We start from the raw sequence: 144,179 nt of genomic DNA on the forward strand, positions 1-144,179 counted from the left end.
TTTATTTGCAGGTTTTTCTGTAGGCCTACTTTTAAAAATTTACTTGAATAAATACCAGTGAGGACAATTTATGGATCATATAGTAAGAGTATGTTTAGTTTTATAAGAACAAAGCAGTTTGTTTAGATACAATTTCAAACCACCTTCCCAAGTGGCTGTGCTATTTTGCAATCCCATCAATAATGAGGGAGTTCCTGTTCCTCACATCCTCACCAGAACTTGGGGTTGTTGTACTTGGGATTTTAGTCATTTTAATAGGTATGTGGTGATATTACAATTCTCTTTTAATTTTAAATTCTCTGATGACATATTATATTTAAAATCTTTCTATGCACCTGTTTGTCATGTGGCTACTATGGTGAAGTGTCTGTTCAGATCATTCATATATTTGGTAATCGGGTTGTATTTTTAAAATATATTTATTTATTTATCCATGAAAGATCTGGGGTACGGGCCAGAGGTGTGGGGGATAGGAAGATTCACCAGAGACAGAGTAGGGAGCAGAACATGTAGATTTACTGAAATACACTGCTAAGGGGAGCAGATGGCAAGATAGAAGAGGTCTGCTGTGCTACATATGGGTAGCTCTCTGGCCAGGGATCCAACTCAGGCTGCAGTGTTGATTGCACTGAGACTTAACCTAGGCCACCAGGGAAGCCCTGGGTTGCATATTTTTCTATTGATTCTTTTTTAATAAGAACATTTTGCATTTATACTACTGTTTAATCATTTATTAATTCCAGGAGATTTTTGTGGATTCTTTTAGATTTTCTACATTGAAAATAATGGCATCTGAGCACAAGTATAGTTTTATTTTTCTTTTATCAGTCTACATGATCTTTTACTTTCTCTTGTTTATTTCATTATCTAGCACTTTCCAGTACAATACTGAATAGAAACGATGATAAGGGACAGCTTTAATTTGTTCCCAGTTTTATTTTTTATTTGTTAAGATTTATTTATGCACACAAGCACTGGGGTGTAGACCAAGGGTGTGGGGGGGTGAGAAGATTCACCAGAGACAGAGTGGGGAGCAGAACAGGCAGACTGACTGAAACACACTGCTGAGGGGAGCAGTGGGCAAGACAGGAGAGGTCTGCTACACCATGTGGGTAGCTCCCTGGCCGGGGATCGTACTCGTGCTGCAGTTGCTGGTGATAGCTTACACCTCTGTCTTTAACCCCTTCACCATAAGGGAGGCCCTGCCCCTAATTTTAAGTGGCATCCAGTTTCTTGTCATTAAGTATGATTTTGGTTTTAGATTTTTGTAGAAATTTTATAGCTAGTCAAGGAAGTTGCCCTATACTTCTAGCTTATCATGTGAATTAATCTTGCTTTCTTTGTCATTCAAAAGCTAGTCTAAGCTCATGCTTTTATGATTCTATATAGATCAAAGTTCCATTAATACACAAAATTTAGTACTTAATAAGTTCTAGTAAGACAGTTAATCTATAATCTTATTATCTGCCTTTTTAATTTTGCTCTGGAATAAGTGCTGAAGAAAATTATCTGATTAATTATGTAAATGTTTTCTGTTTACCTATTGCCACATCTCTGTGAATTTCAGTAATAGTTTATTTTCTTATTTTTCTTTGATTTAAATTTCAAAGTTAGTACTTTCCAAAGAACACTAATACTTTGAGATGTGTAACCAGTTAATACTAATGCCCCCATCCTGTTTTGAAAGACTATTATCATACTTAGTCTCCAAACAACTCTGTAGCAAAGAATCCTAAATAAGTTTGCCAAATATACCTGACTGCAAAGCTTATTTTTCACTTTCCAACCACTAATTTTCCACCAATTTAGTGATCCAGAATCTGCACCTCAAGGACTTATGTGTAGGGGTCAGGAAACAAATGAGACAGATTTGTTTTCTTTCTATACTGTATAAAATACTTCACAGACAGAAGATCACACTACTTTTTTTCACAGTGCTTAAGTTGGTTTGTTTCCAAGTTAAGATGAGGTGTATCCCTGGCTGTGATGAGGGGAGACATGAATATTAAACTTGGTGGAATCAATCGATGGTCACCTTTGTAGACCTCCTCCTTAGTGCTCATGAGAGGGACATGCAGACACCCTGACCTGATCCGCTGTGTCACTGAACCCCAACCCCTGCTCCTCTTGGGTCTGCTGTCTTCATCTGCCAGAAGGACAGACATTTCCCCACATCTTCCAAACCTAGAAGATATGGCCAGGATAGGAGACCAGACTGACCACAGAGAAGCCTCTTCTCATCAGCCCAGCTGGCAATACGGTGGGATGAGGCTCTGCCGGCCGTGAGGACCTACTCTGTCGAGTTCCTTACAGAGGCAATTCAGCAGGGCACCTCCACCCACCCATCCGCAGAACCTGTGGGCACCTTCACTCAGGTTCCACACACCAATTGTGCCCCCACCTGCTCTGGCTTCTCAAATGCTCCGAGGCTGAAGTGCTGGATCCCATACCTGATGTCCCCTGCATGATCTGCTGCAGGAAGCAAAGGGCTCTGACTTGAACAGCGACACTGAGTGACTCTTTCAAAGAGACATAAAAAGGAACTACGCTGTCAGGGTGACATCTTTTTTCCCTTTAACTCTTGTTAGGGGTTAACAAGGTTCCTCATAACCTAGTAATTCCCAGTGGAATTTATATTTAGATTGAAGAAAGCATTAGAGATCTTTAATGCACTGAGGTTAGCACTGAAGTATTTATGGCAAATTATAATATAAAGTAACAACTTCACTCTGTGGCTGGTTAGCTTGGTAATAGGGTTGTAAAATGATGAGCTATAAAACTGGAGGGGGGGGCTCCCAAGTGGTGCAGTGGTTGAGCGCTGGGTTGTGAAGCTGCCTGCAGCCTCTGAGCGCCGGTTCAATCCCTGGCTGCTCCCCGCCCACTGGAGGAGGGTCCCACATGGTGCGCAGACCTCTCCTGCCACCCGCTGCTCCCCTCAGCAGTGTGCTTTGGTCCTTCTGCCTGCTCTGCTCCCTGCTCTGGCTCTGGTGAATTCTCTCACCTTCCCACACTTCTGACTGTACCCAGTGCTTGTATACATAAATAAATAAATAAATCTTAAAAAAAAAAAAAAAAAAAACTGGAGGGGGACTTAGAGGTCACAGGCCTGCAAAGCATAGCCTTTTAAGATTTCCTGGCAGATTATCTGTACTCTGTCCCCGCCACTCCAGTGAGGACACTCCCTGGTCTCTGGGAAGCTGCCTGAAGCCCTTCCCATCACTCAGCACAGTAGGGCTGCCTTCCCGAAAGCCCTGGCACTGACCCGCATGGCTGGGCTCCCTTTCAGCTTGTCCTGACACTGACCTTCTTATCACAGAGGTTAGTTGACCATAGGAAACCCCCACACCAAGTGAACATTCACCTCAAATTCTAGACAAAGAGTCACCCTTTCACCTCAGCAATACACCTACCTAACTTTAGGCCCCAGATTCTGGCAACATTCTCTATTTTCAGACCCCTTCAAGTGTACTGCCTCACTGGTCATTCTGAAGTTAAAGCAGTTTGGTTGTCATCAAGAAAAAAAGGAGTTAAGTGGACTTAGGGGATGAATCCCGAACCACACACAGAGGATGTGGACAAGCAGAAGCCGAAGTCTCAAGTTCATGCTGATTCCACTACAAGGTTTCAGTGGTGCTGGGCCTATCAACAGAGCTCAAGCCTGTGTGTAGGTTGTCTGCTGTGCTTCCTCCAAAGGCGCTGACTTATCAAGTCTGGAACATGTGTCCACAGTTCCCTCAGCAAGTGCATGCCAGGTAGCCTCAGTGCTTATTATCCTGTGTTGTGTGTCCAGGACAGGAGACCAGACTGACTGCAGACAAGACTCTCTTCTCATCAGACAAGCTGTTCCAACAAGACAGTATTCGCTTCACCTGAGTATTGGTGTGAACGATATCCTCTGCTTACAATTTTATTTATTTTTTTATTTTTTTAAGATTTATTTGTTTGTTTGTTTGTTTATTTATTTATACAAGCACTGGGTACAGTCAGAAGCGCAGAGGGTGAGAGAATTCACAAGAGCCAGAGCGGGGAGCAGAGCAGGCAGAAGGACCGAAGTACACTGCTGAGGGGAGCAGCGGACGGCAGGAGATGTCTGTGTGCCATGTGGGACCCTCCTCTGGTGGCCGGAGGGCAGCCAGGGATCGAACTGGTGCTGCAGAGACTGCAGGCAGATTTGCAACCCAGCGCTCAACTGCTGCGCCACAAGGAAGGCCCTATTTTCTCATTTTTTTAATTAATATATTATTTTATATAAAATAATATATAATATATTATTTTATATAATTCTTATTTTATATAATTCTTATTTAATATAATTATTTTATATAATTCTTACATCATTTTTCATATTTGCACAATGTATGCATTTTCATTTTGGTTATATTCCCCATACAATTGCACCCCCCCCTTATTATGACCCTAAACATTCCTCTCCCCGCCACCCCCTCTCCCGTAGTGTGTCTCTGGTTTATAGTTGCTTGTTGATTTTGATTTTTACTTTGTATTAATTAGTCTTTTTCCTGGTCCCTTATTTAGGTTTTCTAAATTCCTGCTATGAGTGAGATCATCCGGTATTTTTCTTTTTCTTTCTGACTTATTTCGCTGAGCATGATCCCTTCCAGCTCCATCCATGTTGCTGCAAATTGCACAAGTTTATCTTTTTCGAATACTGAGTAATATTCCATGGTGTGTATGGATCACATCTTCTTGATCCAGTCATCTATTTTTGGGCATTTGGGTTGTTTCCATAGCTTAGCTATTGTAAATAGTGCTGCTATAAACATAGGTGGGCAGGTGCCCTTTAAAATTAATGTTTTTGCGTCATTTGGGTAAATACCTCTCCAAAGAGGAAATGCAAATGGCCAACAGCCATATGAAAAAATGTTCAACATCACTTGTAATTAGGGAAATGCAAATCAAAACTACAGTTGAGATACTGCCTGACACCAGTGAGAATGGCACATATTTAAAAAACTAGCAACAACAAAGGTTGGCGAGGATGTGGAGAAAAAGGAACTCTCCTGCACTGCTGGTGTGAGTGCAAATTGGTCCAACCACTATGGAGAGCTGTGTGGAGATTTCTTGACCTGCTAAAGTCAGAGCTTCCATAGGATCCTGCAACTCCACTCCTAGGTATTTACCCAAAGGCTTACAATTTTATATGCCTTTTGCGAGGACTATGACTCCCTCAAGTTCCTTTAGAGGCAATTCAGCAGGGCAAACTACTCCTACCTATCTGAGATTCCAAAATGAAATCCAGATTTTGCTCGCTTCGATTCCCATTTTCCTAGGATCAGAATTTCCTAGAATCATAAAAGCTCAGGATTTTAAGGGTAGGGTAAATAATTGCCCTCCCACCATTAGGATTGATGATGGAGCCTTGTGGTCCTGAATGCATGCCTGATGGAGGGTGCCTGGAGTGGGGTGTGGGCATATGGAGGTGGGATTCACCTCTTGTAGAGTGACGGACAAGGTGTAGCTGCAGATTGACAGGCTCTTGGAGAAAAACTGATGCTATCTCTGAGGCCTAAATGAAAGGACAGGTGTTGTGTTTCAAGTTACTTCAAGGGCAGAAGATGTGGCCCACAGTATCCATTTCTATTCTCTTAGGGAAGTGTTTAAAGCAGAGGATACTCAGTCATCTTGAGCGACGGGTTAAAGATGGATAGATTAATGGATGAGCAGATAACATATGAGTCTAATTTCCATTACAGCAGAGTCTCAAGATTATTTTTTACAACATCAACTTTGTCTCTTAAATGTTAAAGGAATGAAATCTTCTGTTCTTAACTCTTATAAAGGGGAGAGGGGTCAATGGCTGCTGTAAAAGTGCTGTCCGTGGAGAAAGTGATTCTAACACCTGAGAACTGGGACCTCCAGCTCAGTTTGCCTCCTTTGTCCTCACTTCTTCACCTGTTTTTATCATTCACACTAATTCAGTAGAACCGCAATCCCAGAATATTTCAGTGTCTGCTGTTGTCACTTTCACAAACATCTTATTCAGGATAATTTGAGAAAAACAGAAGACTATGTGGACTGTGGCACGACATATTTGTGGTTCCAGCCTCAACCGTGAGGACAAGCCTTCTGCATTGCCCTAAAAGCTGTCTCCCCAGCTCCCTTGAAGTTTTCCCCAAGTTTCCTTTCCATCTCTTTCCCTCTCCTGGCAGAAATCCTTCTTCACTATGAGAATGGACTCCTCTCGTGGGGAACGTCCCAGGCGCCCACACTGTGAGTGTGTCTAGCCCAGAGCCTTTCCCTGTCCTTTGTCCCTGCCCTGCCTGCTTCAGTGACATGCTCCTGTTACCTTGTCTCTTCCTTCCCACCGGCATGGGAACTTGACTCACCCTTTTCTTTAAAAAAGAATTCTGCCTCAGTCATAAATCATTTTATTTTCATTCCCGTGACTCATGGTAGCCGGGCTCCTGGAAGTGACACCAACCTCCCAGTCACCCCTCAGGACGGGGCATCCCCCCCACCGGCTCCATCCATGCTGCCCTGTGGGGCCCTAGCAGCTTCTTCAGGTCTGACAGCGCTTGGTTTTCAATCCAGATCTCCCACCAGAAGGCAACAGCGTAGTTCACCTCCTCCTTGTTTTCTTGGTTACCTCAACACCACATTACCCTGTTTCTCACACACATATTTCTGCCTCCTTCACAACCTCTGCAAAGTATCTGCTTGATTGCTGTGTAAGTATTCCTAGGGTTCTAGCTTATGATTTTGTCTTTCTTAATTTTTGTTCTTTTGAGGTGAGGTAGTTAGTCTGATTCCTTCAATTTATACATTGACAGCTCAAATTCTATCATTCCAGTGCCAATTCCTTGTCCATGTTTTAAGCATGTGTATCCAAACTTGTACTGGATTCTGAACAAGGGTATATTCAGGTACCTTAAACCAGCATTCCAACATGGAATTGTTCATTTCTTCTCATGTTCTACAAAGTCAAAACTAAGAAAATCAGAAAAGACTGGACTTTCTCTCCAGATTTATCTCTCTCCTAAGGAAAACACTACATCTAGCAGCTTCTCATCCTATCTGCCTTTCTCCTTGCCCTGGTCCAATGTTCAGGCATCATTATCATACTTCCTGGATGGTTCCATGGGAGTTAAAATGCTTTCATCATAATCATGCTTTTTCTAAGATGTAGCAAAGAGCAGGTATGTCCTGAATATGGGTCCTCTCAAAACAGTGGAGGCAAATTTCACTTTAGAAAAGAAAGTCATACCAGCTGTAATTAGGGTTGCATACACATGTTAGTCTTGATATACTGTGCTATGTTCATAAGGCCCCAAATCCATTGGTATAACAAAGGAACAATTTATTTCTCACTCAAGCAAAGTTCAAGGGACTTGGGTGGCCTTCTTTCCCCTTGTAGTTCTGTCAGTTGGCACAGGGAATCTAGGGTGGACCTCATCACAGAAGAGTAGGAGAAAGCTAGAGGACTGGGTGGAATATATTTAGGTCTAGACCAGGTGGTGGTTTATACCGCACGTGGCTATAACTCCCTGTGAACCAAGCAGTGCTGTGACCCCACCTGATCACTATGGAGGCTGGAGGTGAGCATTTGGTTGCACCAACAGTCTCTGTCCTGGCAAGGAATGTCTGGTTCAAAATGTCAGATTAATTGGAAAGAATTTTAAATTGATCAAGTCCTGAGCATAAAATATTTTAAACATTAATGAAATTTGACCACTATTAGCAAGATGAAATGTCAGGCCCCTGTTGCTCTGACACTGGTTTGCAAAGAATAAAGCAGAGTATCATGAGCCTCACTTTAGCTGAGTTTCACCCAGGATGGGGCAGATTGTTGGTCACTTTGGCAGCTCATGTGCAACTGAGGATGTGCTTCTGTGCAACTGACCACAAGCACCTGTCACTGAGTGCAGTCAGGGTCTAAGACCACACACTGTGGGTGGCATCCATGCTGAGGGAGAAGCCTGGGGCCTCAGGAAACCCTGCCAATGAGAGCGAGGCAGCAGGACAAGTGACACATGCACAGTTGATGCCACTGTCACCCATTTTGTGCAGGAAGGCTGATTCACTTGCCATTCCTCCTTCTGCAATATGCTGACAGGAAGAAGCGTGTTCATTGGTGAAATATTATCCTTGAAAGCATGAAAGGATTTGTGATATGCAGTTTTGGGTTTAAAATCTTTCTCTAACCTAACTGATTGTACAAATGTCGCCATAATCCATTTGCAATCTCAATGTCAACTGTCCCTACCGAGGCTCAGACAGACCACCACCATCCTAATTACTAAAGTGAATACTGAAAAGGATTCCTCGCTCCCCTTGAACCAGTAGACCTGTCCTGGAGAGTGAAGTTACTGCCAGTCTCACCTCAGTTCATTCTCCCTAACAGAGCCCAAAGTATTCTTCTTCTATATCCAGAAATCTAAACATCACTGCCATGTTTAGAATGCTTCCGCCTGTCCATGAAGCTTCACTTGGATTTGAAAACTGTCATGGTCAGGCCCTTCCTGGCTCTCCTCTTTCACCCTTTCCTCCCCTCTACTCCCCATGCTCTGTATAGACTGAGTTTCTTTCACTTCCTTGAAATTGCCAACAATTCTTCAAATTTCTGATTCTTCATGTGCTCTCCCTTCTGCCTGAAACACTCTTCTATGTAAACCACCACACTCCTGATAAGCATTCAGATCTCCACTGAAGACTTTCCTGAGCCACAACCACCCTGTGTCTGCCAACTGGTAGCCCCTCAGCAATGTCCATCTTCACTACTCTACACCTATTGAATAGACAATAAGATGCTAAATCAATAATTACTAAATAACCTAGCCTTTCCTAATTTTCCATTTTGCCAACTTTTATCTGTTTTTCTGATCTAAGTTCAGATGTCACCACTTCATGAAGTCCCCCATGACCCTGAGTTGGGTTCAGAACACCTGGATTCCCTCCATCCAAACACCTATTTCACTGTGATGGGGAAGGTGCCAACTCCACATGGCAGCCTCGGTTTCTACACAGAACCCAGCACAGACTGACACCAAAAAGTAACAGTGGGGGGCAGGAATCCTGTGTCTTCTTCAGTGTTTAAACTGAAGCAGACAAATTGCAGTTGAGGTGAACTTCTGAAATTATCTTAATAATTACAATTAATAATAAATGATAAACAGAAGGTAACCCTGATTGATTGACATGCTGAGGCCTCGCTGCCATCCGCCCATGCATGGTGGAGCATGAAGAGCCTTGCAGGCAGTCGGGGCCATTCTCTGAGTTCTGAGTCCTCTCCACTCCACTCCCCGGCTCAGACAGACTCTTCAGCACCTTCTTACTCTGGAGCAGTTAGTTCATTTTGCTTGATCCAGGCACTACTGAGGGGCTTTCATAATGACTTTAAGTCACTGCCACTTCATGTCCTGATATCCAGAAACCAAGGCAGGCCTGTGAGTGTCATTACAGGAAATATCCATGGAGAATAAGCAAGATCAACCCTAGTACGTCACATCAGAATCCTGAATGAATACAGTTCTCAGCCTGTGGTCATGTTGCACTCTTGGTCCATAAACATTCACTGGATACACTCTGAGTGCCAAAGAAAAGGCAGAATGCTCTACGTCATAGGATGACTCATTCTCATAATTCCTTTGAGAGGTAGATGTCATTATCCATGTTTTTAAGATAAAGACATTGAGACTGAGAAAGTTTAAGTAAATGTCATAGGGCACCCAAACCCATGTTTGTATGACAGGGCATTCCGAAATTATGCCCTGTTCAACAAAATCCTCTCGAATACAGGGCTTGCCATGTGTTTAACCATTGCCAAGACACCACACAAGGATGTCTCCCCGCTGGACTGGCACTGTTCCTAGTTCTTTCCTTTACTCATTCGTCATGACCCACTGAGTCCCACAAAGACTCTTTCTGAGAAGAAAGCCTCTTTCTGAAGTTCCCAAGAAGAGCCTGACGTAGGATCCTCAGCCGAGGAGCCCTGAGAAGCTGCTGTCTGGAGCTTCCAGGCTGCTAAAGGGGCAGTTTCTCTCTCAGTCAGCAGGGTTTCAGGGTTTCAGGGTTTCAGGGTTTCAGTGTTTCCCATCTTTGGCCCTCCTGTCTTCATGAGCTGTTTAAGTAGGTCTTACATCCAGCCACCCTGCACTCCATGGCAGGGAGTGTGCGTAGGACAGTTGCTGTGCCCACACCACGCCTGCCTCTCCCTGACTTACTTCCATTCTTTCATCCTCTAGTCACTGTAAGCATAGATTTTTCTCAGCTCACTCAGGTGGTCCCTTTTAGGGTCTTGCCTGGAATCTTGCCACATAAATACCATCCTAATAGAGTGGGTGCTGCATCCAGATTCCGTATTCCTCCAAGAACAAATAGAAACCAAAAGTTCTGTTTCAACCACACAATAAGCCTGGTTCCCCACTCTATGCTTTGAGTTCACCCCTGGTGCTCTTCATTTGGCATCCCTATGGTGCCAAGATCTGGCATTCACATATCTTCCCGTGTCCCCACAGAGTGTTCTGCTACATCAGCCTCTGGAAGGCCAGCAAGTGCTGGCTGCCTCCCACAGTGACTGAGGCTCGACCTCCAGGATTTCTGAGTAACCCAACATGTTCACGCTGCGGTGGACTCACCTGTGAGCACTGCTGTCCTAGCTCTCGTTCTCCCAGGAGGTGGGCAGTTATCTCAGCTTTTCTTCCGAGGCCCTCTTAGAGGTTGTAGTTGCCACATCTGTACTCTTGAAGGGCCAGTGAGTGAGAACTCTATCTGGGAGTCTCAGTAGACAAAAGTGAGAGTAGATCTCAGGAGTGAGGAAGGAAGAGGACCCACAGGCAGGAGGTCAGGGTGAAGAGAGGTTCTGTGGGCAAAGTCTTCTCACTTACAAGTTTGAGGAAAAAAATTTCAGGAAAGGCTAGGATGGCCTGGCTTAGGGGAAGCTGTGCTGGGGCCCAAGGCACCTCTAGGAGCAAGGCGGGTGGACATCACACATGCTCTTCTGCATCTGTGCTCTGGGTTACTCCAAACATGCTATGACATTGTTTGGTAGGAAACATTGTTCCCACCAACATGTAGACTGATATGGGAAAGCGTGCCCTATTAACTTGCGTTGGGAATTCTGGGCTCTTTTGCTGGCTGAGTGGTGTTGTCATGGAGGGTTTCTACTGATGAGCCAGGGACACAATCGTTAGTATGAGCTTTGCAGCATTTGGACACACATACAGGCACACATATGTGCATGTGCCACGTAATTTTACAGCATTGACAAATTCCAGAAATCATCTCATAATGCAGCCTGATTTGCATTGAAGATCTTTAATGATTTTATAATCATTAAAGCCATCCAAGAAAACTATAAAGTGGCTCTGCAGCAATTATAATGTTTATTTGAATATTTAATAAGGGTTTCTGGATATCTATTTTATCCTGCATTACTCACACTGCTAGGTGACTTGCTGCCTTATTTGGAGGGCAATGCACTTAGAAAACTTACTACACATAAAATGATTCTTCATAGAGGATATAGTTAAGCCTCAGCCAGGATGTCCTGAGGTGTGGGTCTTGATATAGAGTATGGGGTCGGAATTTATATTGATAAAAGCATTTGATTCCTGAGACAAGCCACCAATCCTTCTAACTCACGGGTCTGAAAAGATAGCCTATTCACGGTGCCCCAAAACACAGCACAAACTCACCCCAGATATGGGTCAAAGAGGCCCACTTTTAGGAATGTGGAATGTGTTGAGAACCAGATCAGCCTGGAGCCTGGGAAGAGGCAATAATCAGACAAAATTTGGGGTGTTGGGGCTGAAAACGAAGGGAATTGTGCTTTCTCTGTTGCTTTCTTTCTCTGTGATTTCATAATAGGAAAGATAAAATCCACAGGTCAATTGCAGGATGGAGCCATAAGGAGAAATCAGGAAACACACTTATGGGCCTGCTTATGTGTGTACAAAAGTGTCTCCAGGGTGGAGCTTTAAAACAGTGCATAGGCTGAGGACTGGTCACGGTGGGTCCTCACCCCTGCACTCATGATTGCAAGACCCCACTCAGGCTCATGGTGCAGCAACAAAGGGGTTTATTAACAAAGTGGAGACTGGGAAAAAAAGAGTTTCCTTTTTTTAAAAAAAAGTATATATTTATTTATTTATACAAGCACTCAGTACAGTCAGAAGTACAGGAGGGTGAAAAATTTCACCAGAGCCAGAGTGGGGAAGAGAACAGACAGACTGACGAAACACACTGCCGAGGGGAGCAGCGGGAGACAGGAGAGGTCTGTCGCAACATGTGGGACCCTCACAGGCACCCGGGGATCGAACCAGCACTGCAGAGGCTGTGGGCAGCCTCGTAACCCATCACTCAACAACTGTGCCACCAGGGGGGGCCCGAAAAAAAGAGTATCTAAGGCCACAAGTGGCCAGCTCTCCTAGCCCACAGTGTCCACAGTGTCCAGCAGTCCAAACCAAAGGCTGCTTGTACAAGATGGCATCCCTTTGATGAGGGCCTGGAGCCGGTTGCACACCTGTAAGTGGTGCACCAGGATCCAACTCGCTTTGACAACTGGAGGTAACCGCAGTGGGTGCTGCTGAGATGGTGCCACAGCAGCTGGAGGTAACCGCAGTGGGTGCTGCTGAGATGGTGCCACAGCAGCAAGCAGCACCTCTCTGGAGGCCGGGCTGGCCAATGACAGATGCCACACTGGACAGTGCCAGAGAGGATAGAGGAAGATGTGCTAGAGAATTGGAACAGTGGACCTCTCTCAGAGATACAGGTCGGTGTTGCTGGTCAGCACTGGTCAGCAGGCAATGGTGCCAGATAACAGGCCCAGTATGACAGCAATTTGAGCTATGTTGGCATAATCCAACAGCAGACAGCCCTTTTGGAGACACTGGGCACAGGCCAGTGTTGCCATTCTACAGGTAATGCTAGGGCAGGGATGGGGGCAGGAGCAGCAGTAAGGATGCAATTTGAAGTGGAGATCAGATGAGAATGTCTGAGGAGGTCTGAGTGTTGGCGAAGCTTCCCAGTGAAAGTCTGAAACTGTTTTTCCAGAAGTTCCCATTACCCATTCATCAGGTATCTGTAGGGACAGCAACAGCCAGGGTCAGAAGCTTTTGCAATCTGGGGAATTCTAGCCATTTTGCCTCACTGACATCCAGTGCTCTTGGCAAGTAAAGCAGTTTTATTTGTAAAGAGAGCTCTGAAAACACCAGAGTTTGTGGAAGGTAAAGCATACCAATTTTGGTCATCATAGACCTATGACTCACATTTTGGCCTTTTATAGCACAAACTTGTAGACAAATAAATCCCAAAGGACAAGGCAGGAGTGAGTAGAGGTAGCAAACATGTAGACTGATATGGGGAAGCGTGTCCTATTAACTTGCATTGGGAATTCTGGGCTCTTTTGCTGGCTGAGTGGTGTTGTCATGGAGGGTTTCTACTGATGAGCCTGGGAGCTTGCAGGAGACTGAATGACCCTGGCCATCCCATCAGCTCCCACTGGATGCACTGATCACACTGCAGGTAGACGTGCTCATGAGCTGAAGCCTACTGGACAAACATGAACTGCAGTTAACAGTTGTTATTACTGTTCATACCTAGGAGAGGTCAGCACAGTCTCATCAAGTGTTGGCCCTTGAGATAGCAGACAGATTTAAGACATAGAAACATGCTTGATTTTGGGGAGGTGTAGAGCCCAGGCATCCCAGTACCATTCCCTGTTTCCTGGGTACATTATGCAAATGTTCCATTTTAATTCCTAATGGAAAAGTCAGATTATTAACCATCCTCACCTCACCACCACAGTCGTTAACATTTTCCACATGCTCATTTTGATCTGCACATTCTGTTACTCATTGCCTCTCATCTTGGATGGGACTATTATTATCTTAACTCTGTTCATCAGGTGAATTAACTGAGAAGTGAAACACTTTGCTCAAGGTTAAAACATCCACGACGAAAGGAAAAATACAGCAAGACACATAATAGTAAAGCTCCCAAGAATCCAGGGCAAGGAAAAAATAATGAAGCTGACAAGAGGGAAGAAACAGGTAACATTCAAAGTGAAACCAATAAGGCTGACATCAGACTTCTCTGAAGAAACACTATAGGCAAGGAGAGAGTGGAGGGACATAGTCAACAGACTCCAAGAAAACAGATGCCAACCAAGAATACTCTATCCCGCAAAGCTCTCCTTCCTCTATGGAGAAAGAATAAGGACCTTCCCAGACAAACAGAAACTTTGGAATTTCATCACGACTAAACCCCCACTCCAAGTTACTGTCGTTGCAATCTGGGGGTGGTTTTCTTTTTGTAGTGTGCTTTTTTCCTGAGGAGTTGCTAGGTTGCATGTGGTTCTCCTACTCCCTACTGTCTGTTTTCTAATTTGCCGTATGCATTGGGACTTGTGTTTCCCAACAAACAATGTCATAGCATGTTTGGGGTAACCCAGAGCACAGATGCAGAAGAGCATGTGTGATGTCCACCCGCCTTGCTCCTAGAGGTGCCTTGGGCCCCAGCACAGCTTCCCCTAAGCCAGGCCATCCTAGCCTTTCCTGAATTTTTTTTCCTCAAACTTGTAAGTGAGAAGACTTTGCCCACAGAAACTCTCTTCACCCTGACCTCCTGCCTGTGGGTCCTGGTGATAGGATAATATACATAGAGAACCCCAAAAACTCCACAGAAAAACTAATTCAACTCATCAATCAGTTCAGTAAAGTGGCAGGATATAAAATGAACACACAACAGTCAGGAGCCTTCTTAAACACAAAAGATAAATCTGAAGAAGAAGAAATCAAGAAAAAAATCCCTTTTATTATTGAAACAAAAAAATCAAATATTTGGGAATAAATCTGACAAAAGAGGTAAAGGACCAATACAAAGAAAAGTATAAAACACTGTTAAAAGAAACAGAAGAAGACACAAAGAAATGGAAAGACATCCCCTGCTCCTGGATAGGAAGAATAAACATTATTAAAATGGCCATCCTACCAAAAGAAATATACAGATTCAATGCTATTCCAGTAAAAATTTCAATGTCATTTTTCAAAGAAATAGAACAATTATTGATGAAATTCATATGGAATCACCAAAAACCCTGAATAGCTAATGCTCTCCTGAAAAAAAAAAAAAAAGAAAGGAATGGAGGCATCACACTCCCAGACTTTAAACTATACTACAAAGCCATAACCATCAAAACTGCAAGGTATTGGAACAAGAACAGACACACAGACCAATGGAATCAAACAGAAAATCCAGAAATAAACCCACAGATATATGGTCAACTAATCTTTGACAAAGGAGCAAAGTATATGCACAGGAGCAAAGAAAGTTTGTTCAATAAATGGTGCTGGGAAAACTGGGTCGCTACATGCAAAAGAATGAAGCTTTTCCACTACCTCACACCATACACAAAAATCAACTCAAAATGGATTAAAGAACTAGACATAAGACCGAAAACCATAAAATACATAGAAGGAAATATAGGTGAAACACTACGTGATATGCACATCAAAGACATCTTTACAGACACATCACCCAAAGCAGTGATAGTGAAGGCAAAGATCAACAGCTGAGACTACATGAAAATAAAGAGCTTCTGCACAGCAAAAGAGACAATAACAAAAACAAAGAGAAACCTCACCAACTGGGAGAACATTTTTGCACACAACACTAATGATAAAGGACTGATCACAAAAATCTGCAAAGAGCTGATGAGACTCAACAACAACAAAGAAAATAATTCAGTCAAAAAATGGGCAGAAGAGCTAAAAAGAAACTTCTTTGAAGAAGAAATGCAAATGGTGAACAGGCATACGAAAAAATGTTCAACATCAATTGTAACCAGGGAAATGCAAATCAAAACTACAATGAGATACCATCTCACACCAGTGAGAATGGCACATATTAAAAAAAAAACTAGCAACAACAAATGTTGGCGAGGGTGTGGAGAAAAAGGAACTCTTCTGCACTCTTGGTGGGAGTGCAAACTGGTCCAACCACTATGGAGAGCTGTGTGGAGATTTCTGGACCTACTAAACATAGAGCTTCCATATGATCCAGCAATTCCACTCCTAGGTATTTACCCAAAGGACACAGAAACATCAATTCCAAAGAGCACCTGCACCCCTATGTTTATAGCAGCACTATTTACAATAGCTAAGCTTTGGAAACAGCCCAAATGCCCAAAAATAGATGACTGGATCAAGATGATGTGGTCCATATACACCATGGAATATTACTCAACATTCAAAAAAGACAAACACATGCAATTTGCAGCAACATGGATGGCGCTGGAAGGGATCATGCTCAGCGAAATAAGCCAGAAAGAAAAAGAAAAATACCGGATGGTCTCACTCATAGCAGGAATCTAGAAAACTTAAATAAGGGACCAGGGAAATGAATAACAATAAGAAAGTGAAAATCAAAATCAACCAAAAACTATGAACCAGAGACACTTTATGGGGGGTAAAGGGCTGGAGGGAAGGGATTGGGGTCAAAATAAGGGGGTTGCAATTGTATGGGGAATATAAAAATAAAATTTATTATAAAAAAATATCTGCAAAGAGCTGATGAGACTCAGCACAAACAAAGAAAATAATCCAGTGAAAAAATGGGCAGAAGAGCTAAAAAGAAACTTCTCTGAAGAGGAAATGCAAATGGCCAACAGGCATATGAAAAAATGTTCAACATCACTTGTATTCAGGGAAATGCAAATCAAAACCACAATGAGATACCATCTCACACCAGTGAGAATGGCACATATTAAAAAATCTAGCAACAACAAATGTTGGCGAGGATGTGGATAAAAAGGAACTCTCCTGCACTGCTGGTGGGAGTGCAAACTGGTCCAACCACTATGGAGAGCTGTGTGGAGATTCCTCAACCTGCTGAAGATGGAGTTTCCATATGATCCAGCAATTCCACTCCTAGGTATTTACCCAAAGGACATAGAAACATCAATTCCAAAGAGCACCTGCACCCCTATGTTTATAGCAGCCCTATTTACAATAGCTAAGCTTTGGAAACAACCCAAATGCCCAAAAATAGATGACTGGATCAAGATGATGTGGTCCATATACACCATGGAATATTACTCAACATTCAAAAAAGATAAACACATGCAATTTGCAGCAACATGGATGGTGCTGGAAGGGATCATGCTCAGCGAAATAAGCCAGAAAGAAAAAGAAAAATATCGGATGGTCTCACTCATAGCAGGAATCTTGAAAATTTAAATAAGGGACCAGGAAAAAGAATAAGTATAAGAAAGAAAATATCAATATTTTGATATTGATATCAATATAAATATCAATATCAATATCAAAATATCAATACAACTATGAACAAGAGACACTCTATGGGGGTGTGGGGTGGGGAGGGGAGGGATTGGGGTCAAAATAAGGGAACTACAATTGTATGGGGAATTATAAAAATAAAATTTATTTTAAAAATAAATAAATAAAAATAAAAATAATAAAATGAGAAATGAAATTATTTTGACTTCTTTCTCTAAGGTCCATAGGGAAGGTGGGGTTGTTTCCTCTTACCCAACCAAGCCAGAACACTATGATAGAGGGAGAGTCATAGTCCCGTGAGGCAGATAAACCAATGTCCTGTCTCCTTGGCTGGAAATTAGCTGAGACATAAGACCTATTGTATCCATTTGTTTTTATGGGTAGGAATGTTTTGTTGATTTTGTAGAATGAGATCTTCAAGAGTTAGGTATTAGCAAGTACACGTAATACATTATCTCCTGGATTTCTGCTCTGGCAGGTCGCCCTACTCTCCCTGTTTCAATTGTCTAAAATGTCAATTCTGATAGGAACTCTTGCTTTTCAGTGTCATTGTCCCCACTTCATAGAGGTGTCAACAGACTTTAAAATATTACGTAATTTGCTATGATCTTACAGGTGGGATTTGACAAAGTGATAGTTTGGACTCAGATCTGTTCAGCTCTGAAGCATGTGCACTTTCTATTATGGTGGTTGGGCTGTCAGTCTTTTATTCAAGAAATAGGACAACTCCTATTTAAGACACTGGATAATCACAATAAGCATATCCCTGCATTGTTCATGTTCTTATGAAGCTTATGGTGGGTGAGAGAGACTTCAGTAGGATACACACAAATACACAAGACAAATAAGTGTCTGATCACTAAATGAGACAAGTGTTTCAAAGTAAATGAAAGTGGTTCTAGGTAAAGAGGGGATCTGGTTTTGGGTCAGAGACCCCTGCTGATGTGAAGGATGAAAGAATTATGGAGTGAGACAAGGAAGGAAGAAGGTAGACTCCAGACAGTGGGAAAACTCCAGTTGAAACTCAGACTCCTAGGAGGTGAAGAAGCCCAAACCAGAAGGCTTGGGCCTTCTGGGATCGGGCCAGGAGACATGGGAATCTGAGTCACCAAAAGGAGAAGAGTGCCGTGAGGAAAGGAAATGTTAGAGTTTTTTAGGCACCACACACAAGTCCAAGGCAAGAATTTTAGTCTTCACATTAAGTACTAGGTGGCTTCTTTCAATTCTGTAATTGAGACTTTGGATCCATCAACTCACTGCAGTATTTTTCAGGTAAGTAAGAGGTCCATATCAGGGGCTCAGTATTTCATATAGATTAAAAACAAAAATAAAAGAAGGGAATCTCAAAAAGGCCAGAGAGACCTGGCTTCAGCACTTGTTAACCATGAAACTGGGTATATTTAGCTACCTCTAGACCTTTCACTCTCCTTACTTCACCACAGCAAGAATAGTGCCAGCTTTATATGTTTGTGATGAGGAGTGAATCAGCAAGTGGTGCCCACTCAACTGACCTGTAGCACATGTGAAAACATGACCATAACAGGAATAGCTGTGGTCATTACTTCCCTTCACTGTACTCAAGAAGGTTATGTTTCCTTGGGATGCTCTGCCCAGAGGGATGGGTCTCACCTCTGACTTTTGGAGACCTAGTGTATGTGTCTTCTAAACCGCTGGGGTTGCAACGGTTAAAATTTGGAATGGAAAGCACCCTCCTTTGCCTTAATAATCAGAGCTTGAATTCTGAGCAATTTCATCTGCCTCTGTCCTCATTAAATGAAAACAAACTTCCCTCTAGGCCACTCTGTCCTATCACATAATGTACACATAGCCATCATGGATTGGAAAATGAGAAAATAAAACCAGGTTTATTAAGAATACAATCAGAGAAAGGATGGTAACACATCAAATGTGCCCTTGTTCAGGGTGAAAACATGCATAACTCTTGTCTCAAGAAGTGCTTGGGAGGAGATTATGGGGGAGAAAACATTTATATTAACAAAGGATGGAGAGCAGTAGTATGCCGCCACTCATACAGGTAGACATATGGAGATATGTGAGATTCTTAAAAATATTCTGAATTTTAGAATTAAGAGAATTAAGAGAAAGGAATTTTGATGGTTCAATTTAAGAAAACCATAATAGTGAAATTAATGGGCATAATTCTATTCTTTTCTGTCCAGCTGGATCCATTTATAGCACTATGGAAACTTCCTTTGATTAAGTATTTGCTGTGCTCTAGGCCCTGCATTTTTTCTTTGGATCTAGAAAAACAGATTTTGTGGAAGATAGAAGATCTCATTTTTTTGCCTTCCTGGTGGTGCAAGGGGTTAAGCACCGCACTATGATGCAATCTGTATCCTCTGCAGCACAAGTTTAATCCCCAGTGGCCAGGGAGCAACCCACATGGCGCAGCAGACCTCTTCTGTCTCACCTGCTGCTCCCCTCAGCAGTGTATTTCAACCAGTCTGCCTGTTCTGTTCCCTACTCTGTCTCTGGTGAATCCTCTCACCCCCCAATTCTCTGGCCTGTACCCCAGTTCTTGTATACATAAATAAATAAATATTTTTTTAATCTCATTTTTACCTAAAATTTCTACCAGAGCTTAGAAGAATGATATTAAAGGTGTCTTCACATTTTCTGAACAGCAATTCCTTCTATGTAAAATGTGAGCAATAGTGCCTACTTATGGAGTTGTTGTTGAGGGAAATGAGATGGCCATCTGTCATAGTGTGGCAAACCCAAGCAGCATAATTGTACTGAGATGTGTGTTATGAACATGGCTTAAGTCAGTCCTAAGCACAGAGTGTGCAGATGTGCCAGGGCTCCACAGTCCCTTTCTTCAACATGTTAGCAGCCCTGGTCCTCAATTTCCTGATAAACATCTTTCTCTTTGTTTTCCAGGTGAATATGGCATTCTTTAACACATTGAGGACTGTGGTGAATCCCTCTTTATTACTAGAGTGTTACAAATAGCAGGCATAGAGCATGGACCCAAGAACTTTTTTACTTAACTCAAGTATGGTCATCAATATGAAATTTAGGGCAATGACTGGACCGATTCTAGGCAAGTGGGGATGACCTTGTACATTGAAGACAACAGAAACGTATACAGAGCACACAACAAAGGAAACCCAAGCATGACTTTGGTGGCCAATGGCCATAATTTTACTGTCAGATGTTCCATGCTTGCATATAATGAGCTCTGTCTCTTAAAACTGCTCGTAGGCTTCCATTTCTATCCAGAACAGAGTGACAGGAACTGTGTTTACCATCCTCCTTACATAAAAACTAACAATAAAATAGAGACAAAATATTGTTTTTAAGATACTCACCAACAATGAAACTTGGATAACTTAGGCAGAAACTGCCATATTGTTTGTCAAGATAACTGTATCCTCTCCCTTCCTTCCTTCTTTCCTTCCTTGCAACATTCTTTTCTTTCTCCCTCGTGTGGTTGTGTGTATGTGTATGTGTGTGTGTGTGTGTGTTTTAATGAGAGCTCCAGTTCATCTTCATCTTTCCTCACCAGCACTTGGTACAGCCAGACCTTTTAATTTAGCCATCCTCATGGGTCTTAATGATATGGCATTGAGATGTTAATTGTCATTTACTTGATAGATTGAGCTTTTGATATCATTAATAAAAAAAAAATTGACATGCAAGGCCACAAAAATTTTCTCCTTGTTGTCATCTAGAAGATTTGCAGTCTAGGTTTTACATTAAGTCTGTGATTCATTTTGAGTTAAATGTGTATATTTTGAGATATGACTTCTTTGTTGGATTACATTTGATAACATTGCTATTAGAATATTGACTCTTGCTTTTATGAAGGATATTAGATTTTGTTATTTAAGCCAGAGAATTTTATATGATAGAAAAATGGTTTCCCTATTTTTGGCATCCAATTTATTTTATTTCAATGTAAAATGAAACCATTTTTCAATTGAGGTAAAATGAGTATCTCATATTCTTGAAATTTCTATATTACTTGGTTTTTATTTTCCAGAGTGAGTTCTGTTGGTGAGGGAAGGAAAGCTGTTTCTGATTTACCATGGTATAATATATAACATGTTTAAGTTTGTAAATTAGAATTAATGCAAATGCAAATTCTGAACTATGTCAGCACAATTGAGTTGGATGTGTTGGTATAAGGCAGTCAATCTTTCTGGTGGAATATATAGCAGGAAATCTTATCTCTAGCACTCCCATTTGCAAAACAATACCCAGCAATGAATGTAATTAAGATTTGCACAGAGCAGTTTAGAAGTTGTGTTTTAGGTACAGCAATCAGATAAAAAGAAATGTAGTGAAATGAGCTAGAATTAGCTAGAAGTCAGGCATCCATCTTTAGTAAAAGGAGAGGAGTGAATGACCTGAGGGGACATGAGCAAATGAATCCAAGGAGGGAGAAATAACATAGATAAATTATACCTAAATTTAGGAAATGCTAACTACCACCGTTTGATGGCTTACACAATGAGAGACATTTGAGTTATAATTGTCTTCCTTTGGGTGATCTCGATGGAGATGAGTTACTGGGGGGTCTCTTCCCTGCAGAAGGTAACCTTCTAGAAGAATAGATCTCAGATCACATTCCAGAGGGTGATTGATGGGGTAGAGAGAACATGGGAGGTGCAGTTAGCATCATACTCAGTGAGCGACTGAATACTCTAAATGTGCCTTCTCATTGGAAAACTGGAAGTGATTCCTCTCTGTTGCTGGAGAGGGGCATGCAGCAAGATTTCAGCCAGTGCCACTGCCTTTGTTCAGCTGAGCGACAACATATGTGCTCATTTCACATTCTCAGTCTGCATGAAAGTTCCTCAAGTACCTGCTTGCCCCTTACTGCTCTGCTCAGGAGCAACTCCAGGTGTGTTCATCTACCCAGGTGTCACTATCATGGTAGGAGCTCACGGTAGGAGCTCTGACTTGCACGCTTTCCTGGATAGTCTGCTGGGTCTCAGGCCCAATTCCAGAATGTCACCTAGGGAGACCTTGAGATGAAGTCCCACCAGCTCTTACTTGTATGTTGCAATTATTTTTATGAACATTTTAAAAGCCAAATTCTAGCAGAAAGAAAAAGGAAGGTCTTTTTATATATCTTTACCTCAGAAATAAATAAATCAACATCCTCCCTGGGAAATAGCATGAAAAATGTCTTTGCTTTAGTGGAAACCACGTAACAGAGGTGTTGGCTTTTTGCCATAAGCAGATGTTTATAAGCTAAGGTCTCAGACAGAGATGAATTGATGATTTATTTTCTTACTTCCAAGCCTCACAAAAGATAGTGTGCCTGAGGGTTCACAAGAAAAACAGGATTTGTCATTGTTTCTAAAGTTTTATTATTTAATGGCAAACAGTTTAAAGTCACAAGTAATTGTTTTTTTTTATGTTCCACTGACTGCCGTTGATTAACATGCTAATTATATTGTAAACAGATTCTGAGATTCTCATAAAGTGGAGACGTTAATGCTGTTTCAAAGTAAAGCACTTGTTCAGAGACCATCAAAGCAGGATCACTCCATTCTTCCGCATCAAAAAGTAAAGCAAGTCTTTCAGAGATAAGTAAAGCAAGTCTTTCAGAGATGGACCGGCAAGCTAATTTCTTTTTCCGTATATTGTGATACAAACTTGCAACACTAGGAGCCAGGGGATTTCCATATATAAAGCTCCAAAGCAGACCTTGTGTTGAGAGTGGATGGACAATAGAGGGGATCTGGGTAGGTGTGATGGCAACAGGAGCAACAATTTTGGAGACAATTCTGACATGTGTGTGAGTTCTCCTCCCACCTCAATGGGCTGCTGGCAGAGCCCAAGCTGCTGTTCCACCCAACATGACTTTTCCGGGATCCCACATCATTTCTGAGGCTCCCTAAATGAAGCACAGCAGACCTCTAACTGGAATTAAGACACTTCTTTATTGTGATTTCACAAGGATCAATAAGCTAGAGATAAAAGAACACAGCACATCCTGCTCTGTGTCCTCACTCCTCAGCTTGAGGGCAGGGTTTCTGTCCCATCACTGACTTCCTGCTGTTCGATTTCATGGGACTTGTTTCTCATCATATCGACTTGTTGCTTCTTCCCCTGACTCTCACCAGTAAGGAAAAAAGCATGATTTAGGCTGAGGTCAAAGTGTTACAGGGCAGCCCCAGGGGAAAACAGGGTGACTTGAATGAATCCTGCACTTAAGATCATGGGACAAGGGCCTCCCTGGTGGGCCAAGGGGTTAAGATGCAACTTATGAAGCTGTCTGCAGCCTCTGCAGCACAAATTCGATCCCCAGCCAGGGAGCTACACACATGGTGCAGAAGATCTCTCCTGTTTCACCCGCTGCTCCCCTCAGCAGTGTGTTTCAGTCTATCTGCCTGTTCTGTTCCCCGCTCTGTCTCTGGTGACTCCTCTCACCCTCCCCTCCCACTGCACCTCTGGCCTGTACCCCAGTTCTTGTATGTATAAATAAATATTAAAAAAAAATGATCTTGGGACAAGACCAAAAGGCAGGCACACAGAGAAAAAAAAATAAAGATTTATTTGCAGGGAGGATGAGAAGAGGAACGCACAGAGAGAGGTTAATTGGTCAATACACCCTATCTGTAACACTATCTGAGCTGAGACCTCAGGGTACAAGCTGAAAGCAGGAAAAGCAAAAGAGCACAAGCCCACAGGTTTTAATTTTATACCCAGAGGGACTATTTAACTCCCAGCAATTCCCAACTTATCTCCCTTCTGGAGGTCAGACTCATGGCATGCTGGGGATTTTAGTCCTTGGTGCCTGAGATCGCTTCATCATGAAGATGGGGTGGAATCTATAAAAACATCACGGGGTAGAGTTCATTCAGGACAAACTGTTCTTCCAACAACTGGTGTGCACCAGCCTCATATTCCCACCACAGAGACCAAGGTCAAGTCTACGGAAAAGAGAAAACTTGTCTAGACCAGATACTCATGTTGTGAGGGGGTTCCCCTGTTCTTTCTCTGTGTGGTGATCAAATGTCAGAGGACTTACATCACAGGTCAATTCAAGGGCTTTGGAGAGCACAGTCTATTGTTTCTGTTGAACTCTGGGGCAGTAAAGCAGGCCAGGACCTTGGTAGAGATAGCAAAGATCCAAGAAGAGGTATCCCCTTCTGAGGTTAGTAACTGAATACAACAGGCTTCCTAGCCAGATTCTGTCTTCCAATTCTACACTGAGGTGTCTTCACAATACCGGTTCCAATGTGTGACCAATGGGGTTAAGTATTAGGTGAGAGATCCTCCATCTCATCCCACTGCCCATCCCCCCCATCCAGCGGCTGGACCATACCAGAGAACCAGAATCCCACAATGGCAAGCTTTCAGGAGAAGGTGATGGGATTGCTGAGTGATGACCTGTGGAAGGGCTATCTGGACTGCAGCACTCACCCTCAGCTCTGCATGAGTGTGAAAGATTTACAGGGCGCTTGTGATAGCATTCTATGAAACAAACCTGGTGAATACATAGATTGCTCCGAATTGAAACCTAAGCTCTGGGCTGTTTTTGTTTTTGTTTTTTAAGATTTATTTATTTATTTATACAAGACTGGGTGCGGTCAGAAGTGTGGGAGGGTGAGAGAATTCACCAGAGCCAGAGGGGAGAGCAGAGCAGGCAGAAGGACCGAAGTACACTGCTGAGGGGAGCAGCGGGCGGCAGGAAAGGTCTGTCATATGTGGCCTTTATGATGTTGAGGTATGTTCCTTGTATCCCAAGAATTTCAAGGGCTTTTATCATGAATGGGTGTCGCACTTTGTTGAAAGATTTCTCAGCATCTATTGATATTATCATATGGTTTTTATATTTCTTTTTGTTTATGTGTTGGATAACGTTGATTGATTTTCGCATGTTGAGCCATCCTTCTATATCTGGAATGAATCCTGCTTGGTCGTGGTTAATTATCTTATGGATACATTGTTGGATTCTGATAGCTAAAACTTTATTGAGGATTTTTGCATCAGTGTTCATTAGCGAGATTGGCCTGTAGTTTTCTTGTTTTTGTCCTTGTTTGGTTTTGGTATTAGTGTAATGTTGGCTTCATAGAATGTGTTTGGTATTATCCCTTCCTTCTCAATTTTTTGGAAGAGTTTGTGAAGGATAGACACTAATTGGTTTCTGAACGTTTGGTAGAATTCATTTGTAAATTCATCAGGTCTTGGGCTTTTGTTTTTGGGGAGGTTTTTGATTACCATTTCAATTTTGCTGCTTGTAATTGGTCTGTTTAGGTGTTCTACTTCTTCTTTATCTAGCTTTGGGTGATTGTAGAGTTGTAGGAATTTGTGCATCTCCTCTAGATTGTTGAACTTGTTTCCATATAACTTCATAGTAGTTACTGATTATTCTTTTGATTTCTGCTGTGTCTGTTGTGCTTTCTCCTCTTTCATTTATGATCCTTTTTATTTGTGCTTTCTCCCTTTTTTCCTTTGTGAGCCTGGATAGGTGTTTGTCTATTTTATTTATTTTTTTGAAGAACCAGCTCTTGGGTTCATTGATATTTTGGATTTGTTTTTTTTAGTTTCAATTTCATTTATTTCTGCTTTAATTTTTATTATTTCTTTTCTTCTACTGGCTTTGGGTTTTTTTGTTGTTCTTTTTCTAGATCTTTGAGCTTTGAAATTAGGTTATTTCTTTGAGTTCTTTCTTGTTTATTGATGTGAGCTTCTATGGCTATATATTTCCCTCTTATTACTGCTTTTGCTGCATCCCATACATTTAGGAAATTGGTGTCCTCCTTGTCATTCAATTCAAAGATTTTTCTAATTTCTTTTTTGATCCCCTCATTCATCCAGTGGTCTTCCAGTAGTGTGGTTTCCAATCTCCATGAGGTAGGAGAGTGCCTTGCCTTCTTTTTATGGTTTATTTCTAGTTTGATGTCTTCATGATCAGAGAAGATGCTTGGTATGATTTCAATCTTGGTGTATCTGTTGATGTTTTTCCTGTGCCCCAGTATGTGATCGATCCTGTAGAATGATCGGTGTGCGCTTGAGAGAAATGTGTACTCAGATTTTTTTGGGTTCAGTGTTCTATAGATGTCTGTTAAGTCCAAGCACTCTATATCTTTATTTAGAGCTTTAGTGTCTTTACTTATTTTTTGTCTTGCTGATCTATCCATTGTTGATAGATCAATGAGTTGGAGTCTCCCACTACGTATGTGTTCTCTCTGATGTGTTTTCAAAGATGATAGTAGTTGTCTGATAAATTTTGGTGCTCCTTCATTTGGTGAATATATGGTAATGAGTATTATTTCTTCTTGAAGTATTGTCCCCTTGATCATAATGTAGTGACCGTTGGGGTCTCTTTTTACCTTTTTGAGTTGAAATCTGTTTTATCTGATATAAGTATAGCTGTTCCTGCTTTCTTTTTTGGTCCATTTCCTTGTGGAACTGTTTTCTATACTTAGCTTTGAGTCTATTTTTATCTTTTGTAGTTAAATGTGTTTCCTGGAGACAGCATAAGGTTGGGTTTTATTTCTTGATCCAGCCTGTGACTCTGTGTCTTTTTACTGAAGAGTTTAGTCCATTTACATTTAGAGTTAATATTGTTACGCTAGCATCTGTATTTGCCATTGTGTTTGTCTTTCTTTTGATTTTATTTATTTATTATTTTAATGACTTTTTTTGGCCTTCTTTCATTGTTATTCGTCCATCTGAGGTTCTGGCTTTAGGACTGCTTGTAGTATTTTTTGGAGTGGGGGCTTCATCGTGATGAAATTCCAGAGTTTCTGTTTGTCTGGGAAGGTCCTTATTCTTTCTTCATAGAGGAAGGGGAGCTTTGTGGGATAGAGTGTTCTTGATTGGCATCTGTTTTCTTGGAGTCTGTTGACTATGTCCCTCCACTCTCTCCTTGCCCATAGTGTTTCTTCGGAGAAGTCTGATGTTAGTCTGATTGGTTTTCCTTTGAATGTTATCTGTTTCTTCCCTCTTGTCAGCGTTATTATTTTTTCCTTGTCTTTGATTCTTGTGAGCTTTATCATTATGTGTCTTGCTGTATTTTTCCTTTCATCGTGGAAGTTTGGTGTTCTTCTTGCTTCTTGTGTATCAATTTTCAGCTCCTTTTTTTTTGGGGGGGGAAGTTCTCTTCAATTATCTCCTGGAATATTTTCTCTGTTCCTACATCTCTCTCCTCTCCTTCTGGGATTCTTATAACTCTTATATTTCCTTTCCTCATGGAGTCAGATAGTTCCCGAAGTCTTTCTTTGGTCTTTTTCCTTCATACTTCTCTTTCCTTTTCTGTTTTGGTTCTTTTTATTTCTGTGTCTTCAAGAGTACTTATTCGTTCTTCCATTTCATCTATTCTGCTTTCATTGCTTTTCCAAAGTTCTTCACCACCTCCATTGATTCTTTGATCTCCTGCATTTCTTTTACATCCCTCTTTAGGGACTCAATTTCATTCTTCTGATCATTGATTATTTTTCCCATGTCAATTTTTTACTTTCTTCAGATTTTTAATCATGGCAATTTTAAATTCTCTTTCTGGAAGGCTCAGAAGTTCTTCCAAGTCACTGTTGTTGCAACCTGGTGGGTGTTTTTTGTTTTGTTTTGTTTTTTTTTTTTTTGTGGTGTGTCTTTTTCCTGAGGAGTTACTAGGTTGCATGTAGTTTTTCTTCTCCCTGCTGTCTGTCTTCTAATTTGCCTTATGCGTTGGGACACTGTGCTGCTGTTACTGGCTGGCATCTTTTTGGTGTTCTTTCAGGAGTTTCAGAAACTGGCAATCTAAACAAGTCAAAAACTGTTATGCCAATAGGTTAGTGAGGCAGTGGTACTTTGAGTATGTTAATGGTCACTGTCACAGAATCTCTCCTCCTTCTGTGTTTAGTTACAAATGTGTGTCTTGAAGTCCCACAGACTTCCCTGGAGGTGGGGCAGCTGGATTGCACTATGGGTTTGAAATCTCTGGATTCTCCTCTGGGCTCCGACTTCCTGCCAGGTGGTATCGGGCTTGTGGGTGCCTTCAGCTCACCTCTGACTGTGCAGGGAACCTTCTCCCTCTGGCTCCATGGGGAGCCTTCTGCCAGATTCAAGCAGTGTTTATTGAAGGAAGGCCCCTGTTCTAAAATGGTGATTTGGAAACAGGCACACTCTCCAGCATGCTGGATCAGCCCTGGCGGTGGGTGCCCACTCGCCTTCTGGGTTTGGACTGCTGGCTTGATGGGGCTTGGCCTGGGCGAGCTTCCCAGGTCACCTTGGGCTCCTCCGGAAGACTTCAGCTGGTTTCAAGCAGTCTTTATGAAGAAAGGTCCCCAGCTTAAACTTCCTTCAGTGTTATCCCCCTTTCAAACTGGATCAGTGCATCTTCAAAACTGACACCATTTCAAGATTTGATTGGCTCCTGTGTGAGATAATATCTGACTGTCTTTTTACAATGTCACATGTTCTTTAAAACAGAACCCCCACCAGCATGTGAAACCCTATCTGCCCTGAGATTGTGTGGTCTTGTGTCAGCAGTGGGCTCTGCAGAAGAGCCAGGCAGGCAGGCTGTGCTGCCTTTAAATGGCACTGGCCAGGTTCAACCTGACTCGCATGTACCCAAAACCACTCTGGTGCAAGGGGCCCCTTCTGCAGTGGAGCTGGTCATGCTCCATTGCACCTGGCTGCTGGGCTGGGGGAGCTGGAAGTTAGGGAGGGGTCTTCCTACACATGCTGAAGATGTAACACCTGCTATACAGTTTGCATGCTGATTTCCAGCAAGGCCTTTGCAGGACTAGACACCTAACTACGGGAGGTGTCACTGATAGTGTTTTCAGTCTAAGAATTCATATGTCTCCGGACTGGGCTACCCGATTGGATCCGATCTTACCATAGGCGCCGTCTATCCAATGAGCCCCCAGATCCTGCATGGCCTTCTGCTCCTCCACGCCTTCTTCAGAAGATGGACTTCCTTGCTCCTGGAACTTGCCTGACGTTGGCCACCTTATATCCCCCAATGCCAGCAACACCATCAGAGAGAGCACACACCAGATTGAGGGCAGGACTGCATCCCCATCCTGCCCTCCAAGGTTCATTGGGCCATCTTGAGCCATTTACTCACTTCCCCACCCCTGAGACTTCTTATTCATTCTTCCATTTAAAGGGTGACCCTGAGGGCATGAACGTGGGAATGAGACCCAGAATCGCCAAGGGTACTAAAGCCAATTCCATTCATTCAGCAACCTCCCGCAAACCAGAAATTAAGCTGGGGACTATGACACTCAACACCTTCTCCCCTCAGCTCAGCACCCCCACAGCTCTGGCTCCCTCAGCCAGGACTTGGGACAGATATATTTTTTTAATTTCAGTTTTTAAATTTCCTTTGAATGTTCTCATATATTTTTGTAAGGTATTTGATTTATCCTCTCAGGTGTAGTGCCCATAATTCCCCCATCACCAGAGACTCTCTTATCCATCACCATCGTAATCTGGTGCTTTTTTCTCCAGTTTCAGGACTTTTACCGCCCCCCCCTTCCCACTGCTGTATGTCTCAGATCTAACGTCAGCTTGCAGGTTTTGTCTATTCTTGAGCTTTTGTTTAGTTTCTCTATAGTCCACATATAAGTGAAACAATCCAACATTTATCTTCTTCCTTCTGACTTATTTCACTGAGCATAATCCCATCTAGCTCCGTCCATGTTGCCAGAAATGGCATGAGCCTTACCTTTTTTGATTGCCGAGTAGTATTCCATTGTGTGTATATCCCACCACTTCCTGATCCATTTGTCTATTTTGTGGCCTTTAGATTGTTTCCATATCTTAGCTATTGTAAATAGTGTTGCAATAAACAGGAGTGCAGGTCTCCTTTTGGATTAGCGTTTTTGTGTCCTTTGGGTAGATTCCTAGGAATGGAGTTCGTGGGTCATATGACAGATCCATATTTAGTGTTTTGAAGAAATTCCACACAGCTTTCCATTGTGGCTAGACCAGTTTACATTCCCACCAGCAGTGTAAGAGGTTTCCTTTTTCACCACACACTTGTTAGCATTAATTGTTCTCAGTTTTTTTTTTTTTATATAAGCCATTTTCAGTGAAGTGAGGTAGTATCTAGATCATTGTGGTTTTGATTTGCATTTTCCTGAGTATAAGTGATGATGGATATTTTTTTTTTCATATTCCTGTTGGCCATCCGCATTTTTCTTTGGAGAAGTGTCTTTTTAGCTTTTCTGCCCATTTTTTGAGTGGATTGTTTGCTTTAGTTTGGTGAGTAGTGTTACACCTTTGTTTATCTTGGATATCAGTCCTTACCAGTTGTATGGAGTGCAAATATTTTCTTCCATTCAGTAGCATATCTCTTTGTTTGGGTTACAGTCTCTTTTACTATACAGAAGCTTTTTAGTTTGATGTAGTAACACCTATTTATTTTCTTTATTGTCTTTACTTTTGGAGATGAGTCCTCAAAGAGTTTTCTGAGTTTTATATCATAGAGTGTTCAGCTTATGTTTTCTTCTATATATTTTATGATGTTAGTCTTACATCCAAGTATTTTATCTATTTTGAGTTGACTTGTGTATGCTGTGAGAGAGTAGGTTACTTTAATCCTTTTGCATGTGACAGTCCAGTATCATCAGCACCATTATATTGAGGAGGGTTCCGTGCTGCAGTGTATGTTCTTTGTTCCTTTGTTGTAGATTAGTTGACTATATATGTTGATTTTATTTCTGGGCTTTTGATTTTATTCTACTGGTCTGTGTTGTCTGTTTCTGTTCAAGTACCATGCTGCATTTATCATTATGGCTTTGTTATATAGTTTGGAGTCTGAGTGTATAATACCTCTGTTCTTCTCCCACAGGAAAGCTGTGGCCATTGGGTCTTTTTTGTGATACCATATGATTTTAGCAATATATTTTCCATATATTTAAAGCATTCCATTATTTTTATTGGAATTGCATTGAATCTGTAAATTATTTTTGGTAGGATGGTCATTTAGAGAGTGTTATTTCTTCCAGCCCTTGAGCAGGGAATAGCTTTACATTTCTCTGTTATGTTTCTTTAACAGTGTTTTGTAGTTTCCCTTGTATAGTTCTCTTACCTCCTTTGTTAGGTTTGTTTCCAGGTTTTTAATTTTTCTTTTTGTGGTGCAACTGTAAATGGGATGATTTTCTTAATTTCTTCCTGTTCAGACTGTTTGCATATAGGAAGGCTAGTGATTTTTGTGTATGCATTTTATAACTTGCTACTCTATTGAACTGGTTACTTGTTTTCATTAGTTTTTCTGTGGAATTTAGAGTACTTTGTATATTATCATATCATCTGCAAATAATAGTAGTTTTACTTCTTCTTTCTCAATTTGGATTCCTTTTATGTCTTCTGTTGCCTAATTGCTCTAGTTAGGACTTCCACTAGTATGTTGAAAGCAGTGGTGAGTGTGGACATCCTTATCTTGTTCCAGATCTTAATGGGAAGGCTTTCAATTATTCACCATAAGAACGATGTTAGATGTGGGTGGCTTCGATAATGTCAAGATAACTTCCTCTTCTCCTTAGTTTTTCAAGGGACTTCATCATAAAAGGATGTTGAACTTTATCAAATGCTTTCTTAGCACTTACTGATACAATCATATGGTTTTTCTTTTTCTTTATGTTGATGTGGTAAATTACATTAATTGATTTTTGGATGTTGAACCATCCCTGTATTCCTGGAATAAACTCCACTTGGTCATGCTGTATAATTCTTTTGATGGAGTCATTTTGCTAAGATTTTATTGCGGATTTTACATTAGTGTTCATTAGGGAGATTGGTAGGTAGATTTCATTTTTGGTGTGTTTTTTTGTTTGTTTTCTTTTGGTTTTGGTGTTAGTATAAGGTTGGCTTCGTAAAATGTTTCTGGTGGTATTCTTTCTTTCTTGATATTTTCAAAGAGTGTGTGTAGGGCAGGCATTAGTTCATTTTGAACATTTTCTAGAACTCACTTCCAAAAGTATCTGGTTCTAGGTTTTGGCACTTCGAGGGAGTTTTAATTACTCTTTCAATTTTGCTGCTTGTAATTGGTTTAAATTGTCTATGTCTTCCTTGTTCAACTTTGGGTGATTGTATAGTTCTAAGACTATGCCCATTTCATTTTGATTGTTGAAATTCTTTGCATATAAATGTTCTTGTAATCTCTAATTTGCCTCTGGCTTTCTGCTGTGTCTGTTGTAATTTCTCCTCTTTCTTATGATCCTATTTATTTGTGTTTTCTCCCTCTTTTTCTCTGTGATCCTAGATAAAGTTTTTTTCTATTTTGCTTATTTTCCAGAGAACCAGCTTTTGGTTTCATTGATCTTTTGGATTGTCTTTTTTTTTTAAATGCTATTTCATTTATTTCTGCTGTCAGGAACTCAACTGTTTAACCTGTTACTGAGCAAGTCACCCACATGCTTTCCCCCACTTTCACATTTATGTCTCCATTCCTGTCACCAGCATCCTCACGACATCCTCTGAAACCCATCTCCTAAGTGAGCTCCTTATTACTTCTTTGCCTCCTTCTCCATTTTCCCTCATTAGAAAACAGTGCTTTCTGGTACTTACATACTATGATTGCTTATCTCTGCTACCTAAAGACATTCTTTAATTCCACATTAGAATTATTATTAAAATAAAAAAACACAGTCACTTGAGTCTCTTAAAAACTGACTATATTGAGGGCCTCCCCTAGTGGTGCAGCAGTTGAACGCTGAGCTGAGAAGCTGCCCGCAGCTTCTGTAGCGCCAGTTTGAACCCCAGCCCCTGGAGAAGGTCCCACATGGCACAGCAGACTTCTCCTGCCATGCGCACTGCTCCCCTCAGCAGTGTATTTTGTCAGTCTGCCTGTTTTGTTCCCCGGTCTAGCTCTGGTGAATTCTCTCACCCTCTCGCACTTCTGACTGTACCCAGTGCTTGCATAAATAAAGAAATCTTTAAAAAAATAAAAATAAACATAAAGAAATTAAAAAAAATTCTTTGAATTGAATGACAAGGAGGACACCAATTTCCTAAATGTATGGGATACAGCAAAAGCAGTAATAAGAGGAAAATATATAGCAATAGATGCTCACATCAAGAAACAAGAAAGAACTCAAAGAAACAACCTAATCTCAAAGCTCAAAGATCTAGAAAAAGAACAACAAAAAAACCCCAAAACCAGTAGAAGAAAAGAAATAATAAAAACCAAAGCAGAAATAAATGAAATCGAAACTAAAAAAAAAAAACAATCAAAAAATCAGTGAAACCAAGAGCTGGTTCTTCGAAAAAATAAATAAAATAGATAAACCCCTAGCCAGGCTCACAAGGGCAAAAAGGGAGAAAGCACAAATAAATAGGATAATAAATGAAAGAGGAGAAATCACAACGGACACAGTAGAAATCAAAAGAATAATTAGTAACTACTATGAACAGTTATATGGAAACAGGTTCAAAAATCTAGAGGAGATGGACAAATTCCTACAACTCTACAATCACCCAAAGCTAGATAAAGAAGAAATAGAACACCTAAACAGACCAATTACAATTAGCGAAATTGAAATGGTAATCAAAAACCTCCCCAAAAGCAAAAGCCCAGGACCTGATGGATTTACAAATGAATTCTACCAAACATTCAGAGACGAATTGGTGCCTATCCTTCACAAAATCTTCCAAAAAATTGAGAAGGAAGGTATAATACCTAACACGTTCAATGAAGCCAACATTACACTAATACCAAAACCGAACAAGGACAACACAAAAAAAGAAAACTATAGGCCAATCTCGCTAATGAACACTGATGCAAAAATCCTCAATAAAATTTTAGCTATCAGAATCCAACAGTGTATCCATAAGGTAATTAAGCACGACCAAGTAGGATTCATTACAGGGACACAAGGATGGTTTAACATCCGAAAATCAATCAACGTTATCCAACACATCAACAAAAAGAAATATAAAAACCATATGATAATATCAATAGATGCTGAGAAAGCTTTCGACAAAGTGCAACACCCATTCATGATAAAAGCCCTTGAAATTCTTGGGATACGAGGAACGTACCTCAACATCATAAAGGCCATCTATGACAAGCCAACAGCCAGTATCATTCTCAATGGTGAAAAGCTGAAAGCAATTCCATTAAGATCTGGAACAAGACAAGGATGTCCACTTTCACCACTGCTTTTCAATATAATACTGGAAGTCCTAGCCAGAACAATAAGACAAGAGAAAGACATCCAAGGAATCCAAATAGGAAAAGAAGAAGTCAAACAATCACTATTTGCAGATGATATGATAATATACATAGAGAACCCCAAAAACTCCACAGAAAAACTAATTCAACTCATCAATCAGTTCAGTAAAGTGGCAGGATACAAAATCAACACGCAAAAGTCAGTAGTCTTCGTACATACAAACAATAAATCTGAAGAAGAAGAAATCAAAAAAAAAATCCCTTTTATTATTGAAACAAATAAGATCAAATATTTGGGAATAAATCTAACAAAAGAGGTAAAGGACCTATACAAAGAAAACTATAAAACACTGTTAAAAGAAATAGAAGAAGACACAAAGAAATGGAAAAACATCCCCTGCTCATGGATTGGGAGAATAAACGTTATTATAATGGCCATCCTACCAAAAGCAATATACAAATTCAATGCTATTCCAATCAATATTTCAATGTCATTCTTCAAATAAATAGAACAATTATTGATGAAATTTATATGGAATCACAAAAACCCCTAATAGCCAAAGCTCTCCTGAAAAAAAAAAAAAAAAAAGGAATGGAGGCATCACACTCCCAGACTTCAAACTCTACTACATAGCCATAATCATCAAAACTGCATGGTATTGGAACAATAGCAGACATACAGACCAATGGAATCGAATAGAAAATCCAGAAATAAACCCACAGATTTATGGTCAACTAATCTTTGACAAAGGAGCAAAGACTATGCATTGGAGCAAAGAAAGTTTGTTCAATAAATGGTGCTGGGAAAACTGGGTCGCTACATGCAAAAGAATGAAGCTTGACCACTACCTCACACCATACACAAAAATCAACTCAAAATGGATTAAAGAACTAGACATAAGACCTGAAACCATAAAATACATAGAAGGAAATATAGGCGAAACACTACGTGATTTGCATATCAAAGACATCTTTACAGACACGTCACCCAAAGCAGTGATAGTGAAGGCAAAGATCAACAGCTGGGACTACATCAAATTAAAGAGCTTCTGCACAGCAAAAGAGACAATAACAAAAACAAAGAGAAACCCCACCAACTGGGAGAAAATTTTTGCACACAACACTAATGATAAAGGACTGATCACAAAAATATGCAAAAAGCTGATGAGACTCAACAACAACAAAGAAAATAATTCAGTCAAAAAATGGGCAGAGGAGCTAAAAAGAAACTTCTCTGAAGAGGAAATGTGAATGGCCAACAGACATATGAAAAAATGTTCAACATCACTTGCAATCAGGGAAATGCAAATCAAAACTACAATGAGATACCATCTTACACCAGTGAGAATGGCACATATTAAAAAAATAGCAACAACAGTGTTGGTGAGGTTGTGGATAAAAAGGAACTCTTCTGCACTGTTGGTGGGAGTGCAAACTGTTCCAACCACTATGGAGAGCTGTGTGGAGATTTCTGGACCTACTAAACATAGAGCTTCCACAGGATCCAGCAATTCCACTCCTAGGTATTTACCCAAAGGACACAGAAACATCAATTCCAAAGAACACCTGCACCCCTATGTTTATAGCAGCACTATTTACAATAGCTAAGCTTTGGAAACAGCCCAAATGCCCAAAAATAGATGACTGGATCAAGAAGATGTGGTACATATATACCATGGAATATTACTCAGCATTCAAAAAAGATAAACACATGCAATTTGCAGCAACATGGATGGCGCTGGAAGGGATCATGCTCAGCGAAATAAGCCAGAAAGAAAAAGAAAAATACCGGATGGTCTCACTCATAGCAGGAATCTAGAAAACTTAAATAAGGGACCAGGGAAATGAATAACAATAAGAAAGTGAAAATCAAAATCAACAAAAACTATGAACCAGAGACACTTTGGGGGGATTGCAATTGTATGGGGAATATAAAAATAAAATTTATTAATTAAAAAAAATAAATAAATAAAAATTCTTTCAAATAAAAATAAATAAATAAATAAATAAATAAAAATAAAATCTGACTATATCAAAAATCTTAGGTTTTGAAAAAATACTGAAATATCTGATGTTAGAAAAAGTGTGTGTTTACAGGGCACTGAGGTGATGGTGCATGGGTGCATTGGTGAAGGAAATTCTATGAATACTATACCTGGGGGAGTGGGAAGCAAATATTGTTTAAAAATGAATAATTATATAAAAATAAATGATATTTTTTAAAAATAAAAGTTAAAGTAACTTTAAAAAAGAAGTATGTGTTAAAAGGGATGCTGGGAACCAGGAGTGTGAAGCAGCCAAAATCAGTAGGAAATAGCTGTCTCACATTTTGCCTTTCATCAAATAGTAAAGGCATTTTTTTTTATTTTTTAAACATACATTGATTATTTATTTATTTATTTATTTATTTATTTATTTATTTATTTATTTATTCAAGCACTGGGTACAGTCAGAAGCATGGGAGGGTGGGAGAATTCACCAGAGCCATAGGGGAGAGCAGAACAGGCAGAGTGACAAAGTACCCTGCTGAGGGGAGCAGCAGGCAGCAGGCGAGGTCTGCAAGCCATGTGGACATTGGTACAGCAGCCAGGGTTTGATCCAGTGCTGGAGGGGCTGCGGGCGGCTTCGCAACCCAGCGTTCAACCGCTGCACCATCAGGGAGTCCCAGTGAAGGCATTTTAGAAATGTATGTGACACCAAACAAAACTGGGAGGTGCCCAAGGACCCCAAGTTGTTAAGGGGAAAATCCTATATTCCCTTTGTAAGGGTTTGTACCAACCTGTGCACATGAAATCAAACTCATCAAAATCTGACACACTCAAAGATTTTTAATCACTGAAAGGAACAAAGAGAAGAGAGAGAGGGAGAAGAAGAATAGAGGAGAGACGGATTTCAAAATGCAGACTCACAATCAAACTCCAGAATCAACCATCCCCTTGTGTGTAAACATTCAGCCAAAAAATCAGGGTCCAAAGTGGAACAGGCAAGGCCTAAGAGCAGAGCTTTCAGGATGGCAAATTCCAGGCAATGTTCTGGCAGTAAAGAGAAGCAAGTGTTTGTTCAGGGCAGATGAGTCTAGGAGAGAAGGAAACAGGACAAGTTTACAGTACACTGCCCAGGATGAATCCACCATGAGGTGAAGACGGAGGCTGCCACTGACTCTCAAGAAAGCAGGATGGTGCCAGAAAAAGATAGGCAGGAGGGAGCCACAGAAGTGGGGCTGCTGGATCTCAGCACAGCAGGAGATGCTTATGAGAAGGCCAACAAAATTCAAAGAGCAGCATAAGAGGGAGACCCTGCAGAAACTGAAGGACCCCCTCTGGCTCACTTCTGTCTTTAAAATCAACCCTGAGGCTCCACCCCCAGTTTTTGGTTTTTGAATGTCTCTTGAGAAGTCAGGGACAGGGCAAAGGGTGAGATCATAGTCCTTTTACAACTTCCAAGTCCAACTTTTACCACCAAAAGCTGTGGTGATTGAGTTCAAATGTGTAGCTGCTAGGGTGTGGTAGCAGAAAACAGTCTCTTCTGGGGTGACAAAAACAAGAGCAGTTGCTAGGCATTTTCCACATACAGCCAGTGTGGCAAAGTCCTTCATTCCTAGAAAACAGTCAATTAGTCGAAGGCAAAAAATATTAAAAAAAAAAAGGTTAAGAGAGGAAATAATTTTTTCTCCATCTTCATCACAAGTAAGTAATTCTAATTCCAATATTTTTTATCTGTGTTTGCATAAACTCATAGGGCAGAACAACCAAGCAGAATTTCTTTTTTGCTTCAATGGAACTTTACTTTAAAGATCTTAGATTAAGCTCTCGACAATTGGCCAGTAGATGCTTCAGGAGCCAGGCCTCAGTCTCCTCAGACTGCCTGTGATTTCTCTTCCGAAGGGTTTTATCTGGGGTCCCCAGTGAAGGCAAGCTTCCAACCGTCTCTGAAATCCTACAAGCACATGGCAGGGTTTCTCTTCTTGGCTTTTCCCAATCCAACTACTAAAAGCAATCTGGTCTGGACTATAATATTTCAATTACAGTGTCTTGTGACACTTAATTATTTAAGGAGAAGGCAATGAAATTCCCTATTGAAATTATGCAAAGACAGACACATTCTGATGAGTACTATCATACAATTTACTATTTTCCATATTATGATGGTGTAAAGTAGAAAATGTCAACAGAATTTAGTTCTTTTCACAAAATGACAATTTAACTTTGCTATAGATACTGGTCAGCTCAAAGGAAAAAAAAAACAAAAAACTTCTTCCATGAGTCAAAACAAAACAAAACATGTTTCATTCCAAGCAAAACTTATCAAGATTGTTAATCCACTCATGCATATGTAGAAATCTCTCCATCTCAAATTCCATCTATTACCATGGGTCTTAAAAATTGTCAAGATGTCTCTCTTGTTCATTTCTCCAGAAACAATTTCTACAAGTGCCAGAACTCTGAGATAACCAAAATAAAAAATCTGATACTAGGGCCTCCCTCCCTGGTGGCGCAAGGGCTTAAGACGCAACTGATGAAGTTACCAGCAGCCTCTGAAGATGAGTTATATCCCTGGCCAGGGAGCAACCCACATGGCACAGCAGACCTCTCCTGTCTGTCCCGCTGCTCCCCTCAGCAGTGTGTTTCAGTCAATCTGCCTGTTCTGTTCCCCACTCTGTCTCTGGTGAATCCTCTCAACCTCCACAGCTCTGGCCTATACCCCGGTTCTTGTATCCATAAATAAATATTTTTTTTAAAAAATCTGATAATATCATTGACAAGGAAATTTGTTGAATATTATAAGCTACAGCATTCCAAAACTACAATAATCAGAATTGATAAGCAATATTATATCAAAATATAGTATATACCTAAGAAGACTTACAAAAATTTTAGAACCCAATATTAATGTTCATTTACATATTAAGGTTAAATATTTCCCTCAAATGAAAATACTTCCCATTAAGTTTGACTTCATCAGATAAATGCCCAGTAGGCAAGTGTGTTTAATGTCTTTCCCATAAAGAAAAGGAGAAATTTTGTGGGGTGGCTTAGCAGCTCCATGGATGTTCCATAAAATTTTCCCTGATCCATAAAATAAAAGACAACCATTATTTCCTGAATTAGATTTCTGGGGACCTTTGCCATAAATGTTAAGGGGGATGGTATTTAATTCCTGAGTAGTGACAATTTGAAATGCCAAGCTCTGGATAGACTCAGCAGCACAGTGGTGACAAAACGACCTTTCCCATGTTCCTATATTCTCTCATTCCAAAAGTAACCATTTTCCTTCCACCAAACTTTCACTGATGTGAAACCCTACTTGTGAAATTTATAAATCCAGGTAAAATGAAAAGTATTCTTCCTAATCCTATAACTACAGGCACACAGTGTCCAGACTGAATTCTTTAATTTCAAATTATATCTTTTAATCCCCATCTATCAATGGAAAAGCAGAAACACACAAACATACACAATTGATATCTCTTAGTTTTCATTATGCCAGGTGTATACTCTTGTGTAAACTGAAATTTAGTACATTGTGCAGTAGATGGAGGGTTTGTTCTCTGGCTGAATTGACCTGCAAAAGAAAAAGGGACGAAAAGGGAAAAAAGGAAGAAAAAATACAGAAGTTCCACAGAAGTCAAAACTCAAAATCAAAGTAAAATTGCAATTCCCAAAAGTGGGTAGAGGTGGAGAGGGAAGATCACATAATTTTGTTTTGCAGTGCACCACGCAAAACTGTTCGCAAAACCATGTGCAGTTGCCAGAAAAATGGCCTTGGCCTGGCAGAGACTTTGAGTGTGTCTGTGCAACTCATCTCTAATTGCTAGTTCAAACATTTGATGATTCGGAACTCTTCCTGTGTGGGAGTGAGGTCCTTGTGTCCTCCTTGTTGAACTCTTCTCTTTTTCAAGATGGCATTTAAACCATGTGGCAACCTTCTCCACTTGTTGAAAGTTCTCAGGTAACCGCCTGCAAACGTCAAGGTTCTGGACTGCATTCCTAATTCCCTCGGAGGGCTTCCTCCAAACAAACCTCTCTTAGTAGCCAGCCAGGACCTTAGAACCTTTTCTCTCACCAGTAATCAAACAAATCCAAAGACTCAAATAGCAAACATGCCCCCATGTAGACAAAAGTCCCAGTAGTGACCCCTTCACCTGTAATCTGGATGAAAACACTCTACTTTTTCCATCCATACCTTGCGAAACCCCGTCACTCCAAAGAGCCTATTAGAGCTGCCATCATCAGTTACCTCTCAACCGTGATGCTTCATCTGCCTCACCTGATCTCAGCCTAAACATGATTTCCCAGTTGAAATCCATGAACCACAGTCAGCCTCAGCCCAAGCTCATGTATCACCTGAGGGTCACTAGGAGACCTGCCTCTGCCTACTGATGTCAGGGGCTACATGTGTCTCCACAGCATTCCAAACAACAAAGCCAGCAGAGATTGGGGCAAACCCTAGGATAGCACATACTGATAGCAAGAATCTCAGAAGGAGACCAAATGGAAGAATCAAAATTGCTTGACAAGAAGAGGGCTCCAGTGCAGCCTGCCACAGGGACTCAGGCACAATTTGGAAGCCCTGGACCGTTGTGGGGAAAGGGTGTCCTGACTGAACTCCACAAACACAGGTTTTATGGACCAAAGCGATCCACGATGCCAAGGACTACAGATCCCATAATGTCATCAACACCAGTGGGGGGTTGCTGGGAACTGAGGGTGGAGTTTGGCAGCCTGGCTTGGTATACAATCAGACATGTGGGCCTTGGGGGGCTCTTGGCTTTTTGCCAATCTTCAGCGTGCTATTGGGGTTCCAGCTCAGTGGAACTGGTAGGACACATTCACCAATTTCTCTCTCCCTCTTTCTCCCTGATATTCCTTTCTCCATTTTCTCCTTTTTGTAAATAAACCCTTTTGTGTGTGCCTGCAGTTGAGTCTCATGATTAGTCCCTGCAAAGGACACCGGTAATCCAGGAAGGACACCGGTGATCCAGCAAACCGGGTAAAGGAGGAGTCCTGGGGTCCTCAGTGGCTTTTCTGGCTTTTATTGGGATTTACTGGGTACGCAGCAGGCAGGGGTGCTGTCTTCAAGTCTTCACTCTATCTGGGCTCTCTGGCGTTCTCTTGCGTTCTCGCTGCTTCTTTGCTCTCCTGCTTCTCGGCTTCTACTGGCATCCCCATGACACTGCCCTTAAAAACCCAGTCTTAGCCCAGAAGAATTCCATCTACCTATGCCCACACCCTACTTCAGGCGCTTCCATCAGGCATGTATTCAGGGCATGCAGGGTTCTGTCATCCATCCTTATGGTGGGAGGGCAGGAAAGCCTGGTATTTTAATTCTTTTTTGTTGTTGTTGTTTGTTTCTTATTTATTTATTTATACAAGCACTGGTTACAGTCAGAAGCATGAGAGGGTGAGAGGATTCACCAGAGCCAGAGCGGGGAGCAGAACAGGCAGATTGACAAAGTACACTGCTGAGGGGAGCAGCGGGAGCGGCAGGAGAGGTCTGTGTGCCATGTGGGACCCTCATCCGGTTGCTGGGATTGAACCGGCGCTGCTGAGCTCTGGGCAGCTTTGCAACCCAGCGCTCAACCACTGCGCCACCGGGGAGGCCCAAACCTGATACCTTTTATCTTACCCTACAGTCCATCTTAAGCACAGGAGTGAGGACCCACAGTCAGGCCAACCCATTTCACATTGTGGCAGTCCTGTTATTGTAGAAATAAATTCTACTTTTTCCAAGGGCAGAGGAAGAACAAGCAGTACTTTAGGAATGGTGAGGGCAGGAGAAGCTATATTACTCATGCATGAGTTCCCAGACCTGGGGAGCCCCGTAAGGTCTGAGCACCCATTTAAACACCAAGGGTCCCTTTTATACACAACTGTGTCCATATCTGCTACATGGATAACATTGTTTTTCAGCAGGCACAATAATTTGTAGCAAAGTCCCCAGACAAGTGGGAAAGGCAAGGGGGGAAAGGTGCAGGCATTCGGGGATGGCCTTGGAGAGACAGCCCAGCTTGGCCAGCTGCCTGACCTTGTGGATAAGGGTGCTGAGGCCCAGGCCATGAATCTTGACAGAGAAGGAGCTGTAAGGAAGCAAACTTGTTGATGATGACTGTGTTGGAGTGTTCATTGCACCTGGGCTGGAAATTCTGCTGGAATCTTTATTATATTCATTTGCTCAATAATATATTTTGCTTCATTCCCCCCTTTGGGAATTATCAACACTTTGATCATTTTCATGCCCTTGAAAACGATCTGCTTGACCAGAAACATGGTATATCCAGTCAGCCTGTTTCCAAATGTCAAGCCAACACAACCTCTATACTTATTTCTTTGTAATCCTTCTCACCCCAAACAAGATTAAGTATGCAGCCCCAGTCAATCAGATCTTTACCATGTGTTTCTCACTTATTCTTTATTCTTTATCCTCTAAGTTTCTTGTCTTCCATCCCATTTTACAGTTTTCTGAATGAAGACTTCCTGAAGTGTTTGATTCACTGAAATTATCTTCTTTAATACATTTTAACACATGGTTAGATTTTTCAGTGGTGTCAACTGTTGTCCTGTGGGCATCAACATTATCGTTTGAGTAGTGTTCTGTTGTGCTGGCCCTTTTTCCTTTCATCTTGCAGAGTCCACACATTTCCAAAATTACCTTGGTCTGCAATTTCTAATGAAATAATCATCACTGTGAAGCAAATTTGAAGTTTAATAAAAGATAAATTTTTTAAAGAGATTATTCAGAGTCAAAGTGAGGACCTAGGCCAGGGAGACTGGCATCAGATTTCTCTGCTTGACTTCCCCTAACCTCTGAGATGTGGTCTCGGGTTATAAGTTACATTAACAGAAAAAGTACATTATTATTCTTTAATAAAGAAAGGAAGACTTCTAGTTAATTTCTAACATGGTTAACTGATGTTTCCAACAGACTTAGTTGATGGATAGAGGAGAAGCATTGTTATAACCTCAAAGTAACCTCTAGATTTTACAAAGTCAAGTCAGTCAGAGTTACCTGTGTGGGGGAAGATGTAAGGACCAAAGGTTATTGGAATCTCTTATTTTGACAAGTGCCCTCATAGATACGCTCGTCCCTCAGGTCATCACCTCATGTTCCTTCGTCTAGCAACTTATAAACATGGTAAGACTGTGGACTTTCTGGACATTTTCTTTGCTTCTCACCAGAGGAACTCTTATAAAGCAAACAAAGTTATTGTCTTGCTGACTTTATTGTCCAAGGCAGCCTTGCCAGGGTGGAAAGGGCATTTCCAGCAGAGCAATCTATAGAATTCTTTCCTTCTTTTTGAGTCTACAGCACCTTTTCCTAAACCTCTTTCTGTAAGCATGTATCATACAATGCAATACAGTTACATACTATTGTCATTGTCTGTGTCACATTCTGTGATACCCGAACTTGTGAAATAATTCTTTAAAATGTACGTATACCAAGGGTCATTCTTTGTGCTGTGAGTTCTATGGGTTTTGACAAATGCATGTTGTTAAATGCAGCTATCTTCATAGTATTTTCCCAATAAGTTACTTGTCTTTTTAACATCATTTTTGTAGAGCATAAACTTTTAATAAAGTGCAAAGGTCTGTGCAGCAGGCTGCACCTCCCATGCTGTCTCTTGACATTGTTCGGGCATTGGGGGAGACTCCTGAGAAGTGGGGAGTTTCTGTGCTCCCCCAAAGAGGGAAAGTTGTACTTCCCAGAAGAGAGGAGTTCTTGCACTTCCCAAAGAAGATTTGAACTAGGGAGTCTCCATGGCAATGCCTGCTAAAGCTCTCCTCTTTGTTCTTGGTTAATACAGAAGTTAGTCATTAATTGGCATATGAAAACCCAATTCTGACCTAGACGTTAATTGATTTGTTATTCTTGCACTTGAATTAGTATTTTAGAAAGTAAATAATGCAAAAGGTATAGTTTTAGGAATGTTCCGGTCCTGAGAACTATGGAGAACAAGCTGCCCTGAACCAACTGTGCTTGGAAGCCATAGCCTGACAGGGGGTGCATGTTTGCACCAGCAGTACATTTCCTGGTGTTTGCAAGAGGTCAATAGTTCACAGGCCCTGTGGAGGTTAGGAATTTCTAGTTAGGAGTTAGACTTCAGTGGAACTTACTTAAATTTGATGAGTTGTTTCAGACCACTTTGAAGTAATCAATATATTAATCGAGTTAATTGAGTGCTAGGAGATTGATTTTAGTAATTGAATATAGAATAGGAATTTTACACCCACTCTATAACTGGGAAAGTTTAATTGCTGACAAAAGTTGTGCTGTCATATATGATTGATCATGTTAGTAAATGAGTTGTACCTAGGATACTAATTGTTTTTAAGGTTACCAGAGAATTGCCCTTTAGGTGTGAGACCTAGGGAGTCTTTGCATGTTCATGAGAAAATATATATTGATTGGTTCTGGTCTGCCTCAATGCTTACACTGATGTAATCCTATGGCTCGCCTTAAGGTATAAATAAAGGCCTGCTGAGACGCTCAGCAGGAGATTTCGTGCAAGTGCACTAAATAAGGTGTCTGTGTCTTCCTCACTCTGACCTCGCTCCGCTTCCCCTCAGCCCTCCGAGAGAAAGATAAGAAAGAGAAAAAGGAACTTTCACCGACTCTGTCCTCTCCTTTCTGAGATCCCTGACACAACTTCTAGCTGGGGCAGGTCTCCAGCAGGTCTCTTTATTATTTCATAGGTTATGCTTCTAGTGTTTTATCTAAAAAGTTATTAGCAAATCCAAAGTCACATATATTTGTATCATTATGTCTTATTTGAGCAGTTTTATACTACTGCATTTTACTTTTATGTTTATGATTCAATTTGAATTTCTTCATCTTTTAATAAGGTTTAGGTCTGTATCTAGGTCCATTTTATTAGTGTTGCTGGCTTTCTGTGTATAGGTCCCCTGCAAATTTTGTGAGATTTATGCTTAGGTGTTTCTTTTGGGGTAGAATTATTATAAAAGATAATGTTTCTTTAATTTTAAATCCCAGTTGTTCATGTTGCTTACGGGGAAACTAATAAAATTTTGTATATTGACCACATACCCTATAGTTGCTAATTATTTCTGAGTTTTTTTAAGCTTCCTAGTGGTTTTCTACCTGGAATACATAATTGATTGTTTCATATCAATATGTATTCCCTTTATAGCTTTCTTTTCTCTTACTTATCATATTAGTTAGGACATCCCTACAGTTCTGAATGGGTGTAGTGGCAGAGGACATAATGGCCTGTTTTTCTATTTGGTGGCTCATCTTTAAGTATAATGTTAGTTACATGTTTTCATTTATACAATTTATTAGTTTAAGGAAAAGCCCTTTAAATCCTGGGTTTCTGATATATTTTTTTTTAATTTCAAATGTGTGTTGAAATATATTGAGTGTTTTTATGTCTGTTGATTGGTAATATGTTCTTTTCTTATTCACTTTTAATGTAAAGTGTTATATTACTTGATATGTAAGTGTTGAACTGGTCTTGTATTACAGGAACAAACCACACTTAGCCATGATGTATATAATTTTTCAGTAATTTCAATACAAGTCACTGGACTTGATTTTTTTAACATCTTTAGTTTTTCAGTTTTATTGTCTTTTATTGTATTTCGTTGCTTTGGTTTACAAAGTAATTATGGTCTCAAAAATGAATTGGGTTATGCATGAGAGGCAATACGGAGGCAGAGTGAAGACACTGGGCTCACCACCACCATATACTCACAACACTGTGCAGGACAACATCAATGCCCCTGAAAGAGAAATGGGTGACCAGGGCACACACCAGGAACAGGGACCAATGGAAAGAGACAGGGAAAACTTTAACTGACCTGAATCTACAGTTATACTGGAGCAGAATTAAACCCCCTACAGATGTGGACTTGGGGACTCAAGCCACATTGGGGCCTTTGGAGACTCAGCACTTCCCTGGATAAAGAGGTTGTAGCGGCAGGAAGGGACAGAGCAGGATCTCTATGATCCAAGCACTCTCCAGGTGAGTCCTGGAGCCCTCAGTGGCTTTCTCAGGCTTTTATTGAGCTTTTTAAAAGGCAACACCCACACCCCCGCCCCTGCCAATCTTCACACTTTCTGGGCTTTCTGGCATTCTCTCATGGTTGTTGCTTCGCTGCTGGTTCTGTTCTCGTTCTGCTGGTCTTGTTCTTCTGCTCTCTTCTGTTTTTTTCTTGCTTTTGTTCTGCCTACCGGCATCCCCCTGACACCACCCTTATAAGCCCAGGTGTGCCCACCTATGCATGCCCACAGCCTTCTCCAGGAGCTCGCCACCAGGCATGCTTGTAAGAGTACAGGGATCCATCATTAATACTAATGTCAGAAGGACAGAAAATCCTGATAATTGTTCACATACCCTACAGAGGTGCACAGAGTCGGCATTCAGGACAGAGGATGCACTAGTGGAGAGGTGTGATTGCAGAATGATAAATACTGGCTTGACCATGAAGTTCATATAAAACACCTGGAATATGAACCTGCAAGTAGAACCAGTTCCAGTCTAAAACACCTGCCAACCTGCTACACACCCACCCAGAGTCAAAACCAAGACAACTGAACTCTCACTAAACATAGTTTACGCATCTGCTTACCCCAGGATAAGGTTCTGCACTGAAAAAGAAAAGAGAACAACTCCCAGCTTATGAGCCTATCTCAACTAAAATCCATGTCCAGCATTACATTTAGTGCTCAAACATAGCCCAAGGGTATAAAATGACTTTACTAGAGGGCCTATGTGAGTTTATTCATCTTCTTCTTCTCTCTTCTTCATCATCTTGGCCTTCTTGATTGCTCATGATTGCTTTCCTCTTTCTCTTCAACTGTGTCCATTTCTACATCATCATCTTCTTTCTTTTTGCTTCTACATGAGTTTATTTATCTTCTTCATCTATTTCTTCTCTTCTTCCTCACCTTTCGCTTCTTCAATCCAGATGAGAGGATTCTTCTTTCTCTTCAACTGTGTCCATTTCTACATCATTATCATCATTCAATTTTCTTCTACATAAGTTTATTTGTCTTTTTCTTCTCTATTTTTCTTCATCTTGGCCCTCTTGATTCCTCATGAATTATTTCCTCTTTCTCTTCAACTGTGTCCATTTCTATGTCACCATCTTCTTTGTTGTTGCTTCTTCATGAGTTTACTCATCTTCTTCATTTTTTCTTCTTCTGTTCTTCCTCAACTTGTGCTTCTTCAATCCAGAAAAAAGGATTCCTCTTTCTCTTACGCTGTGTACATTGCTAGGTCATTATCATCTTTCTTTTTCCTTCTACATGAGTTTATTCATCTTTTTCTTCTCTCTTATTTTTCATCTTTGCCTTCTTGTTTCTGTATGATAGCTCCCCACTTTCTCTGCTACTGTGTCATTGCATCATCATCTTTTTTCCTGTTGTTTCTACATGAGTTTTTCATTTTCATCATATTTTTATTTTCTCTTCTACTTTATCTTGGCCTTCTTGATTCCGCATGATTGTTTTCCTCTTTCTCTTCAACTGTGTCCATTTCTATGTCATCATCTTCTTTCTTGTTGCTTCTACATGAGTTTATTCATCTTCTTCATCTTTTTCTTCTTCTCTTCTTCCTCAGCTTGCCATTTTTCAATCAGATCAGAGGATTCCTCTTTCTTTTCCACTGTGTCCATTTCTATGTCATTATCATCTTTCTTTATTCTTCTACATGAGATTATTTATCTTTTTCTTCTCTTCTTCTTCATCTTGGCCTTTTGGATTCTGCATGATAGCTCTCCTCTTTCTCTTTCACTCTGTCCATTGCTACATCATCATCATCAGTCTTTTTGCTTCTACGTGAGTTTTTACATTTTTATCATCTTTTTTAACTCTCTTCTTCATCTTGGCCTACTTGATTCGTCATCATTCCTTTCCTCTTTCTCTTCAAAAGTGTCCATTTTTATGTCATCATCCTCTTTCTTCTTGCTTCTACATGAGTTTTTCATTTTCTTCATCTTTTTTCTTCTCTCTTCTTCATCTTGGCCTTCTTGATTCCACATGATTGCATTCCTCTTTCTCTTCAAGTGTCCATTTCTACAACATCATCTTCTTTCTTGTTGCTTCTACATGAGTTTATTCATCTTCTTCACCTTTTTCTTCTTCTATTCTTCCTCAGCTTGTGCTTCTTCCATGCAGATAAGAGGATTCCTCTTTCTCTTCCACTGTTTCCTTTCTATGTCTTTATCATCTTTCTTTTTATTCTACATTAGTTTATTTGTCATTTTCTTCTCTATTTTTCTTCATCTTGGCCCTCTTGATTCTGCATGATTGCTTTCATCTTTCTCTTTAACTGTTTCCATTTCTACATCATCTTTTTTCGTGTTGTTTCTACATGTGTTTTTTTCATTTTCATCATCTTTTTCTTCTGTCTTCTTCTTCGTCTTGGCCTTCTTGATTTGGCATGATTTCTTTCATCTTTCTCTTCAAATATGTCCATTTCTACGTCATCATGTTCTTTCTTGTTGCTTCTACATGAGTTATTTCATTTTCATTGTATTTCTCTTCTCTCTTCTTCTTCATCTTGGCCTTCTTCATCTTGACCTTCTTTTTCTTCTTTCTGGACCCTATACTGGACCCTCTGCCCCCTGGACCCTGTACCCCCTGGACCCTCTCACTCCAGACCCTCAAGCCCCGGGACTCTCGACCCACTGGACACTCTACCCCCTAGGACCATCTGCCCCCGGACACACTAATCCCTGGATCTCCCCCCCCGGACCATCTGCCCCTGGACCCTCTACCCCCTGGACGCTCTACCCCCAGGAACTCTCTGCCCTCGGGAACCCTCTACGTACAGGACCCTCTACCCCCTGGACCCTCTGCCCCATGGACCCTCTACCGCCAGGACCCTCTAACCCCTGGACCCTCTACCCCATGGACCCTCGACACCCTGGACCCACTGCCCCTGGATCCTCTACCCACTGGATCCTCTACCCCCTGGTCCCTCTACCCTCAGGGACCCTATTCCCCCTGGACTCTCTACCCCCTGGACCCTCTACCTCCTGGACCCTCTATACCCTGGACCCTCTACCTCCTGGACCCTCTATCCCCTGGACCCTCTACCCCCTGGTCCCTCTACACCCTGGACCCTCTGTCCCCTGGACACACTACCACCTAGTCCCTCTACCCCCTGGACCCTCTACCTATGGGACCCTCTCCCCCAGGACCCTCTCCCCCCAGGGTCCCTCTAACCCCTGGACCCTCTAACCCCTGGACACTCTACCCCCTGGACCCTCCACCCCCTGAACCCTCTACCCCCGGACCCTCTAACCCCTGTACCCTCTACCCCCAGGATCCTCTACCCCCAGGATCCAATACCCCTTGGAACCTCTACCCCCTGGAACCTCTACACCCTGGAACCTCTACACCCTGGAACCTCTACACCCTGGACAATCTAACCCCTGGGACCCTCTCCTCCCAGGAGTCTCTCCCCCCTGGACCCTCTACCCCTTGGATCATCTACCCCCGGACCCTCTGATCCCCGGAACCACTAACCCCTGGACGCTCTGCCCCCTGGACCCTCTACCAACTGGACCCTGTACCCCCTGAACCCTCTAACCCCAGACCCTCAACACCTGGGACCCACTACCCCCTGAACCCTCTACCCCCTTGGACCCTCTACCTCCTGAACCCTCTCCCCCTGGACCCTCTACCTCCTGGAACCTCTGCCATCTAAAGCCTCTCCCCCAGGATCCCTCTCACCAACAACCCTCTAACCCCCCGCAGGGGGACAGCCCCCCACACACAGGGGCACCCTCCTCCCCAGGGTCCCACCCTTCCGCAGGGGCCCACCCTTCCCCAGGAGTCCACTCCTCCCCTGGGGCTCACCCACTCCTGCAGGGGCCCACACCCCACCCTGCAGGGGCCCACCCCTCCTGCAGGGGCCCACCTCTCCCCAGGGGCCCACCCCTCCACAGGGTTCCACCACTCCCGCAGGGACCCACCCCTCCCAGGGGCCCACACCCCCCGCAGGGGCCCACCCCTTCCACAGGGGCCCACCCCTCCCCAGGGAACCACCCCTCCCCCGGGGCCCACCCTAAGCAGCGGAGCGAGCCCGCTCTCCCAAAGGCCCCTGTTTTCCAGCTGCAGGTTTGCCACTATGCATTGGTGCAACCCCGCAAGGAGCCGTCTCCCCTACCTGCCCCCCACCCCCGTGCACCCCGCCACTTGCTGTCTCCAGACCGACCCCCAGCTTCTCTGGCCAAGGGACCCTGCGGCCACGACCCGCACAGAGGAGCGGCGCCCAGTGCCCGGCAGCACCACAGACAAGGCGGAGACCCACTCCTTCCAGATGGGCACCCCGCAGGCGGAACGAGGCGCCCGCATCCAGGCCTCCCATGGTCTCTCCCGACGCCCCCCACTCCCCGTGGGGGAACCATCGCTCCGTCTGGGCGGCCCCGGTGGTCCCGCGCAGGGGTGTCGGCTCCAGCCTCTCCGGGCTGCGGGATCAGCGACCCCCACCCCACTCCCCGCTGCATGCGCTCTGAGGTCTGAGACCTCAGCTCTCCTGGGGTGACTGCCCTGCCCCAGGGGTGCTCACCGCTGTCCCCGCCGCTCCAGGTCTCCTTCCCCGCTGCCGGGGCCCCTGCACCAGGCCCTGAGACCAGCTCTCACGGGCCGCTCCGGCGCCCCCGCAGGCCCTGTCCCCGCCTGCCCCGCTGCTCCTCCGCCCTCACCCCCCACCCCCGCTCCCGCCCTCGGGCTTCCCCACAGTCCCGCGAGGGGCGCAGCTGCCCTGGGAGCCCCGCGGCTCGTCCCCCGCGGGCAGGGCTCCGGCTTGGCGCCCACCTGTGCTGGTCCAAGCGGCTCTTTGAGACTCTCCCGCCTGCTGCGGAGAAACCCCCAGGACGCTTAGGGCACCCCGACTCTCCTCTCTGGGGCACAGAGGGACCCCTCGCTCCCCCTGCCCCCGCGCCACGAGAAGGCGCCCCCCGGCCCAGTCCCCAGTCGCTGGCGTGGCCGTGAGCCCCGCCCTCCGTGGGCTGCCTCAGTGTGCCGGGGGGCGGGGGGTCCGGGGGTGCGTCTGGCTCCTTTTCCCCCGCTGCGTCTTTGCCTCGGGGTCCCGGGCGGGTCCCCGCCAGCAGCTCGTCCTGCCCCCAGGTCTCCTCGGGCCGCTCCCTGGCCGCGTCCGCCTTCTGGGGGCCGCGGTGCCTCCAGGGTCGTTCCCCCACCATCCGGGCAGAGCTTGGGGGACGCTCACCCCAGACCTGCTCTGAGCGGGGCCAAGTCTGTCCGCGGCCCCCGCCGGACGCACCGTCCCCTGCAGCGCCGAGTTGGGGGGCAGGTCCGAGCGGTTCATCTATGGGCGTCGCGGGCGTCCCTGGCGTGGGGCCGCTGGGGTCTCCAGGGCACCGGGCACGCGGGCGGAGGGTGTTGGGGTCGCGGGGGGGGGGCTCCGGGTTCCAGACACGCGGCACCCTGACTCTCAGCGCTCTCCCTGGCGCCCCCGCGGGGTCCGTTCCTCTCCCACCGCCGCTCCTGCCCCAGCCACAGAGACGCCCCCTACATGCTCCGCATGCGCCCAGGGGTCCCCCGCGCCCCCCACGCCCGGGCCCAGGTGGTGGCCACAGAGCCCCGGCGCGCGGGCGGAGCGGCGGCCTTTACCCCCACACCCCGCTCGGCCCTGAGACCCCGGCGCGGCCCGGGATCTGCTCGGCCTCGCCCGCGAAGCAACGCAGCTTCTTGTCGGTCTCTGGAGAGGCTGAAGAGCCGCCGCCGCCCCTGGTGGCTGCCAGCGGGGACTCTCGGCAGCTCAGGGGCACCCCACTTCCCTCTCCCACGCCTCCCCGCAGTTACCCCACCTGCAGCTCGGGGGCGCCCCACCACCTTGTCGGGTGCCTTCCCGCATTTACCCAACCTGCAGCTGGGGGGCGCTCCACCTCGCTCTCGGGGCGACTCCCTGCAGTTACCCCACCTGCAGCTCTGGGGCGTCCCACCTCACTCTCGGGGTGCCTCCCCGCAGTTACCCAACCTGCAGCTCGGGGGCGCCCCACGTCACTCTCTGGTGCCTCCCGGCAGTTACCCCACCTGCAGCTCGAGGGCTCCCCACCACCTTGTCGGGTGCCTTCCCGCATTTACCCAAACTGCAGTTCGGGGGCGCTCCACCTCACTGTCGGGGCGACCCCCTGCAGTTACCCCACCTGCAGCTCTGGGGCGTCCCACCTCACTCTCGGGGCGCCTCCCTGCAATACCCCAACTGCTGCTCGGGGGCGCCCCACCTCAATCTCGGGCGCCTCCCCGAGTTATTCTTTTTCCTGGTCCCTTATTTAGGTTTTCTAGATTCCTGCTATGAGTGAGACCATCCGGTATTTTTCTTTTTCTTTCTGGCTTATTTCACTGAGCATGATCCCTTCCAGCGCCATCCATGTTGCTGCAAATGGCATGAGTTTATCTTTTTTGAATGCTGAGCAATATTCCGTAGTGTATATGTACCACATCTTCTTGATCCAGTCATCTGTTTTTGGGCATTTGGGTTGTTTTCAAAGCTTAGCTATTGTAAACAGTGCTGCTATAAACATATGGGTGCAGGTGCTCTTTGGAATTGATGTTTCTCTGTCCTTTGGGTAAATACCTAGGAGTGGGCTTGCTGGATCATATGGAAGCTCTATGTTTAGTAGGTTGACGAATCTCCACACAGCTCTCCATAGTGGTTGGACCAGTTTGCACTCCCACCAGCAGTGCAGGAGAGTTCCTTTTTCTCCACATCCTGGTCAACATTTATTGTAGCTAGTTTTTTTTTTTTTTTTTTTTTTTAATATGTGCCATTCTCACTGGTGTAAGATGGTATCTCATTGTAGTTTTGATTTGCATTTCCCTGATTGCAAGTGACGTTGAACATTTTTTCATATGCCTGTTGGCCATTTGCACTTCCTCTTTGGAGAAGTTTCTTTTGAGCTCTTCTGCCCATTTTTTGACTGGGTTATTTTCTTTGTTTTTGTTGAGTCTCATCAGCTCCTGGTAGATTTTTGTCATCAGTCCTTTATCATTAGTGTTGGGTGCAAAAATTTGTTCCCACTCAGTGGGGTTTCTCTTTATTTTGGTTATTGTCCCTTTTGCTGTGCAGATGCTCTTTAATTTGATGTAGTCCCACTTGTTTATCTTTGCCTTCACTATCACTGCTTTGGGTGATGCATCTGTAAAGATGTCTTTGAAGTGCATGTCATGTAGTGTTTTGCCTATATTTCCTTCTATGTATTTTAGGGTTTCAGGTCTTATGTCTAGTTCTTTAATCCATTTTGAGTTGGTTTTTGTGCCTGGTGTGAGGGAGTAGTCAAGCTTCATCCTATTGCATGTAGCGACCCAGTTTTCCCAGCACCATTTATTGAACAAACTTTCTTTGCTCCAGTGCATATTCTTTGTCTCTTTGTCAAAGATTAGTTGACAATAAATTTGTGGGTTTATTTCTGGATTTTCTGTTTGGTTCCACTGGTCTGTGTGTCTGTTCCTGTTCTAGTACCATGCAGTTTTGATTATTATGGCTTTGTAGTATAGTTTGAAATCTGGGAGAGTGATACCTCCATTCCCTTCTTTTTTTCAGGAGGGATTTTTGGTGGCTCCATATAAATTCATCAATACTTTTTCTATTTCTTTGAAGAATGACATTGATATTTTATTTTATTTTTTTTTTATAAATTTTATTGTTATATTCCCCATACAATTGCAGCCCCCCCATTCTGACCCCAATCCCTCCCCTCCCGCCCCCGCCCCCCTAAAAGTGTCTCTGGTTCATAGTTTTTTGTTGATTTTGATTTTCACTTTCTTATAGTTATTCATTTTCCTGGTCCCTTATTTAAGTTTTCTAGATTCCTGCTATGAGTGAGACCATCCGGTATTTTTCTTTTCTTTTTGGCTTATTTCGCTGAGCATGATCCCTTCCAGCGCCATCCATGTTGCTGCAAATTGCATGTGTTTATCTTTTTTGAATGCTGAGTAATATTCCATGGTATATATGTACCACATCTTCTTGATCCAGTCATCTATTTTTGGGCATTTGGGTTGTTTCCAAAGCTTAGCTATTGTAAACAGTGCTGCTATAAACATAGGGGTGCAGGTGTTCTTTGGAATTGATGTTTCTGTGTCCTTTGGGTAAATACCTAGGAGTGGAATTGCTGGATCATATGGAAGCTCTATGTTTAGTAGGTCCAGAAATCTCCACACAGCTCTCCACAGTGGTTGGACCAGTTTGCACTCCCACCAACAGTGCAGAAGAGTTCCTTTTTCTCCACACCCTCGCCAACATTTGTTGTTGCTAGTTTTTTTAATATGTGCCATTCTCACTGGTTTAAGATGGTATCTCATGGTAGTTTTGATTTGCATTTCCCTGATGGCAAGTGATGTTGAACATTTTTTCATATGCCTGTTGGCCATTTGCATTTCCTCTTCAGAGAAGTTTCTTTTTAGCTCTTCTGCCCATTTTTTGACTGGATTATTTTCTTTGTTGTTGCTGAGTCTCATCAGCTCTTTGCAGATTTTTGTGATCAGTCCTTTATCATTAGTGTTGGGTGCAAAAATGTTCTCCCAGTTGGTGGGGTTTCTCTTTGTTTTTGTTATTGTCTCTTTTGCTGTGCAGAAGCTCTTTAATTTGATGTAGTCCCAGCTGTTTATCTTTGCCTTCACTATCACTGCTTTGGGTGATGTGTCTGTAAAGATGTCTTTGATGTGCAGATCACGTAGTGTTTCACCTATATTTCCTTCTATATATTTTATGGTTTCAGGTCTTATGTCTAGTTCTTTAATCCATTTTGAGTTGATTTTTGTGTATGGTGTGAGGTAGTGGTCAAGCTTCATTCTTTTGCATGTAGCGACCCAGTTTTCCCAGCACCATTTATTGAACAATCTTTCTTTGCTCCAATGCATAGTCTTTGCTCCTTTGTCAAAGATTAGTTGACCATAAATCTGTGGATTTATTTCTGGATTTTCTATTCGATTCCATTGGTCTGTATGTCTGTTCTTGTTCCAATACCATGCAGTTTTGATGATTATGGCTTTGTAGTATAGTTTGAAGTCTGGGAGTGTAATGCCTCCATTCCCTTCTTTTTTTTTCAGGAGAGCTTTGGCTATTCGGGGTTTTTTGTGATTCCATATGAATTTCATCAATAATTGTTCTATTTCTTTGAAGAATGACATTGAAATTTTGATTGGAATAGCATTGAATCTGTATATTGCTTTTGGAAGGATGGCCATTTTAATAATGTTTATTCTTCCAATCCACGAGCAGGGGATGTCTCTCCATTTATTTGTGTCTTCTTCTATTTCTTTTAACAGTGTTTTATAGTTTTCTTTGTATAGGTCCTTTATCTCTTTTGTTAGATTTATTCCCAAATATTTGATTTTTTTTGTTTCAATAACAAAAGGGATGGTTTTTTTGATTTCTTCTTCTTCAGATTTATTGTTTGTGTATAGGAAGGCTACTGACTTTTGTGTGTTGATTTTGTATCCTGCCACTTTACTGAACTGATTGATGAGTTGAATTAGCTTTTCTGTGGAGTTTTTGGGGTTCTCTATGTATAATATCATATCGTCTGCAAATAGTGATAGTTTGACTTCTTCTTTTCCTATTTGGATTCCTTGGATGTCTTTCTCTTGTCTTATTGCCCTGGCTAGGACTTCCAGTATTATATTGAAAAGCAGTGGTGAGAGTGGACATCCTTGTCTTGTTCCAGATCTTAATGGAATTGCTTTCAGCTTTTCACCATTGAGAATGATGCTGGCTGTTGGCTTGTCATAGATGGCCTTTATGATGTTGAGGTATGTTCCTTGTATCCCAAGAATTTCAAGGGATTTTATCATGAATGGGTGTTGCACTTTGTCGAAAGCTTTCTCAGCATCTATTGATATTATCATATGGTTTTTATATTTCTTTTTGTTGATGTGTTGGATAACGTTGATTGATTTTCGGATGTTAAACCATCCTTGTGCCCCTGGAATGAATCCTACTTGGTCGTGGTGAATTATCTTATGGATACATTGTTGGATTCTGATGGCTAAAATTTTATTGAGGATTTTTGCATCAGTGTTCATTAGGGAGATTGGCCTGTAGTTTTCCTTTTTAGTGTTGTCCTTGTTCGGTTTTGGTATTAGTGTAATGTTGGCTTCATAGAATGTGTTTGGTATTGTCCCTTCCTTCTCAATTTTTTGGAAGAGTTTGTGAAGGATAGGCACTAATTCGTCTCTGAGTGTTTGGTAGAATTCATTTGTAAATCCATCAGGTCCTGGGCTTTTGTTTTTGGGGAGGTTTTTGATTACCATTTCAATTTCGCTAATTGTAATTGGTCTGTTTAGGTGTTCTATTTCTTCTTTATCTAGCTTTGGGTGATTGTAGAGTTGTAGGAATTTGTCCATCTCCTCTAGATTATTAAACTTATTTCCATATAACTGTTCATAGTAGTTACTGATTATTCTTTTGATTTCTGCTGTGTCCGTTGTGATTTCTCCTCTTTCATTGATGATCCTGTTTATTTGTGCTTTCTCCCTTTTTTCCTTTGTGAGCCTGGCTAGGGGTTTGTCTATTTTATTGATTTTTTCAAAGAACCAGCTCTTGGTTTCATTGATCTTTTGGATTGTTTTTTTAGTTTCAATTTCATTTATTTCTGCTTTGGTTTTTATTATTTCTTTTCTTCTACTGGTATTGGGGTTTTTTTGTTGTTCTTTTTCTAGATCTTTGAGCTTCGAGATTAGGTTGTTTCTTTGAGTTCTTTCTTGTTTCTTGATGTGAGCTTCTATTGCTATATATTTTCCTCTTATTACTGCTTTTGCTGCATCCCATACATTTAGGATATTGGTGTCCTCCTTGTCGTTCAATTCAAAAAATTTTTTAATTTCTTCTTTGATCTCCTCATTAGTCCAGTGGTCTTCCAGTAGTGTGGTTTTTAATCTCCATGAGGTAGGAAAGTTCCTTGCCTTCTTTTTATGGTTTAGTTCTAGTTTGATGCCTTCATGGTCAGAAAAGATGGTTGGTATGATTTCAATCTTGGTGTATCTGTTGATGTTTGTCTTGTGCCCCAGTATGTGATCGATCCTGGAGAATGATCCATGTGCGCTTGAGAAAAATGTGTACTCCGTTTTTTTGGGGTTTAGTGTTCTATAGATGTCTGTTAAGCCCAATTGCTCTAGGTCCTTATTTAGAGCTTTGGTTTCTTTACTTATTTTTTGTCTTGTTGATCTATCCATTGTTGATAGTGGTGTGTTGAAGTCTCCCACTACGTATGTGTTTTCTCTGATGTCTGTTTTCAGAGAAGACAACAGTTGTCTGATATATTTTGGTGCTCCTTCGTTTGGTGAGTATATGTTAATGAGTGTTATTTCTTCTTGAAGTATTGTCCCCTTGATCATAATGTAGTGACCATTGGGGTCTCTTTTTATCTTTTTGAGTTTGAAATCTGTTTTATCTGATATAAGTATAGCTGTTCCTGCTTTCTTTTTTGGCCCATTTGCTTGTAGGATTGTTTTCCATCCTTTGACTTTGAGCCTACTTTTATCTTTTGTAGCTAAATGTGTTTCCTGGAGACAGCAAAAGGTTGGGTTTTGTTTCTTAATCCAGGCTGCAACTCTGTGTCTTTTTATTGAAGAGTTTAGTCCATTTACATTTAGAGTTAATATTGATATGTTAACATCTGTATTTGCCATTGTGTTTGTCTTTCCTTTGATTTTATTTATTTATTCTTTTAATAACTTTTTTTTTTTTTGGCCTTCTTTCGTTGTTATTCGTCCCTCTGAGGTTCTGGCTTTAGGACTCCTTGTAGTATTTTTTGGAGTGGGGGTTTAGTTGCAATGAAATTCCAGAGTTTCTGTTTGTCTGGGAAGGTCCATATTCTTTCTTCAAAGAGGAAGGAGAGCTTTGCGGGATAGAGTATTCTTGGTTGGCATCTGTTTTCTTGGAGTCTGTTGACTATGTCCCTCCACTCTCTCCTTGCCCATAGTGTTTCTTCGGAGAAGTCTGATGTCAGCCTGATTGGCTTTCCTTTGAATGTTATCTGTTTCTTCCCTCTTGCCAGCTTCATTATTTTTTCCTTGTCCTGGATTCTTGGAGCTTTACTATTATGTGTCTTGCTGTATTTTTCTTTCGTCGTGGAAGTTGGTGTTCTTCTTGCTTCTTGTATATCAATTTTCAGCTCCTTCTTCACATTTGGGAAGTTCTCTTCAATTATCTCTTTGAATATTTTCTCTGTTCCTACTTCTCTCTCCTCTCCTTCTGGTATTCCTATAACTCTTATATTTCCTTTCCTCATGGAGTCAGATAGTTCCCAAAGTCTTTCTTCATTCTTTTTCCTTCGTACTTCTCTTTCCTTTTCTGTTTTGGTTCTTTTTATTTCTGTGTCTTCAAGAGCACTTATTCGTTCTTCCATTTCCTCAATTCTGCTTTCATTGCTTTTCCCAGAATTCTTTAGTTCTTCCACTAATTCTTTGATCTCCTGCATTTCTTTTACTTCACTCTTTAGGGACTCAATTTCATTCTTCTGATCGTTGATTATTTTTCCCTTATCATTGTTTTCCTTTATGACTTCTGTCAGTTTTTTAATCACGGCAATTTTAAATTCTCTTTCTGGAAGGCTCAGAAGTTCTTCCAAGTTGCTGTCGTTGCCATCTGGGGGCTGGTTTTCTTTTTGTGGTGTGCTTTTTCTCTGGAGAGTTGCTAGGTTGCGTGTGGTTCTTCTCCTCCCTACTGTCTGTTTTCTAATTTGCCGTATGCGTTGGGACACTGTGTTGTTGGGACTGGCCGGCATCTTGGGTGGGCTTCTCTTCTCCCCTCTGGTTCCTCCTGGAGTCATCTGTCAGTTTCTAGCAGTCTTTATTGGAGAAAGGTCCCTGTCCTAAAATGTCGATGTGGGGACACACTCCCCTGTGCGCCTGGTCTGCCCCAGCGGTGGGTTCCTGCTCCCCCTCTGGGCTTGGACTGCAGGCCAGAGGGGGTCTGGCGTGGGCGAACTTCCCCCGCTCACGTCTGGCTCCTGAGGAAGCCTTCTGCAGGTAGTCTTTACTGAAGAATTGTCCCTGTTCTAAAATGGTGATGTGGGACACACTCCCTGCGCGTCCGGTGTCAGGCACACTCTTCTGCGTGCCTGGTCTGCCCTGGCTGTGGGTGCTCGCTCTCCCTGTGGGCTCAGACTACTTGTTCGGAAGGGGCCGGGTGTGGGCTAACTCCCCAGCTGGCCACTAGCTCCTTCAGGAGCCTGTGCTGTCTACAAGTCGCTAGGTGGCGCCAAAGATCTCTCCTAGAGCCCTTGGGGAGCTGATTTTCCACGCCGTGGGACAGGGAGCAAAGCGGGGATGGTAGGGTACACCTCAACGGCTTTGGGGTGCTGTGTCTGCCTTGTGCCCCACCGTCGTGGGGAACCCACGCCCCTAATTTCGTGCCCCGGGTCTCAGTTCCAAAGCCCTCAGGTCCAGGACGCGGGCTGTAGCCCAGTTCAGTGGCGCGGGAAGGGCGCCTTTTGCACCGCTCCCGTGCCTGGGCGCCTGGTTCCTGCTTACTCAGGGAGGGACCTTCACCTCAGTGAGGACCTCCGCGCGTCTCCCCGCAAGCCTAGGTCGCAGGCGCGGGGACCTGGGCAGCCGCGATCCTGGTCTGCACTTGCTTTTCAAGCGCGCCCAGCGTGCCGCTTTCCCGCGCCAGCTTACCAGCAGCCCGGGCTGTGTGCGCGTCTCCCGGGGTCTTTGTTCTTCTCTAATGGCGCCCGGAGCCGTTTGCTCACCGCCGCGGCGAATCCTGCAGGGTTCTCCACAGCTCCCGTTCACGGGGTGTGGTGGCTGAAATAGTTCCTTTCCACTCACAGTCCCGCTTGCTGCGTCCGTTTTTCTTGTTGGCCGTTTTGGTTTGTTGTTTCCTCCTCTCTGCCGGTCGGAGAGGAGAGTGCCGGTCGGAGAGTGCCGCCTCTGTGGGCGGGGGAGGGGAGCAGGGTTCTGCGCTTCCCTCCCTTCTGGTCCTCTTTTATGGCAACTTTCTTCTTTGGGCAGTTTGCTGGAGTCACCCGTTTATCTTCCGTGTCCCAGTTCTCACTGGGACCTGCCGCTTTTCCTCCCTATTCACTTTTTTTAATGGGAGATCTTACTCGCAGAGTCTCCTCGCCACCATGTTGCTCCGCCCTTATGACATTGATATTTTAATTGGAATATCACTGAATTTGTAAATTGCTTTTGGTAGGATGGCCATTTTGATAATGTTAATTATTCCAATCCATGAGCAGGGGATGTCTTTCCATTTCTTTGTGTCTTCTTCTATTTCTTTTAACAGTGTTTTATAGTTTTCTTTGTATAGGTCCTTTACTTCTCTTGCTAGGTTTATTCCCAAGTATTTGATTTTGTTTCAATAATAAAAGGGATGGTTTTCTTGATTTCTTCTTCTTCAGATTTATTGTTTGTGTATAGGAAGGCTACTGATTTTTGTGCATTGATTTTGTATCCTGCCACTTTACGAAACTGATTGATTAGTTTAATTAGTTTTTCTGTGGAGTTTTTGGGGTTCTCTATGTATATTATTGTATCATCCACAAATAGTGATAGTTTGACTTCTTCGTTGCCTATTTGGGTTCCTTGTATATCTTTCTCTTGTCTTATTGCTCTGGCTAGGACTTCCATATTATGTTGAAAAGCAGTGGTGAGAGTGGACATTCTTGTCTTGTTCCAGATCTTAATGGGAATGCTTTCAGCTTTTCACCATTGAGAATGATATTGGCTGTGGGCTTGTCATAGATGGCCTTATGATGTTGAGGTATGTTCCTTGTATCCCGAGAATTTCAAGGGCCTTTATCACAAATGGGTGTTGTACTTTGTCGAATGCTTTCTTAGCATCTATGGATATTATCATATGGTTTTTATATTTCTTTTTGTTGATGTGTTGGATTACATTGATTGATTTTCAGATGTTGAAACATCCTCCTGTCCCTGAAATAAATCCTACTTGGTTATGGTGAATTATCTTATGGATGCATTGTTGGATTCTGTTGGCAAGGATTTTGTTGAGGATTTTTGCATCAGTGTTCATTAGGGAGATTGGCCTGTAATTTTCTTTTTTTTTTTTGTGCTGTCTTTGTTGGGTTTTGGTATTAGTGTAATGTTGGCTTCATAGAAAGTATTTGGTAGTATTCCTTCTTTTTCAATTTTTTGAAAGAGTTTGTGTAGGATAGGCACTGATTCACTGCTGAATGTTTGGTAGAGTTCATTTGTGAAGCCGCCTGGGCCAGGGCTTTCATTTTTGGGGAGTGCTTTGATTATTGCTTCAATTTTGCTGCTTGTAATTGGTCTGTTTAGTTGTTCTATTCTTCTTTGTCCAGCTTTGGATGATTATATCGTTCTAGGAATTTGTCCATCTCTTCTAGGTTGTTAAACTTGTTTGCGTGTAAGTGTTCATAGTAATCTCTTATTATTCTTTTGATTTCTACTAAGTCTGTGGTGATTTATCCTATTTCATTTATAATCCTATTTATACGTGTTTTCTCCCGTTTTTTCTTTGTGAGCCTTGCTAGAGGTTTGTCTATTTTGTTTATTTTTTCAAAGAACCAACTTTTGGTTTCATTGATCTTTTGGATTGCTTTTTTAATTTCTAATTATTTTATTTCTGCTTTGATTTTTATTATTTCCTTTCTTCTACTGACTTTAGGGTTTTTTGTTGTTCTTTTTCTAGTTCTTGGAGATGTGAGGTTAGGTTATTTGAGTTATTTCTTGCTTATTGATGTGAGCCTGTATTGCTATATATTTTCCTCTTACTACTGCTTTTGCTGCATTCCATACATTCTGGAAAGTGATGTCCTCCTTGTCATTCAACTCAAAGTATTTTTTAATTTCTGCTTTGATCTCATTAGTCCAGTGTTCTTCCAGTAGTGTGGATTTCAATCTCCATGAAGTGGGAATGTTCCTTGTTTTCTTTTCATGATTTATTTCTAGCTTGATGCCTTTATGATTGGAGAAGATAGTTGGAATGATTCTTATTTTCATGTATCTGTTGATGTTTGTCTTGTGGCCCAATGGGATCAATTTTGGAGAATGATCCAGGCACATTTGAGAGAAATGTGTACTCAGATTTTTTTGGGTTCAGTGTCCTACAGATGTCTGTGAAGTCCATGAGTTCTGTCTTTATTTAGGGCTCTAGTGTCTTCTTTTTTTGCCTCATTGATCTGTCCATTGGTGAGAGTGGGGTGTTGAAATCTCCTGCTATATATCTGTTTTCTTTAATATCTGTTTTCAGAGCTGATAGTAATTTTCTAATATATTTTGGTGCCCCTTCAATTGGTGAGTATGTGTTCATGAGCATTATATATGCCTGATGTATTGTCCCCTTGATCATAAGGTAGTGTCCATCTATGTCTCTTTTTACTTTTTGTTTGTTTGTTTGTTTGTTTTTGTTTATACAAGCACTGGGTACAGTCAGAAGAGCGGGAGGGTGAGAGAATTCACCAGAGCCAGAGCAGGGAGCAGAGCAGGCAGAAGGACCGAAGTACACCGCCGAGGGGAGCAGCGGGCGGCAGGAGAGGTCTGCGCGCCATGTGGGACCTTCCTCCGGTGGCCGGGGAGCAGCCGGGGATCGAACTGGCGCCGCAGAGGCCGTGGGCAGCTTCGCAACCCAGCGCTCAACCGCTGCGCCAACAGGGAGGCCCTCTTTTTACTTTTTTTTAATTTAAAGTCTACTTTATCTGATATAAAGCATGGCTGATCCTGCCTTTTTTTTTTCTTTTTTGGTCCATTTGCTTGTAGGATTGTTTTCCACCCTTTTACTTTCAGTCTGTGTTTATCTTTTGTGGTTAAATATGTTTCCTGGAGACAGCAGAAGGTTGGCTTTTGTTTTTTAATCCAGCCTGCTAATTTGTGTCTTTTTACTGATGATTTTAATCCATTTACATTTAGAGTTAATATTGATATGTTGGCATCTGTGTTTGCCATTTTGTTTGTCTTTTTTGTGATTTTATTCCTTGATTTATTTTGTTCTTACTGTTCATTCCTCTGTTGGTTTTGGCTTTAGGACTTCTTGTAGAATTTTTTGGAGTGGAGGTTTAGTTGTAATGAATTTCTGGAGTTTCTGTTTGTCTGAGAAGGTCCATATTTTTTCTTCTTAGAGGAAGGAGAGCTTTGAGGGTAAAGAATTATTGGTTGGCATTTGCTGTCTTGAAGTTTGCTGAATATTTTACTCCATTCTCTTCTTGCCTGTAATGTTTCTTTGGGGAAGTCAGAAGTTAACCTGATTGTTTTTCTCTTATAAGTTGTCTGTTTCTTCCCCCTTGCCAGCTTCATTAATTTTTCCTTGTCTTGGATTCTTGCAAGCTTTACTATTAGGTGTCTTGCCATAGTTTTCTTTTCATTTTGGCAATTGGGAGTTCTTCTTGCTTCCTGTATGTCTATATTCATCTCCTTTAACATGCTTGGGACATTTTCTTCAATTATTTCCTTGAATAATTTCTCAGTTACTATGTCTCTCTCCTCACCTTCTGGAATGCCTATAACTCTTAAATTTCCTCTCTTCATGGAGTCTGATAATTGTCTTAGAGTCTCCTCATACTGCTTCATTTGCACTTCTCTCTCCTTTTCTCTTTTGACTCTTTTTATTTCCGTATCTTCTATAGTACCAATCCGTTCTTCCATTTCATCAATCCTGTTTTCATTGCCTTCCCCAGAGTTCTTTATCTCCTCTAGTAATCTTATCTCCTGCGTTTCTTTTCTTTCCTTTCTTAAGGTCTCAATTTCATTCTTCAGTTCAGTGATTATTTGTCTCAAATCATTTTTTATCTTTTCATTTTCTTTCTGCTTTTTAATCAGATTATTAATTCTCTATCTGATAGGCCCAGGAGTTCTTCCATGTCATTGTTGAGCTCTGGTGACTGTGCTTCTTTTTGTGGTGTATCCTCCTGCTAGCTTGCTTTGTTATTTATATTTTTTCTTCTCCCTGTTGTTTGCTTTCTAAATAGTTTTATGTGTTGGGAGGTTGTGCCACTGGTGTTGGTGGGCATCTTTTTGGAGTGCTCCTTTAGGGATGTTGGAAACTGTTTACTAGACTGAGACCAGCATTGGTAGGCCAAAACTCCACCAGGGTGTTGAAGCTGTGTTGCTGGGCTCTGTCTCTTACAGTTCCCTCCCTCTCTATTTACTCAGTTCCAACAGGGAATCAGCTAGTTGGTTGTTTATTTCTGGTCACGAGTTGGCGCCAGAGACCTTTACTTGCTGACCTGTGCTTTTTTCCAGTGATTCTCTGAGTAGCAGAGGGAGGGTGGAGGGGAGCAGCTCAACAAAGAGGCTCTTATTCCAGCCAAGTGCTGTGTCTGCCCTGTGTTCACCAGGTGTTGTGCCCGCAGCTGTGTGGATCCCACGCCCTGAATTCTGCACTCTAGGTCTCAGTTCCAGGGCTATCAGATCCAAAACGCTGGCTGTCACCCCTTGCAATGTCCGCTGTTAGGGCGTGTCCCATGCCCCGGGTCCTGTGCCTAGCTCTCAGTTCCAGGATGGGGTCTTGCTCTGCGCCTTATTTCCCTCCTTACCCCAGTTAGCGTGGCCCACCCTCTCTCAGTGCCTGAGGGTGTTTTTGTGATCCCTGGTTTCCAACTATAGGGTGTTGGTGATTTTTTTTCTGGTGCTAGGTGGCGCCAGAGATCTTTCCTAGTGTCCTTTGGGAACTGTTTTTAAGCCCTTGGGTCTGGGGGAACAGAGTGGGAGTGGTGTGGAGAGCCTCAACTGCGTGGGCATGCTGTGTCTGCCTTGTGCCCCACCATCGTAGGGATCCCACACCCCAAATTTCATGCCCCGAGTCTCACTTCCCAAAGCCCTCAGGTCCAGGACAAGGGCTGTAGCCCAGTTCAGTGTCCACAGAAATGGTGCCTTTTGCACCCTGCCCCCATGTCCGGGCTCCTGGTTTCTGATTACTCAGTGAGGGACATTCACCTCAATGAGGGCCCCTGCGTGTCTCCCCGCAAGCCTAGGTCTCAGGTGAGAGGGCCTGGGCAGCCCCGATCTGCGTATGTTTTTCAAGCGAGCTGCTTTTCCGCACAAGCTTACCGGCTGGCCTTGGGCTATTTGTAGGTCTCCTGGGAGTCTGTATCTTTCTCCAATGGCACCTGGAGCTGTTCGCTCACCTCCATGGCGAATCCTGCACGGTTCTCCACAGTTCCAGTTCACAGGATGTGGTGACTGAAATATTTCCTTTCCACTCACTGTCCTGCTTAATGCATAATTTGTTCTTGTTGGTTGTTTTAGCTTTTTTTTTTTTCCCCCTCCTTTCTGTTGGTCGGAGAGTCCCAACTTTGGGGGGGGTGTGTAGAAGGGTTCGGAAATTTCTTCCCTTCTAGTCCTCTTTCATGGCAACTTTCTTCTTCGGGCAGTTTGCCAGAGTTGCCTGTTTTTCTTCCGTGTCTCAGTTCTCTCAGGGACCTGCCGCTTTTCCTCCCTATTAACTCTTTTTTTTTTTTTTATGGGAGGTCTTACTGGCAGTGTTTACTCGCCGCCATGTTGATGACATATCTGCTCTTCATTAATTTTTTGACACTTTTCTAGTGACCCCAGGTGTGGTCAATCCTGGAGAATGTTCCATATGCATTTTAGAAAAATGTGTATTCTGCTTCTGGGGGGGTGCAGTGCCATACAGATTTATATTAGACCCATGTGGTCTACTTATGTTTTAGACTGTTGTGTTCCTATTCATCTTTTGTGCCAATGATCTGTTCATTGGTGAGAGTGAGGTACTTTGGTCCCCTACCACAATGTGTTTCTATCAACTTTTGTTTTCAAAACAAACAATATATTTGTGTTGCCTAATATATTTTGGTATGACTTCGTTTGATGTGTACATATTGATGGTGTATTTTTTCCTTAATCATTACACAGTGTTGTTTTCAGGGCCATACCGCTGTGGGTGCAACTTCAATTGGGGCTTGCTCTGACCTCCATGCTGGTTCAGGGCTCTTACGCAGTAGGTCTGTGGGACAATGGTGCCCTAAATCGTTTACCAATGATGTCTAAAGGGTTAGGAAAGTTTTCCTTCTATAGGGAGGAAGAATCAAGTGGAAAATGGGTATCAGGACATGGGACAAAAGGAAGTGACATGGTCAGTGTGGCCATTAGAAAATATTTCTACCCTGAGTCCAGCCTGTTCTCAAGAGGAGTTATGAAATAAGAAAGTAGATCAAAACTCAGGATTGGGTTAACAATTACTTTGTACTAACTGATCAGTGAGGAAAAGCAATCCTTCTAATCATTTCGGGGGAAAATGTAAATTTGGAATGTTTGTGTCTGGCCTTATCAGAGGTAAACAAAGGGCTGTGAGTCTTAGCTCAGCCATGTGTATAAGGGGGATCACTGCAGTAAGCTGTTTTCCTGAACATAGGAAATAAGGAATTTCTTAAGTAGTCCAAGTTTTCCAGGATCACCAGTGTTGGGTAAAATTCAATACTGTTCAACAGGTTAGGGAACAAGAAAACTGTGAGCACCAGAGACAGAAATGTGAAAACACAAATAACCTTTGGTATTGTTTGAGAATCTTAAGCATAAAGTACGTGAGATGTGAATCTGGAAATAATGGTCATAACCAATTTTGAGATATCTGGGTGCCAGCCCATTAGGGTAAGTGTTAGGCAGGTCTGCAGACTTTAGGATATGTGTGTCTAAGAACCGGCCTCGGTTTGGGTGCTCAGGTACATCTGCAGAGTTTATAGGGACAATGCAGTGAGCTGCCTATCTGTACCAATCACTGTTCAGAAGGTTAGGGAAGATGGCTCTCGCTTCCAAGCACCCCTAACAAAAGGGACAGTCTTCTCCCCAGGACTGGTTTGTGGCTGTCTCATGGATGAACCACTTAGGTGCAATGATGTTATAATATGGAATGCTGATGCTGAGCTGCTGGGGTTGGGGTTGGTAGGTGGGAGTCCAAAGTTAGAGACCTGAGTTAGCACAGGCTTTCAACACTCCCCAAGTGTGAACACTGCTGCCTTTTAGAATAAAGCCGCCTACCCAGAGAGCAAGGTCTTATTCATGACCTCTGCCTGTGTATGCCTTTCTTCTATGGAGAAATCCTGCCTGTTTAACACTCTTCCTTTCATACCAGCAAGAGAAAAAGAAGACCAATGGCATTTCAGAATAAAAGAACTAGTTACAAATGACCCAAGACTTCTATGCTGCTCGTAGAAGGGGAATCTCGTCTATTAGCAATATCAAAAATGTACTTTCAAAGATAAATAAGGGACCATGTTCTTTCAGAGCAGATGAACTATCAAGCAGCTGCATGTACCATGGCTTCCTAAGCAGGTGACAGCCTATAGGTGACCTCCAGGACTTCCATGCTGTGGGTGCTGCAATGGCATCCACCTGCACTAAACAGTGACTATGTAGCTCTTCCAATGGCACAGGCTCTTCCCCAGAGCTGGGCCACCCTCCCTAAGCTCCCAGCTGTTACCAAAACACTGGATTACCATTGTGCACATTTTCTCTAACCTGAGTGTGTGGCCCCATCTTACACTTTTGTGCCTGCTACAAAGTGGAGCCTTGATGAAGCTTTGTCATCTACACCTAACTCATGCCTATGACAAGACCTAAGATCTAAAATGCAGAGCGGTTCTGCGTTCTATTTCTATTTATTCAGGAGTACATTTATATACAAATACTACAAATTTTTATATACAGAAGTAACCCCTTCTTCAACAAGTGTGAAAAGACCGAAAATAAAATAGTCCCTTACCCCCACACCTTTTTTAAATCTAGATGACCCATGAAGACAGACTCAAACTCTGGATGTACTTTCTTCACTACAGACACCAGATACTGAATCTAGACCTGTCTGGGCGGTGCTCAACGGAAGAACTTGGATGTGGGAAGTGAAAATCCCTTTCCCAAGTTGGTGCCCACAACCATGCCTTCACCTGCTTGGCCTCATGTGTTTCATTTCCTGAAGCACTTGAAAAGCAGGTGCACATGCTTAGTGGAAGCCTTGTTCCATGATGAGTGGTACTCCATGTACACTGTGTCATCAGCCTCCAACATGGAGCTCATGGTGCCAAAGCGCCAAAACACCTGTGGGAGGACCCAGCCCACTGTTAGTTTCCAAGAGGAAAGAAACTCTTTTTATAATATTTGTAAGTTTTATAACATTTACAAATTTAATGAACTACATTTTAAGAACATTTACTACCTATCACTATGTTCCAGGTATCACGTTAAGCAGTCTATACATATTGACTCTTCTAAATCTCACAATAATTCTCATCTTAACGAGGAGGAAACTGAGGCACAGAAAGATTAAGTAACTAATTCAAGAGCACAAAGCTCTTAAAGAGCTGGGCCTTGAACCCAGGCAGTAGGGTTTCAGATTCCGTTTTTAATGATAGTACTACCCTGCCTCTCCCCAATTTCTGAACAGCATTTTTAACAGTCTCTCAAAAATGTCCCTCAACTCCATCATAAGGCTTTGAATCAACTGGAGAGCAGAAAGTCCTGGATATGGATCTTGACCCTGCCTCTCACTGGGTGACCTTAGTAAATACAGTCTGCCTGTACTTTAATGAACTCATCTGTAAAAGTGTTATCCCCCAACATAGGTGGCCCACAGTGCACACATCAGGTTCTGACTTGGATCCAGGCATTACAGCGCACTGGTCACAAGGAAGGATGGAGCAGGCACTGGGAAAGGACTTTAATAGCGTGGCCCTAGCAGAGGGATTGACCAGAATCAGTCAGAGACAGAAAGTTTCCCTGGGATTTCTTTGAAGATTGTCCAGAGGGCAATCCAGCTGCCCACCCACTTGGAGGAAGAAAAGCCTCCAGGTGGAGAGAGAGGACCTGTCCTGGTGATACTCCTTCCTTCTCTCCCTGTTACAGTCATTGCACCTTTTTTGGCACGAACATGTATTTAGTTTCAAAAGGACCTGCCTAAACTGCACTTGTCTCTCTAAACAGACCTGACAATAACTGCCTATGATTTTTAATTATTACATGTTACATGTTGTATTTCCCTGTACGTTGGAAAGGGCAATTGAGAGAATGGATTGTCTTTGACCAGGAGCTGGAAGCAGGCAAGTGGAGTCTCCTTTGTCTCCACTGTCTTTACAATGGACATTCCTTTGCCTTCCCCACTCCAAGAAACTCCTCCCAGGACACAGCCTCGAGGTAGTGATGATGAGACCATCCAGGTGGTGCACTTGACTAAACCCAGTTAAAGTCTCTATGTAAGTCTTGAAGATTTGGGAGGTGGGGGTGGAAAATGTGTTTTGCAGCCATCCAAAACAAATCACTTAAGTCAGTTTCCTTGGTTATGAAAACTACCACTAACACTCTGGAGAGGCTGGCCCTTTTCATCAGTCTCTCCCTACCCTCCTTGTACAGGGGCTGGTTTCACATCATGCCTGGAGTTCTCCCAAGTTTGTGACCTAACACCAGCACACAGTAGGCATTCACTAAGTAGCTACAGAATACTTAGTGAGAACTCTAAATTTTTCCCCAAAGGTATTGAATCTGCAATATGACTTGAGCCTCAGATCTCCATTACAAGTTGGAAAATTCAGTTCTGTTACTGAGGACAAAACCAGAGTTCAACGAACCAACTTGCCGAAGGCCCCAGTCCCATCATATTCCAAACTAAAGCCACCCTTATGAGGGCCTGGTTCATATTTGCTTCCATTATTCGCTATTCAAAAGACTGCACGAGCACATACAAGGCAATGTGCCTGTGTGTGTGTATGTCTAAGAATTCTGTCCCTTAGGAATAAGACACTGGGGCCTCACCCACTCACTCACCTGTCTGGATCTGGAACTAAATTCTCCTGCCACCCCCTCTTCCTCAGCATCCAGGTCTGTGGCTATCAAGACTTTTTGCAAAAGCTGTTGTTGCTCTACTTTGGTTGAGAATGCCAATTCTTCCTCCTCCATGCCAGCAAGCTTTGTGATCACCTCCAAAGTCAAGACCAGCAGGCTGTGTCCACTTTTGTTTGCACTCTTTTGGCTGAGCCTTCTCCTGAGTTGGCATGCTAGGATCACTTCCTTCCTATAGGCAAAGCTGGGCAGGTGGCTAGCAAGGGAGAGCTCTGACTGGGCATTCCAGAGACCAGCTCCAGCAATTTCCGTTAACAGGATGCTTAGGCAGTAACTGCAAAGCAAATAGAGACAAATTGGCTTCCAACAGAGAGCAGCCAAATAATCACTTACAGAAGACAAAGAAAAATATTAGCAATTTTAAAACGCCCATCCTGGTAGCCCCCCATCTTGTACTAGGTAAAGGGAGGGAACAAATACTCAAGGGCAGTTTCCGCTCTCTGAGGACTTTCAATCTCCTGAGTTTGGTGCCCAGAGCTTCAAGCAGCAGGGAGCACTCTCACAGGACAAGCTGTCAAGAATGGAGTCACAAGAGCAAGATACAACACACCAGAGACTTCTCTGGAGACAACTTAGAAGAAAGCCTACCTATCCCTGCAGAGAACTGGAACGGAATGCTTAAGGTGAACTTCTTTTCCCTCTGGTTTTTCCTCAAGATTTTACCAACACCACCCCCGGTCCTTTGTGTCCTCCTGTCCCTTTCCCTCCCTCTCAACTGCAGAAGGTTTACTGATGTCTATTATTTCTTTCAGTATTTCACAGTTGAACTGTGTTTTGTGAATGTCTAATACTTTGTTTTCACCCTTCTAATTTACTATGCTGCACAGAACTCTCTCAAATTCCCTCCATCCTTTCTTACGGCAATGCACTACTGCGTGGTGTGTGCACCGCATCTTCTCGGGACAGGGTTTCTATGCCTTTCTCTGTCACTTCCCCTTCCAGGAGCCCTGGCACACAGATACTATTTCTTTTTAAGTTGTCCCAGGAAGCTTACACTGTTTTCATTTCCTCACTCTATTTTCACTCTATCGAGTTCTTGTGTCCTCCAACACTGTGTTTTCAAGCTCATCAATCCTTTCTGTTGCTTCTGTTGGCTGGTGAGGCCCGCCACTGTATTTTTTATTTAAATTTTATTTTTATATTCTCCATACAATTACAACCCCCTTATTTTGACCCCAAGCCCTCCTTTCCTCGCCCCCCACCCCCATAGAGTGTCTCTGGTTCATAGTTGATTGTTGATTTTGATTTTCACTTTCTTATAGTTATTCATTTTCCTGGTCCCTTATTTAAGTTTTCTAGATTCCTGCTATGAGTGAGACCATCCGGTATTTTTCTTTTTCTTTCTTTCTTATTTCGCTGAGCATGATCCCTTCCAGTTCTGTATTTTGAAAATCAGCTATTGTGTTTCTTAATTCCATTACTTCTGAATGGAGCTGCCTCCTATTTTCATTATCTTTATTCTGTTGTTGTTTTGTACTCTGGGTTTTTGTTTGTTTGTTTGTCTGTTTGTTTTTAAAGTCCCATCGGCATTGCCAGGACTCTTACCTTGAATTCCCTTTCTGTCATTCTCTGCAACTCCGCTGAATCAAGGCTCTTGTCAGGGATCTTTCGTTCTGTCATTTGTACTGTGTTCTTCTGCTTCCTCATTTTTGATTTTGTGTGGGTTTCAGTAGGAACAAACTTCCTGCTGCTGTTTTCCAACTGCTGGGGTAGTCAGGGGACTGGCACCAGTGAGGGGAAGTAGGTACAGAAGAGCAGTGGGGCAACAGGCATCAAAGGATCACCTCCAGGGGTGATGCATTCCTTTGTGGTGGCTGCAGGTGATCTAGATACCCCAGAATGGGGTATCGTTAGCCTCTTCATAGGGAATGCAGGTGCTCTGACCTGAGTCAGGCTACAGTGCTCTGTATGAGCCTTAGACTCAAGTCAGGAGTCCTCATTCTGTTCCCTCATCCCCCGCTCTCCTGCAATGCACCATCCATCCCGACTACCACTCACACACCCCCTTGTTCAATTCAGTACTAGACCTTAGGAGCCCTGATGTTGGCAAGTATCTGAATCAACAACTGAAGGGTGATGCACAGGAGCTACTTCCGTCTCTTGGGGATTGTCCCACCCTGTTATCACTCTAAACAGGGTTCACCTGAGGTTTTTCCTACCCCTTTCTGTTGGGCCGATGCTCTTATTGTGTATGATGCTAGTCAGTTTTTCTCTCAGAGGTCTTCTGGGTTCGTTTTACATCAGTTTTGCTGTCCTCATTTAAAGAAGGCAAGCCCAACACCTTCACTCTGCCACCCTCTTGCCAGACTCCCCTCATAATTTTAATTAAAGAAAGCTCCTAGCAGTAAGGAACTGGGCAGAGTTCTCCAGGTGGCCACATTCAGAAGGACAAATATAGGACACCTCTGTCTTGGCTTGATCACCCCCTGGAATGCCAGGATGATGATTATGGGAACTCCAATCCTGCCACTTTCAGCAATCAGCACTGGAGGCATGGAAGGAAAAGGGGAGCACACGCCGGGTGCGTTTTTGTCGAGTACACATTTTGGAGAATCCAGAGCTATTCCTAACTCAGTGCTTCTCTTGCACTGACCATCCCAGGAGTCAGGAGGTCAGCATCAGAGCTCCAGTGCCTTCCTGAGCTGATACTGCTGTCAGCACGTGCCTTTGATAAAGAGATAAAAAGGTCACAATGCAAATCTTTCAAAAATCTGTCCTACTGCAAAAAGTATGAAAAGTGTTACTGTTTCCGGCTAAAAGCAGTTTCCTGCTTCTGGCACCCTCCACCCAGTTTCACAATCAAAAACCCTTTGGTACACTAAATACTGACACAAACTTACTATGAGTCAATAGGAAATAAATCATATGCGAAAGAAAATGAAAGTCAGTCAAAAACTTTAGAATCTCCCAAAATATACAAACACCTGACTGACTTGGATATGGAGGATCTGGTGTTATTAGAGGCCCACTAATACCGGCTGACTCTTTAGGTGCCTGGGATGGCCACCCCTAAAAATTATAGTGACAGCCACAGCTCCTTAACATTTCAAGTCCTCTGAGGCAAGCACCTTTATTTAAATTTAAACTGAGGTAACATAGGCTTATGTGTATGTTTTACCAGTACAAGTTCATACCTCCTCTTGTGTGTAATCAAACCTCACCCACCACCAAAGTCCCAAAAACCCTCCACTGCAGGCCACTAAACTCCCTCCCCACTTTGCTTTCACCTCCCTGGTCCCCTCTAGAAACCTCAGTTATGAGGTCAGAATCTAAGAATCAATTCTACAATCAGAATCCAAGGGTTTGTTTCGGTTCAGCTTGGCTTGTCCCTTTGCTTTGTTTCTTTCATATATGAGTAAAATCAAGTGGTGTTTGTATTTCTCCTAAATTATTTTGCTTAAGGCAGGCATGCTTTCCACCAACATCTAACCAACCATCTTTTCACAATGGTAAAAAGTCAATGAGCAGAAATTCCACGTCTTGTGCTTCTAAGGTCCCATTCTCTGACTATTCACTCTGAGAAGCTGGGGGCAGGCAGGGGTCCTGCATGATACTGTCCCTCAAACCTCCCTGCTACCGGCACCACCACACATCAGTTTTTGCAAAGTCTCCAGTGCCTGCCTGAGCTCTGTCCCATGCCAGCGGCCCCCACTTCTGGTGGCCTGGGTACAAAGTAAGCCTTGGCTCCTCTCTGACAACAGACTGAAATGTATCCATACCTTAACACTATACCCCTGATCTACCAAGAATCTCTGATGCTTAGTTGAGTAAGCCATCTCCTGTGTATCCTGGGACACCAGTGAGTAAAAGAAGCTTTGTATTCCTCTGCAACCATCCCTGGAGAAAAGGCAGGAAACAGGGTATCAGTTGTTGTTAAGGTAGAAAGTAAAGGCAAAAGACAAGTCTTGCAGTTGGGGAGTTTTGTGTCAAGGAGTGATCATCCTAACCCTGCATGAGGACATCATCAAAATTAAGTACTTCAGTGCTTCAAAGGACACCATCAAGAAAATGAAAAGACCATAGATTGGAGAAAAATATACAAAGCATACTTCTGATAAGGGATGTGTATTTGTAAAAAAAAAAATATTACAGTCCCAGGGAAAATGGAACAAAATGGTCACTAGCTCTGACATCCAGGAAATTTGGGTTTAAATCCTAGCCCTGCAGCTTAATAAACCTGTATATTTCAACTAGTGAAGACAAATAACACAAACATAAAAAGACCAAATGATCTGAGCAGATGTTTCTCCAAAGAAAATATAAAAATCAACACTAAGGACAAAGAGTTTAACATCAATAACCAGGGAAATATAAACAAAAACCACAAGACACCACTTGGCACCCAGTAGGATGGCTACAATAAAGACAGATTACTATAAGTGTCAAGAATGTGGAAAAATTGGAAGCCTCATAATACATTACTGGTAAGCATGTGAAATGGTGCAGCAGCTTTAAAAATAGTCTGGCATATTCTCTAAATGAAAAATGTAAAGTTATCATGTGAGCTAACAATTCCACTCCTAGACACATACCCAAGAGAACTGAAAGCATATATCCATACAAAATTTTCATAGCAGCATTATCCCAAGAGCCCTATAAATGGAAACAATTCAATGTCCATCAACAGATTAATGGGTAGTGTTATGTCCATGCAGTTGAATTATTATTCAGCATTAAAAAAGAACAACAGAGCAACATGGTGGCGAGGAGACACTGCGAGTAAGATCTCCCATTAAAAAAAAGTTAATAGGGAAGAAAAGCGGCAGGTCCCAGTGAGAACTGGGACACGGAAGATAAACGGGTGACTCCAGCAAACTACCCGAAGAAGAAACTGGCCATAAAAGAGGACTAGAAGGGAGGGAAGCGCAGAACCCTGCTCCCCTCCCCCGCCCACAGAGGCGGCACTCTCCGACCGGCAGAGAGGAGGGAAACAACAAACTAAAACGGCCAACAAGAACAAAGGACGCAGCAAGCAGGACTGTGAGTGGAAAGGAACTATTGCAGCCACCACACCCCGTGAACGGGAGCTGAGGCGAACCCTGCAGGATCCGCCGCGGTGGTGAGCGAACGGCTCCGTGCGCCATTAGAGAAGAACAAAGACCCCGGGAGACGCGCACACAGCCCGGGCTTCTGGTAAGCTTGCGCAGAAAGCTGCGCACTCGGCGCGCTTGAAAAGCAAGTGCAGACCTGGATCGCGGCTGCCCAGGTCCCCAAGCCTGCGACCTAGGCTTGCGGGGAGACGACCTAGGCTTGCGGGGAGACGCGCGGAGGTCCTCACTGAGGTGAAGGTCCCTCCCTGAGTAAGCAGGAACCAGGCGCCCAGGCACGGGAGCAGTGCAAAAGGCGCCATTCCCGCGCCACTGAACTGGGCTACAGCCCGCGTCCTGGAACTGAGGGCTTTGAACTGAGACCCGGGGCACGAAAATTCGGGGCGTGGGTTCTCCACGACGGTGGGGCACAAGGCAGACAAAGCACCCCAAAGCTGTTGAGGTGTACCCTACCATTCCCGCTCTGTTCCCTGTCCCACGGGGTGGGGGGAGGCGAAAAACAGCCCCCCAAGGACAATAGGAGAGATCTCTGGCGCCACCTAGCGACCAGGAAAAAAAAGTCACTAACACCCCATAAAACAGGAAATTTCTTAAGACTGCTTGAAAAGGGCAGAAGGCTTCTGGAGGACCCAGTGGCCAGCCGGGAAGTTATTCGACGCCAGGCCCCTTCCGACCAGCAGTCTGAGCCCACAGAGGGAGCAGACACCCATGTCCGGAGCAGACCGGGTGCGCAGAAGAGTGTGCCTGAAACCGGAGGCGCAGGGACTGCATCCCGCTTCGCCATTTGAGAACAGGGACATTTCTTCAGTAAAAACTGCCTAAAACCAGCAGAAAGCTCCCCCAGAAGACAGAGATGGCTCCTGGAAGAGCCAGAGGGGAGCGGAGAAGTTCACCCAAGATGTCAGTCAGTCCGAGCAACACAGTGTCCCAACGCATACGACAAATTAGAAAACAGACAGTAGGGAGTAGAAGAACCACACGCAACCTAACAACTCCTCAGGAAAGAAGCACGCCACAAAAGAAAACCACTCCCCAGATTGCAACGACAGCAACTTGGAAGAACTTCTGAGCCTTCCAGAAAGAGAATTTAAAATTGCCATAATTAAAAAAGTGATAGATCAGAAGAAGGAAATTGAGTCCCTAAAGAGGGAAGTAAGAGAAATGCAGGAGATCAAAGAATTAATGGAGGAACTAAAGAACTCTGGGAAAAGCAATGAAAGCAGAATAGATGAAATGGAAGAACGAATAAGTAATCTTGAAGACACAGAAATAAAAAGAACCAAAACAGAAAAGGAAAGAGAAGTACGAAGGAAAAAGAATGAAGAAAGACTTCGGGAACTATCTGACTCCATGAGGAAAGGAAATATAAGAGTTATAGGAATTCCAGAAGGAGAGGAGAGAGATGTAGGAACAGAGAAAATATTCCAGGAGATAATTGAAGAGAACTTCCCAAATGCGAAGAAGGAGCTGAAAATTGATATACAAGAAGCAAGAAGAACACCAAACTTCCACGACGAAAGGAAAAACACAGCAAGACACATAATAGTAAAGCTCCCAAGAATCCAGGACAAGGAAAAAATAATGAAGCTGACAAGAGGGAAGAAACAGATAACATTCACAGGAAAACCAATCAGGCTGACATAAGACTTCTCTGAAGAAACACTACGGGCAAGGAGAGAGTGGAGGGACATAGTCAACAGACTCCAAGAAAACAGATGCCAACCAAGAATACTCTATCCCTCAAAGCTCTCTTTCCTCCATGAAGAAAGAATATGGACCTTCCCAGACAAAGAGAAACTCTGGAATTTCATTGCGACTAAACCCCCACTCCAAAAAATACTACAAGGAATCCTAAAGCCAGAACCTCAGAGGGACGAATAACAACGAAAGAAGACCAAAAAAAAAAAGTTATTAAAAGAATAAATAAATAAAATCAAAGGAAAGACAAACATAATGGCAAATACAGATGCTAATATATCAATATTAACTCTAAATGTAAATGGACTAAACTCTTCAATAAAAAGACACAGAGTTGCAGCCTGGATTAAGAAACAAAACCCAACCTTTTGCTGTCTCCAGGAAACACATTTAGCTACAAAAGATAAAAATAGGCTCAAAGTCAAAGGATGGAAAACAATCCTACAAGCAAATGGGCCAAAAAAGAAAGCAGGAACAGCTATACTTATATCAGATAAAACAGACTTCAAACTCAAAAAAATAAAAAGAGACCCCAATGGTCACTACATCATGATGAAGGGGACAATACTTCAAGAAGAAATAACACTCATTAACATATACTAACCAAACGAAAGAGCACCAAAATATATCAGACAACTGTTGTCCTCTCTGAAAACAGACATCAGAGAAAACACATATGTAGTGGGAGACTTCAACACACCAATATCAACAATGGATATATCAACAAGACAAAAAATAAGTAAAGAAACTAAAGCTCTAAATAAGGACCTAGAGCATTTGGGCTTAACAGACATCTATAGAACACTAAACCCCAAAAAAACGGAGTACACATTTTTCTCAAGCGCACACGGATCATTCTCCAGGATCGATCACATACTGGGGCACAAGACAAACATCAACAGATACACCAAGATTGAAATCATACCAACCATCTTTTCTGACCACGAAGGCATCAAACTAGAAATAAATCATAAAAAGAAGGCAAGGAACTATCCTACCTCATGGAGATTAAAAGCCACACTACTGGAAGACCATTGGACTAATGAGGAGATCAAAGAAGAAATTAAAAAATTCTTTGAATTGAATGACAAGGAGGACACCAATATCCTAAATGTATGGGATGCAGCAAAAGCAGTAATAAGAGGAAAATATATAGCAATAGAAGCTCACATCAAAAAACAAGAAAGAACTCAAAGAAACAACCTAATCTCGAAGCTCAAAGATCTAGAAAAAGAACAACAAAAAAAACCCAAAACCAGTAGAAGAAAAGAAATAATAAAAACCAAAGCATAAATAAATGAAATTGAAACTAAAAAAACAATCCAAAAGATCAATGAAACCAAGAGCTGGTTCTTTGAAAAAATCAATAAAATAGACAAACCCCTAGCCAGGCTCACAAAGGAAAGAAGGGAGAAAGCACAAATACACAGGATCATAAATGAAAGAGGAGAAATCACAACGGACACAGCAGAAATCAAAAGAATAATCAGTAACTACTATGAACAGTTATATGGAAACAAGTTCAACAATCTAGAGGAGATGGACAAATTCCTACAACTCTACAATCACCCAAAGCTAGATAAAGAAGAAATAGAACACCTAAACAGACCAATTACAATCAGCGAAATTGAAATGGTAATTAAAAACCTCCCCAAAAACAAAAGCCTAGGACCTGATGGATTTACAAATGAATTCTACCAAACATTCAGAGACGAATTAGTGCCTATCCTTCACAAACTTCCAAAAAATTGAGAAGGAAGGGACAATACCAAACACGTTCTATGAAGCCAATATTACACTAATACCAAAACCGAATGAGGACAACACAAAAAAGGAAAACTATAGGCCAATCTCCCTAATGAACACTGATGCAAAAATCCTCAATAAAATATTAGCTATCAGAATCCAACAATGTATCCATAAGATAATTCACCACGACCAAGTTGGATTCATTCCAGGGGCACAAGGATGGTTTAACATCCGAAAATCAATCAACGTTATCCAACACATCAACAAAAAGAAATATAAAAACCATATGATAATATCAATAGATGCTGAGAAAGCTTTCGACAAAGTGCAAAACCCATTCATGATAAAAGCCCTTGAAATTCTTGGGATACAAGGAACATACCTCAACATCATAAAGGCCATCTATGACAATCCAACAGCCAGTATCATTCTCAATGGTGAAAAGCTGAAAGCAATTCCATTAACATCTGGAACAAGACAAGGATGTCCACTCTCACCACCGCTTTTCAATATAATACTGGAAGTCCTAGCCAGAGCAATAAGACAAGAGAAAGACATCCAAGGAATCCAAATAGGAAAAGAAGAAGTCAAACTATCACTATTTGCAGATGATATGATAATATACATAGAGAACCCAAAAATCTCCACAGAAAAACTAATTCAACTCATCAATCAATTCAGTAAAGTGGCAGGATACAAAATCAACACGCAAAAGTCAGTAGCCTTCCTATACACAAACAATAAATCTGAAGAAGAAGAAATCAAAAAAACCACCCCTTTTATTATCGAAACAAAAAAAAATCAAATATTTGGGAATAAATCTAACAAAAGAGGTAAAACACCTATACAAAGAAAACTATAAAACACTGTTAAAAGAAATAGAAGAAGACACAAAGAAATGGAAAGACATCCCCTGCTCATGGATTGGAAGAATAAACATTATTAAAATGGCCATCCTACCAAAAGCAATATACAGATTCAATGCTATTCCAATCAAAATTTCAATGTCATTCTTCAAAGAAATAGAACAATTATTGATGAAATTCATATGGAATCACAAAAAACCCCGAATAGCCAAAGCTCTCCTGAAAAAAAAAAGAAGGGAATGGAGGCATTACACTCCCAGACTTCAAACTATACTACAAAGCCATAATCATCAAAACTGCATGGTATTGGAACAAGAACAGACATACAGACCAATGGAATCAAATTGAAAATCCAGAAATAAACCCACAGATTTATGGTCAACTAATCTTTGACAAAGGAGCAAAGACCATGCATTGGAGCAAAGAAAGTTTGTTCAATAAATGGTGCTGGGAAAACTGGGTCGCTACATGCAAAAGAATGAAGCTTGACCACTACCTCACACCATACACAAAAATCAACTCAAAATGGATTAAAGAACTAGACATAAGACCTGAAACCATAAAATACATAGAAGGAAATATAGGCGAAACACTACGGAATTTGCACATCAAAGACATCTTTACAGACACATCACCCAAAGCAGTGATAGTGAAGAGAAAGATAAACAGCTGGGACTACATCAAATTAAAGAGCTTCTGCACAGCAAAAGAGACAATAACAAAAACAAAGAGAAACCCCACCAACTGGGAGAACATTTTTGCACCCAACACTAATGATAAATGACTGATCTCAAAAATCTACAAAGAGCTGATGAGACTCAGCAACAACAAAGAAAATAATCCAGTCAAAAAATGGGCAGAAGAGCTAAAAAGAAACTTCTCTGAAGAGGAAATGCAAATGGCCAACAGACATATGAAAAAATGTTCAACATCACTTGTAATCAGGGAAATGCAAATCAAAACTACCATGAGATACCATCTCACACCAGTGAGAATGGCACATATTAAAAAAACTAGCAACAACAAATGTTGGCGAGGATGTGGAGAAAAAGGAACTCTTGTGCACTGTTCGTGGGAGTGCAAACTGGTCCAACCACTATGGAGAGCTGTGTGGAGATTTCTGGACCTACTAAACATAGAGCTTCCATATGATCCAGCAATTCCACTCCTAGGTATTTACCCAAAGGACACAGAAACATCAATTCCAAAGAGCACCTGCACTCCTATGTTTATAGCAGCACTGTTTACAATAGCTAAGCTTTGGAAACAACCCAAATGCCCAAAAATAGATGACTGGATCAAGAAGATGTGGTACATATATACCATGGAATATTACTCAGCATTCAAAAAAGATAAACACATGCAATTTGCAGCAACATGGATGGCACTGGAAGGGATCATGCTCAGCGAAATAAGCCAAAAAGAAAAAGAAAAATACCGGATGGTCTCACTCATAGCAGGAATCTAGAAAACTTAAATAAGGGACCAGGAAAATGAATATAAGAAAGTGAAAATCAAAATCAACAAAAAACTATGAACCAGAGACACTTTTTGGGGGGTGGGGGGCGGGAGGGGAAGGATTGGGGTCAGAATGGGGCGTTTGCAATTGTATGGGGGAATATAAAAATAAAATTTAATTTTAAAAAAAAAGAACAACAATCATTTTGTATAATCCTTTTGAAAACATGTACATTAAGTGAAAAAAGCCACTCATAAAATGCTCAAATTATATAATTCGATACATATGAAATGTCTAGAACAGTCATGTTTATAAAAACAGTAGATTTCTGTCTACCTGGAGTTGCAGACTGGGAGACAACAGAAAAATGAGAGTTACTGTTAATGGGTAAGGATTTCTTTATTGTGGTAATGACAATATTCTAAACACAGATTTGGTTATGATTATACAAATTTGTGAATATACCAAAAACTACTGAATTATATACTTTAAATGGATCAGTTGTATGGTATCTGAATTATATCTCAATAAAGGGGCTTAAAGAAAAAAAAAATGGGCCTCCCCAGTGGCTCAGCGGTTGAGCGCTGGGCTGTGAGGCTGCCCGCAGCCTCTGCAGCGCTGATTTGATCACTGGCCACCAGCGAGGGTCCCACATGGTGCGCAGACCTCTCCTGCCATGCCCACTGCTCCCCTCAGCAGTGTATTTCGTCACTCTGCCTGCTCTGCTCCCCGCTCTGGCTCTGGTGAATTCTCTCACCCTCCCGCACTTCTGAATGTACCCAGCGCTTGTATAAATAAATGAATAAATATTAAAAAAAGAAAAAGAAAAAAAAATCCCCAAGAAATTCTAGAATAAGAGAATTCTAGAAGAGCATTATCACAGAAACTAGGACAGGAAATATACCTGTAAAACCTAATCCTTCTGGAAAATCTGAATAGTTCTGTTTCGCAGTTCAAATGTAAGTAGGTTAAGTGTCTGTGTACTGCCTCTAGATCCAACTGTTTCTTAGTCTTATAGGAGCTCAGAGATGCAAAGAAAGCAATAAAATAGCTTATAATAAAGACAAAACTAATTAAATCAAAGAAGCTTTCAAATTATGTTTTCTTTTTCTTATGATGAAGAGTAAAGAATAAATACTGAATATCATCACATACACTTATCAGATTATATTCTTGTCAGTTTAGAAAAGCTACAATTTCCCCAACAGCCTACTATATTCTGTTGTGTAAGTCTTTTTCCTGCAAGATAGTACCGCTGTTCCTACTCTGGATGGCAAAGCAAATGTTCAGCAGGGAAAGTCAACTGTCCAAGGTGACATGGCTGATCTGGTGCCCAAGTCCATGCTATTTCTATCAAAATGCCTGGTCTCTAACAACCAATCAGTTGCCTCTTAAGCATACTTGAATATAGCATAATTCTAACAGATGTCCACTAACCTTGTCCTCTTCAAACACCCTAGCAATCCACGTGCTAAGGTAAGCAAATTCCTTGAGGACAGGGCCTGTGTCCCTGTCATAGGACCTGAGTGGTCCAAAAGAACCATGGCCATCTCAGCAGCAATGCCAGTTCCTACCATGGCCCCATGATAGGGGCTCAGGCCCTTTTACCACAGGTATCAAGCAGATGCCTTCCCTGTTGTGTTCTCAATCACTGAGCTCATACTGCTGCAGGCTACCATCCAGGGCAGCATTCTGCAAGGTTCCAAGTTAGGTGTCAGTCTGCTGCCTCCCTATGCTATGCCTACCAAGACCTTCCCGTACTCCTGAGTCGAGGCCAGAAGACAGTTTTGTCCTCCCTTCTATTTCTACAACATTAAGCACTGATTCCTGGCTCCTCCTGTCGACCGACACAACTGTTCAGGTTAAAGGACATCTATGTGAATTCCAAACAGCTGCCAGAATAACCACACATAGAGTCACCCGGAGGGCATGAGAAGTAACAAGGGGCAGGAGGACCTTGCTCCTTGCAGTCCACCTCACCCAGGAACACAAGCTCGCCATAAGAACACAGCAGCCTGTCTGAAAGGAGACCTCCCAGGCCAAAGGGAGATGACCACCATTACCTTTTTATGCTCAGAGCACTTGCCCAAGCCTCTATGCCTCCTGACGCCAGGAGCCACCATAAGATGATATCTGAATGAGGACATTTGCTTCTGGCAGATCAAATGACATGTCACCCACCTACAGACATACAGCATTGTGAGTATGGGAAGGTTTTCATATATGGAAAAAAAAAAAGAGAAAAAAAATCAGCCGGCCTCAAGTTTAAATAAATAATACAGGAAAACAATGACTACCCTTCTCTCTTTGGGTACTTTGGATGCAGGGAGGCCTGCAGAACCTGTAATGACATGAGGGACACATAGTCTGGTGGAGAGACTGCCTGGCGCTGGATTCTGCCTCAGAAAAGCCAGTTTGGCTGGTGAGTTCCTACCATCAAGGTTCCCAGTCACAGACACCAAATTTAATGCTTTGTGACACTTCAAAGGTGAATCTTCTTTTGGACTTTGGGTTTATACAAATATGAATGTTCTAAATTGCTGGGCCATTTCTTCTAAGTGCAGATCAAAATCATCACAGGCGGTTGAGCACAGCGCTGTGAAGCTGCCCGCAGCTTCTGCAGTGCCGGTTGGATCACCACCGGCTGCAGAGAAACCCACATGGCGCGGCAGACCTCTCCTGTCGCACCCGCTGCTCCCCTCAGCAGTGTATTTCAGGCATTCTACCTGTTCTGTTCCCCACTCTATCTCTGGTGAATCCTCTCACCCTCCTGCACATCTGGCCTGTAATCCAGTTCTTGTATAAATAAAATAAATTTAAAAAATAATAATTTACTATGAGTGACCTACAGGAGTTTACACTGTGCTCACACCACCAGCCACTAAGCACACCAGGAGCAGAACAAAGACTGCCTGTGACCAAAGGATTCTCCAAGCCCACAAAGAGCACCTTGCCAGAGTGGGTAATGGATTTTTTTCCACTGTATAAAGACTCACAACTTAAAATTCCTAAATTCCAAAAGCAGACTTTAGATATTAACCATAAGACATTAAAAAACAGTATCTGCTGCTTCTACCACCCAATAGGCAGCTTCCCTGTGCCCCCCAGACATAAGACGTGTGGGAATAAAAACTGATGTGTGGCATTCCTACAACAAAATACCAACTCACTGTCCAGAATCATGCAGTGTCCCCCAGGTCATGGGCTTCCGAGGGCCTCACCACACCCTGCATGCCACACATACCTTGGCTATGAAGATGGTGTTGATTTTGGGATTGTGCTTGAAATTCTAGAGAATTTGCATCCTTTCTCCCTGAGATGTAGGGCCATAGATATAGGGTTTAGAAAGGAACAAAGCAGTGAGAGAACCAGTGTAACTCCATAAATATCCAGAAATCATGTCAGAGGGGAGGAGAGCTCCTGCAAGATTTTTCTCTGTCAGGCAAGAATATCAGGAGGAGACCTGTAAAAATGACTGGCTACAGACTCTCCCCAGCCCCTGCCAAAACACACATGCCACCCCTTTCCCAGGATCAACTTCAGGTGAGTAGTCCCTTCAGGCTTTCTCCTCTACTTTTGTCTTTGTTTCTGAACCTAACTCATTTTTGCCTCAAGATCTCCTGCTCAAAGGTTAGTCCCTACATAAGGAGGACCCCCTTCAAGGATTCCTTGAAGCCCCATGGGAGTGGTGAAGCAAACAATGCTATATGCGATCAGAAGTTCAGAAGCAATTATTTCCTAATGACAAAGGCATTCTCCAAGAAAAGGGCAGGAAGGAGAAAAGCCCCTTTCAGTCTTTTTCCACTGACCTACTGTCATATTCTGCTCCAAAAACTTCTCTTTAACTTCCAGTTCTCTCCAAGGAACACCACCCTATCTATCTCACTGACTGTAAGCTGTTGGCATCTGGCCATGTCACTCCTCTACTCTTCTCAAGTGATCTGGTGAGTGGTTTCCATGTCTTCCCATGGATCAGTAGTATGAATGACAAGAATAAGAATGAGGACAGCTCCCAGGTACACAGGACCCACCCACATGAAACACCAAGCTGGATAGTACATTGAGGGTTTGAAAAAAAAAACAAAACAAAACACCCATTCCCTTCAATGTTCCTTAAAAGGGTAAAAGGTAGTCTCATGTTCCCATTTAATGCACAGGGAGCTGCAGGTCAGGAACCCAAGGAGGCTGCCCCTGAGTGTGGCTGTCCCAAGCTGCTCCAAGGACGTGCCTGAGAGAATCAGGAAGCACCACTCTTGACACTCCACACAGCACTTTGCAACACAGCACTATCAGCAAGTAACTACAGAATGGTGATGGGTGTGCCAGAGAAAGCAAAGCCCCTGCCTATGGGGGAGTGAAGTCTGGGTCAGTTGGACACCCCATAATGAAGGCCTCTGGTCACACCAACCACCAGCTACCTTACTTGTCATCTGGCCATCCAGCGCACAGCATGAGTGTGACCCTTTCTGTGCATCATGCTGTAAAAATGGCCGGGAAGGCCCAGAGCAGCCTCTCTTCCAACACCCAGGTCTTAGGTGGGTCCTTCCCGCCTCCTCCATCCACACGAAAAAGTCCTCACACAATGGTAAGCTCTCAGTTTCTGAAAGCTCCCCACACACAAAAAAACAAAACAGAAGTATAACCTTCCTTCAGAAAGAGAACCTAGCATCTGATGAACACCTACCAGATGCCAGACACAAGAATTCTCTGACGTGGTAAGAGCTTAAAGCGAAAGAAGAGCAAAATGATGTAAATAACTTTCTCTGGGCCACACAGCAAAAGAGAGGAGCTGGGACTCAAATACAGTGTGTCTGGCTCCAAGTCTCATGGACTAACAAATTACTCACAATATCTCCTGCAAAGTGCTTAGCGACACCTACTCCTCATGCAGACTCAAAGACTTCCCGCAACAGTCCCAACTTATGGAATAGAACAATGCCAGAGACACATTTTACAGCAAGAAATCAAGACAGACAAAAGCACTTTGAGCATTTAGAGGCCAGAGATACTAATAATTAAAAGTTGTAGCCGTAATTCTATCATCCATGAGGAAGCACAGCCTCCTCCACCTACTGAGCCAGAACATCAAAGTCCAAACCAGGCAGATGCTCAGAAAGCCACAACCACAAGCCCCAGGTGTGTTTGCATGTAGGTATCAATGAGGCCACTCAAGGCAGGCACCAGGGAGAATCTGGAAGGAGTACTAGAATGGACAGATGAACAAAGAGGGAAGATGGCTGTTAAACTAGCAGAGTAAATACATGCATTGTTTTGCTGCCCCTCTCAAGCAGACACTAATGTGATAAAAGACACAAACTCACAAGAGTCAAGACAATAGGAGTTGCAAGCTGACCAGGCAGTCTCTCCTCCCATCTGTCATAAGACTCTAGATTCTGAATGTCCCCTATAGTTAAAGACCTCAAGCAGAGCTGAGAGCAAAAGCAAACACTACAAGTGAAGGGTGAAGGAAATTCACTTTTCCCTCCTGTACTACGTACTGGTAGCCAGGAGACCAGAAGGTTCCTCTCTAGAGAAACTGTCAAGCTCAACAGAAAAGACCTAGAAATAACAGGCATTCAGTAACCTCTAACAAAGTAACTGGGTCCCCGCTCAATCATGCTGTGCTGAGGTCCAGAGGTCAGCAAACTCACCAAGCTGTTCAGAGAAACTAATCAGTTTTTTAGTGACAGACTTTTGAAAAAGAAGATACAGCTAATACCGAACATCAGAAGAAGTGCTCTGAATACAGAGGAGAAACAATCAAAGCAAAAAAAAAAATTGAAAAGAGAAACTCTTCAGGAACCAAAGAAGCATCAAAAGCTTTATTAGCCTCAGAGAAGACAATGTACTCATGAAATAAGAATAACTATCAACAAAGAACTCTTGGAAAGTAGCAAAAGCTTTAACAGACGGATTAGAAGACAAAGGAATGAAAAAGGGGGGAAGAAAGAAAATCAGAATGCTGTTCAGAAGATCTAACACCTGCCCAGTAAGGATTCAAAAGAAAACAGAGAAAACAAAAGCTGAGTAACAGGAAATATGGGAAAACCAAAGCCCACATGTAATTTGCCGAAGGCCAGAGGAAAGTGGAGTTGCTGGGGCAGAGGACTGGTGGCACAGGCTGCAGAGAGGGGCTCAGCACTAGACACCTGTTATTATCACACCCACAAAGCAGCCTGAGAACTGGGGTGCACATGCGCGTGTACATCCCAGGCAAAGACAGATGTGAAACTCCCAGAACATCTGTTTACTACCATCCACTATCTGAAGATCAAGATTAAAAATCAAGTTATTCCTTTCAAGAGCAACTCTACCTCAACCAGAGATGTGCCTCAATATAACAAGAACCTGGGCCTCCCCGGTGGCGCAGCGGTTGAGCGCTGGATTGCGAAGCTGCCCGCAGCCTCTGCAGCACCGGTTTGATCCGCTGCTCCCTGGCCACCAGAGGAGGGTCCCACATGGCGCACAGACCTGTCCTGCCGCCCACTGCTCCCCTCAGCAGTGTACTTCAGTCTGCCTTCTCTGCTCCCCACTCTGGCTCTGGTGAATTCTCTCACCCTCCCGCACTTTTGACTGTAACCAGTGCTTGTATAAATAAATTAATAAATATTAAGAAAAAAAGGAATCTGTTGACGTCTTTTTCCCCTATTTTTTCCAGAAACAAATTCTGTCAATTAAAAATTGAAGTATACACTATTACAAGGCGCCAATCACCTTTGACAGTTTACATACATATCAGGTACTGAGGTTTTATACACATGTTAACCAGTGTTAACATTTTTGTACATGCCAAAGTTTTACCATTTTCCCAAGTGACAATGCATCCCTTCCAGTTTTACTTCACTAGGTAAGACAAATAGAACAAATTCATCTAACACCTTTCCCAGGCGGAAAGGAAGAAACTTTGTGGAGTGTCTCAGGAGCTCTACTGAGGTTCCACATAATTTCCTTGCATCAGCCAAATGACAGGCTACCAAATTTGTACTTGAATTTAGATTTGCCATAAATAGCAGAAAATTAACAGAAACAACAATATTCAGTCTCTATTGATACCAGAATTGTCAGGCGTAGTCTCCCAGCCAGGAACAGATCCCAGGCTGCAGGGGCAGCACTGAGTCCCAGCCACTAGACCCCCATGGGCCGGTGTCTCACGAAGCTGCAGCAGGAACTTCGCAGACTTTCAGGCAAGCAAGCGAGAAGAGGCAGGTTTGTTTAGAGAAAGAAAAAGTTTATTGAGGAGAAAAGAACAGAAATAAAGTGGGACTCCCAGGCCATGAAACCAGGCCTGGGAGGGGCAAGGAAGCCAAAGTGGAGTCATGTCTCAGGGAATATAGATCTTCTTTCCCTCATTATTCTAAAGCTCCACCAGTCTCTCTGTGATTGGTTAGTTCTTGGCTGTCTCACTTAATTTGCTACTGAGGGGGTGGGGGGTGAGGAGGTGGGAGGGTGGGGGGTAGGGGGCTGGAGATCTTTACATTCCTTATCTAACAGGTTTGTCTTTCCCCATTTGTTGCATCTTCTCCCTTGTTTGATAGATTTATCTTTATGGCCAGTCTCCTGGATGAGCACCACTGCATTTCAGAAAGGGTTAAACATCAGCTATTGAAGAAAAACAGGCTGGTGCCCACCGGTCTTAGTGCTGACCCCTTCTCATCTCCTCCTTGCATAAATGAGTCTGCTGCCCTAGTTAAACCACTCTCCCTTTCCCCAAACTCCACCATCCTTTATCACCTGAAGGAAACCAAGGCCAGCGTTAACAATGTTGTCCTTGGTTCTGGGATGTTTATTTTTCCCAGTGGAATTAGTTACATTCCTCTAGTTGTCCTTATCTCTGCAGCCTTCCTAAACTCTTCAGAGGTCCTCTCCTGCAATGTCCCTAAAACTGCCTAATTCTCCCTAACTTGCCCTTGGATTCACTATGAAGGCACCGGCTTAGTTCAGTAGTACAATGTTGACAATCAAACCATAACCTTTAGTTTTTCTCATAACTGGAGACTTTTTTTTTTCAATGTCTGTGGGCACCATTGAAAGGTACGGTGCAGTAAACAACAGCCAGGCCAAGCTTTCTTGGGGGAAGGGAAAGTTTATTGCTCCCGGGCGGACCCCATGGAACCAAGGTGGGGGTCAGTGGAGTCACGCACATTGTTAGGGGGAAGCAGGGTTTTATGGGGTAAGGAGAGGTCAGGTGGGAAGTTGGGTTCACATGGCGGGAAAAGTTTGTAGGGCACGAAAAGGTTCATGGAGCAGGCAGAAGTTCTTTGTCTGAGAAGAGACTCTTAGGGGGAGGGGGAAGGCTCATTGTATGAATCCTCCAGGCAGGTATCAGCATTCCTGCCCCCAGGTGGCCTTCCTGGTGGATTTTGCATTCCAGCCTCCTGCAAGGACCTTTCAACCATGTATACCAATTTGTCAACCTCTAGAGACCAAGACAGTTAGACACAAGGACATACAGACATACAACATATCGACAGTATTTTTTTTTATGCCATGTGGAATATCTTATGTAACTGCAGTTTTACTCCATAGGCTCAGAAAAAAATGTTAAAGTCCAAAAAAAATGTGGAATGTTGCTGGCAGAAATCAGTTTACAGTTGTTATCCTACAAACCTAAGACTTTGGAAATAGGAAGAAAAAGGTTTATTAATCACAAGAGTTACATGACCTTGTTTTCATTATTGAAGACTTTTTTTTATTAGAAGCCAATCCTGGGGGTATCCTGTACAGCAGCTGGAAAGAGCAAAAGCAACAGTTAACTTTTAAGCAAAAGGAGTCATCTCTTGTTAGCCACCATGCAGGCAATACTTGGGTTTCCTGGGACAGAAGCTGAAAGAGCAGATTCAACATCTAAGCACAGATTACACCTCCCCCACACTAGGGAGGGACAACAGAAACAACACTGCAACAACACAGGTATGAAAACCTCATACAGTTACATCATGCACCATAAAGAGTGCTTTCCACAACAGACCTTACTCAGTAGGAAGCAGAAACTTAGAATCTTGTTTTTGAACAAATCCTGGATTCAAAATGGCAAACATGTCCAAAACAAATTATGTACACAAAATTCAAAGCAGTAAATCCTTGGAGACTCAGACAAAATCTTTTTTTAATTTTTCTGATACAGACTTTGCAAAAATTCCAGTTATCTCCAAGAATCCATCAAGGGTACCAGCAATTACCAGTTAATTTTTGTTAACACCCAGGCATACATTTGCTAATTTACACACCATTGCTCCACAATTGGCTTGCAAAACCCCTCAAACAGAGGTCAGGAAGTAGTCGAAGACAAAGCAACATATTGCTGAAGAATCATTATTGCCTTTATAAATGCTGATGAGACAGCAGAGATCACATAAAGAATAAAAAAAAAGTCCAAAGTCCTAGCAACAAGAACCTCTGAGTTTTACAGGATCCTGCCGAGTGGCCTCAGACACCATCTTTGATCTGGACACATGGTCCAACATACTACCTACCTAATCTTTTGAGTAAAACTGTTGCACAGAACAATTTGCACAAATCAAATGTCTTAGCAAATCATTACAAGCAAATTACAAACAGACACACAGAATTCACAAAGTCCAAGCAGTTTTTTTTTTAACAGCAAATCTGCATAAGAAACAAACACACTAGAGAAACCAAAAATCACATTTGCACTTATGGTAGCAAGTGCCATAAGGAAGCCCAAGTTCCCCATGGGGCTGACTAACCACAGATGGCTCTGTCCTAAATCACGTTAGGCACCAAATCTGTTATAGGGCAGGCAGAAGGGCAGTCCAGACCCTGCCTGTTCTAAATAGATTCTGCCATCTGCCGCATCAACACAAAACATCTGAGACTTTATAGGGAAGGAACTTTAATACAATTAGGAAACGATACAGGAAAGGCAAAGAATATAGTTTCTAAATCAAGTACCCAAAGTTACCCGTCCCCTTATGGGTAAAGCTCCATCCAAATGGGATTGGCCCAAAGCAAGGCCCCAAAGCCTGCCACAAGTCTAAAGCATCTTCCAGTGGGGACCCACAGAAAAGGGTCAGAAACAACCAGACAGGTCAGAAAGGAAAAGAGTAAAATCAAAATCAAGACAAAAACCGCCATTGTCACCTCCCCACGGGTCTCTCACCCACATTTGTGGCACACAAGTCAGGCACCTGGCGGCCAGATAAAGTCCATCAGTTACTCCCTGAAACTTTTAGTCCACACTGAGGCCTTGTCCCAACCTAATTTCAGGTAATTAAGAGGTCAGCCTTACATTTTTCACTTCAAGACATCATAAGAGCTGTTATGCTATTGATACCGGAATTGTCAGGCCTAGTCTCCCAGCCAGGAACAAATCCCAGGCTCCAGGGGCAGCACTGAGTCCCAGCCACTAGACCCCCACGGGTTGTTGTCTCTCGAAGCCGCAGCAGGAACTTCGCAGACTTTCAGGCAAGCAAGCAAGAAGAGGCAGGTTTGTTTAGAGAAAGAAAAAGTTTATTGAGGAGAAAAAGAACAGAAATAAAGTGGGACTCCCAGGCCATGAAACCAGGCCTGGGAGGGGCAAGGAAGCCAAAGTGGAGTCATGTCTCAGGGAATATAGACCTTCTTTCTCTAATTATTCTAAAGCTCCACCAGTCTCTTTGTGATTGGTTAGTTCTCGGCTGTTTCACTTAATTTGCTACTGAGTGGGGGATGTTCACATTCCTTATCTAGCAGGTCTGTCTTTCCCCATTTGTTGCATCTTTATCTTTATGGCCCAGTCCTCTGGATGAGCATCCCTGCATTAAAGTTAAACAGCCATTCTAGAGTGAAGACAAGCACTTTCTTTGGGGAATTTTAGGGAAACTGGACAAAACTAAATAATATGCTTTTGCAAACTTAATTTTTTCAAGGCAGTAATTTCTCCCAAATCCTCCTTGTGGACTGCCCTGTGGACATGCTCTTTGGATGCTTAGGCATTGTTGGTAGAATCTCAGGAACCATGTTCTGGAAGGCCCAGGTTGTGGAGGCTTCCTTCTGTGTATCTGGATTCCAAGAAGCCAAGACAGGAGACGCACATCAGAAACCAAGAGACAATGGTACAGATTTATACCCCTCCCCACGAAGTCTAAAATTAGAGGTGCTCAGTTAAGCAGTGGGTAGCAAGGTGTGGACCTATTTTCACCACCTTGCTACCAGGTGGATCCAAGCCAGTTTCAATGGTTGGTTTGGTTTTTTAAAAAATATTTATTTAGAGGTGCAGGAGGGTGATCAGATTCACCAGAGACAGAGCAGGGAACAGAACAGGCAGACAGACTGAAAACACTGCTGAGGGGGTTAGCGGGCAAGGCAGGAGAGGTCTGCCACACCATGGAACATTTTTTCCCCAAGAAGTAAAACAGGAATAAGACAAAAAACATCTGGTGTCTGTTACTTTTATAACAGATGGAAAATGGGTTATCTTTGATTTACACTGACCCACAGAATGACAAAAACCAAGATTTCATGTTTTTTATATGAAAGTTTTGATTGCTGAAAAAAGTTTTAAAACGATTGCAGTGTAGTAAGTCATAAAGATATGATTTAGTCATAGAGTAAATTCATCTTTTTTCCATCCTTCCTTCCTCCCTCTCTCCCTCCTGCCTCTTCTTTGCTTGTCTCTTCTCCTTCCTTCCCATTCTTCACTTGCCTTTCACTTGTTTGAGGACACATCATACATCTCCACATGGAAGACTGCCTGGGCGTTTCCCTCTCTTCCTTCCTGAGGGAACCCCAATTACGTTGAATAATACATTAACTCTAGGGAACATCTCACGATTGGCTCCAAGTGCAGGAGTCCATTCCCTTACCAGAGGTGGGTCAAGGAGAAAACGTATAACCAGGTGTTGTCCAGCATGCGTAAGAGGAATTCTGCTGGTGCTACTTGGAAATATTCCCCTTCCTGGTAGGGAAGAAAGGTGTAAGAAGAGGCTTTTTGCTTCTCTCTTTCTTTTGTGACTATTGGACTGTCCCATGATGCCTGCAACTGGGCCAGCCATCCTGCCACATACCAGGGTGCTCCCTTGGCCTAGAGCCAATGATAGCAGAGTAGAGGGACAGAAAGAACGTGGGACTGGAACAGTCCCAGCCTTCTCGAGCATTCCTAAGTAAACTAGAATTTTCCTAATGGTTGAAGTCAGGTTTTTCTGTGACTTGTAGCCACAAAAGCATTTCCCTGTGCACCTGGGCTCTAAAATCAAGTGGAAGGCTCTATTACATTAAATAGAAAAGTAATTGTGTTAATTATGATGACAGAAATATGATGGAAGAGCTTTGGCTCCACCCAAGACTGACAGTAGCACTGTTGGAAGAGGCTGGGGAGAGCACCTCTTTCTGTCTCCTGGGAGGAGGGGCGGGTTTGGGAGGCATCTGTGGTCACTGCTAAATAATCCTGAGCAAGTTTTTAATTTTTTGAAGATTTATTTATTTATGCCTACAAGAAGTGGGGTACAGGCCAGAGTTCTGGGGGGTGAAAAGATTCACCAGAGATAGAGCTGGGAACAGAACAGGCAGATTGACGGAAACACACTGCTGAGGGGAGCAGCAGGCAGACAGCAGAGGTCTGCTGCACCATGTGGGTAGCTCCCTGGCCGGCTGGGCTTCAAATTTGTGCTGCAGAGGCGACGGATCGCTTCATAGCTTGCGTCTTCACCCCTTGTGCCACCAGGGAGGCCCTGAGCAAGTTTTTAAATCCAAGTAGACACGTTTTGCCGTTTTAGTGGCTTCCTGGAGTTTTCATTGACATAGTTTTGGAGAAGACAGGGCTATTTGCCTCTGTTTGGGTTTGATTTTCCAACTTGTCCGTAGGCAGCTGGCCTGTGCAGGGGCCGTGGCCTCCCCCACTTGCCTGCCCCACCTGCCGCACATGTGCCGCCCCCTCCCAGACCACTCATGGGCGCAGTACAATCGCGGCTGCTTTGCTCGCTCTGGCTTCCCCGATTTTGGGGTGGGGTTGGGGTTGCTGGGACCTGGTCTCTCTAGACCCAGCTGGGAGTCGTCATCTGTGCATTTATCTGGGGCCCCCTGGGGCTGGCAGAGGAGGAGGTGAGCCGAGGGCGAGGGGAGCTGAGGACATCTCCCTGAGGGCGAGTGACCACGGAGGGCAGTGGAGGGCCCAGGGCAGGAGGGCTGGATGTGGAGAACTGGGGGGCATTTGGGGTTCGTACTGGGCCTGGAGGAATAGAAGGGTCCGGGCTCGTTCCTGAGCATGACCCTCCTTGTCTGATTCCAGGGGCTGAAGCGCGGCCTCCTGCGCCGCCCCCCACCCCCACCCCTCCGGGTGCTTCTGCGCCGCTGGCCTGGGTGTGTTTACCACATCGGGTTTACATGGAGTTTGGGGACCAGGGAGCATTTTCTGGGCCTGACGACCCCCTCCCACCCGGGTCTAGCAGGAAGGTGGCAAAGCTACCCCTGAGGCTGGGTCTGAGCAGCCCCCCCACTCCCTTCTCACCTCTCTGTGGCCCTGGAGGTGGGGGAGAGGATGTGAGGAGGGAGCTCAGCCTTTGCCTCTCTCCAGGCATCCTTCAGGAAGAAGAAATCCTCCTGCATCAGCGTTTGTTTAGGCTGGGCCGGTTGGAATGGAAGCCCCTGCCCAGGACAAGCACATCCTTAATGTTCGCGACTCATTCCGAAGAAGCTGAATTCAGATTGTTGTTTGGTGTCGTTTGCACAGAATCACCCTCACCACTTCCTGGGTTGGGATCCTCACTTTAGCTATCTACAAAACTACCTCCAGTGGAGACTTTGTGTTTGGTTCACAGTTTGAGTCCAGGAGTAAGATGCCTCCAGCTTCACTCTGGGGAGTTGGCACTTCTGGGCCTCGGTGCCCCAGACCCCAGCGCTTCAGGAGGGTTAGTTTCTGGGAAAGCTGCCATGGGGATATGATCAGGCAGCGCTGACCCTGTGGTTTGCTCTGGGAAGTCTGAACATTTCAGTACTGAGACACAGGGCAAGCTAGGAATTAGGCAGTTTTAGGGACACTGCAGGAGGGGACCTCGGAGAATTGAGGAAGGCTTCAGAGATAAGGGCAGCAAGAGGAGTGTAACTAATTCCACCTGGAAAAACAAACATCCCAGGACCAAGGACAACATTGTTAATGCTGGCCTTGGTTTCCTTCAACTGATAAAGGGAGGTAGAGATTGGGAAAATGGAGCGTGGTTTAATTTATGGATAACTTAGAAGGGCAGCTGTTTAACTTCAATGCAGGGATGCTCATCCAGAGGACTGGGCCATAAAGATAAAGATGCAACAAATGGGGAAAGAGAAAGCTGTTAGATAAGGAATGTGAAGATCCCCTGCTCAGTAGCAAATTAAGTGAAACAGCCGAGAACTAACCAATCACAAAGAGACTGGTGGAGCTTTAGAATAATGAGGGAAAGAAGGTCTATATTCCCTGAGACACAACTCCACTTTGGCTTCCTTGCCCCTGCCAGGTCTGGTTTCCTGGCCTGGGAGTCCTACTTTATTTCTGTTCTTTTTCTTCTCAATAAACTTTTTCTTTCTCAAAACAAACCTGCCTCTTCTCGCTTGCTTGCCTGAGAGTCTGCAAAGTTCCTGCTGTGGCTTCAAGAGACACCAACCTGTGGGGGTCTAGTGGCTGGGGCTCAGCGCTGCCCCTGCAGCCTGGGATCCATTCCTGGCTGAGAGACTAGGCCTGACAATTCCGGTATCAGTGCTATTAACTATTCCAATCACAGCACAGAGTATCTTTCCATTTATTTCTGATTTTCATTTCTTTTACTGGCACTTTCTAGTTTTTCAGTATGCAGGTTTTTCTTCATTAAAAACTGTTTCCCCAGGTATTTCATTCTTTTTAATGCAATTGTACAATTTTCCTATTGATGCTTTCTGATGGGTCTTAATGAGGGTGTAGACACACAACTGAGTTTTGTGTATGTATTGATTTTGTGTTGTCACCTTACTGGATTCATCTTTTCTAACCGCTTGCCTTTTTTGGTGGAGTGATGCTTCCTGGCCAGGGATTGCACTCAGGCCACAGTGGCCTCCTACAGCTTCATAGCACCGAGATGAATCCCTGTGCCCCCAGGAAGGACAGAGTCTTCCTTTGTGGGCTACTGCTCACTGACTGGATTCCTGGGTTGTGTCACAGAACCCTGCCTTTTGGGCCACAGTGGGGTGGGGGGGCACAGAGCCACGGGTGGGGGGGCAGAGCCAGGGGCCACATGCCACGGCCCAGGGAGTGGCTCATGGCAGAGGCCTGCTCAGCAGGCTCTGTGTCAGGGCTGCATCCTGCGCTGTGCAGTCACTCACACTCCTTCCGATATGTTCATGTGACTCAATATTAAGACAATGGAAGGGCCTCCCTGTGGTGCCAGGGGTTAAGCACTATGAGGCAATCTGCAGCCGGCCGGCCAGGGAGGTAATCCACATGGTGCTGCAGACCTCTCCTGAGCCACCCACTATTTCCCTCAGCAGTGCATTTCAGTCAGTCTGCCTGTTCTGTTCCTTACTCTCTCCGGTGAATCCTCTCACCCCCATACCTCTAGCTTGCACCCCAGCTCTTGGATGCATAAATAAATCTTTAAAAAATATATCTTCACCCCACACAGGGCCCTACAGGACACGCAGATGCTGGGACTCAAAAGTGCAAACGCTTCCCACAGCCCCTGCCCTCCACTCCCCACTGCCATGTCCTCCACGAGGGCGTCCTCAGCACCGTCTCCAAGGCGAGTCCAAATCTGTCCACTGAGCTGCATCCTCGCCACCACCTTGTTGTAGGCATGTCCTTTCTCACCTGGCTTGTCACAGCAGCCTCCTAACAGATCATCTTATTTTAATTTGTCCCTCCTAGAACATTCCGGACACAACATTCCTGGAGGCTCCTCCTGGCTCCACACCGCGCCGACCAGGCACGTCCAGGTATGGAGACGCCTGTCAACAAAGGGGTTTGGACCCCGAAGTATGATGGCACACCCGTAAGCTCCAGTCAAGGGCTCCTACTTTCCTGGCGAGTGTCCCCCAGGCAGGACAGGGACGTCCTTTAGGCCTCGTTTCCTTCTCCTTCTGGGGCATCTGCCCTTGGGCTGTTAGGATTCCCCGAGACGCCCACAGGGGCCGTGTGCTGGACCCTGCCGGTCGGTCAGTTGTGCTGTTTGTCTGAGTCACTGGGACGGCTCAAGTATTTATCCATTTGCGAAAAAAAGTTACATCCTCGCCTCAAACTATTCAAAAAAATTCTGGAAGGGCCAAGCCCCTAAACACAAGGCTGGGACATAGGCGGCGGCACAGGAACAGAGCACCTGGGGGCTGGGGGAGCCCAAGAAATCAGACCTTGGCCTCCGCCAAGGCCCCAAACCCAAGCTCTGTAGGGTAGCAGTCCAGGGAGGCCACTGTGGAAACCCCTGGGCGCGCGGGGGGTGGGGGGCATGAGGGACCGGGACACGGGAGGGAGTGAGAGCTTCACTTCCCCCGTCACAAGGAAAGGGGGGCTTTCCCCCCACAGATGGCTTTGTGGGACTCTGGCCGTGCTAGGAGAAGGAAGGGCAGTGAGGGCTCTCACTTTCCTGGCAGAGGCGCACGGTGGGCGTGATGCCCCCTGCCCCTGCCCCACCTCAGGACGGGAAACTGAGGCACGGAGGGACGAGACGCCCGGGGAGGGTGCAGTAGTAACAATGGGTAAAGCCAGCCCCTGACCTGGCGGCCTGCCCCCACTCCTGGGCCCACCTGCCACACCCTTGCTCCCACCCCCCCCCAGCTACGGACCCCAGAGCCGCCCCAGGCGGCCCCTGCGGGCATCCACGAGGTCCTGGCGCCACGCCCCAGTGTGACCCTAGCGCCCACATGCCGTGACCGCAGCCCCCCAAGGGGAGCCGCAGGCCGGAAGGCCCCGCGCCTCTCCCGCCCTGCGCCTCTCCCGCTGTGGCGGAGGCGCCGGCTCCGCAGAACCTGGCCTGGATCTGGCCTGGGAGGGTGAGTCTTCCAGGGGACCAGCGAGCGGCGGGAGGGGCCCGGAGGGAGGGGCGTGGGGCCACTGCGCCAGTGGCGGGAAAGCCGGCCCATCTCTCCCCACCTGCTCTCAGCCGAGTACCCGGGACAGGCTCTGTCAGGCCGCACGGAGCTCAAGCGAGTTTCCTGCGCCCGGTGACTGGGGAGAGGCCTTCGGCGGGGAGCAGAACACCCAGTTGAGAGGGGGGAGCTGGGCAGCCTGGGGGGGGGTGTGTGGGGGGTGCTGCGACAGGTGGAGCGCAGCCTGGAAGGGCCCGAAGCAGAGATGACCGGACGTTGCTGGGAGCTTTTGGGGTGGGGTGGAGGGATTTTGGGCTACTAGGGCTCCGTAAATGGCAAGAGGTCCATGCCATCCCCGGGGAGAGGCGGGAGCCAGACTGAGCTCAGGAGAGGGTTGGGTGGAGAAACCTGGGGTCAGACCTGCCTCTAGCCCCGAGACCCTTGCTAGTGGGGAACACGCGGAGCCGCCTCTCAGGGACAGTCTCCCTTTCCCTCTGCCAGGGCACCGGTGATAGGGTGACCCTCGGCCCCCCCAGGCAGCGTGGGTGTGGCAGGACCATGTGGCCACGCCTTCTGCCAGGCACCCTGGACATGGCTTGTGTATTTATCTGTCACCCAGTTGTGTCCCCCTGAAATCGCAACAGCTCGGCACATGCCAGGCCGAGCCATCCTTTGGCCTAATCCTCATCCTGCAAGCGCCGCCCCCCCAGCCGTTGTCACCCCCTCTTCTGTCTCAGGGCTTCCTGGAGTGGCCCAGAGCAACCCAGCAGACGGCCATCATCCTGGTGGTGTGTGTGCTCTCCCTGTTCTGGTGTTGACCGGGATGCCCTTGGCGCTTTTCCTCTGACCATGGCGCCACTGGCGCCAAGGGTTCTTTGTGTCCGGGAGGAAGTGACCAGGCTAGCAGCAGGACAGGCCACTGAGGCTGACCAAGTGCCCTCTCAACACCTGGGACGTTACTTCTGTTGTGTTTAACCTTTTTGGGGAGGCTTTGCACCCATGACCCTGAACAAAGTCATCCTCGATGCAAATGTTTTCTATCCCACCAGGAGGGGGGGGCAGGGATTCGCTGGTGGCCCCAGCTGGAGGTGCAGCCGGACCTCACAGAAGGTAGACGGAGGTAGCTCTGGGGGTGGACAGTGCTAGAAGCTTCCTGACCTGTGTCCTTGGGGAGTAGGATATTTCTCCAGATACTGAACCCCCGTCTTGTTTCTGGAGGAGTCTCTTGTCTGTTGAGTTCGGGGTCATGTGAGGACTCACTCACCCTTTTATCTACTTGTAAAGAGTGGGTTCCTTGACATTTGGAAAGAGGCCTCGGTTGAGGGATAATGTCCTGGAGCCAGGGAGGGCCGACTCCTGGCTCCCATGCATCCGTTGTTTTTTATTCATCCTCATGATGGATTTTGTTGCTAGAAAATCCTCCCACTCAGCTGTCCCCATGTTTGCCTCCATTTTACCATGTTACCCTTCCGTTTTTGTTCGATTTGTAAGTGCTGGATTAGTTGACTCTCACTTCTCCAAAGAAACAGCATCGGGATGGATTTATATCCATTTCCCTCCAGCTTTGCGATGTTTCCCATTATTAGCTCTTGGGTTTGAAAAAATGTGTTTCTACTCATCATGTCAATGTGGAGGTTGAATCCTTTGTGTTCTCTGACTACAAATTATCCAGTGGTAGAAGCAGCCTTGGCAGCTTCCAGAAGTTGGATGCCCCATGTTTTTTATGTCACACCGTCCTGTGTCTAACTCATAATGGCTGGACTGACTCAAAGTCATTTTCTTGATTTCCGGCTCTGTGGGAATGTGGCCTCTCCACCGCTTTCCCGAGCTTTCTGGAAGCCTTGGCTGCGGCCTGCCTGGATCACGACCAGTGTGTGTGTGTGTGTGTGTGTGTGTGTGTGTGTGTGTGTGTCGTGGACATTTGAGGGTGATTTTCCATTTGTAGAATCCTAAAGTTGGCTTATGACACTGCGCACACCTTATTTTGGCCCGCCCCTGTCCCAAGCCCATGAAGGTTATGGGGAAAACCTGCGAGGATGATTATTTTTCTAATTTTTGCTCTCTGAGCGCAGCAGCTGTGACTGGACTTGGAAATAGAGTGTTGCTCTGCCAAGAATATGGGATTCACGCAAGAAACCCCAAATAACTGGTGAAAGTTATTCATGTCACTTGACGGGGATTCCAAGGCCTTTTAATGCTATGCTAGAGGAATGAAGACATCCAGGTTTGAAAGGGGGGGGTCTCTCCCCATCGTGCTCCTGGGGTGCAGTCACTCCAACAAAAAGGGGCATCTGAAGGGAAAGGACACATATCTGAATCGGGTCACTGTATCAGCGTGGCATAGCGTCCTGTCTCACCCCACCCCCTCCCGTCCCATCCTGGCGTCCTGCCCTGGTGTCCTGTAGCTCCCGCTGCACCCCGCCCCGCCCTGCCATGCACCCCGCTCCGCCCTGCTGCTTCGCCCATCCCGGGAACCCTTCCGTGAACCCTGCTGTGCCATGCCTGGTGCCCCGTCGCGCTCCGCCTCATCTGCAGCGCCAGCTGGTGGCGGGCAGTAACGGAGCCATCAGGTCGACCCGCTTGAACGCCTGCGGGCCCCGGGCCGGCCAACAGGTCGACCTCAGCAGGGCGCAGCAGCAGCCGCGGCCCCCTCCCCACCGGCAATCCAGGGAGGAGGAGGGGCTGGGGACCCAAGCCGCCGCGTGTAGGTTCCCTCAGGAACCGACACACCTGGCCGCCTGTGCCCACACCCCACTCCATCAGGGGCGTCTCCTGCCATCCAGGAAGGGGCAAAGCACCCCGGAGCTGCAGCGGGAGGATGGGGACGTTCCTAGCGAGCAGCCCCTGCCAGGGGGCTAGTGGGCTGCGGGCCTGACTGAAGGCAAGCACTCGCGCACAGGGGTGGATCCTTGTTTCCTCATGGGCACCTGGGCATAGGGTCCCCTCACACTGAGCAGGGTTACCCACCCCCCTCCTACAGCTTCGGGGGCTCCAGGGTTTAACAGCCAACTCACAAGAGCGGCGTGTGTCCCAGCGTAGACCTCAGGCGCCGCCTGCGGGTCCAGAGCGCTCCAGGCACACACACATACCTTGGCCATAACACACACAAGTCCAGGGCTCACTCTGCCAAGTGTGGTGGGGTGCCTTGCCAACAGGGGGTACAGCCAAAGCCCCCTGGTAGCATAGGCACAGGCAGCAACCCCCAACCACATGTTCCTCTTTGGAGTGAGGCATCAGGACAGGGGGAACCTAGGGTGTCAGGCCCCCTCAACAGGAACACATGAGGGGAACAGGCCCCAAGACACTGGGGCAACGCCACGGAGGCCACAGGCAGGAGCTCAGAGACATGGAAGGCCTCCCTCCAACCCCAGATAGCCCAAGCCGCCATCTCTTCCCAGCCCTGCTATACCACAGTCACAGCCCAGGGAACAGCCCCCCCACACCATGGGCTTGGGTACGAGGCCTGGCCTCACCACAGCTCGGGGCTCAGGGGAGCCAGTTCTGCACCTGCATTTGTGCTTGAGAACACCATGTAGCCCCACAGGGGCCACCACAGACAGCACACCCTCTTAAGAGGGGTGGTGGTATGGGCTGCAGCTCAGGCCCCAGCAGCTTGGAACAACACGAGGCCCCTTTGCTGCATTCCAGGCAGGAGCCCATGGCTCACTTAGTATTGACCAGGCCCCCCACATGTGGGGCACAGTGTAGGCACAACACACTGCAGCTGCAACCATTTCTTGGGGAGCCTGAAGGCAACATGGAAAGCTGTCCCGTAAGCACCTACCCCCAGGGCTGGTCCCAGACCAACGCACTCACCCACAGCCCCCGTGGCCTCTCAGAGCCACCTGGACCACGCTTGCTGCGGTGCTTGTTCCCCACTTGCCACGAGTCCATCTGCCCCAGCAGTCTCACCCCACCTTTGAGCAGAGGCAACCCCCACAGGGAGCACACAGGCATAGCAGAGTCAGCTCAGCCCACACCATTGCTTGGGGTTAGGGTTATAATAGCAAGTAAAAAGGGCACTTTCTAAGGTGCCATAGGAGATGCAAGGGCCTGCAGAGAGGAGCCACCACCCCTCAGAGCCCACCACTGACAGCCCAGGCCACGGCACCCAGGCCCCCTCAACATGGGCAAGGCACCCCTGCCACCGCTGCAATGGGGCTGAAGCTAAATACTCTTCCAGGGGCAGTCCAGTAAGGGCAGCACAACCCTGGGGTACACAGCACCAGGGGACAGAGCAACGGAGCTGGATGGAGCCAAGCCCAGGCATCAGCCCTCCATGACCCCAGGTGCCCTCTCGTGGAAGCTGCAGCAACACCAGCCTGGCAGGCACAATCAAGGGCTCCCACAGCCACCCCCTGGATGGCCAGACTCTAAAAGCAGTTGGAGCCTGAAGCTGGCCCCAGCACCTCTGGGGCATTGCCTGTCATGGCCCTCCACTGTCTTGAGAGCTGGAATCCAATATCCAAGCTGCCGCACTCACAGGGGGGAAGATGCCACCCCAGGGGCCTTTGTACACAGGGGTCAGCCAGCACTTGATGTGCATCAGGGAGGAGCAACAGACATCTGGGGGCTCAGAGCTTTCTCTTCCTCTTTACCAAACAGCCCCCGCCACGTGACAGCAGCACTGACCCATGCACACAAGGCAGGGCTCAGCACATAGCCAACTGCTTGGACAAGAGCCTTTGGCAGTTCAAGCACCCCCACTGCCCACCCAAACTCAGGGAGGCTGCAAACCTCAGTGATGGGGGCAGTGACCCATCAGGCAACACATCACTCAGTCACCATGAGCTGGATCTCCACCTGCCCACCAGGGGCACCTCCCCTATAGGGCCCCACTGGAGGGCTCCACTATACAAGCCACACAGGACCCAAAGGGCCCCAGCTCCTGGGGCAAGCAGTACCATGTGGGAGATGGGTGCTGCTGGCCACTACCCAGAACTCCAGGCCTCTGACACTTGCAGGCAACACAGGGACAGCCAACCCCAGGCCCCCATGGACCTCCAGTTACCACCTTTGCTGGATCTACTGTGACATTATAGCCCCCATGGGGCTGTGGTGGCCTGTGCACTGCCCACAGGCAGGCACTCCTGGAGCCCCACCAGCACCAGCTGCCCCCACAGGCCTCTCTTGCACACTGGAGCTGGCAATATGGAGCTCCTCCTTTCTCTGGCATCTCCTCCAGCAGTACCACACAAAGGCTGCCCTCTAGCCCCAAAACAGCCCCATGGGCCCAGGTGGCTCAACACACTGGCTCTTTCCAAAGTGGGGGCTCCAGGTAACAGGACACCTCACTGAGGGTACCAGGCAGTATCCAACAGTCACACCAACCATGAGCTTCCCAGCTAGCAGCCACAGGTACCCACAGCCTGAGGGCCAAAATGACTGACCGCAAGCACAAGACTCACCTCAGGTCCCCCTACAGCTTGAGTGCTCGGTGAACATCAGTTGTAGAACGCAAGGGCCCTGTCACTGCATCCCAGGTGGATAGTGGCCTTGGGAGGGAGCCCAGAGACCCTGGCACAGTGTAAGCCAAGAGCCAGGTGCCTGGTGGTGGCCAGGGCAGCACAGAGCACGGCCAGAGAAGACTGAGACAAGAAAGGCCACAGAGGCCCAGAGAGTCCAACTCTGAGGCTGTCTGTGCACAGCTGGGTCAGCTCATGACAACTGCATGACTGACCCTCCAGGAGGGGAGGGCAAGCTCCCTAAGGAGACACACACACCACTGAGGTGTGCAGCTGCGGACACTCGGTCAACCCCAACTTGGTCTGAGGCCAGCACCACAGCAGGGGGGCCGCAGTGACACAAGGCCAGGGCAGCACCCGCTGCTCCTTTCAGGGCATCAGGACAGCAAGGCACACTGGGGGCCAGGCCCTGAAGACAAGCAAACAGCAGCACAGAAGAGGAGCAAGTCCTGAGCCATTTGGGGCACACAACGGAGGCCACAGGCAGGGGCTGAGGACGCTGGAGCACACAGAGGCATCGCCACAGAAAACATGCACCCGCCAGGACACCTGCCTCCTCCCAGCCCCAGTGCTGCACATTCACAGCATAGCAGCCACCAGCCTGGGTGTTGGTGCAGGGTCTGACCCAGCAGCAGCCTTAGGCAGGGGCATTTTCTCTACACGTCCGTTTGTGCATGAGTCCACCTTGTGGGCACAGGTTCCACATCTGACAAGGCACCCCTCACAGGAAGGGCTGGTGCAGGCCACAGCGCTCACCATAGCAGTTGGGGGTCTAAGTGTTATACTAGTCTTGAAACAAGACTTCCAACCCCAATGGGAGTGCCCCCCTCACCAGCTCGAGGTGTGGGGTGCGTTGCGGGTCCAGTGTTTGCATTCTGCCTGAGGCACCACTACCCTGATCAGGTCTTGGGGAACCTGCAGGAAACTCACAGCCCTGCCAGGCAGCACCCCCAGCTACTCCAAGACGGAGACGCTTATTGCAGACTCCAGCTTCTCACCGGCTGAGCACCGGTCTGGCCACGGCGCCTGTTGCCCTCTTGGCACACTCACCCGCCTTTGGGCAGCGGCAGCACCCGCTGGGAGACCGTGTATGGACGCCGGCGGCGGTGGGCTGGTGCTACTGCGGCGCACGATGCGCAGCTCTGAGGCGCCATAGCGAGGGCGCGGGTTTGCGGAGACGCCCGAAAACGCAGTCACGGGCGAGGGCGCGCCGGTTCCGCCCCGAGAGAGCAGACACTGATACTCTGGCGGCAAAAAGCTCCGATTTTGGGCCAGAAAAACCGTAGCGCCCAGGGCGGGGCTGAGCCAAGGTTCCCCGCGGGCCCCTGGAGTTGCGGCACAAACCCTGGCCCTCTCCCGCACAACGGAGCCGCCCAGTCTCTGCCGTCTTGGGGGGCCTCTCCGCACTTCGGGCGCTGCCGGCCCGGCTGCCCCCGTGGCCCTCCCTGAGGGCAGCTCCTGCCCAACCCCGCCGGAGACCCGCATCCTGCAGCTCCGGGATCTTGGGATCCATCCCGGGCCCCTGGCTTCAGCCCACGCGCCGGCCCCGATTCGCGGCCGGGCCCCGGCCTTTCCACGGGCTTCGGCGCGAAGCCCGCACCTCGTGGGTCTCACCCGCCGCCCCCGCGACTCCGGGACCCTCCCCGAGCAACAGCGCCCGCCCCAGGTCCTCCGCCGGGCTCAGGCGCCCTGGCCAGGCCGGCTGCGCCGCGTTCTCGGGGGTCGGCCCCCGCCCCCCTCACTCGCGGATGCTGTATGGACTCCCGCTCCAGACATCCCAGGCTCGCGGCTCGGGGCCCCCGCCCCCGTTCAGGCGCCGCCCACACCCGCAGCACTCGGCCCCCAGCCCCCTGCCTGACCCCGTGGTCAGGGACCCCTCTTGATTCGCGGCCCCCGACCCCGCAGCTCCTGCGGGAGACTTGGGGTGAACAGCGACGGCATCTCCGACCTCCGGGCGCGGCAGCGGGGCTGGACCCCGGTGGTCCCTCACACCCCCTGAGCACCCCAGGGGCTCATACCCCGGGCGGGACGCGGCAGTCGGTCAGACGGAGATGCAGCCCCGGGCGCAGGACAGCCGCTGCCTCCCCTGGGACCCGCCCAGCAGAGGTGCGCCCCGCACTGCGCAGGTCCCAGCGGGCTGCGGGAGGAGGCGTGGCCCTCGCGGAGAGCTGGTCGATCCACGCTGTGCGCAGCCCCTGCCCATCCCTACCCCCCCGACCCCGCCCCCCGCGAGCTCGCTGCCCGGCCCCTGTACAGCTGCGCTCACAATCCCCAGGTCGGACGCCTCACGCACAGCCGGTCTGCCCGGCCAGTCCTGCCCCCCGCGCCCTGTCCGCCCCAAACTGTTATAGGACAGGGAGAGGGGCAGCCCAAACCCCGCAAATCTGCCTATTCTATGTAGGGTTCTGCCATCCGCTGCATCAACACAAAACATATGAGACTTTAATGGGAAGGAACTTTAATACAATTTGGAAACAATACAGGAAAGGCAAAGAATCTAGTTTCTAAATCAAGCACCCAAAGTTACCCATCCCCTCGTGGGTAAAACTCCATGCAAATGGGATCCGCCCAGAGCAAGGCCCCAAAGCCTGCCACAAGTCTAAAGCATCTTCCAGTGGGGACCCTCAGAAAAGGGTCAGAAAAAATCAGACAAGCCCGGAAGGAAAAGAGCAAAATCAAAATCAAGATAAAAGCTGCCATTGTCACCTCCCAATGGGTCTCACCCACATCTGTGTCACCCCGTCCACGGTCTCCTGGCTCCATCCTGCTCTTTCCTTCCTCAGTCTCTGCAGCTTCTTCTCTCCCTGTTCAGCTCCACCCTCCCTTGGGTGGGGCAGGGAACCTGGAACTTCCCCCTTTCCTGTGGACCACCCTGTTACAAAACCGTGAGAAGGGCACTGCCGCCAAATCCACCCCCTTCCCGGGTGGGCGTAGGGGGGTGGGCAGGCGCCGTCTACGCGGCCATCAGGGGGCGCCCACGACCCCCCTCCCCGCTCCGCCTCGCGCGCGCCTCTAGCCGGTCCCAGCGGACGCGCTCCGGGGAGACTCCAAGACCAGGCGGCCTAGGCGAGGCGGTGGTGTGGGCGCGCACCAGCACGAGCCACGCGAGGACACGGGACGCAGGACACGACCCAATGGCCTCAGGCCTGGGAAGCGGGGGTGGAGGCGGTGGGGAGTCCCTTCCCAGTTGGCAGGAATTGGGGAGCAGGTGTCCAGTGCCCGCCAGGGGGCTGGGGGCGCAGGGTTGGCTCCGAGGTCAGGCTTCCTGCCGGCCTCGGGTCCTCCCCTGGGGTCGCTCCACCTGTGCGGCCACCTTTGCGCGCGCACGCCTCCGGGGACAGGGCCGCCCTCCGCGCCCGCGGGTGTCCTCTAGGCTTGGCTCAGCTGGGGGTACTAGGACCCTCTTCTGACACCGAGCCTCGCAGCTGCGCGCACGGTCCTGGGGCGGCTCTGCGGCGGGGCGGTTCCTTGGGGCCCTCTCAGCGGGCTAGTGTGTGCCAATGGCCGGGCACAGGAAAGAACCGGAACGCTTGCCTTCTGACTTGGAGGGCCCCCAGGGCTAGTGCTGTGGATGCTCACCTGCATCCTTTCACCCCAGGACTCGTTCTTCCTAAGGGCCCACTGTGTGCTGAAACCCGGTGACATCCAGAGAACAGGGGAGATTCAGGCCCTGGGCACCAGGGCCAGGCCAGGGCTTTCCCCACTTACTCATTTCCCCAGATGTTTTCTGAGGACCTACTGTGTGCCAGGGCCAGTGCAGGTGATGCTGGAAAGGAAGCCAAAAGCCCAACAGTCCCTGGTTCCTTGGCTGAGCAGAGCAGAGCTGAGCTGAGCTGAGCGTCCTCCCCAGTCTGGACTCTCCTACTCCAGTTATACACCCGAGATCCCTGGTGCTTAACTTATTTTCAAATAAATCATGTTTTTCAAACTTTTAGGGGTGGAACAAGGGAACCTGAATATGGATAGTACAGGGATAAGAAGAGATTCATTCTGTTGGCAGGATGTTGTGGTTGTTTAGGAGCTGATTTTGGTTAGACACACAAGCAAAGGTATTTACCACCGAAGCGAGGTCAGATCTTATAATTTATTTCAAAATAAATTTGGAAACAGATATTTCCATGACCTATTTTAAAATCATTTATCTGTTATAAAGCCTAGTAAACTCTTGTTTTTCTCGGTAATGTGTAAAATTTCAAAGATGTTGGATTAGGGAATGCACCACACTTTACACTTTTCAGTATAATTGGAAAATCTCGTTTTTTTAAACGTGGGGTTTTTGTGTAGACCTGTTGTCCTAGACACAGGGTAGTTCTTCAGTTGACGTTGTGCCCAGACTGTGGGCACCTCGGGGTGCCCCATGTGTAGGGTGTCAGAGAATGAACGGGATCCCCAGCGGCCGCCCCTGTGGGGGCGCATTCAAGCAAATGAGTGAATATTCACACGAACTTTCGCTTACCCGGACTTAGGGGGAAATAGGGCAGAGGAGGCCAGGGGACCACAGACAATGGTGCCTGGGGGGGCCCTGGGAGGACTCTGGGGGGACTCGGTGCCTCTGAGGGGGACTTACTACCTGGTGGGGGCTCGGTGACGGGGGAGGGGTGGCTGGTTATTTTTTGACTGCACAAGTTGCCCACCACGGGGACGTGAAGGGTGAGATGATGTTGGGGTCCTGCTGGGATTATGGCTCCAAGGGAGGTGCCCAGTGGGCCACCCGGTGCTGCGGCAGCGGGGCGCCCCGCATGCGGTGGCTTCTGGAAGGGGGGTCCTTCGGTGTGTGGTGCCGCTGAGCCTGGAGGGCCGACCCCCCACCCCCTGCGCCTCCAGGGCTCCCCGACTCCGGGCGCGGAGAGTTCGGACCACTTCTCCTCGGCCTGGAGACCCCAGTCCCTGCGCGGGGCTGGTGGGGGCGACGCATGCAGGAGGCGCCCTGGCCCGGGAACTACAACGCTGGTGGCGGGGCGGGGCCGGCGCAAGCACCAGAGAGGCAGAGGCGCCGACCCTGGGCCTCACCACGGACTTCGGCGCCCTCAACCCGACAGACACGGCCCTCGCGCACTTCCAGCCCTCGCCGGTCACCTCGCGGGCTCGGCTGATCCCGCACCACTGGGCCGAGCAATTTCCCCTTAGACATCGGGGGCTCCCCAGTTCGAGCACGGGTGACGATGACAGACCCTCCCGCGCCCGATGCCTGCTGCCCCGCACGCTTGTCTCGCCGCCAGCGGGACCCCGAGGAGGCAGAATAGGGGGGCGCCGGGGGCCTCCGGGAGTAGAAGCGCCCAGGGGTGCCCGGGAACCGTCTGGATGCGCAGCGAGCTCTCGCCCCGCCGCCCCCGCCTTCCCGCGCCCGCCGTGGGGTCTGTCCTGGGGACGGGGCAGCGCCTTCAGGGACTGGCCCACGTGGGGAGCGCAGCATCTGCGCCAAGAAACATCTTCCCCGGCGAGCCCCAGGGTCCCCGCGGGCCTCCAATGACAGGACGAGGCCACCGGCGGGCCGGGGTCGCCCTGGAGATGGACTGACGGACATGAGCACAGCCGCGCAGCCGCCCAGACCGAGTCCACTAGTGGGGCCGGAGCCTGAGCAAGTGCGCGGGAACCCCCAGGCTCAGGAGGGGGCGATGAGAGCAGGGAAGGGCCCGGGTGGTGTAACAGGGTGGTACCCAGGAAAGGGGGAGGTTCCCTGCCCCACCCAAGGGAGGGTGGAGCTGAGCAGGAAGAAGAGAAGCAGCAGAAGAGACTGAGGAAGGAAAGCAGGATGGAGCCAGGAGACCTGGAGGAGGCGCGTGGAGCCTAGAGACACGTGAAGAAACTGCGTTTGTCTTTTGGTCGTGGACTGGGTGACACAGATGTGGGTGAGACCCATGGGGAGGTGACAATGGCAGCTTTTATCTTGATGTTGATTTTGCTCTTTTCCTTCCGGGCTTGTCTGGTTGTTTTTGACCCTTTTCTGTGGGTCCCCACTAGGAGTTGCTTTAGACTTGTGGCAGGCTTAGGGGCCTTGCTCTGCGCCATTCCCATATGGATGGACTTTTACCCACGAGGGGACGGGTAACTTTGGGTGCTTCATTTAGAAACTAGATTCTTTGCCTTGCCTGTATTGTTTCCTAGTTTTATTAAAGTTCCTTCCCATTAAAGTCTCATATGTTTTTGTGTTGATGCGGCGGATGGCAGAACCCATTTAGAATAGGCAGGTTTGCGGGGTTTGGGCTGCACGGGATAATGTACGGACTGGACTGTGAATAAGACACATTCCCACGTTGGGCGCCAAATCAGGCCTCCAGCAGGTCCTGTGTCAGCCCTTTGCTGTGTCTGCCCTTTAAGTGTGCCCTGGGCACTCACGTCATCACTCATGAGACTCCCAGGATGCACCAGGCAGAACTTGAGAGGCAACGCCAAGAGCGGCTCCCAAGGGCACATTAAAGGAGTAGAGGAGCCAATGTCGCTGCCTTGTGGACTGGGGTGGTATCGTGGGGAAACTGCAGTCTGAATTTCGAGGCTGACTGGAAGTGGCCAGGCAAAGAGCGGCTCCCCGCGGCATAATGAAGGCACGGGTGGGGCGGGTGGTGTCGCCTTGTGACCCAGAGGGATAAGTTGGGGGACACTCAGAATGATGACGGCAGTGGGGTGGGTAAGGTAAAGCGCCAGGAGGGGTGAGAGAGGTGGAGAGTAAGGCAGGATGTGGGAGGAGGAACGAGGTGGCGCGGCTGAGCTCGGGATAATGTACGGACTGGACTGTGAATAAGACGCAGAGGTGTGTTTCAGGCAATAGAAAGGGCGGTGAGGACCATGTGAAAAATAACGGGGGAGGGCGCTGCCTGGTGGCCACCAGTGGCGAGACAGCAAATCCCTGACAAGTGGCCAAAGGGGAGGAAAGGCCCAGGTGGCCAAGCTCGGGTACCACAAGGGGGGCCTGTGGGGCAGAGTCGGTGGCCTGTGGCGCGGGGAACAGCCATGACAGCCCACGGGGAAAGGGCGGGCCCGGCGCAGAGGCAGGAGCAGCAGAGCATAGTGGGATTGTGTGTCCAGAGCCTTGAAGAGGAAAACCGGATAGACAAAAATGTTAGTGAGACTAGGAAATCTGTCCTTGCTATTCATGAGAGGTAAGTTCACAACCCCTCTGCAGGGAACTTTGAATATAAAATACTTTTGGAAATGACCTAAAGAACAGTTCAAATTCAGAGAACACTTTATTTACAGTAAAATGATTGGAAATGATACCGGAATTGTCAGGCCTACTCTCCCAGCCAGGAGCAGATCCCAGGCTGCAGGGCCAGCGCTGAGCCCCGGCCACTAGACCCCCACGGGTTGGTGTCTCACAAAGCCACAGCAGGGACTTTGCAGACTCTCAGGCAAGCAAGCGAGAAGAGGCAGGTTTTTTTTGAGAAAGAAAAAGTTTATTGAGGAGAAAAAGAACAGAAATAAAGTGGACTCCCAGGTCATGAAACCAGGCCTGGGAGGGGCAAGGAAGCCAAAGTGGAGTCGTGTCTCAGGGAATATATACCTTATTTCCTTCATTATTCTAAAGCTCCACCAGTCTATTTGTGATTGGTTAGTTCTCAGCTGTCTCACTTAATTTGCTACTTAGTGGGGGATCTTCACATTCCTTATCTAACAGGTTTGTCTTTCCCCATTTGTTGTATCTTTATTTTTATGGCCCAGTCCTCCGGATGGGCATCTCTGCATTGAAGTTAAACAGCTGCCCTTCTAATTTGTCCATAAATTAAACCACGCTCCATTTCCCCAATCTCTACCTCCCTTTATCACCTGAAGGAAACCAAGGCCAGCATTAACAATGTTGTCCTTGGTCCTGGGATGTTTGTTTTTCCTAGTGGATTAGTTACATTCTCTTGCTGCCCTTATCTCTGAAGACTTCCTCAACTCTCTGAGGTTCCCTCCTGCAGTGTCCCTGAAACTGCCTAATTACTCTAACTTGCCCTGTGTCTCAGTTTTATTTCTGGGTAAACTTGTAAACTGTACAAGTGTTACAGGACAGAGAGAGGGGCAGCCCAAACCCTGCAAACCTGCCTATTCTATATAGGGTTCTGCCATCTGCCACATTAACACAAAACATGAGACTTTAATGGGAAGGAACTTTAATACAATTAGGAAACAATACAGGAAAGGCAAAGAATCTGGTTTCTAAATCAAGCACCCAAAGTTCTCTCATGGATAAAACTCCATTCAAATGGAATTGGCCCAGAGCAAGGCCCCAAAGCCTGCCACAAGTCTAAAGCATCTTCCCGTGAGGACCCACAGAAAAGGGTCAGAAACAACCAGACAAGCCCGGAAAGAAAAGAGCAAAATCAAAATCAAGATAAAATCTGCCATTGTCACCTCCCTACAGGTCTCACCCACATCTGTGTCACCCCGTCCATGACCAAAAGACAAGCAGTTTTTTTACGTGTCTCTAGGCTCCATGTGCCACCTCCAGGTCTCCTTCTGGCTCCATTCTGCTTCCTTCCTCAGTCTCCTCTGCAGCTTCTTCTCTCCCTGCTCAGCTCCACCCTCCCTTGGGTGGGCCAGGAAACCTGGAACCTCCCCCTTTCCTGGGGACCACCCTATAAGACAAGGTCAGAAGTATCATAAATGAAGAGGGTGCAAAGAAAAGGAAGAAAGAAAAAAAAAACACTGGGAATAGCAAGAGGAATTCAAGAAACCAAAGAATGCCAACAATATTTAACTCCCATTTTTTAAAAAGGGGATTTTATTTTTGGCTAAAAAGGTACCCTTTAAATGAATTTTGTCCACTGTCAATGAAAGGAAGTCACTGACACAGAGCAGATGGCTATTCCCATGTCTATCCATGACCTTTATTGTTTGTGACATGGTGACTTTCAAGGTAGCAAAAATGGCAACAGATGTTCTAGTCTCAACCCATTTGAGCAATGTTGAAATGGAATTGCACACAGGTCCCACAAAGTGGATATCCTCACCAACATTTCCACCCCAGAAAATAACACCTTTTTAGACATTACAGAAAATAACATACTTTTTTTTTAAAGATTTATTTATTTATTTTTACAAGCACTGGGTACAGTCAGGAGCACGGGAGGGTGAGAGAATTCACCAGAGCCAGAGCGGGGAGTAGAGCGGGCAGAAGGACTGAAGTACACTGCTGAGGGAAGCAGCGGGTGGCAGGAGAGGTCTGCTCGCCATGTGGGACCCTCCTCCGGTGGCCAGGGAGCAGCCGGGGATCGAACCAGTGCTGCAGAGGCTGCGGGCAGCTTCGCAACCCAGCGCTCAACCGCTGCGCCACCGGGGAGGCCCAACACATACATTTTTTATTAACACTCTGTTTTATGAATGTTCCATAACTGGAAAAAAGTAACAAACCTAGATGGGACTTCCTATTTGTAAGCAATTTACAGATTCAGTGCAATTTCAATGCAAATTTCAATGGTGTTCTTCAACAAAATGGAACCAATACTGTTCAAATTCATATGGAATCACAAAACCTGAGCAGCGAAAGTTGTGACTAAAAGGGAGGAATAATGGAGATCTGACACTCCCAGACATCCAACAACATGACAAAGCTGTTATAATAAAAACTATGTTGGGACAAAAACAGACACAGAGAACAATGGAATCAAAGTTAAGCCCAGAAATAAAAGCACACATATATGGTGAGCTAACCTATGACACAGGAGCAAAGAATATACATTGGGAAAAAATAGCCTCTTCCATAAATGGTGCTGGGGAAACTGGATTGCAACACGCGAAAGAATGAATTAGACCACTATCTCACACCATACACAAAATAAATCAAGTGGATGAAAGACTTTAATGTGAAACCTGGCACCATTCAATATACAGAAGGAAACACAGAACAACACTCGATGACATGATCCTCAGAAACATCTTTGAGGATTCTTCTCCAGAAGCAAGGAAAACCAGGGAGAATGTAAACAGTTGGGGCTACAGCAAGAGACAATGATCACAACAAAGAGACACCCCGCTGAATGGGTGAAAATATCAGCACACCACATGACAGCTAACGGACTGATATCAAAGATCTACAAAGAGCTTACACGACTCAACAACAACAAAAAAAAAAAAACAGTCCAAACAAATGGGCAGAAGAAAAAAGACACTTCTCCGAAGAAGAAATGCAAATGGCCAACAGGCATAGAAAAAATGTTCAGCATCACTAATATCAGGGAAATGCAAATCAAAACCACAATGAGGGACCACCTCACTCCAGTGAGAATGCTCCTCATTAAAAAAAAAAAAAAAAAAAAAAACTGGCAATAACAAATGCTGGAGAAGTGGTGGAGACAAAGAAGGCTCTGGCGCTGCTGGTGGGAGCGCAAACTGGTCCAGCCACTATGGACAGCTGTGTGGAAGTTCCTCAGAACACTGAAAATGGGTCTACACATGATCCAGAGTTCCAGTCCTAGGAATCTACCCAAGGGACAAAAAAAAAAAAAAAGGAAACCTAAACTCCTGTGCTTATTGCAGCACTATTCACAGTAGCCATGACATGGAAAGAACTCAAATGCCACAAAACAGATGAATGGATCAAAAAGTTGTGGTAGAGTTACACTGCGGAGTATTGCTCATAATCAAAAAAGACAAATTCACGCTGTTTGTGGTGATACAGATGGAGCTGGAAGGGATGATGCTAGCCACAGTAAGGCAGGAGAAAGAGAAATATCAGGTGATTTCTTACGTGGGAAATATGGAGAAACTGAACAAAAGGTAGAGAAAAAGACAACCCCAGCAGGCTGACCAAGAGCTGAGGCCCCCAGCGCGGAGGGGGGAGGGGATGAACAGAGGGGAGGGACGAGCACAAGGGATTATGGTGATGGGTCATGGGTGCTATTCTGGTGGGAGCACTATGGGGACCACCCCTGAAGGGAGAATCCAATACCTAAAAAAAATGAACAATGATGCAAGAAAATAAAAAAAAGAGATGAGCTTGAGGAAAGGGAAGACCCTAAGACAATATAAATAAACAAATGTTCCTAAAGGCGGGTCTCACTTGAACAATGCTGCAGGCACTGCTGAGGCATCCTCTCCTCACCAATTGTTCCACATCTCCAGGAATTTTCTCTGGTAAGTGCAGTAATTAAGCCTGCTGCCTGGGAATCATTAGAAAAAGGCTAATTTTAAAAAAGATTTATTCATTTATACAAGAACCGGGGTGCAGGCCAGATGCGCCTCCCCGAGCCCAAGCACCTTCCCTCCCTGGGCCTCACCTGTCTGCTCCCCGACACTGGCTCCCCAGGTCAATGGGCAGCGGCGCCCCTACGGGGTTCCTGAAGGACCAGGCTCACCCCAGCCGAACCTCACCCTGAGTCAGGGGCCATCAGGGCCTGAACGAGCGTGCACGTGTGGTAGCAGTGCAGGTGCATCCAGGTGCGCTGGGCGGGGCTCGGCGCGCAGGGGCTCCCGGAGGCAACGGCCCCGCTGATGCAGGCGCTGGAGGGAGGGCTCCCAAATAAACACTGAGATGCAGACAAATGTCTCCTCCTCGTCCAAAATACTGTGACCCTACATTATCCGCTAGTCATTAAAAGGGCAAACAAAGTGGCTTGAATTTCTGGGAAAGATTATTTTTTTAAACCATTCTTAAAAATCCACTTACCTGCAGCTGACATAAAAGCATGACTAGGGGCCACCCTGGTGGGGAAGGGGTTAAGTACCACACTGTGAAGCCATCCGCAGCCTCTGGAGCCCCAGTTCCATCCCCAGCCAGGAAGGAGACACACGGGGAGCCACAGACCTCTCCTGTCTTCCCGCTGCTCCCCTCAGCAGTGGATTTCAGTCAGTCCACCTGTTCTGTTCCCCACGCTGTCTCTGGTGAATTCCCTTACCCCACCCCCACATCTCTGCCCTGCACCCTAGCTCTTATATTCATAAGTAAATAAATCTGCAAAAAAAATAAAATAAAATAAAGCATAACACGTCTCCCAAATTACACATCACGAGATATGGCCGGGAACGCCCTGGCCGAGGACCGATGTATTGACAAGGGACCCCAGAAGCTGATCAGTGGAACACCTTGTCGATAAGATTAGAACAATGGCTGGGGATTAGGGTGTGTCATGAAGTAGATAAGAAGCGCCTGGAGGGCAGACTCACAATCCCTAATCTTCTACACCCTTCCCCTTTCTATCATCTCCAAACCCTTAATCTCCTTTTGCTCTTCCTCCTCACAACCAATACTGTGGGTCAATAAAAGGGCCAGGATCTTGCTCTTCAGCAACATCCTGCATTATGTAGCCTGTTCCACGCCTCCTGTTTCTTTATCAGTGTGGTGTTGCCTGATGCAACAAATGGCTCCCAAACAGGGGCCCCACACCCTGCTTCTCAAGGCCGGGGAAGGGAATTGGACATCCTCTCAAGCCTGGCCAAAAGGCTTCACAGACCCAGAGTCTGCGACAAAGCGGTAAGAAGGTGTTTTCAGTCGCGTCTTTCCTATCTTTTTCTTCCAAATCAGCCTGGTAAAAGGCCCACAGATTCTGAGTCTGTGATGTTACTTTCTTCCAAATCATCCAGGTAAAAGGCCCACAGAGCCGGACTCTGTGATGATAATCAGCCTGGTGAAAGGCCCACAGACACTGAGTCTGTGATGTTAACTTTCTTCAGTGAGTTTTTCAGTTTAATCTTTACTCTCTCTCTTAGAAACATGAGTGATAATCTCACACCCCTTCAGATCAAAGATCTTAACCTCTCTTCTCCTGTTTTCCCCATGCATGGTCCATAAGAATTGTTACATTATCTTAAAAATGTTTGGTCTCAATAAAATAAAGCAAAAACAATATAAAGCCAAAGGATTATTTCTTAAAAATACAAACTCTAAAATATTTTAGCATCTCAAACTTAGTAACAGCTGCCTGTCTTTAAAATTTTGTTGACCTTGGGCCCTCAATCTTAAGTAATGGTTGAAATTAAACACTTTGTGTATATAAGGATTTTAACTTCTATCTCATTAAAAAATCTTGATATATGGGGCCTCCCTGGTAATACAGGGGTTGAAGTCTCAACTCTTTTGAGCTATCTCAGGCCAGTACAGCAAGGGTTAGATCCTGGCTGGGGAGTTGGCCCACGTTACACAGCCAGCCTCTCCTGTCTCAGCCGGCTTCTCCCTTCAACAGCATGTTTCGGTAGATCGTCTGTTCTCACCACTCTCAGGTTGGACTTTTCACCCCCCCACACATCTGGCTTACACCCTAGTTCTTATTTATGTATACAAATAGATAAAAAAAACCTTTAAAAATAAATAATTTGACTTCTTAAAATTAACACATGGCCAAAATTTTAAATAAAAATCAAGAGATCTCTGTTAATACTTATCTTCTACCTCTGGAGGATTAACTCTAAATGGCACCAATACAAAACCCCCAATTTTGATCATGATCTAAATTTGGTAAACTAGTGTAAATTCAATGGTTTAATTTAAAACATACATGTCTTTAGGTTTTAAGATTGGGTGTTAATATTTAATGTTTAAATGTGTTTTCTTAAAAGGTAAAAATTGTGTTGTTCAACAAACACCGGTAATTAACTAAATTTCCTTTACAGAAAGACGAACCCACTTTTAAAAATCTTTGTTAGTATAAATAAATAAGTATGTTATAAAGGTCTGTAAGTTTGTTAATCCTGTAAAAAGCTTTTTCTAAAACAATAAGCTCTTCATCCTGTGGGTAATAATCCTACCTCCCCTCAAAACAATTATAAAGAACAACTTAATGCTCTCTGTACACGAGCGTGTTAAAAAACATTTAATGGACTCTTCTGAGTCTGACCCAGATCACAAGATCTCTTCAGAGGCTAGTGGTGGGGAATTTTTTAATCAAGTAGAGGATGCTACAGCACCTTCCACTGAACTCTCTAATAAGCTTCAAGAAATTCTTAGAGCATTTCAGTCTCTTGCCACTCATTCTAACCTGCCAATGTCTCAAGATTCTTGTCAGCAAAAATTAGTTTAAAAAAATGCTTAAAGAAGGGCCTCCCTGGTGGTGCAGGCAGTTGAGTGCCACAATGTGCGTCTGTCAGCAGACTCTGTATCGTTGGTTTGATCCCGACCAGAGAGCGAGGATATACACTGCTGCTCCCCTCAGCAGTGCATATTGTCAGTCTGCCTGTTCTGTTCCCCACTCTGTCTCTGGTGAATCCTCACACCATCCTTCACATCTGGCCTATACCCTGGTTCTACCATAAATAATAAATATTTTAAAAAATGCTTAAAGAACGCCGTAAATGAGCAGGGCATTTTGCATTTCCTGTTAGTACAAAAAGGAGTTGTGTAACTCATGATAATATCCCCTTTCCTATTTTTTAATTTAAATTTTATTTTTATATTCCCCATACAATTACAACCCTCTTATTTTGACCACAATCCCTCCTTTCCCTGCCCCCCAGCCCCCATAGAGTGTCTCTGGTTCATAGTTGTTTGCTGATTTCAATATTTTCTTTCTTATAGTTATTCTTTTTCCTGGTCCCTTATTTAAGTTTTCTAGATTACTGCTATGAGTGAGACCATCCGGTATTTTTCTTTTTCTTTCTGGCTTATATCGTTGAGCATGATCCCTTCCAGCGCCATCCATGTTGCTGCAAATTGCATGTGTTTATCTTTTTTGAATGCTGAGTAATATTCCATGGCGTATATGTACCACATCTTCTTGATCCAGTCATCTATTTTTTGGGCTTTTGGGTTGTTTCCAAAGCTTAGCTATTGTAAATAGTACTGCTATAAACATAGGGGTGCAGGTGCTTTTTGGAATTGATGTTTCTGTGTCCTTTGGGTAAATACCCAGGGTATTGGAATGGCTGGATCATATGGATGCTCTATGTTTAGTAGGTCCAGAAATCTCCACAGAGCTCTCCATAGTGGTTGGACCAGTTTGCACTCCCACCAACAGTGCAGGAGAGTTCCTTTTTCTCCATAACCTTGTCAACATTTGCTGTTGCTAGTTTTCTTAATATGTGCCATTCTCACTGGTGTAAGATGGTATCTCATGGTAGTTTTGATTTGCATTTCCCTGATTACAAGTGATATTGAACATTTTTTCATATGCCTGTTGGCCATTTGCATTTCCTCTTTGGAGAAGTTTCTTTTTAGCTCTTCTGCCCATTTTTTGACTGGATTATTTCCTTTCTTTTGTTGAGTCTCATCAGCTCTTTGTAGATTTTTGAGATCAGTCATTTATCATTAGTGTTGTGTGCAAAAATGTTCTCCCAGTCGGTGGGGTTTCTCTTTGCTTTTGTTATTGTCTCTTTTGCTGTGCAGAAGCTCTTTAATTTGATGTCGTACCAGCTGTTGATCTTTGCCTTCACTATCACTGCTTTGGGTGATGTGTCTGTAAAGATGTCTTTGATGTGCATATCATGTAGTGTTTCACCTATATTTCCTTCTATGTATTTTATGGTTTCAGGTCTTATGTCTAGTTCTTTAATCCATTTTGAGTTGGTTTTTGTGCATGGTGTTAGATAGTAGTCAAGCTTCATTCTTTTGCATGAAGTGACCCAGTTTTCCCAGCACCATTTATTGAATAAACTTTCTTTGCTCCAATGCATATTCTTTGCTCCTTTGTCAAAGAGTAGTTGACCATAAATCTGTGGGTTTATTTCTGGATTTTTTATTCGATTTCATTGGTCTGTGGGTCTGTTTTTGTTCCAATACCATGCAATTTTGATGATTATGGCTTTGTAGTATAGTTTGAAGTCTGGGAGTGTGATGCCTCCATTCACTTCTTTTTTTTTTTTTTTTTCATGAGTTCTTTGGCTATTTTGGGTTTTTGGTGATTCCATATGAATTTCATCAATAATTGCTCTATTTCTTGCAAGAATGACATTGCAATTTTTATTGGAATAGCATTGAATCTGTATATTGCTTTTGGTAGGATGGCCATTTTAATAATGTTTATTCTTCCAATTCATGAGCAGGGGATGTATTTCCATTTCTTTGTGTCTTCTTCTATTTATTTTAAGTGTTTTATAGTTTTATTTGTATAGGTCCTTTATGTGTACTGTTAGATTTATTCCCAAGTACTTGATTTTTTTGTCTGTTTCAATAATAAAAGGGATGTTTTTTTTTTTTTTTGATTTCTTCTTCTTCAGATTTATTTTTTGTGTATAGGAAGGTTGCTCACTATTGCGTGTTGGTTTTGTATCCTGCCACTTTACTGAACTGATTGATGAGTTGAATTAGTTTTTCTGTGGAGTTTTTGGGGTTCTCTATGTATATTATCATATCATCTGAGAGTAGTGATAGTTTGACTTCTTTTCTTATTTGGATTCCTTGTATGTCTTTCTAGTGTCTTATTGCTCTGGCTAGGACTTCCAGTATTATATTGAAAAGCAGTGGTGAGAGTGGATATCCTTGTCTTGTTCCAGATCTTAATGGAATTGCTTTCAGCTTTTCACCATTGAGAATGATACTGGCTGTTGGCTTGTCATATATGGCCTTTATGATGTGGAGGTATGTTCCTTGTATCCCAAGAATTTCAAGGGCTTTTATCATAAATGGGTGTTGCAATTTGACGAAAGCTTTCTCGGCATCTACTGATATTATCATATGGATTTTATATTTCTTTTTGTTGATGTGTTGGATAACGTTGATTGATTTTCGGATGTTGAAACATCCTTGTGTCCCTCGAATGAATCCTACTTGATCGTGGTTACATTGTTGGATTCTGATAGCGAAAATTTTATTGAGGATTTTTGCATCAGTGTTCATTAGGGAGATTGGCCTGTAGTTTCCTTTTTTTTGTGTTGTCCTTGTTTGCTTTTGGTATTAGTGTAATGTTGGCTTCATAGAATGTGTTTGGTATTATCCCTTCCTTCTCAGTATTTTGGAAGAGTTTGTGAATGATAGGCACTAATTCTTTTCTGAACGATTGGTAGAATTCATTTGTAAATCCATCAGGTCCTGGGCTTTTGTTTTTGGGAAGGTTTTTTATTACCATTTCAATTTTGCTGCTTATAATTGGTTAGTTTAGGTGTTCTATTTCTTCTTTATCTATCTTTGGGTGATTGTAGAGTTGTAGGAATTGGTCCATCTCCTCTATATTGTTGAACTTGTTTCCATATAACTGTTCATAATAGTTTCTGATTATTCTTTTGATTTCTGCTGTGTCCGTTGTGATTTCACCTCTTTCATTTGTGATCCTGTATGTTTGTGATTTCTCCCTTTTTTTCCTTTGTGAGCCTGGCTAGGGGTTTGTCTATTTTATTTATTTTTTTGAAGAACCAGCTCTTGGTTTCATTGATCTTTTGGATTGTTTTTTTGTTTGTTTGTTTGTTTGTTTGTTTATTTTTTAGTTTCGATTTCATTTATTTCTGCTTTGGTTTTTATTATTTCTTTTCTTCTACTAGTTTTAGGTTTTTTTGGTTGTTCTTTTTCTAGTTCTTTGAGCTTTGAGATTAGGTTGTTTCTTTGAGTTCTTTCTTGTTTCTTGATGTCAGCCTCTATTGCTATGTATTTTCCTTTTATTATTGCTTTTGCTGCATCCCATTCATTTAGGAAATTGGTGTCCTCCTTGTCATTCAATTTAAAGAATTTTTTATTTTTTTTTAAGATTTATTTATTTATTTATTATTTATTCATACAAGCACTGGGCACAGTTAGAAGCGCGGAGGGTGAGAGCTGAGCAGGCAGAAGGACCGAATTACACTGCTGAGGGGAGCAGCGGGTGGCAGGAGAGGTATGCGTGGCATGTGGGCCCCTCCTCCGGTGGCCGGGGAGCAGCTGGGGATCGAACCCGCGCTGCAGAGGCTGCAGGCAGCTTCGCAACCCAGTGCTCAACCACTATGCCACTGGGGAAGCCCTCAAAGAATTTTTTAATTTCTTCTTTGATCTCCTCATTAGTCCAGTGGTCTTCTCATAGTGTGGGTTTCAATCTCCATGAGGTTGGAGAGTTCCCTGCCTTCTTTTTATGGTTTATTTCTAGTTTGAGACTTCATGGTCAGAAAGGATGCTTGGTATGATTTCAATCTTGGTGTATCTGTTGATGTTTGTCTTGGTTCCCAGTATGTGATTGATCCTGGAGAATGATCCGTGTGCGCTTGAGAAAAAATATCTACTCAGATTTTTTTGGGTTTAGTGTTCTAAAGATGTCTGTTAAGCCCAAGTGCTCTAGATCCTTATTTAGAGCTTTAGTGTCTTTACTTATTTTTAGTTTCATTGATCTTTCCATTGTTGATAGTGGTGTGTTGAAGTCTCCCACTATGTATGTGTTTTCTCTGATGTCTGTTTTCAAAGATGACAATAGTTGTCTGATATATTTTGGTGCTCCTTCGTTTGGTGAATATATGTTAATGAGTGTTATTTCTTCTTGAAGTATTTTCCTCTTGATCATAATGTAGTGACCGTTGGGGTCTCTTTTTACCATTTTCAGTTTGAAATGTTTTACCTGATATAAGTATAGCTGTTCCTGCTTTCTTTTTTGGTCCATTTGTTTGTAGGATTGTTTTCCATCCTTTAAGTTTGAGGTTATATTTATCTTTTGTAGCTAAATATGTTTCCTGGAGACAGCAAAAGGTTGGGTTTTGTTTCTTAATCCAGGCTGCAACTCTGTGTCTTTTTATTGAAGAGTTTAGTCCGTTTACCTTTAGAGTTAATATTGATATGTTAGCATCTGTATTTGCCATTGTGTTTGTCTTTCCTTTGATTTTATTTATTTATTCTTTAATAACTTTTTTTGGCCTTCCTTCGTTGTTATTCGTCCCTCTGAGGTTCTGGCTTTAGGACTTCTTGTAGTATTTTTTGGAGTGGGGGTTTAGTCACAATGAAATTCCAGAGTTTCTGTTTGTCTGGGAAGGTCCTTATTTTTTCTTCATAGAGGAAGGAGAGCTTTGCGGGATAGAGTATTCTTGGTTGGCATTTGTTTTCTTGAAGTCTGTTGACTATGTCCCTCCACTCTCTCCTTGCCCGTAGTATTTCTTCGGAGAATTCTGATGTCAGTCTGATTGGTTTTCCTTTGAATGTTATCTGTTTCTTCCCTCTTGTCAGCTTCATTATTTTTTCCTTGTCTTGGATTCTTGGGAGCTTTACTATTATGTGTCTTGCTGTATTTTTCCTTTTGTCATGGAATTTTGTTGTTCTTCTTGCTTCTTGTATATCAATTTTCAGCTCCTTCTTCACGTTTGGGAAGTTCTCTTCAATTATCTCCTTGAATATTTTCTCTGTTCCTATGTCTCTCTCCTCTCCTTCTGGGATTCCTATAACTCTTATGTTTCCTTTCCTCATGGAGTCAGATAATTCCTGAAGTCTTTCTTCGGTCTTTGTCCTTCGTACTTCTCTTTCCTTTTCTGTTTTGGTTCTTTTTATTTCTGTGTCTTCAAGAGTACTTATTTGTCCTTCCATTTCATCTATTCTGCTTTGATTGCTTTTCCCAGAGTTCTTTAGCGCCTCCATTAATTCTTTGATCTCCTGCATTTCTCTTACTTCCCTCTTTAGGGACTCAATTTCATTCTTCTGAGCATTGTATTCCTTAATTACTTCCATCAGTTTTTTCATCACGGCAGTTTTAAGTTCTTTTTTCTGGAAGGCTTAGAAGTTCTTCCAATTCACCATAGTTGCAAGCAGGTGGGTGGTTTTTTTTTTTTTTTTTTTTTTGTGCTGTGTCTTTTTTGTTTGTTTGTTTTTTTCAAATAAAAAAAATATTTTTATATTCCCCCATACAATTGCAAACCCCATTCTGACCCCAATCCCTCCCCTCCCGCCCCCCACCCCCAAAAAATTGTCTCTGGTTCATAGTTTTTTGTTCATTTTGATTTTCACGTTCTTATAGTTATTCATTTTCCTGGTCCCTTATTTAAGTTTTCTAGATTCCTGCTATGAGTGAGACCATCCGGTATTTTTCTTTTTCTTTTTGGCTTATTTCACTGAGCATGATCCCTTCCAGCGCCATCCATGTTGCTGCAAATTGCATGTGTTTATCTTTTTTGAATGCTGAGTAATATTCCATGGTATATATGTACCACATCTTCTTGATCCAGTCATCTATTTTTGGGCATTTGGGCTGTTTCCAAAGCTTAGCTATTGTAAATAGTGCTGCTATAAACATAGGGGTGCAGGTGTTCTTTGGAATTGATGTTTCTGTGTCCTTTGGGTAAATACCTAGGAGTGGAATTGCTGGATCATATGGAAGCTCTATGTTTAGTAGGTCCAGAAATCTCCACAGAGCTCCCCATAGTGGTTGGACCAGTTTGCACCCCCATCAACAGTGCAGGAGAGTTACCTTTTCTCCACACCCTCAACAACATTTGCTGTTGCTAGATTTTTTTAATATGTGCCATTCTCACTGGAGTAAGATGGTATCTCATGGTAGTTTTGATTTGCATTTCCCTGATTACAAGTGATGTTGAACATTTTTTCATGTCTGTTTGCCATTTGCATTTCCTCTTCAGAGAAGGTTCTTTTTAGCTCTTCTGCCCATTTTTTGACTGGATTATTTTCTTTTTTGTTGCTGAGTCTCATCAGCTCTTTGAAGATTTTTGTGATCAGTCCTTTATCATTAGTGTTGTGTGCAAAAATGTTCTCCCAGTTGGTGGGGTTTCTCTTTGTTTTGTTATTGTCTCTTTTTCTGTAGAAGCTCTTTAATTTGATGTAGTCCCAGCTGTTTAGCTTTTCCTTCACTATCACTGCTTTGGATGATGTGTCTGTAAAGATGTCTTTGATATGCAAATCACATAGCGTTTCACCTATATTTACTTCTATGTATTTTATGGTTTCAGGTCTTATGTCTAGTTCTTTAATCCATTTTGAGTTGATTTTTGTATATGGTGTGAGGTTGTGGTTAAGCTTCATTCTTTTGCATGTAGCAACCCAGTTTTCCCAGCACCATTTATTGAACAAACTTTCTTTGCTCCATTGCATAGCCTTTGCTCCTTTGTCAAATATTAGTTGACCATAACTCTGTGGGTTTATTTCTGGATTTTCTATTTGATTCCATTGGTCTGTATGTCTGTTCTTGTTCCAATACCATGCAGTTTTGATGGTTATGGCTTTGTAGTATAGTTTGTAGTCTGGGCGTGTGATGCCTTCATTTCCTTCTTTTTTTTTTCAGTAGAGCTTTGGCTATTGGGTTTTTTTTGTGATTCCATATGAATTTCATCAATAATTGTTCTATTTCTTTGAAGAATGACATTGGAATTTTGTTGGAATAACATTGAATCTGTATATTGCTTTTGGTAGGATGGCCATTTTAATAATGTTTATTCTTCCAATCCATGAGCAGGGGATGACTTTCCATTTCTTTGTGTCTTCTATTTCTTTTAACAGTGTTTTATAGTTTTCTTTGTATAGGTGTTTTACCTCTTTTGTTAGATTTATTCCCAAATATTTGACTTTTTTGTTTCGATACTAAAAGGGATTTTTTTTTTGATTTCTTCTTCAGATTTATTGTTTGTGTATAGGAAGGCTACTGACTTTTGCGTGTTGTTTTGTAATCTGCCACTTTACTGAATTGATTGATGAGTAGAATTAGTTTTTCTGTGGAGTTTTTAGGGTTCTCTATGTATATTATCATATCATCTGCAAATTGTGATAGTTTGACTTCTTCTTTTCCTATTTGGATTCCTTGTATGTCTTTCTCTTGTCTTATTGCTCTGGCTAGGACTTCCAGTATTATATTGAAAAGCAGTGTTGAGAGTGGATATTCTTGTCTTGTTCCAGATCTTAATGAAATTGCTTTCAGCTTTTCACCATTGAGATTGATACTGGATGTTGGCTTGTCATAGAAGGCCTTTATGATGTTGAGGTATGTTCCTTGTATCCAAAAAATTTTAAGGGCTTTTATCATGAATGGTTGTTGCAATTTGACGAAAGCTTTCTCAGCATCTATTGATATTATCATATGGATTTTATATTTCTTTTTGTTGATGTGTTGGATAATGTTGATTGATTTTCGTATGTTAAACCATCCTTGTGTCCCTGGAATGAATCCTACTTGGACGTGGTGAATTATCTTTGTCCGTTGTTGGATTCTGATAGCTAAAATTTTATTGAGGATTTTTGCATCAGTGTTCATTAGGGAGATTGGCCTGTTGTTTTCCCTTTTTGTGTTGTCCTTATTCGGTTTTGGTATTAGTGTAATGTTGGCTTCATAGAACGTGTTTTGTATTGTCACTTCCTTCTAAAATTTTTGGAAGAGTTTGTGAAGTATAGGCACTAATTCGTCTCTGAATTTGTTGTAGAATTCATTTGTAAATGCATCAGGTCCTGGGCTTTTGTTTTTGGGGAGGTTTTTGATGACCATTTCAATTCCGCTGCTTGTAATTGGTCTGTTTAGGTGTTCTATTTCTTCTTTTTCTAGCTTTGGGTGATTGTAGAGTTGTAGTAATTTGTCCATCTCCTCTAGATTGTTGAACTTGTTTCCATATAACTGTTCATAGTAGTTACTGATTATTCTTTTGATTTCTGCTGTGTCCATTGTGATTTCTCCTCTTTCATTTATGATCCTATTTATTTGTGCTTTCTCCCTTTTTTCCTTTGTGAGCCTGGCTAGGGGTTTGTCTATTTTATTGATTTTTTCAAAGAACCAGCTCTTGGTTTCATTGATCTTTTGGATTTTTTTTAGTTTCAATTTCATTTATTTCTGCTTTGGTTTTTATTATTTCTTTTCTTCTATTGGTTTTGGGAGTTTTTTGTTGTTATTTTTCTAGATCTCTGAGCTTCGAGATTAAGTTGTTTCTTTGAGTTCTTTCTTGTTTTTTGATGTGTGATTCTATTGCTATATATTTTCCTCTTATTACTGCTTTTGCTGCATCCCATACATTTAGGATATTGGTGCCCTCCTTGTCATTCAATTCAAAGAATTTTTTAATTTCTTCTTTAATCTCCTCGTTAGTCCAGTGGTTTTCCAGTAGTGTGGTTTTTAATCTCCATGAGGTAGGATATTTCCTTGCCTTCTTTTTATGGTTTATTTCTAGTTTGATGCCTTCATGGTCAGAAAAGATGTTTGGTATGATTTCAATCTTGGTGTATCTGTTGATGTTTGTCTTGTGCCCCAGTATGTGATCGATCCTGGAGAATGATCCGTGTGCGCTTGAGAAAAAATGCGTACTCCATTTTTTTTGGGTTTAGTGTTCTATAGATGTCTGTTAAGCCCAAATGCTCTAGGTCCTTATTTAGAGCTTTAGTTTCTTTACTTATTTTTTGTCTTGTTGATCTATCCATTGTTGATATGGTGTGTTGAAGTTTCCCACTACGTATGTGTTTTCTCTGATGTCTGTTTTCAGAGAGGACAACAGTTGTCTGATCTATTTTGGTGCTCCTTCGTTTGGTGAATATATGTTAATGAGTGATATTTCTTCTTGAAGTATTGTCCCCTTGATCATAATGTAGTGACCATTGGGGTCTCTTTTTATTTTTTTGAGTTGGAAGTCTGTTTTATCTGATATAAGTATAGCTGTTCCTGCTTTCTTTTTTGGTCCATTCGCTTATAGGATTGTTTTCCATCCTTTAACTTTGAGCCTATTTTTATCTTTTGTAGCTAAATGTGTTTCCTGGATACAGCAAAAGGTTGGGTTTTGTTTCTTAATCCAGGCTGCAACTCTGTGTCTTTTTATTGAAGAGTTTAGTCCATTTGCATTTAGAATTAATATTGATATGTTAGCATCTGTATTTGCCATTGTGTTTGTCTTTCCTTTGATTTTATTTATTTATTCTTTTAATGACTTTTTTTTTTTTTGGTCTTCTTTCGTTGTTATTCGTCCCTCTGAGGTTCTGGCTTTAGGATTCCTTGTAGTATTTTTTGCAGTGGCGGTTTAGTCATAATGAAATTTCGGAGTTTCTGTTTGTCTGGGAAGGTCCTTATTCTTTCTTCATAGAGGAAGGAGAGCTTTGCGGGATAGAGTATTCTTGGTTGGCATCTGTTTTCTTGGAGACTGTTGACTATGTCCCTCCACTCTCTCCTTGCCCGTAGTGTTTCTTCAGAGAAGTCTGATGTCAGCCTGATTGGTTTTCCTATGAATGTTATCTGTTTCTTCCCTCTTGTCAGCTTCATTATTTTTGCCTTGTCCTGGATTCTTGGGAGCTTTACTATTATGTGTCTTGCTGTATTTTTCCTTTCATCGTGGAAGTTTGGTGTTCTTCTTGCTTCTTGTATATCAATTTTCAGCTCCTTTTTCGCATTTGGGAAGTTCTCTTCAATTATCTCCTGGAATATTTTCTCTGTTCCTACATCTCTCTCCTCTCCTTCTGGAATTTCTATAACTCTTATATTTCCTTTCCTCATGGGGTCAGATATTTCCCAAAGTCTTTCTTTGTTCTTTTTCCTTCATACTTCTCTTTCCTTTTCTGTTTTGGTTCTTTTTATTTCTGTGTCTTCAAGAGTACTTCATTCTTCCATTTCATCTATTCTGCTTTCATTGCTTTTCCCAGAGTTCTTTAGTTCTTCCATTATTTCTTTGATCTCCTGTATTTCTTTTACTTCCCTCTTTAGGGACTCAATTTCATTCTTCTGACCATTGTTTTCGCTCTTTAGGGACTCAATTTCCTTCTTCTGATCATTGTTTTCCTTTATGACTTCTGTCACTTTTTTAATCATGGCAATTTTAAATTCTCTTTCTGGAAGAATCAGAAGTTCTTCCAAGTTACTGTCGTTGCAATCTGGGGGGTGGTTTTCTTTTTGTGGTGTGCTTCTTTCCTGAAGAGTTGTTAGGTTTCGTGTGGTTCTTCTGCTCCCTACTGTCTGTTTTCTAATTTGTCATATGCATTGGGACACTGTGTTGCTCGGACTGGCCGGCATCTTTGGTGAACTTCTCCGCTCCCTTCTGGCTCCTCCAGGAGCCATCTCTGGCTTCTGGGGAATTTTATGCTGGTTTTAGGCAGTCTTTACTGAAGAAATGTCCCTGATCTAAAATGGCGTAGTGGGACGCAGTCCCTGTGCATCCGGTCTCAGGCACGCTCTTCTGCACGCCCGGTATGCCCTGGACGTGGGTGCCTTCTCCCTTTGTCGGCTCAGACTGCTGGTTGGAAGGGGCCTGGCGTGGGCTAACTTCCCAGCTAGCCACTGGGTCCTCCAGAAGCCTTCTGCCCTTTTCAAGAAGTCTTTTCTTAAATTTCCCTGTTCCATGGGGTGTTATTGACATTATTTCTGGTCACTAGGTGGCGCCAGAGATCTCTCCTATTGTCCTTGGGGGGCTGCTTTTCTACGCCCCCCCCCATGGGACAGGGAACAGTGTGAGAATGGTAGGGTAAACCTCAACGGCTTTGGGGTGCTGTGTCTGCCTTGTGCCCCACCGTCGTGGAGAACCCATGCCCTGAATTTCGTGCCCCTGGTCTCAGTTCCAAAGCACTTAGGTCCAGGACACGGGCTGTAGCCCAGTTCAGTGGCGCGGGAATGGCGCCTTTTGCACCCTGCTCCCATGCCTGGGCACCTGGTTCCTGCTTACTCAGTGAGGGAGTTTCACCTCACTGAGGGCCTCCACGCATCTCCCCGCAAGCCTAGGTCGCAGGCGCGGGGACCTGGGCAGCCGCAATCCCAATCCGTGTTTGCTTTTCAAGCGCACCAAGCGCGCAGCTTTTCCGCACAAGCTTGCTGGCCGGCCCTGGGGCGTATGCAGGTCTCCTCCAGAGTCTCTTTTGTGTCTTATTTTTGAGGTGATGCTACTTTTCTTGTAGTTTTTCTTTTCCCTGCTGCCTGTCTTCTAATTTGCCTTATGCATTGGGACACTGTGCTGCTGGTACTAGCTGGCATCTTTTTGGTGTGTTGTTTCAGGAGTTTCAGTCTCTGGCAATCCAAATGAGTCAAAAACTGTTATGCCAGAAGTCTAGTGAGGTAGTGGTACTTTGAGTATGTTAATGATCACTGTCACAGAATCTCTCCTCCTTTTGTGTTTAGTTACAAAGGTGCGTCTTGAAGTCCCACAGACTTCCCTGTAGGTGGGGCACCTGGATTGCACTCTGAGTTCCAAATCTCTGCATCCTCCTCTGAGCGGTGACTTTCTGCCTGGTGGGACCGTGCTTGTGGGGGCCTTCAGCTCACCTCTGACTGCACAGGGAGCCTTCACCCTCTGGCTCCATGGGGAGTTTTCTGCCAGGTTCAAGCATTCTTTATTGAAGAAAGGTCCCTGTTCTTAAATGGCGCTTTGGAGACAGGCACACTCTTCTGCTTGCCCAGTCTGCCCTGGACATGTGTGTCCACTCCCCCTCTGGGTTTGGACTGCTGGCCTGAAGGGGCCTGGCATGGGCAAACTTCCCAGCTCACCTCTGGCTCCTCCGGAAGCCTTTTGCCGGTTTCAAGCAGTCTTTACTGAAGAAAGGTCACTATTCTAAAATGGTGATTCGAATACAGGCACACTCTTCCATGCACCCAGTCTGCCCCGGCTCTGGGTGCCTGCTCCCCCTCTGGGTTTGGAATGCTGGCCAGAAGGGTCCTGGCCTGGGTGAACTTCCAAGCTCACCTCTGGCTCCTCCGGGAGACTTCTGCCAGTTTCAAGCAATCCTTATTGAAGAAGGGTCCATATTCTAAAACAGCGATTCAGAGATAGGCACACTCTTGGGTGCGCCTGTTCTACCCTGGCCGTGGGTGCCCGCTCCCTCTCTGGGCTTGGGCAGCTGGTCAGAAGGGGCCTGGCTTGGGCTAACTTCCGAGCTCAATTCTGACTACTGGGAGCCTTCTGTCCCTTTCAAGTAGACTTTACTGAAGAAAGGTCCCTACTCTATGGGGTGTTGGTGATTTTTTGCAGCCGCTAGGTGGCACCAGAGATGTCTCCTAGTGTCCGTGGGGAGCTTTTTTTTTTTTTACCATGGGACAGGGGAACAGAGTGGGAGTGGTAGGGAAAGCCTCAATGGCTTTGGGGTGCTGGGTCTGCCTTGTGCCCCACCGTCATGGGGAACCCATGCCCCAAATTTCGTGCCCTAGGTCTCAGTTCCAAAGCACTCAGGTCCAGGACGGGGTTGTGTCCACTCCAGTGCCCACAGAAATGGCGCATTTTGCACCCTGCTCCCTTTCCAGGTGCATGGTTTCTGTTTACTCAGTGAGGGATGTTCACCTTAGAGATGGCCCCCGTGCATCTCTGAGCAAGCCATGGTCGCAGGCGTGGAGACCTGGGCAGCCAAGATCCTCGTATCCTTTTCAAGGGCACCGCTTTTCCGAACAAGATTACTGGCAGACCTGGGGCTGTTTGTAGGTCAACAAGAGTTTTTCTTTCAAAAACTGCAGACAGAAAGGCCTACTCAGAAAGCCCTGGGCAACCCAGATCAACTGAAGGGGAAGAACACTCACCATGCCCAGCAGCAATGATGAGCCCCAGAATCCGCTCCAGCCAGAGCCTGACCCCGCCAACCCGACTGGCAAGCACAAAGGAGAGCTTCTCAGGGAACCGGTAGAGGTGCTGTTGAGGGGGATCGGGGACCCTAAGACACCATGGGGGTAGGGGGACAACTACCCCTATGGGGAAACGGGACCCACATCCCTCATGGGAGAATGGGGACAACTTCCCCCTTAGGGAAAGGAAAGTCTTCCCCCTGGGGCACACCTGCACACTCTTCTCCCACTCACACACCCAGGGGCAGGCAAGGCGCCCGAAGACGCCCTAGACGGAAGGGCGGGGTCACTGTCAGGGAGGGCAAAACCTGTAAGCCACAGAAAAACGGCGAAGGTGGCCTATTGATAAATGCAGGCAGACAGGCCAGAGTGGAAAGCGCCGGGCGACCCAGCACCACTCAAAGGGGAAAAGCCCTCACCTGGCCCATTAGCTCTGAAGAACCCCAGGCTCCGCCACCGGCCATAGCCGGACCCCGCCCACTGCACTCTGCTTGCACAAAGGTGCACTAATCAGGGCCGCCACAAGGGGGCGCTAGTGAGGGGGTGCGGAAAGCCAAACGCCAAGGAGTTACGGCGGCTCTAGCCGCATGGGGAGAAAGGACCGTTTTCCTTCATGGGGGTACGGGGACCTCTTCCTATTTCGGGGAATGGTAAATCTTCCCCCGGGGCACACCTGCACACTCCCGCCACACTCACAAACCCAGGGGCAGGCCGGGCGATCGCAGACGCCCTAGATGGAGGAGCGGGGTCACTATCAGGGAGGGCAAACCATGGAAGCCACAGAGAATAGGCGAGCGCGGCCCCTTCCAAAATTGCAGGCAGACAGGCCAGCGGGGAAAGCCCGGGGCAACCCAGCACCACTCAAAGGGAAAGAGTCCTCACCTGGCCCAGCAGCGCTGAACAGCCCCAGGCTCCGCCCCCGGCCTGAGCCTGACCCCACCCACCGGACTCTGCCTGCACAAAGGTGCACTTATCAGGGCCGCCGCTAGGGGGCGCTGGTGAGGGGTCCAGAGACCCAGACCCCACGGGGTAGGGGTACCTCTAGCCCCATGGGGAGAAAGGACCCTCCTCCCTCATGGGGGTACGGGGACTGCATCCTAGTTCGGGGAAGGGTAAATCTTCCACCCGGGGCACACCTGCACACTCCTCTCACACTCAAACACCAGGGGCAGTCCGGGCGCCCGCAGACGCCCAAGACGGAGGGGAGAGCTCACGGTCAGGGAGGGCACCTCCTGGAAGCCACAGAGAAGCGGCGAGCGCGGCCCCTTCCAAAACTGTAGGCAAACAGGCCGGCGCGGAAAGCCCGGGGCAACCCAGCACCACTCAAAGGGGAAGAGTCCTCACCTGGCCCAGCAGCGCTGAACAGCCCCAGGCTCCTCCCCCGGCCGGAGCCTGACCCCGCCCACCGGTCTCTACCTGCAAAAAGGTGCACTTATCAGGGCCGCCGCTAGGGGGCGCTGGTGAGGGGGCCCGGAAACCCAGACGCCACGTGTGTAGGGGGACCTCTAGCCCCATGGGGTGAAAGTACACTCCTCCCTCATGGGGGTACGGGGACCTCCTCCGAGTTCGGGGAAGGGTAAAACTTCCCCCCGGGGCACACCTGCACACTCAATCCGCACTCACACACTCAGTGGCCTGCCGGGCCCCCGAAGACGGCCTAGATTGAGGGGAGGGGTCACTGTCAGGGAGGGCACCCCCTGAAAGCCACAGAGAAGCGGCGAGCGCGGCTCCTTGAAAAATGTGGCAGACAGGCCGGTGCGGAAAGCCCGGGGCAACCCAGCACCTCTCAAAGGGGAAGAGTCCTCACCTGGCCCAGCAGCGCTGAACAGCCCGAGGCTCCGCCCGCGGACGGAGCCTGACCCCGCCCACCGGGTCTGTCAGCACAAAGGTGCACTTATCAGGGCCGCCGCTAGGGGGCGCTGGTGAGGGGGTCCGGAAACACAAACCCCACGGGGATAGGGGGACCTCTAGCCCCATAGTGAGAAAGGGTCCTCCTCCCTCATGGGGGTACAGGGACCTCCTCCAGGTTCGGAGAAATGTAAACCTTCCCCCCTCGGCACACCTGCACACTCCTCTAACACTCACACTCCCAGGGGCAGTCAGGGCGCCCGCAGATGCCCAACGGAGGGGAGGGCTCTCGGTAAGGGAGGGCACCCCCTGGAAGCAACAGAGAAGCGGCGAGCGCGCACCCTTCCAAAACTGCAGGCAGACAGGCCGGTGCGGAAAGCCCAGGGCAACCCGGCACCACTCAAAGGGGAAGACTCCTCACTTGGCCCAGCAGCGCTGAACAGCCCCAGGCTCCGCCCCCGGCCGGAGCCTGACCCCGCCCACCGGACTCTGTTGGCACAAAGGTGCACTTATCAGGGCCGCCGCTAGGGGGCGATGGTGAGGGTGTCTGGAAACCCAGACTCCACGGGGGTAGAGGGACCTCTAGCCCCATGGGGAGAAAGGACCCTCCTCCCTCATGGGGGTACGCGGACCTCCTCCTAGTTCGGGGAAAGGTAAATCTTTCCCCCGGGGCACACCTGCACACTCAATCCGCACTCACACACCCAGTGGATTGAAGGACCCCGAAGACACCAGAGACGGAGGGGAGGGGTCACTGTCACGGAGGGCAACCCTTGAAAGCCACAGAGAAGCAGCGAGCGCGGCCCCTTGCAAAATTGCGGCAGACAGGCTGGCGCGGAAAGCCCCGGGCAACCCACCACCACTCAAAGGGAAAGTGTCCTCAACTGGCCCCAGAGCGCTAAACAGACACTGGCTCCACCCCCAGCCGGAGACTGACCCCTCCCACCGGACTCGGCCACACAAAAGTGCACTTATCAGGGCCGCTGCTAAGGGGCGCTGTTGAGGGGGTCCGGAAACCCAGACGCCACGGGGGTAGAGGGACCTCCAGCCCCATGGGGAGAAAGGACCCTCCTCCCTCATGGGGTTACGTGGACCTCCTCCTAGTTCAGGGAAAAGTAAATCTTCCCCCGGGGGCACACCTGCACACTCAATCCGCACTCAGAGCCCCTGTGGCCTGCAGGGCCCCCGATGACGCCCTAGAATGAGGGGAGTGGTCACTGTCAGTGAGGGCACCCCCTCAAAGCCACAGGGAAGCGGCTAGTGCGGCTCCTTGCAAAACTGCGGCAGACAGGCCGGCGCAGAAAGCCCCTGGCAAAACAGCACCACTCAAAGGGAAAGTGTCAACAACTGGCCCAAGAGCGCTGAACAGAAGCTGGCTCCGCCCCCAGCCGGAGCCTGACCCCGCCCACCGGACTCTGCCTGCACATAGGTGCACATAACAGGGCCGCCGCTAGGGGCGCTGGTGAGGTGGTCCTGAAACCCAGACGCCAGGGGGCTAGGGGGACATCAACCCCATGGGGAGAAAGGACCCTCCTCTCTCATGGGGTTACGGGGACCTCCTCCTAGTTCGGGGAACGGTAAATCTTCCCGCTGGGGCACACCTGCACACTCCTCTCGCACTCTCACACCAGGGGCAGTCCGGGCACCCGCAGACGCCCACGACGGAGGGGAGGGCTCTGGGTCAGGGAGGGCATCCCCTGAAAGCCACAGAGAAGCGGCGAGCGCGGCCCCTTGCAAAACTGCGGCAGACAGGCTGGCGCGGAAAGCCCCGGACAACCCACCACCACTCAAAGGGAAAGGGTCCTCAACTGGCCCAAGAACGCAGAACAGACCCTGGCTTCGCCACCGGCCAGAGCCTGACCCCGCCCACCGGCCTCTACCTGCACAAAGGTGCACTTATCAGGGCCGCCGCTAGGGGGCGCTGGTGAGGTGTTCTGGAAACCCAGACGCCACGTGGGTAGGGGGACCTCTAGCCCCATGGGGAGAAAGGACCTTCCTCCCTCATGGGGGTATGGGCACTGCATCCTAGTTCGGGGAACAGTAAATCTTCCCCCGGGGGCACACCTACACACTCCTCTCGCACTCACACACCAGGGGCAATCCGGGCGCCCGCAGACGCCCAAGACGGAGGGGAGGGCTCACGGTCAGGGGGGGCACTCCCTGAAAGCCACAGAGAAGCGGCGAGCGCGGCCCCTTCCAAAACTGCAGGCAGACAGGCCGGCGCGGAAAGCCCAGGGCAACCCAGCACCTCTCAAAGGGGAAGAGTCCTCACCTGGCCCAGCAGCGCTGTACTTCCCCAGGCTCCGCCCCCGGCCGGAGCCTGACCCTGCCCACCGGACTCTGTTGGAACAAAGGTGCACTTATCAGGGCCGCCGCTAGGGTCGCTGGTGAGGGTGTCCGGAAACCCAGATGCCACGGGGGTAGGGGGACCTCTAGCCCCATGGGGAGAAAGGACCCTCCTCCCTCATGGGGGTACGCGGACCTCCTCCTAGTTCGGGGAAATATAAATCTTCCCCCCGGGGCACACCTGCACACTCAATCCGCACTCACACCCCCAGTGGCCTGAAGGGCCCCCGAAGACGCCCTAGATTGAAGGGAGGCCTCTGGGTCAGGGAGGGCACCCCCTGAAAGCCACAGAGAAGCGGCGAGCGCGGCTCCTTGAAAAACTGCGGCAGACAGGCCGGCGCGGAAAGCCCCGGGCAATCCACCACCACTCAAAGGGAAAGTGTCCTCAACTGGCCCCAGAGCACTGAACAGTCTCTGGCTCCGCCCACGGCCGGAGCCTGACCCCGCCCACCGGCCTCTACATGCACAAAGGTGCACTTATCAGGGCCGCCGCTAGGGGGCGCTGGTGAAGGGTCCGGAATCCCAGACCCCACGGGGGTAGGGGGACCTCTAGCGCCATGGGGAGAAAGGACCCTCCTACATTATGGGTGTACGGGGACTTCATCCTAGTTCAGGGAACGGTAGATATTCCCCCCGGGGCACACCTGCACACGCCACTCGCACTCACACACCAGAGGCAGTCCGGGAGTACGCAGACGCCCTAGACGGAGGTGAGGGGTCACTGTCAGAGAGGCCACCCACTGGAAGCCACAGAGAAGCGGCGAGCGCAGCCCTTTCCAAAACTGCAGGCATACAGGCCGGCGCGGAAAGCCCGGGGCAACCCAGCACCTCTCAAAGGGGAAGAGTCCTCACCTGGCCCAGCAGCGCTGAATAGCCCCATGTTCCACTCCAGGCCAGAGCCTGACCCCGCCCACCGGACTCTGCCTGCACAAAGGTGCACTTATCAGGGCCGGCCCGATGGGGCGCTGGAGTGGGGGTGGGGACACCCAGACGCCACGGAGTTACGGGGACCTCTACCCCCATGGGGAGAAAGGACCCTCTTCCCTCATGGGGGTACGGGGACCTCTTCTTAGTTCGGGGAACGGTAAATCTTCCTCCCGGATCACACCTGCACACTCCTCCCGCACTTACAACCCCAGGGGCAGGCCAGGCGCCAGTAGACGCCCTAGACGGAGGGGCGGGGTCACTGTCAGGGAGGTCAAACCCTGGAAGACAAAAGGAAGCAGCGAGCGCGGCCTCTTCCAAAACTGCGGGCAGACAGGCCGGCGCGGAAAGCCCGGAGCAACCCGGCTCCACTCAAATGGGAAGAGTCCTCACCTGGCACAGCAGTTCTTATGAGCCCCAGGCTCCGCCCCTGGCCGGAGCATGGCCCGCCCACCAGAATCTGCCTGTACAAAGGTTCACTTATCAAGGGCGCCGCTAGATGGCGCTGGTGCGGTGGTGCGGAAAGCCAGATGCCACGGGGTAGGGGGACCTCTAGCCCCATGGGGAGAAAGGACCCTCCTCCCTCATGGGGGTACAGGGACCTCCTCCTAGTTCGGGGAACGGTAAATCACCCTCCCGGGGCACACCTGCACACTTCTCTCACACTCAAACACCAGGGGCAGTCCGGGCGCCCGCACACGCCCAAGACGGAGGGGAGGGATCACTGTAAGGGAGGGCTCTCCCTGGAACCCACAGAGAAGCGGCGAGCGCTTCCCCTTCCAAAACTGCAGGCAGACAGGCCGGCGCGGAAAGCTCGGGGCAACCCAGCACCACTCAAAGGGGAAGAGTCCTCGCCTGGCCCAACAGCGCTGAACAGCCCCAGGCTCCGGCCCCGGCCAGAGCCTGAACCCGCACACCAGAAACTGCATGCACAAAGCTACACTTATCTGGGCCGCCGCTAGGGGGCGCTGGTGAGGGGGTCCGGAAACCCAGACGCCACGTGGGTAGGGTGACCTCTAGCCCCATCTTGAGAAAGGAACGTCTTACTTCATGGGGGTTTGGTGACCTCTTCCTATTTCGGGGAATGGTAAATCTTCCCCCGGGGCACACCTGCACACTCAATCCGCACTCACACTTCCAGTGGCCTGCAGGGCCCCCGAAGACGCCCTAGATTGAGGGGAGGGGTCATTGTCAGGGAGGGCACCCCCTGAAAGCCACAGAGAAGCGGCGAGTGCCGCTACTTGCAAAACTGCAGGCAGACAGGCCGGCGCGGAAAGTCCCGGGCAACCCACCACCACTCAAAGGGAAAGTGTCCTCAACTGGCCCAGGAGCGCTGAACAGCCCCTGGCTCTGCCCCCGGCCAGAGCCTGACCCCGCCCACCGGCCTCTGCCTGCACAAAGGTGCACTTATCAGGGCCGCCGCTAGGGTGCGCTGGTGAGGGGGTCCGGAGACCCAGACCCCATGGAGGTAGGGAGATCTCTAGCCCCATGGGGGAAAGGACCCTCCTCCCTCATGGGGGTATGGGGACTTCATCCTAGTTCATGGAACGGTAAATCTTCCCCCTGGTGCACACCTGCACATCCTCTTGCACTCACACACCAGGGGTAGTCCGGGCGCCCGCAGACGCCGAAGATGGAGGGGAGGGGTCACTGTCAGGGAGGGCACCCCCTGGAAGCCACAGAGAAGCGGCGAGCGCGGCCCCTTCCAAAACTGCAAGCAGACAGGATGGCGCGGAAAGCCGGGACAACCCAGCACCAGTCAAAGGGGAAGATTCCTCACCTGGCCCAGCAGCGCTGAACAGCCCCTGGCTCCGCCCCCCCAGACCACAGGAGGGTAGGGGGACTTCTAGCTCCATGGGGAGAAAGGACCGTCTTCCCTCATGGGGGTACGGGGACCTCCTCCTAGTTCGGGGAACGTTAAAACTTCCCCCTGGGGCACACCTGCACACTCCTCCCGCACTCACACACCCTGTGGCCTGCGGTGCGCCCAAAGACGCCCTTGACAGAGGAGAGGGGTCACTGTCAGGGAGGACACCCCCTGGAAGCCACAGAGAAACGGCGAGCACGGCCCCTTCCAAAACTGCAGGCAGAAAGGCCGGCGCGGAAAACCCCGGGCAACCCACCACCACTCAAAGGCAAAGTGTCCTCACCTGGCCCAGCAGCGCTGAACAGCACCAGGCTCCGCCCCTGGCGGAGCCTGAACATGCTCACCGGACTCTGTGTGCACAAAGGTGCACTTATCAGGGCCGCCGCTAGGGGGCACTGGTGTGGGGGTGCCGAAAGCCAGAAGCCCAAGAGTTACGGGCACCTCTTCCCCCATGAGGAGAAGTATCCTCTTCCCTCAAGGGGGTACGGGGACCTCATCCTATTTCGTGGAACTGTAAATCTTCCCCCGGGGCACACCTGCACATTCCTCCCAAACTCACAACCCCAGGGGCAGCCAGGCGCCCACAGACGCCCTGGACGGAGGGGCGGGGTCACTGTCAGGGAGGGCAATCCCTGGAAGTCATAAAGAAGCGGCGAGCGCGGCCTCTTCCAAAACTGCAGGCAGACAGGCCAGCATGGAAAGCCCGGGGCAACCCACCACCACTCAAAGGGAAAGTGTCCTCACCTGGCCCCGCAGCGCTGAACAGCCCCAGTCTCCGCTCCCTACCTGATCCTGAGCCAGTCCACCGGACTCTGCATGCACAAAGGTGCACTTATCAGGGCCACCGCTAGGGCGCGCTGGTGAGGGATTCCGGAGACCCAGACCCCACAGAGTTAGGTGGACCTCTAGCTCCATGGGGATAAAGGACCTTCCTCCCTCATGGGGGTACGGGGACCTCCTCCTAGTTCGGGGAACGGTAAATCTTCCCCCCGGGACACACCTGAAAACTCCTCTCGCACTCACACCCCAGGGGAATGCCGGGCGCCTGCAGACGCCCTAGACGGAGAGGAGCAGACACTGTCAGTGAGGGCACCACCTGGAAGCCACAGAGAAGCGGCGTGCGTGGCCCCTTCCAAAACTGCAGGCAGACAGGCCCGCGAGGAAAGCCCGGGGCAACCCACCACCACTCAAAGGGGAAGAGTCCTCACCTGTTCCAGCAGCGCTGAAGAGCCCAGGTTCTGCCCCGGCTGGAGCCAGACCTCGCCCAACGGACTATGCATGCACAAATGTGCACTTATCAGGGCCGCCGCTAGGGCACGCTGGTGAGGTGGTCCGGAAACCCAGACGCCACAGAGTTACAGGGACCTCTAGCCCCATGGGGAGAAAGGACCGACTTCCCTCATGGGGGTACGGGGACCTCTTCCTAGTTCGGAAAATGGTGATCTTCCCCCCCGGGGCAAGCCTGCACACTCCTCCTACACTCACAACCCCAGGAACAGGCCGGGCACCCACAGACGCCCTAGACGGAGGGTGGGGTCACTGTTAGAGTGGGCAAACCCTGGAAGCCCAAAAGAAGTGGAGAGCGCGGCCTCTATCAAAACTACAGGCAGACAAGCCGGCGCGGAAAGCCCGGGGAAAACCAGGACCTCTAAAAGGGGAAGTGACCCTCAACTGGCCCAGCAGCGCTGAACAGCCACTGGCTCCGCCCACGGCCAGAGCCTGACCCCACCCGCCGGACTCTGCTTGCAAAAAGTTGCACTTCTCAGGGCCTCCCCGAGGTGGCGCTGGAATGGGGGTGCGGAGACCCAGACGCCACGGAGTTACAGGGACCTCTACCCCTATGGGAGACAGGACCCTCTTCCCTCATGGGGGTACGGGGACCTCTTCTTAGTTCGGGGAACGGTAAATCTTCCTCCCATATCACACCTGCACACTCCTCCCACACTTACAACCCCAGGGGCAGGCCAGGCGCCAGCAGACGCCCTAGACGGAGGGGCACTTATCAGGGCCGCCCCTAGGGGGTGCTGGTGAGGGGGTCCGGAGAACCTGAATCCACGGGGGATGGGGACCTCTTCCCTCATGGGGGTACGGGGACCTCCTCCTAGTTCGGGGAACGGTAAATCTTCCCCCCGGGGCACGCCTGCACACGCCACTCGCACTCTCACACCAGGGGCAGTCCGGGTACCCGCAGACGCCCACGACGGAGGGGAGGGCTCTGGGTCAGGGAGAGCACCCCCTGAAAGCCACAGAGAAGCGGCGAGCGCGGCCCCTTGCAAAACTGCGGCAGACAGGCTGGCGCGGAAAGCCCCGGACAACCCACCACCACTCAAAGGGAAAGGGTCCTCAACTGGCCCCAGAACGCAGAACAGACCCTGGCTTCGCCACCGGCCAGAGCCTGACCCCGCCCACCGGCCTCTGCCTGCACAAAGGTGCACTTATCAGGGCCGCCGCTAGGAGGCGCTGGTGAGGTGTTCCGGAAACCCAGACGCCACGTGGGTAGGGGGACCTCTAGCCCCATGGGGAGAAAGGACCTTCCTCCCTCATGGGGGTATGGGCACTGCATCCTAGTTCGGGGAACGGTAAATCTTCCCCCGGGGGCACACCTACACACTCCTCTCGCACTCACACACCAGGGGCAGTCCGGGCGCCCGCCGACGCAGTAGACCGAGAGGAGGGGTCTCTGTCAGGGAGGGCACGCCCTGGAAGCCACAGAGAAGTGAAGAGCGCGGCCCCTTCCAAAACTGCAGGCAGACAGGCTGGCGCGGAAAGCCCGGGGCAACCCATCACCACTCAAAGGGGAAGTGTCCTCACCAGGCCCAGCAGTTCTGATGAGCCCCAGGCTCCGCCCCTGGCAGGAGCCTGACCCCACCCACCAGAAACTCTATGCACAAAGGTGCACTACTCAGGGCCACGCTAGGTGGCGCCGGTGAGGGGTTCCGGAAACCCAGACGCTAAGGAGTTACAGGGTCCTCTGCCCCCATGGGGTGATAGGACCCTTTTCCCTCATGGGTGTAAGGGGAGCCCTTCCTAATTCGGGGAACGGTAAATCTTCCCCCTGGGCACACCTGCACACTCCTCCCGCACTCACACCCCCATTGGCCTGCAGGGCGCCCAAAGACGCCCTAGACGGAGGTGCTGGGTCACTGTCAGGGAGGGCACCCCCTGGAAGCCACAGAGAAGCGGCGACGGTGGCCTCTTCCATAACTGCAGGCAGACAGGCCAGGGCGGAAAGCACTGGGCAACCAGCACCACTCAAAGTGGCAGTGTCCTCACCTGGCGTAGCAGTTCTGATGAGCACCAGGCTCCGCCCCCGGCCGGAGCCTGATCCCGCCCATTGGACTCGCCATGCACAAAGGTGCACTTCTCAGGGACGCCACTAGGGGGCGTTGGTGAGGGTCCAGAGACCCAGACCCCACGAGGGTAGGGGGTCCTCGACCCCAATGAGGAAACAAGACCGTCTTCCTTCATGCGGGTTTGTTCACTCTTCCCTGTGGGGGACAGCTGCACCCTCCTCTTGCGCTCACACCGCCAGGGCAGGCCGGGCGCCAGAAGATGCCCTATACTGAGGGGCGAGGTCACTGCCAGGGAGGGCACCCCCTGTAAGCCACAGACAAGCGACGACCACGGCCCCTTCCAAAACTGCAGGCAGACAGGCCGGCACAGAATGCCCCGGGCAACGAAGCACCACTCAAATGGGAAGTGTCCTCACCTGGCCCAGCCGTGCTGATGAGCCCCAGGCTCCCCGCCCACCGGACTCTGCATGCACAAAGGTGCACTTCTCAATTCTGAAGCTAGGGGGCGCTGTTATAGGGTTCGGTGACCCTAAGCCCCCACGGGGGTAGGGGGACATCTGCAAAAAAGGGGGTACGGCATCCTAGGCCCCCTACACCGTCCAGGGACCTCAAGCCCGATTTGGGACCAGGTCCCTCTTCCCCCTTGGGACACCTGCAACCTGCTCTCACACTGACACACCCAGCAGCAGGCCGTGTGCCCGAGGACGCCTTACACGGAGGGGCAGCGTCACTGTCTGGGAGAGCAACCGCTGCAAGCCACAGAGAAGTGGCTACTGCGGCCTCTTCCCAAACTGCGGGCAGATAGGCCGGTGTAGAACGCCCCTGGCAATCCAGCACCACTCAAAGGGGAAGTGTCCTCAACTGGCCCAGCTGTGCTGATGAGCTACGGGCTCTGCCCCCGGCCATATACTGACCACGCCCACCAGATACTGCATGCACAAAGGTGCACGTCTCAGGGCCGCCGCTAGGGGGCGCTGGTGAGGGGCTTGGGGACCCGTACCCAAGATGTTAGGGGGACCTATACCCCCATGGGGAAATGGACCCTCTTCCCTCATGTGGGCACGGGGACCTCTTCCTAGTTCGGGGAAGTGTAAATCTTCCCCCCGGGGAACACCCGCACACTCCTCTCGCACTCACAACCCAGTGGCATGCAGGGCGCCCGAAGACGCCCTAGACGGAAGGGCGGGGTCACTGTTATGGAGGGCATCCCCTGTAAGCAACAGATAAGAGTTGACCGTGGCCTCTTCCATAACTGCAGGCAGACAGGCTGGCGCGGAATGCCCCGGGCAACCCAGAACCACTCAAAGGGGAAGTGTCCTCTCCTGGCCCAGCAGTTCTGATGAGCCCCAGGCTCTGCCCCCGGCCGTAGCCTGACCCTGCCCACCAGAAACTGCATGCACAAAGGTGCACTTCTCGGGGCCAACGCTAGGGGGCGCTGGTGAGATGGTTCGGGGACACTCAGCCCCCACGGTTGCAGGGGGACCTCTACCCCTATGGGGAAACGGGACCCTCTTCACTCATTGGGAACTGGGACCACTTCCCCCTTTGAGGAATTGTAAGTCTTCCCGCCAGGGCACACCTGCACCCTCCTCCCCACTCACACCCCCTGGAGTAAGCCGGGCGCCCGAGGATGCCCTAGACTGTCAGGGAGGGGACCCCCTGTAATCTACAGAATGCCTCGACCTCGACCTCTTCCAAAACTGTAGACAGACAGGCCAGCGCCCAAAGCCACGGGAAACCCAGCACCACTCAAAGGGGAAGAGTCCTCAACTGGCCCAGCAGCGCTGATATGCCACAGGCTCCGCCACTGGCCAGAGTCTGACCCGTCCACCGGACTTTGCATGCCAAAGGTGCAATTCTCAGGGCCGCCGCTAGGGTGCGCATTGATGGGTTCGTGGACCCTCAGCCCCCAGGGGGTAGGGGGACCTCTACCTCCATAGGGAAACTGTACCCTCTTCCCTCATCGGGGAACGGAAAATGTTCCACCCGGGGCACACCTACACCCTTCTCAAGCACTCACACTCGCAGGTGCAGGACCTATTCCCGAAGACGCCCTAGGCGGAGGTGCGGGGTTACTGTCAGGGATGGCACCCCCTGTAAGCTATAGACAAGCAGCGACCGCATCCTCTTCCAAAACTGCAGGCAGACAGGCTGGCGTGGAAACCCCCTGACAAAGGGGGCACCACTCAAAGGGGGCAAGTCCTCATCTGGCCCAGCAGCGCTGATGAGCCCCAGGATCCGCCTCCGGCCGGAGCCTTACCCCATCCACCAGACTTTGCATGCGCAAAGGTGCACTTCTCAAGGCCGCCGCTAGGGGCCGCTCGTGAGTGCGTTCGGGAACCCTCAGCCCCCACAGGGGTAGTGGGACCTCTACCCCCATGGGGAAACGGGGACCTCTTCCCCCTTGGGGGAACGGTAAATCTTCCCCCGGGGCACACCTGGACCCTCCTCTTTCTCTCACACCCCCAGGGGCAGGCGGGTCGCCCGACGAGGCCCTAGTCCAAGGGGCGGGGTCACTGTAAGGGAGGGCACCGCCTGTAAGCCACAGACAAGCGGTGACCTCGTCTTCTTCCAAAACTCCGGGGTGACAGTCTGGCAAGTAAAGCCCTGGGCAAAGCAGCACTGCTCGAACAGGAATAGTCCTCACCTGGCCCAGCAGCGCTGATGAGCCCCAGGCTCAGCCCCCGTCCGGAGCCTGACCCCGCCCAGCAGACTCTGCTTGCACAAACGTGCACTTCACATGGTCGCCGCTTGGGGGCGCTGGTGAGGAGTTTGGGGACCCTCACCCCCACGGGGGGAGTGGGTCCTCTACCCCCATGGAGTAATGGGACCCTCTTCCCTCATGGGGAACGAGGACATCTTCCCCCTTTGGGAAAGGGTAAATCTTACCCCCGGGGCACACCTGCACCTTCCCCTCGCACTCACAGCCCCAGGGTCAGGCCGGGCGCCTGACGTCGCCCTAGATGGAGGTGAGGGGTCACTGTCAGGGAGGGCACGCCCTGTAAACCACTGACAAGCGGTGACCGCGGCTTCTTCCTAAACTGCAGGAAGACAGGATGGCTCAGAAAGCCCCGGGCAACCCAGCACCACTCTATGGGAAGAGTCCTCACCTGGCCCAGCAGCCCTGATGAGCCCCAGGCTCCTGCCCCGGCCAGAGCCTTTCCCCGCCCACCGGACTCTTCATGCACAAAGGTGCACTTCTCAGGGCCGCCACTAGGGGGCCCTGGAGATGGGTTTCGGCGACCCTCAGCCCCCACGGGGGTAGGGGGAACTCTGCACCCAAGGGTGTACGGGACCCTAGGCCCCATACACGGTCCAGGGAT

This window comes from Talpa occidentalis, unplaced genomic scaffold (genome assembly GCF_014898055.3).
Source record: "Talpa occidentalis isolate TD23 unplaced genomic scaffold, MPIMG_talOcc4v2.1 talOcc4.3, whole genome shotgun sequence".
NCBI lineage: Eukaryota > Metazoa > Chordata > Mammalia > Eulipotyphla > Talpidae > Talpa > Talpa occidentalis.